The sequence below is a fragment of the Rhinolophus sinicus genome, chromosome 1, assembly GCF_057876585.1.
Source record: "Rhinolophus sinicus isolate RSI-liver-muscle chromosome 1, RSI-T2T, whole genome shotgun sequence".
Taxonomy (NCBI): Eukaryota; Metazoa; Chordata; class Mammalia; order Chiroptera; family Rhinolophidae; genus Rhinolophus; species Rhinolophus sinicus.
In genome coordinates this window covers 119,209,727-119,353,905 of record NC_142501.1, presented here as the reverse complement: position 1 = coordinate 119,353,905, position 144,179 = coordinate 119,209,727, and the positions used below count along the sequence as shown (strand labels likewise).

Here is a 144,179-nt window from a genome sequence, read left to right as displayed (position 1 = left end):
CAAGGATAAATATAAGAACATCCCAGCAGTAACTGTCAAGATCCAGTTTTGAACACATGGGTCAGTTGATACTGAGAGGCCAGTGTACAGTCCTATGAAGGCAGTTAGAGCACTTAGGAAATTCATCAGGATGGCAATCTTAACTGGAAGTCCAGAGCTTAGGAGCACAGCAAAGTCTCCTGAAATTTAAGGAAAAAGGAAAATATAATTATCAGTTAACTGGTGATGGCTTTGGTAATGCGCTATCAAGTTGTTTCAAATTTCAGCAACTGGGACCAATTTTGTAAGTTAAGCTGAATGATTTCCTTATATATTTGGAAATAGATACCTATATTTCTCTAGGATCCATAGCTAACTCATTACACTGTTAGAAAGTTACATTTCAAGAGCCTATTCCTTTTAGTGCTCCGAAAGATAGTACGTACAGAGAGAACGCTGACAACCTCTCCAGTCACTGATGTCCTGTGGCATTTGCAGGTTAGATAAATGCAAAATAAAGCATTTGCTATTCCCAGGTTTCTAAATCTTTTTGCCTGGAGACTTACCAGGCAAAATCACAAGGTAGTACACATGCGGGCTTTTCTTATTTACTTATGTAGGAAATGCTTAGGGGAAAGAGAAAACTACTTAATATGAGATTTAAAAATCATGGCAAAAGTTAATTAGGAAAACAAATTTGCCTTTAGAAAATGTTTTAAGGCCTTAATGATTTTAGAAAAATCACATTCTCTCCTTTCGTCCAAAAAAGAAGAAGAATGAACTCTTCAGCTGAGAGCCTCTATCTCTTAGTTTGGAGGATCAAGAAGAGGCTGAAATTCAATAAAGACAGTCTGGGGACTGAGTTTCCTAGTTGCTGGCCTGCCTCATTTGTCACACTCCCCTGCGTTTTTGTTATAGTAGCTAAAAGTAGGACCATAAGATAGGACAGCCAGACCAAGCACATTTCAATGGAGTCAGGAAGAAACTTGAATAAATGTTTCAAGAGGGATGGGTCAATGAAAAGTTGACAACTGGACTTCAAATAATAGACACTAAACACCAGAGGGCAGAGGTAGCCCCAGGGGGCAGCGTAGGTCTGAAAATAGTTGCATGAAGAGTTATTGCCAAAAGCCCTCTCACTAGGGCATGTGTGGGCCTGGGTCCAGCTTCTACTCTTTCTGGGTCTGTTTTATAAACATTTCTATCTCATCCTGGTTCCTGGGAGGCAGGGTTTAAATTATAGCACTATTAAGATTATCTAGAAAAAGAGTCTTTTGCACATCTGCTACCATATGCCTGTCATTTCAATTTTACACTAGGCTTTAGATGTCTTGTATTAATAAAGTTGATGAAACCATGGTTTGCCTTTAATTTAAATGTTATTTTATCACATTGGCCTATTTGTTGATATAATGGGTAAAGTTCCCCTCTTAATGTTTTTCCCACACTTACTATGCAGATTTTAAAGTCCTTGCCAAAGTTCTTTAAAAGGCAGTTTCTCTAAATGACTTTCTCCCAGATAGAATTCTCTAGAATCCAAAGAGTCACTCTGGCCCTGGGAAATATCATAGGGTCTAAGTGAATTTTGTCCCAAGTTATAGGATTTTTTTTTCTAGTTCTTTTCTGCTGATGTTTAAATAAATTGTGAAAGGAAAGCATTCATCTTTTCATCGTATGCTGGAAAAGGAAGCTTAGGAAACCATAGCTAGAAATATAGTATGATTTTCTCAACAAGCAAGAAACAGCGATTCTACTGTCAGGCTTACCCATTTCATGTGGAATTTCGTGACACAAGATAGCAATTGTCGTGGTCACTCCTGACTCGGATGAAGATGAAAAGGCTGTTCCAATCACAAGGCCATCTGCAAAATTATGCAGGCTGTCCCCAACCAATATCATTATCGCTAACAAGCTAATGGATTTGCCTAAAGAACCAAACAAAGGTGTGAGAAGCATGAACAGAGCACTGCATATTTCAGGAATCCTTCAGATATGACCACGTTTCCCATCCACCTTTGACCTTCTTAAGTCGCATCAGGTTAAGTAACCCCACTTCGTTTCAACTTTCACAATCAGCCAGGACTGGAGATGCAAATATGGTAACCAACACGGCTTGGATGTACGGTCACTGCTTTTTTAATGGGTCTAACCAATCATGAGATAAATTATGCACTGGCATTCACTATTCTATCACCTTGTCCAGCTGAATGAAGTGCCAAATGAAGAAAATAAATCTGGTTATAACCTCGCAAAATACCAGCATGACCTTTCCAGGAGTGTTTTTCATAAAGCATTCTAAGATGATTTAAAAACTTACCTGCAGAATGTCATTAAAATGAAGTCTGTTTTCCAAAACTGTCCCCCTGAGTCAGACTGTCCCCAGTGTCAACCTGGGGGAGTGCATGTTCTGCCAGTGTGTGGTCATTGTGGTATCCTGTCTAGTTGGTGCTAATGAGCTTTCTAAAGTGCTTCATTCAACTACTACCACGACAGAACCACTACCAACTCTGTCGATCCCAAAGTTAGCTTTGGAACAGTTACTTAATGTTGTTTTCTTTCTGAAAATAACTTTTAGTACTAGACCAGCCTGATGTTGAACAAAATAAGGAGAAGCTGTTTGTGTGGGACTCTATTACATAATAAACATTATCTGATTGGTGGAGAGTCAATGCACTAATTTAGATCATAACAAGTGTAATTAATGGAATAATTTAGATAATAACTGGGTTCAAGTTTTTAATGCACAGAATTTCTGTTTTCAAAAACCTAACATTGTGTATTAGTATAACACAATTATAGAGTTGTATGACTAAGGAATATAAAAAGTATTTCAGAGATAACACTTACTCTGACAGTAAACAATCTAGGTATACCATTTGATAAGAAAATCAGTTACGATAGTCTAAAACTTCATGAATTACTCAGTTGCTATACACTGTGTGACAGGTGTAAATAGTAGCTATTGTTCCTGTTAGAAGTGAACACAGTATTCTAATAATAGTACACTCAAAAATAGGGAGAGGATGCCTCCTGATTTCCATTATATGGTCTAAGACTGCATTATAATACGATTTGCTGTTTTATTTGGGAAATACAGTTGGACTCATTTCATATGCCATACCATGAAATAAGTAACTTCAGCTGACTAAACAGCAGATATAGCCCAGACTATCAGCCAGGAGACAGCTGTTTTGACTGTGTTGCAAAGATGCCCCATGAATTTTCCTTCTAAAAAGCATGCTTTATTTAGAATGATCACAGCGCGACTGACTTATAGCCTCTTTGTGGTTTACTAAGTCATTTTATTCCTTACTAAAAATGAGAGGATTCCAGGCAGCAGTCATAAAAACACAGACTACATATCAAATTACTGAATTCAGGGAGTTCTTATTGGCATTGCCTGGAAGCTCTCAAAATCGAATAATGCTACCAGGTCACTTGGCTGTTCCTGCCAATTTTCAGAAATAAAGCTCTTCTTTGTGAAAATATAATAAAATGAAATAATTTAAAGTAATACATTTGACAACATTGCAGCATACAAATAAATTGGATTTCCACATGCCTACATGTAGTATTGATATTAGCAACATATATTCAAATGGAAATTTTTTACCCAATTTATATTCTGCTAAGAAACAGTATGGCCTATTTTTGTTGCCTGTTATTTTATTATCACTGATTATGGGTTTCTAAATGTCAAATCATGGACATGTGACAAGCCACAAGGCAAATACACACTTTTGCATATAAGCCACAAGGAATACACTGTGCATATTAAGATAATTCAAACATTATTCAGCAGAAGAAACAACAAGCTTTCACTGGTAATTTATTCATCACAGAATTATCGATAATATTTTACCTTTCCTTATGTACCTGGCAGGCGTATTGAGTTCCACGTTTCTGACTTACTAGAGATTTTTCCATGAAACATGGGCTGGACCTTGTATCATTTTGCTTTCTGTTTATTTAAATCAGACTGTGGATAGGATTTTCCCATCCTGTCTTTTGAAACACTAGCTGAGCTCCACCAATGAGGTAATATGAAACAAGTAATCAAATATTTGAAGCTAATTCAATATGTCCCTGGCAAAAGGGCAATTGAGTAATCGAATTTTGGTTTGTTCATTTTTCATAGTATATGCCAAGCTTGATATCTGAAGTCAAAAGATATGAGGCCTATAAAATATTTAAATAAGACCATGTTACTCCCTGATCTGGCATCGACTCCCTGCTCCTAATCTGCCTGCGCAGATCCTCCTTTCCTCTTTTTCCTTTCAAAAAACAAAGAAACAAACAAATGTTTATTGTAGGCCTACTAGGGGCCAGGCATTCTAAAATTTCTCATGAAACTGAAGATTTGGAAGGAAAAATTGTACTAACGATGTCCTGGAAGCAGAATTGTATAGACTATATAATTACATATTTTGAATCAAATAAATTACAAGAGTTAATATATCTAACGCATTTAGAATGGTGATTGGTACAATCATGGGTGTTCTGATCAATATTTATATCACCAACCACATTGCATACTAGAGATAAAGACCATTCTTATTTTTATTCTCCATTGCATACACAGTGCCAGAAACATGGCACATCTTCAAACATTTCTTGAATGAATGAAGAAGGTGAGAAAACATATGGATGCATGCATAAATGAATGATCAGAAAGAAGCTTTTGGTGAATTTGCATTTCCTTAGTTCCTCCATGTTGGAGTTTACTCCTATGTACTCTTGGGCAATGACTTATCCTAACAATTGGTTTCTTCACTTGTATAATTTGGATAATATTCTTACCTCACTAAATGTAGAAGGATTAAATGAGATAATCCATGTCTAGTTTTTAACACTGTGGCTGGCATATAATAACTGTTAAATAAATGGAAGCCATTTTTATTATTGGGTAACTAACTCATTATGGTAGAATTAGGAATAACTAATCATAGCTGTTTAACATTAAAACATTGGGAAATTGTGTCACAAAAGAGTAATATAATTGAGAAAAATGGGGCAAAGATTCAGGAGCAAATGATGAAAGCCAAAAGAGACCAAAGAAAAAATTCTAAGAATTATTCAGAAACATAAGCAAAAATAAATAAATTCCTATTGAAAATCAGTAAATTAAATTCAGAAATAGGGAAAGGCATAGAAATAAACTTAAACAAATTATACAAATTAATTATACAAATTATACAAATTAATTATAGAATACAATGTGAATAATGAGGTATCATAGATTTGAACTCCATCATCTTAATGACAATATTACAAATGAGATAGATATTTGTGATCAATTTTTAGAAGACTGTGATAGAAGACAAAAAAACAACAACAACAAAAAACAATCATGTCTTCAGACTTCATAGGAAGTGAAAAGCTCAATCATCACGCAAACATGATTTTAAAGGAGCTCTGATAACCATTTATGTATTTACACTAATTGAAGTTTTTAGATCAGTTTTAAGCAATTGTAGAAAACAAAATTTTTAAAGAATGGAGTAAAGTTGATATGAATGGTGTGTTGGAAAGACTAATAGGAATGACTCTTTATTAAAAATTCTATTGCAAAGGTTGTAATAATGAAATATATACCCAGTATAAAATTTATGTGGTTTTGACACATTTATTTTAAAGCAGACGTCACTTTTTTGTATGGCACTTTCTATATTTTGTGTTTAGCTTTTTTTAGTGGGTACTCACCTTTTCTGTTGGAGGCTGTCATAGTGCCTATAGGAATTTCAGCTGCCTGGAAATCTTCTGGTCCTCTCTATTTTAAATTAAAAATAATAATAATAAATGATGAAAGATATGCAATAGCCATCATTTTACTAGCAAATGAAACATCTGAAGTTATGCTGATTTTTAAAAGATGTTTTAATACTGTAGGGAATATTACCATGTTTCCCCAAAAATAAGACCTAGCCAGACAATCAGTTCTAATGCGTCTTTTGGAGCAAAAATTAATATAAGACCTGGTATTATGTTATATTGTATTGTATGATATTACATTACATTATATTGTATTATATTATATAAGACCCGGTCCTATATTATAGTAAAATAAGACCGGTCTTATACTAATTTTTGCTCCAAAAGACGCACTAGAGCTGATTGTCCGGCGAGGTCTTATTTTCCAGGAAACAGAGTAGAACTTCTAGATAAACAAATATAGAAAGTAGGGCTGAGAGTGAGTCTGCAAGCATGCTTTCGTACTACGTGCATTGAGATGAAAATAGCACTGCTATGTAGATCAGAGTCTCTCATAGAGTGCTAGAAGCTACTGAGACAGTCTGTAATTCAGACTTCTAAATAATGTAAGCCTTTCTGAAACCCAAAAGTTGAAGAAAAAGATTCTTGATTCTTGACCTAATTTGGTCTTCTCCTGTATAGTGGGTTGTGACCTGATCTGTTAGCAGATCATGCATTGTGGATGGAGAAGTACCCCATGCCAACCCAGCACCTCATTTCACGCATCGTAGTATAATACTGGTTTTGTTGCTTTGCCAGTCAGTAAAAGAAGCTTGCTGATTAAGAAAGGAAATCAACAGACTTACAAGAGACAAATATACTAACAATTTTAAAGTCTTCTCATCCTTTCATATGACAGGAAAGTGAGATTTTGAAGTTGACATTTATAATATGAGTTAAGATGACGTGATTTATTTCAGAGACTGACTCACGGTTCAATTTCTGGAAAGTCACCTCCCCTCCCTATGCCTCAGATTCTTATTCTATTACATGAGAAGAATACTTTTTATCTGCCTTTTGAATATGTTCTTTTAAAAGCATATTGATATAATTCTATCATCAAAATTGTGGAGACACAAATTTAATGTGTAATGTAAACATCTTTTTTTTTTTTAATGTAAAACAGAGAAAGTAAACTTAAAGTGCACATGTTGGAGTAATAGCAACTATTCAAAAGATGTAATGACAGGCTATTTTTGGAAAAAGGATGCTGAGAAGGTAAGACCTGTCAGATACAGGGTTAGAGGAGGAAGACAGCCTTCTTGCCTGAAATTGGGAGATCTAGAAATAAACAAAAATATGATCTTTTTACATTACATTAAAAGCCTGATTGTAAAAGAAAAAGCTCCAGAGTTCCATTAAAACACAGGAGGTCAAATATTTAGTCTAGATTTTTTTTCCCCAAAAAGCTATATATTGTCACACTATGTAAAGTCATTTAGAGGCAAACATCCATGATTCCTTGTTGATTGAAAGGAACCATAAGCTCCCCTCCTTCCTAAAAAACCGGAAATTGAGCCAAATGGTCCCTAAAGTTCATATTATTTCTATTTGCTTAGGTTGATCTTGCAGCTTAAATAACAAAAGAAAGAGTGACTATATTATTAGTGAGCTAGAATATTCAAATACAACCAAACTCATTAAGTTAGCATCAGAGATTTGCTTCTGTGCATCTTGGTGTTATAGACCTGTCATTCAAACAGAAGGAACAAGGTCATCATTAGAGTGATTTTAAAACTAATCTCAGTCTGAAGTTAACTTCTTTCAAACTACATGTGAAGAATCTAAACAACAAACACTACATGGCTCTTAAAATTGTGTTTTTAAAGGAACTTTTTTTGTTCTTATCTCTGAGTTATCTCTAGATGTGCAGTCTACTGCATTCTATTTCATTGTGTTAATGTCTCAGGAGGAGCTTACTTATCTCTACTTCGTTAGGGACCTATCCACTGTAAACCCCTACCCCAAAGCCGTGGTTATAAGGAGGCAAGTTTTCTCACTATCATATATTCCTTTCGCAGTTTTCCTGTCCCTTTATTTGTTACTTTGAGAATTAGAATGGGAATATTGTTTTCAACCTGACTGGAGGTTGCGTTTGGAGAATTCATGTGGAGCATTTTTGTCATGGAAAATTCAGTGTAACAAAGGCCCTTAAGCTATGAGACATCTCATTGAACAGAATGGGTTCTCTCCTGCATTGTGATGTGAACACCCACTCCTGGATGCACTAACTAATTCCTTGTTCAACATTTATTTGCACCCACCTGGCCATGGCTAAGGATTACTCAGAATGGAAAACTAAAGGTCAAGTGGTTTATAAAAACTGATAAACAGAAGGATCAAGTTGCTGCATATTTTGTCAATCTGAGTCATACGTGTTTCAAAGTGGTGCAGATAGCAATGATTTAAGTCTGAGGAAAATGCTTTTTACTCTTTAAAACAGGTGCTTGGCAAAGTTTTCCCAACTATTTATTATAGTTGAGAATAGACAAATCAGGAGTGGAATCTGTATCTACCTAACTGATTTTTGTCTATTCGTCCAGGAATGAAAGAAAGAAGGTAATCAAACCAGTGAAATACTTCAGATCAGTAACCTACCAACTGGATAGTTGAAGCAGATTTGCCTTTGCTTGACTGGTCACTTAATTCAGAGTTGAGTGCAAGATGGTGGGAATGCCCCACAGGCCCATTAACCAATGACACGCCCTGCTGGATGAGGATGGTTGAAAATTAGTGCTGAAGCCAGAAAAACACAGATGCAACCTTTGTCAGTTCCGTGGTTCTGGTTAACAGTTTGCACATTGGCCAGAGTGGTGGTGACACAAAAAGAGTAATAGGAGGATTTCATCATTAAAAAAATACTTGCTAAAATGTCTCCCCTCAAAGAAGCACAGGACTGCTCTGAACCATTACGCACATCAAAGTTTTAAGAATGCAACTTAAAAAATGTCTAGCTATGATTTGAAAATGCTTAAACAGTGGTGTTTTTATATTGTCTTTAATATTTTTTATTTTTCAATTACAGTTGACATACAATATTATATTGGTTTCAGGTGTACCACATAGTGATTAGACAGACATCCACAGAACTCACGAAGTGATCACCCCAATAAATCTAGTACCCATCTGACACCATACAGAGGTATCACAATATTATTGACTATATTGCCTGTGCTGTACTTTACATCCCCATGACTGTTTTTATAACTGGCAATGTGCACATTTTAATCGTTTCCCTTTCTCACCCACTTCCTAAACCCCCTCGCATCTGACAACCATCAAAATATTCTCTGTATCTACAAGTTTGTTTCTGTTTTGTTTATTTTGTTTTTTAGATTTCACATTTATATTGTTTTTTTTTTATTTACTACAAAATTAAATTTTGAATTCTTTCTGATGGCGATATCAAAAGGATGACCATTGAAACTGTACTGCATCCTGTAATGACTAAATTATTAGGTTGGTGCAAAAGTAATTGAGGTTTAAAAGGTTAAAAGTAATGGCAAAAACGGCAATTACTTTTGATCTAACCTAATAATATCTCTAGAAATGTATTCATCAATTAAAGCATTTATAGCTTCTAAAACATTCACATTATTTTTCATTTTATACAGTAGCACGAATGTTGAAATTATGTTCTTAAAACTCTTTTTAAGTTCCCTGACAAGTTCAAGGACAATCTGAACAAACTAGATTTATAGATGTTCAGAATCAATTTCATTCATTTCCATCCTGGTTGTGCTGTTGAGATTAGAACTCCTTTTGTGGAAGTTAAGTACCTACAATTCTAAAGCAGAGCCATGATCGAAGCTCGCTGTCCTAATCTTCAATTACTATAGAATCCTGGCTTGGGCCCCCGGACAAAGAACAACCATGCTTCATTAAAACGGAAATTCTTTTACAGGATTTTGTTTAAAACCTGTTTGTTATGAAAAGTTTCAAATATACAGAAAAGCTGAAAGAACTGTAACGTGAACACTCAGATACTGACTCCTTGGATCCTACCATCGGCATTTGGTTATATCTATTTTTGTCACACATCTATCCATCTATCATCTCTCTACCCACCCACAAAACCATCTTTTTTTGATGCATAGAATAGAATTTTTGAATAAATTTACAAATGATAATAAACAGAGGCTAATATTTGAAAAGACTACTAAAGTCTGAGCTGAGTATGAGCATTATGTTATGTGAACATAGACAGTCAGGGATAAGTAAAAAACCGTAAGTACTACAAAGCCCCAATACTTTGTAAAGAAAACTTGCTTTATTTTAATCTCCTGGAGTCTTTCATAAGTGTTTACCTTTTTAACCATTCCACCAAACAGTTCATCTATTTTTTTATAGGATAATGTGCACGAGCAAAAATAAAATAAAATAAAATAAGCCACACTGTATTTTATGTATCGTATACGTAGAAATCAATCAAATACAGGCATGAGGAAAGCCATGATTCAAGCTACAGAAAAAGATCTGTCACAAATAACATCCCTGAACGTCTTTTAAGTGCCCTGAGAATAGAAAATAATGAGTAATTTTGTGAATTTTCAAAATTTTTGTTTGCTTGTTTATTTGCTGTTGGTTAGGAAAGACATTTGGAACGATGATTAGTAGCGAGGCTCTGGGCCCCTTCAGCCTCAGGCGTGAAGTAGTCTCCTGTTTCTAAACTAGCCAGAAGGTCAAATAGCGGGTAGTAACAAGGACATCAACGGGTCAGCAACAGATGTTTGAAAAATTAATAACCGTATTTACAGAGTAGCTGCCAGTCAGAACGACCTGTGTATTTTGGAAATCAGAGCCCCTCTCTTACACAGACAACTTCATGAAGATGTCAATTTTGGACAAGTACTTTCTCAATAAAAAAGGAATATTATGAAGCCCTACGGCAAAGGACAAATACAATTTAAAATGTACCTTGGGACGTGGTGATACAAGAAGAATAAAACATTTTTCTATCAAGAAAAATCCATGGATGCCTCCAATTAATCCCAACAGTTTCCAAATGTGACCTTTGCTTTCATGGAAATGTCCAGACTCTGAGGCTTCCTGCTTATGTAAACCAAGAACCTGAAAACATAAAAATAAAAAAGAGAGAGAGAGGCATAAAGAAATAACTTTCGATGACTTAAATAATAATTAGTAGGTTCTGTGTTGAATATACTCGACTTTCGTTCCAGAGAACTTCATGACAACTTCTGAAAACATTCAAAGCCCAATTTGCTTTTAAATGTATGAATACTTCTGAGACAGGATTCAGTCACAGTAAAAGAAAATGTGTACAAGAGAAAAGAAGGGAGAGCTTTGAGTAGTTTCTGCTAATGAACAGAAACAAAGCCTAAACTTATTTCAGTAAGTGGCCTAAATTTTCATGCATTCTCAGTCATTTAGCTGAATTTTTTTTTCAGGAGTTCAATGTGTATCTGTTCACAGCAGTGTCTTATAACAATCAATGCATTTTATATTGAGAACAAATATAAAGATACATTTCATCTAGGGTTTATTGTCCCATTGCTCCATTGCAATTAAAGAACACTTTTAATAAATGTTCCAAGAAGTCAGAAATCCACCTGAAAGACATTTTTCCATCACGTGCATACTGTATACCCACCAATACTGTCCGCAGTCTGGGACACAAAAGATATAAGAAGCATAAAAAAGATATAAGAAGCATCAGGAATTTTCCTCTAGTGACTCGTCCCATTGGTTGACTCATTCAAATAGTTGACTTCATGACTTCTTGTGAGCTAGTAAATTGTTATGTACCACATTACCTCCCCAGGAGAGGCAGTTTGGAAAATTGCTCAGTGGTTACCACATTTGGATATTAATGACCATTACATTAAAAAGAGGAAGAAATTCTATGTGTATATAGTGTATATGTATATACTCATAAATATATGTAGATATTTACATGTGTATATATATATTCATACATATATATATGCACACATGAGTACATGAGTGAATATATACACTGAGCTTATGCACATAATTAAAAACCAACATATGTTAGTCAATTTTTCTTCTGGTAAAGACAGTAAACGATACCCACCTAATATTTATAATTACCATTATTTCAGAAAATAAAGAACTTTGTAATAGCATAAAACAGGAGGAAAAAATCCACAATCTCAGAATAAAATGTAGATTTATAAGTTGAATAAAGTTAGTTAAAAAAGGAAATCAAGACAGTGACTTCTTTTTCTCATTTCTGTGCTGTCCTTTGAACACCTATCATATATCATATCCAGGAACCACTGATTTTTCTAGCTTTCCACCATATTTGTACTGGATCATTCTTCCTCTTCCCAATAGTTTTTGCCCTTGTCTCTTTCCTCAAGTAAAGCAACTGCCTTCTAAATTTCATGAAACCCAGCTAATCTTTTAAGTTTCCCTCCGTAACACAGTCGCTGCAGAGCCACTTGTCAGTCCCACTGGCCCCCAAATCCTCCAGCTACCTTGAGCTGTGTGCTCCCCCATCAGGGGAGACCCAGTAAGCTTTAAGATCCTTTTTTGTTTCCCAGGATCCTGGAAATAAACAGCTCTGTAGCCACTGTGGTGACCTAGAAAAAGGCCCCGGCTACCGCCTCAAGCCAATAAGCTCTGAACTATTTCCAGAAAATTAGATTACAAGGGAAATTAAAACGAATAATGGTTTGTTTCATTTCTCCAATGCTCACTTTTCAGTTTTCAAAACATCTAATAACTATTGAGCCTCTAAGCAACAAGAGTGACCCTGTAGGAAATTGCCAGAGGCTTGTGGAAATTTTTAATATCTCAGCCTTGGCGAGAGGGAGGGATCATTTGTCCATCATTATCCATCATAAGAGATTTCAGAGGAAATAGATGCTCTCATCTGAAGACCCTTCTGCCTGAACTCTTTCGCATCTCAGGTCATAGTCCTTTCCTTTCTGACAAATAAAGAGCCTCAAAGACGTCAACAGACCCAGCTTCCTGGTGCTCACATTTTTCTTTAGAAAAATTTAGACGCTCTTAGTTGGGCAAGAATCAGAAATTCATTTTGATGGTTCAAATGCAGAAAGGTTAATGATAGTGCTATTACAGAGGTACGGGTAAAGTCAGAGTATGAACATGGGATAATGAGGCACCGAGAAACGATCCACCCCAGGAAACCATTACCACTCAGGGCTGAAAGGGCAAAGGTTGGAAGTCATGTTACTGGAGCTCAGTGGGAGGTGGAGCTGGGGAGAAGGCCTCCATGGGGGCTACAGGACTGCAGGTAGGTAATCAGCTGCTCCTCAAGCAAGTACCAGAGCCAGGAGAGAACTAGGGGGGAATACCCCTGCCGCCCTCTCCTCCTACCCTGACTTTCAGTTGCACCTCCCATTGGCTGAACCCAAACAACAATCCATCCTGCAAGGGAGCTGAGGCGATGCAATCTTCTGGGGCACAAAAAGCAGCAGAGGAGGACAGAGAATGGGATGGATGTGGTTTGGGGTTAACGAGAAAAACCAATGCAACGTCTTATAGCCCATTCATTTTCTTTTACAGGTAATTAGTAGATGCTTCATGAATTTTTCTTAATAGGAATCTATATCTGATCACCTTTCTTCATTTCAAAAAAATAAGAATACCATAGGGTGAATGTAATGACTAGTCATCTATTTTCTCCTCCAAGTGCTTTGGGGGAATAATATTCACTGCCATGCAAACATTGGCCACTGTATCTATTAATATCATCCAACTCACTGAAATTTTGCATAAATACCTCCAGTGGCTTACTGTAAAGAGAAATTAGAAACACTTTGTGTGAAACAGAAAGCAGCAGCTTACCTCAGGGATAAGGTGGAGCAGAGCATCCCCAGAGAGTGTCCCAACAGCCAGGCCCACAAACAGCTGTAAAATAAGGCTGTAGTTCTCTTCACATCTGTGGAAAAGGATCAGTGTGGTCCCGAGCATGGAGCCCAGCGTGAGCAGCGTCACAGCCGCTGTGCTGTAGCCGTATTCTAAGTCAGAAGGAGATTGCGAAAGCCGTCAGTGCTCAACACCCTCTGTAGTGCCTCAGCTAGTGAAAATGCCAAAAGAATCCATCTTACAGTACAGCTGACAGGGATATGAAATTGTTTTATCAGAGTTATACTGGGCAAAAGGTTTTCATTGTTAAGGAAAAGAAAGATTTTCACCAGATAACCCCATTGGTTTAAAGTTACCCAGATGACCTCTTATTAAAAATCGCTGTAGCAAGATTTCATTCTTTTTTTATGGCTGAGTAATATTCTATTGCATCTATGAAGTCTGACAATTAAGTTCGCAAACTTTGTTGCAACAATGTTGCTAACCTTTTTTTTTGATATCAGAGGGAGTATTCATTATGAATTTGCACCAACTGGACAAACAGTTAACCAAGTTTACTATTTGGAAGTGCTGAAAAGGCTGCATGAAAAATCTAGACGACCTGAACTTTTCACCAACAATTCATGGCTCTTGCATCACGACAACGCACCAGCTCACACGGCACTGTCTGTGAGGGAGTTTTTAGCCAGTAAACAAATAACTGTATTGACACACCTTCCCTACTCACCTGATCTGGCTCCCAATGACTTCTTTCTTTACCTGAAGATAAAGGAAATATTGAAAGGAAGACATTTTGATGACATTCAGGACATCAAGGGACAACAGCTCTGATGGCCATTCCAGAAAAAGAGTTCCAAAACTGTTTTGAAGAGTGGACTAAGGTGCTGGCATCAGTGCATAACTTCCCAAGGGGAGTACTTTGAAGGTGACTAGTGATATTCAGCAATGAGGTATGTAGCACTTTTTCTAGGATGAGTTCGCGAACTTCATTGTCTGACCTCGTATTTACCATATCTTCTTTATCCAGTCTATTGATGAGCACTTGGGTTGCTTCCATATCTTGGCTATTGTAAATAGCACTGCAGTGAACATAGGGGTGCATATATCTTTTTGAATTATGTTTCCCCAAAAATAAGACCCAGCCGGACCATTGGCTCTAATGCGTCTTTTGGAGCAAAAATTAATATAAGACCCAGTATTATACTATATTATATTATATCATATTACATTATATTATTTTACATTACATTATATTATACCCACTATTATAGTAAAATGAGACCGGGTCTTATATTAATTTTTGCTCCAAAAGACACATTAGAGCAGATGGTCCAGCTAGGTCTTATTTTCGGGGAAACACGGTAGTGTTTTGGATTTCTTTGGGTAACTATCCAGAAGTAGAATTGCTGGATCATAAGGTAGTTGTATTTTTAACTTTTTGAAGAAGCTTCAGATCATTTTCCATAGTGGCTGCACAAATTTGCAATCCCACCAACAGTGTACCCTTTTCTCCACATCCTCACCATAGATACAGAGAACAAACTGATGGTTGGCTGAAGGGAAGGGTGTTAGGGGAGAAGGGATTAGGAAATACAAATTAGTAATTAGGAAATTATCACAGGATGTAAAGTACAGCATAAGGAATATAGTCAATAATTTTGTAACAACTATGTATCGTGCCTGGTGGGTACTAGGCTCATCAGCGGGATCACCGAATAAAGTATATAAAGCTCTAACCGCTATGCGGTACACCTGAAACTAATATAAAATATTGAATGTCAACTGTAACTGAAAAAAAAAAAATTTTTAAAAGCTTCAGTGGTGCTTTATTATCCACAAGATAAAAATCCAAGTCTTTTTGTTTAAAATAAAACATCTTCCATAAACTGAAGAAAAAAAAATCACTGTGGCAAGCAAAGACCGAGCTAACCTCCTATCTCCAAAGAAATTAATTTCTCTCACTTTAAATTACAACTTCTGCCGAGAGACTCTGGTAATGATTTCCATCTAGTCACATTTACACCTTTTGAAGGCAAAGAAACAGTGTTACAGAGGTAGCATATGGTTTAGGCCCATGTAGACTTATGTTTGTGTATAAAATGAGTACTTTCTTCCAAAAGTTCTCAAAATTATTTGTAATATCAAAAGTGTTTATCATGGGGGCCAGCCCGGCGGCTCAGGTGGTTAGAGCTCCATGCTCCTAACTCCGAAGGCTGCCGGTTCGATTCCCACATGGGCCAGTGGACTCTCAACCACAAGGTTGCCAGTTCTATTCCTCGACTCCCGCAAGGGATGGTGGGCTCTCCCCCCTGCAACTAAGATTGAACATGGCACCTTGACCTGAGCTGCTGCTGAGCTCCCGGATGGCTCAGTTGATTGGAGCGCATCCTCTCAACCACAAGGTTGCCAGTTCGACTCCTGCAAGGGATGGTGGGCTGCGCCTCCTGCAACTAGAAACAGCGACTGGATCTGGAGCTGAGCTGTGCCCTCCACAACTCAGACTGAAAGGACAACAACTTGACTTGGAAAAAAGGCCTGGAAGTACACACTGTTCCCCAATAAAAGTCCTGTTCCCTTCCCCAATAAAATCTTTTTTTTAAAAAAGTGTTTATCATTCTCAATGAGTAAAATGAGTGATTGAGGTAGTAAAAACTGATCAATGAATGTGTAACAGTTGATAACATAAATTTGGATTGCCTACATTTGGAATTATTGCTATAATATTTTATAACCTCCGAATGTATTCCATGTTTCTAGGCTTCTAGATTTTAAAAATATATATATTCGGACAGCACAAGTTTTAAAATTATTCAAACAAAAGCAAACGTGTGTGAGAGGAGAAGATACAAAGGAGAAAGGAAAGAGAAAGATTAAAAGAGAGGGAACAAATGGCTTCCAGGGTCAAGTATAAATGATTTGAGAATAAAGAGTTATTCACACCACTGGTTTCTTTTGGTTGCAGATAATTCAGAACAAATACTGTTTTCTACTTATTTATAAATTACTAAGAAGTCATGGCAAACTGGTTTGTAAATAATGAAGGGAGGTAATTACAAAATTAAACTATCACTTCCTTTAATGACTACAGATAAATAATTAGTTAAATCAAACAATTTAGTTATCATGCTACTTAAAGCCCATTGTAGATTTTAACAAACCATCATCTTAAAGTTTGTTATAATAAAAAATACTCCATTCTCATTTTGCTTGTAGTTTTCTGGAAGGTTCATCCTCTCTACATTAGATCATATTAACGACACTAGCTGGTCATATAATAGACTTGGGATTTTAAGGGGACCTTTACTAAATTATAAGTTATAAATGATACAGGGTCCAATATTAATAGAGTTCGTGATATACTCAGAGGAGACAAAAAACTTTCAAACTTCAATATTCCCAATGTCGTCATCATTCTTTTGCTGTGAGAGAACCACTATAAAATGATAGTTGTTCAATGGACATGGAATTTCAGTTTTGCAAGATGAAAAAGTTCTAGAAATCTGTTACACAACAATTTGAAAATAATACTACTGAACTGTACACTTAAGAATAGTTATGATAAATTTCCTGTATTTTTTTAACCACAATTTAAAATGTAAAAATAAAATGGTTTGGAATGGTCGTACACCTGCCTAGAAGTTTCATTCTGTTCTAATTTAGTAAAAAAAAAATACCTTTGTCATGAAAATATCCCTAGAAATATTTAACCAAGTTTCAAATCCCATTCTTTCACAGGTAGAGTGTGTGGGATTGTCCTTCTTCTAATACATAAATTTAAAACATGAAGATTGAACTTGAACGTGAGAACTTGGGTGTCTCATAAAGTTCAAAGTTCCCACTTGTTTATGGTAGTAGCTACTGAAGATCCTACAATCTCAAGAACTGACAAGGACAAATTAGGGTCTGACATTTCCCGGGCAAAGTTTCAAGTGCTTCCGTTCTACCCCCTCCCCATTGTCCTGAGGGCAACGATAGTGGAGCCAATTAGAGGAGAATGGATGTTTCCTGACGTTAGAACTAGAGATCTTTTTAGGTCCTCTGTGAGTCAGATTTCACATGCTCCCATGTGGCAAGGACTTCCTCTCACTTCTGTGGCCACCGGACTCTGCTAACTGACTTACCCCACTGACTAACTCCTACAGAGGTGCCATGGCGTCTTGATTGGAGTCAGGCTGCTTGCATACTTGCGCTATGTAAATGTTTCCCATCGCAACAATAGAATTTGACCTAATAAATTCTTAGCCGCTCATGAACAGCTACTTGGCACGGGTCTGAAACGTGTTTTGTACGTGACCATCATGCTCTTTCCTGGAAACTCAGTTGGAGGTGGTGCTTAGAGGTTGAGTTTCAGCACATTGGACATGATTGTCTTAATAACATCTCCCTGTGTCCTTCCCTCTCCATTTTACGTTTCTGTGATTTCAAAAGGCCAAACACAAACACATCCCTTTAGATACTTAATGCAATATTTTAAATTGAGGACTGAAATGTTTTTCTAGGTTCTTCAGTGAGTGTGATGCTTGAATTTTACTCAGGAAGACTATTCCTTAGAAGAGTCTAGAAGGTCATTAGAAAGACAAAAACTTTTTCACAGATCTTCAGTTCATAAATGCACTTCCCAGTGGCCTGTATGTACCGGACACTGGGCCATGTGGTGGGAATAGAAACACGCTCATGGAAACTCCTAGGTGTCATGGTCTATGTACTTCATCCATTTTTGAGCCATCACTGACCACCAGGTGCTGAATTATTTAGCTGCTCACTTTTAATGAAGCTTTCTGCCTCTCAGTGAATGTGGAGTTTTAGATATTTAAGCCTGGCATATTTTTGTTCACTTAAAATCTTCAAACAAGCCTCTTGATGCCTTGGAATCAACTGTGACTTAGAAGTGAGTAGCTGAACCATTCAGCTAGGATGGACTTTGACGATTGTCTCTGTCTCAAAGAGAAAGAAAGGCATCTCTGAAAAAAATAACATGTATAAGGCCCTCAGATCAATGGTAATATTTAACGGTTGCATCGATTAACGGTCACATTTTTACTATCCATCATGGATGTTCTTAGGCTACAATTAAAAAAAAAAAAAAATATATATATATATATATATATATATATATATATATATATATATATATATATATATAGTGCTTTAAATTACAGAACACAGATTTGTGCACATTGTCCCATTTGAGCTGGGCAGGTACCCTAGAAGCCTAACAGTAGGGCTCACCTACTGCACTGATCCAATGGGACACAGGTGAGTGTTTATCCCAGGGGTACCTGCCAGGTCTGGGAGGCTGATACCTGCCTACACCGCTTGCCTCTGTCCCAAAGCAGCCTCTTTGGATTACGCCAGAGTGCCTTTATTTTTTTGTATACGTGCCATGCTGTGTGAAAGGATGGAAAGCCATGTAGGACATCACTGCTTTTCATCGTGCAGAAAAAGAGATGGGCTCAGGGAAATAAAGAGATTTCCGAAGATCACAGAGTTGGCTGGGGATAGAAGCCATGACTCAACTCTATATTTCAGATTCTAATATTACATTCTTTCTCTTACACCATGCCACTTCTCAACTATGCACTTTTAAATTGGTCTATGACTGAGTCCTACATAGGGGATAAAATCAGTTTATATAAATTGTATACAAAACATAAAATATTCGTTGCAAGCTAGCATGGCATAGTGATTAAAAACAAGGACTCTGGGGCCGTCTTGCATGGGTTTGAATTCCAATTCCATCACTTACCAGCTGTGTGTCTTTGGGCATGTCACTTAATCTCTATGTGCCTCAGTTTTCTAATCTGTAAAATGGGGATGATAATATCTAGCTCATAGCATTGTTATGAGGATTAAATGAGTTGATAAACATAAAATGCTTAGAACAGCACCTACTATATAGTAAGTATCCAGTGTTCACTGTTATTATTATATAGATTGTGTGCATAAGCCCTCTGAGAAAAGAAACAGAACTTACTCTCCAGAGTGGTAGGTGGCAGTTTTGTTTGTTGGTCCTTGGGCAGCTGGCAAGAGCAGCTGAGCAACTGCTGGATGATTCCTGGACTCATTTGCTTAAAGCCCTCCTTAGAAATTGGTGAAAGGCTGTCTTGTAGAAAGATCTGTACCAGCTGCCCAGCAGAGAAGCAAGTCTGTGTGGGAAAAACAGATATTGTGACGAAGCTCAGCACTGCAAAGTCGCCATCAACTGCCATTCCTGGGGAGTCAGAACTAAACAGAATGGCTAAAGTGGACATGTGAAGCCATAGCATTTAGCGTTTACACACCAGCTCGTTCACACAGCATTTGCCAATTGACATCCCTTCGCCGTGAAAACAATGGAAATCATTGTTTTTGCCTACTGATATTTACCTAAATATTTGCAATTTTATATTATATAGGCATATTTATAAGAGATAAGGATTACAAATAAACAGGAAATGCAACCGGTCTCTAAAAATTGCAACAAGGCATTTTTCCATCTCAGAAGTGTTAAAGGCTGATGTTGTGTATCAAAAATCACACTTAAGGATGGCTGGTGGGCTCAGTGGTTGGAGCACAGTGGTCTCAACACCAAGGTCACCAGAGCTGAGCAGCGCACCCCACAACTAGATTGAAAACAATGATTTGACATGGAGCTGATGGGTCCTGGAAAAACACACTGTTCCCCAATAGTCCCCAATAAAATTAAAAAAGAAAATTACATTTAAAAGTTTTAGTATGTGGGTGAGTATGGTATATAGTTCCACCAGCACAAATGGATGTCTTGTATTGAAATAAGACCCCAATACAATATTTTTGTGATCTTTAGTTGCAATCAATATCATGTTTCCCTGAAAATAAGACCTAGCCAGACAATCAGCTCTAATGCATATTTTGGAGAAAAAATTAATATAAGACCCAGTCTTATTTTACTATAAGACTGGGTATAATAAAACATAACGTAACATAACATAATATAATATAATACCAGGTATAATATAATATAATATAATATAATATAATATAATATAATATAATATAACATATAATATAATACCAAGTCTTATATTAATTTTTGCTCCCAAAGACACTTTAGAGCTGATTGTCCAGCTAGGTCTTATTTTCGGGGAAACACGGTAAGTTATTATTATTTTTTTAATCAGTGATTTAAAAGACTTGTTTCTTCAGGGCCAAGCATCTTTTCCTTTCTGTTTCTATCTGCATAAATCTATTTCTTTCAGTCTGGCCTTCTCTCTCTTAAAAAACACCTGGCCATATAAGCCCAACTCTGAAGTGACTTTTCAGTCCACAAACCCAAGACTGGGTCAATCCTGCAAGTCCTGACAGAGACCTGATTGTTTCAGCAAAGCCACAGATGGGCTCTCTTGGGTCAGACAGCCATCTGGTTCAATCCGTTTTGCCCACAAGAAAGAAGGTGGGATCATGCTGCTTAAATATGGCTGCTGGCCTCACTCCTGTGGGTGAGGAAGGCAATTCTCAGAAAGGAACTGGGCAAGAACTCCAAAAGGTTTCTATTGCAAAAAGCAACAACAGAAAACTAAACTTGTGGGTGTTTTCCTTATCAAAATAATTTTTGTCAAAGACAATATTCTCTTTTGCACCATCTGTTGCTAATGGAATATAATTACCTCATCATTAAAAGTACTGACATCAACAAAGAAAAACTAGCAACAAATTTTTGATGATGAATCCTCCATAATAAATATTCTTATTGGAAAATACTTGACTGGGAAGTAAAACAGTGGAGAAATACATATGAACATGCATCTTTCCCAAGTTCACTGTCAAGAAATTGAACAGTTCCACTTCCGCAGTATCTTCTCATAGAGTAAGGTTACTCTAATATAAGCTTCTGCGCCCTCAATCTTTATTTGCTTTTCCTGTACTATTTAGATCATTGTTTTAAATTTCTTCTGAAATCACTAACACAAATATCCTTAAAGGTAATATGTCATATTCTATAAAATTTTGAACACAAAGTATTTTTAATAAAGAATAGAATATTTAGATTACCCAGGTAATAACCTTTAAAATATCTTTATTCCTTTACATAAAACTTCAATGTATGTGCATACTTGTGTTGATGTTATCAGACTTCCATGGTACCTTTACATATGCTAAAGCAGTAGCTCCTGAACTTAAGTTTTGAGAATTCCTTGGAGGGCTTGTTAAAAGACACAGTGCTGGGATCCATTCTCAGAGTTTATGATTTAGTACATTCTGGGGTGGGACCTGAGAATGTGCATTTCCAATGAGTTGCCAGGTGATGCTGATGCTGCTGGCTCAGGGACAACACTTTGAGCACCACCGGTCTACACAATATAGGCAAGATCTTCAGAATCTCCTATCTTAGGGTCCCATCAATAGTTACAAGGAAAGCGACATGTTGGGGTAAAGAATTGTAGAAGACGTTGTTTTGTTTATTTTGCACAGTCTGCACAGAAAAATGATGATTACTGTTCTTAGAAGATGCATGCTAATCCCTAAATTTTAAGAAGTATCCTTCATTCTTTATGTAAATAGGGTCTCCGCCAGGCAAATTTGTTCCCTCCTAAAAGCTAGCCCTGAAGAGGCATTTAAGGAGCTTCACAAACAAGGATTAACATAGGCAGTAAATCTTGTCACCTTCAACTGACTACAATAAGCATGAATTTGAAAGAATCAAATAGGTACCTTCTCACAGAAAAGTAAAGAAGTATTAGAAATTCACTTCTAAAAATATATAATAGCAAAAATTTGTGATACTGCCCAATCGTATATTCATATCTTATGGAAACAGCATTCAGTACTGATAGGACTATGTGAGGAGTTTTGCTCTTTTGAGATAAGATTTTGCTCAATAGGATTGCCACTTATCTAAGATACAAATGATAAAACCAGTTTTTTAAAATCAACATTTCTTAAATAATAGGGGTGCTGAACATGCTATCAGACAGCCTATGTATGCTGTGTTTCCCCGAAAATAAGACCTAGCCAGACAATCAACTCTAATGCATCTTTTGGAGCAAAAATTAATATAAGACCCAGTCTTATTTTACTATAAGACCGGGTCTTTATAATATAATATAATATAATATAATATAATATAATATAATACCCGGTCTTATATTAATTTTTGCTCCAAAGGATGCATTAGAGCTGATTGTCCAGCTAGATCTTATTTTCGGGGAAACACGGTATATCCTCAGTTTCTGTGAATTTAAGCAATTACTTATTAGCTCTATACCTCAATTTCATCATCTGTACGATAGACTAATAGACTATAACCTAAACTGTTATAGTTGTAACAATTAAATGAGTCAGTGCAGGTCAAATAGCACAGTGTCTAATACGTAGTAAGTACTCAATAAATGTAAGCCATTATACATCAATCTGTCATGATTTTACATGATTAGGGCCAGGAAGAATTGTATGATCAAAATTTGAGAAATGCTAGATTCAATAAGATTAAAAAAGTGTGTTTATTAAAGGTCTTCCCTAGATACCTTAGAATGCTACAGTGCAATGTGTATCCCCAGCATTTCTCAAACAACTGGACTATAGCACCCCATTTCAGTAAGTACCAAGGTAGACTAGTGAATGTACTTTGGAACACAACTTTAGGAAATATGAATATGGCTATGTTTACAAGCTCATATATCACCTTTTCTCAGAATCCATCTCAGAGCTAGCTATCATACTATGCCAATATTTCTCCGTTGCTCACAGTCCAAATTAATCTCTTTATAATCTAATCTAAATTTAAAAATTTGTTCACCATTGTGAGTACTTATGTAATGCCTATATCCTCCCACTACCTTTAAGCTCCATAGGAGCTTTGCCTATTTTTGTTCAATACCATATCCCTAATGCCCATAATGGTGACTGGCACATAGTAAAAGTTTAATATATGTATATTGAGTTAATTATTCATGCATTCAATATAGACCCAAGGAGGAAAGAGTAATATATATTATTCATCTAACTATCTTGGCCTTGCATTTATGTTTGCAGAGATCCTCTTGTAGAAGACAAAACAGAACAAAACATGACCACTCTGTGAAAAAATAATATTTTTACATTTAAGGAAATACGCATTATCTTTTAAGTTTTCTACAACTCTTATAGAACTTTCATCACCAGGCTTTCTTTGACACTAGCAAATAATTGTTTAAGAGGAATAATGACAATACCTGATCCCAGGAAATTGGACCATCACCTGACTCTTGGTCCATGGATACAGACAGATTAGGGTAACTCCAATCATGGATTGTTATATTGTTTTGTTTTCTTTTAAGCTGATGGATTTTATCTTTTCTGATGCAGGTACTTTTGGTCCAGAGAGTGTTGAGGAGTTGGTCTAGTTCTAGAAATTTCATACAAAATCTGGTGTCACATAGAATAAAGACATGTCAATATCAGAATAATCACAATTTCACCTGGCCACAGGACAGATATTTTCTTAAGCAAATTTGGTTCTAATGAAAAGCCAAGATTTTATTCTGAACCATAATAAATAACATTTATATTTCACATGATTCCCTCATAAGACCTTGGGTAAGCTTTGGGACTGAATCAATCTTACAAAGATGTTCCCATAATTTTTATCTCCTGGAGATAATGAAATAATCAATTCCACCAATGGAGTGCCTTCCATTGGGCCAACTAATTAGTTTCTAGGTGTTTCCTATAAAAATGTAAATGAAAGGTGGTCTCATTCTTAAGAGTTTTATTCCCCTGAGGCACTACACATCGATTATAACTTTAATGTAGTTAAGCCAATCAAATTATTTTCCTCCTAAGTGTTTATGCAGAAAAGGGAAAAGAAATAAAAGAAAGTTGAGATTATAGAGATAAAATAGACCTTGTTTTCTAATGCTACTCTGTGGTATGGTTGTCAGTTCATAGATTGCAGTTTAGCTTCCCTTGGTACAGCTCTAGGCTTTTAAAAATTGATTGATGCAAAGAATAATCAAATATAATGGCGAATTTCTTTGAAGTTATCCATCTTCTTATTTATGAATAAAATATCTCTGATATTTTCCTAAGTGTTACCATAAGTGGCAGGAACAATTACAAACTAGAGTTACTACAATATTTTATTTTAACTGACTAGCTTTCAACCAAAAAAATTATGAGACTTGCAAAGAAATAAAAAAAAATGTGACCCAGAGTCAGGGAAAAAAAGCAGTCAATAAATATGTCTTTGAGTATTCCCAGATGTTGAATTTAGCAAAGACTTCAAAGCAGCTATTGTAAGTATGCTCAAGGAACTAAAGGGAATCCTATTTAAAGAATTCAATGACACTGTGACAACAAGTCAACAAATAGAAAATTTTAATAAGGACATAAAAATTATATAGAAGTCTAAATGGAAATTCTGGAGTGGAAGAATACAGTAATAAAAAAGAATTTCACTGGAGTAGCTCAACAGCATATTTGCGATGGTAGAAGAAAGAATCATTGAACATGAAGATAAATAGAAATAATTCAATAGAACAGAGAAAATATGATTTTTTAAAAAAGAACAAGTCTCAGAGATTGTGGGACAACAACAAGTATACTTACATACATATAATGGTAGTCACAGGAGAGGAGAAAAAGAAAGAAGTAGAAGAAAATATTAGAAGAAAAAAATGACTAAAAACTTATTCAAATTTGATGTAAAACCTTCATCTACATGTTTAAGAAGTTCATCAGACATCAAGGAGGATAAATACAAAAAGACACATTATAGTCAAACTGTTGATAGTCAAAGACAAAGGTAAATCTTGAATATCAGTAACAGAAAAATGATTCATCACATACAAGGGAACACCAATACCATTAATAGCTGACTTCCCATGTGAACAACAGAGGCCAGAAAATAGTAGAATGATACATTCAAAGTGCTGAAAGAAAAAACTGTCAATTGAAATATCCAGCAAAACAACACTTTAAAAATTAATGTGAAATAAAATCATCCTCGAATAAACAATCAGACCTGTCTTGCAAGAAGCGCTAAATGAAGTTCTTTTGACTGAAAAGCAATGACGCAAATGATAAATTGAGTCCACAGGAAGAAATGAAGAGCACTGAAAATGTAAATATGTAGATTAATATAAGACTCTAAATTTGTTTTTCCCCATTTGTTCTCTAAACTCAATGAGAAAACACAATTTTTTTTTCAAAGTCAGAAACACGATGAGAACGCAGACACTCTGACACATGATTTATCATTATTGGGATTATTAACCAATATAATTAGATGAGAAAGCAATAGAGACACAATAATTGGAAAGTAAGAGGCAAAACTATATTTGGAGATGATACTATATATCTGAAAAATCTAAAACAAATTAATGCAAAAATTAAAAATTTTCATCGTGGAGCATGTTATAAAATTAATCAATTAATCCACAAAAATCAGTAACTTTCATTTATACAAACAAAAACCAGTTACAAGATACAATGAAAGAGAGGATGCCATTTAATGAAGCCAAAAAAGAAAGTTAAATGTATAGTATGAGTGTAGCAGAAAATGTCTAAAACTTATGTGAGAAAGTAATAAAACAGTCCACAAAACACACATGTAGACATGAACAAACGGAAAGACATATTATGTTCTTGGATAAAAAGATGCAACATCTTATGCATGTCATTTCTTCCTAAGTTACTTTATAATTTTTATTTTCTTTTTTGCTATCACAAGGTTTTATCCCACAGCTTGACAGGTTGATAATGTTTGTTAGGAAGAATAAACAAGCCAGAAATATCTTGAAAAGAAGATCACTGAAGAAGGCTAGTTCTACCAGATATTAAAATATACTATAAAGCCACTATAAGTAAAACACTATGGTACTGACACATGAATAAAGTGGGAAAATAGAACAAACTAGAAAACAGAAATAGACCTGACTGCATTATTATTGCATTATAAAAAACTTGCACCTCAAATCAGTGGGGGAAATAATTTTCACTGCATGTAAAATAAGAGGTATAAGGAAAACTGTACAGTCACATAATAAAAAATAACCTGGATCTATTCCTCACAACATACACTAGAATCCAAAATGGATCAGAAATATAAACATAATAAGTACTAGGAGAAAGCATGGGTGAATTCCTCTATAACCTGGAAATGTGGGAAACTTTCTTAACTGTAACTGAAAATCCAAGAGCAATAAGAGAAAAGTTTGATTAACTTGTTTATATTAAGATAAAAAATATTTGGGAAAACAACTGATTCCAGCTCTAGGCAGGAAATGTACAAGATAAACCTGGAATATCATATCCTGGGGAGCAAGGAAGACATAAAATGTTTTAAGGGTTTTGTCAGAAGTTCTTAGGAGCCAACTTGAAAAAGATTCCACTGGTCAAAGAGGGAACAATCTGAGCACTAATTAGGATAATAATGACAATAGACTGAGAGCTATGAATCATAATAATATAAAAAGCTTATTGTTCTCCTTTGAAGCATGCAAGGAAACTATGCTATTTTTTTTAAGTGGTAAATTAAAAATCAAGATTATTTTTACTTTGAGAACCTCAATAAAATAAAATCATGATGAGGGGAAGTTTTTCCACTATGGAATTATTATATTATTACACTAATAGATGAAGAAGAAATGAAAGAATTGGAAGATCACCATTAGGTAAACACTAAATAATTAATCAAACCAGACAAAATCATCAATAGCTTATAACTTCAGAGAGACAACTAGATGGTATGTGCCTCCTGATGGAAAGTACCAACTATAAGATTGTATCCCCAAATAAATAAACAACCTAAAACTAATCAAGCCTCTACATATAACAACCAATATACATGAAACCCAGTGCATAGAAATACATGTTAAATGACTAGCAATGCAAACAGCAAAATCCAGGTGGGACAAACAATCCCCACTTGTTTCCAACAAAAAATTTGCAACAAAGTAGAGAAGGTGAAGTTGGGGGAAGGCATGACAACTGTAAAAGAAACTGAAGAGACATACCAACAATTTGCATGTTATGGACCATATTTGGATCCTCATTCAATAAAAAAATAAAAATATTTGTTTAAAATCAGGAAAATGTGAACATTAATGAAATTGTTATGGTATTAAGGCATCATTTTTTTTTAACTGTGATATTGCTACCAAGATGCATTTTTTTTTTTTTTTAAATCCTTCTCTTTTAGAGATTCACACAGAAATAATAATGATTATTTGCTTAAAAATAATGAAGTGCTGGGAGAAGAACGGGGCAAATATAACATAAAACAAGATCATAGGATTGCTAGTAATTGTTGAGGCTAGATTCTGTGCACACAGGGGTTCATTACATTATTGTTTCTACTTTTATGTTTGAGAATTTCTAAAATAAAACATGTTTTAAAAAATCACAATGCTAGCATACTTTTTTTCCCCTACTCCAAAATACAATTAGTAGCAGTAGAGCTCTAGCTTAGAGGCAGGTGTTAGAGAAAATGCCTTGTGGCTTCTGGAATGAGCATCTAATTGCACTGAGATTGAATGGTACTCCAAAATGGAACTTTGAATTCTCCAATGCAAAAGTGGCTGATTTTTGCCCAAATGGGCGATACTGAACATCTCTCATGAGCAATTATTTGGGTTTTTAAGCAGGGTCCACAATGATCAGTATCTAAAAAAAACTTGTCTTGACCTTACCTCTTGCCTCTCACTGATGTCTCTTTCTATTTTTTTAGAGTGCTCAAGCCCTCGAGTGGCGTACACTTTTACATTATTGGAAAAGTAGAATCATTGCATGCCTTCCACTGGAATGAAAACTCTACTGCTCAAGTTCCCCAACTCCTTTTCCCTACATCAAAATTGTTCTCAGCATAACATGGCTTTCCCTGGTTTATTTCCTACCTGTGACAAGCAAGAAGCATGGTTTAATTGTATTTCAACTTTCCTCTTAACAGAAACTACTAATGAATTATAGAAAAACACATGTCTTTCAATTTGCTATGCAAACGAGTCAGAGTAAGTGCGACACTGAGTTGTATGACGCGCAGCTCTCAATCCCTTCTTTCAGAGTTGGGAGATTTATCCAGATCATAAGGGTGTTGTTCTTGATCCTTTGGTAAATTCATATGCCCCGTTATGTTGTTACTTCCCAAAAGGAAGTGTGTTGGCAACAGCATCAGCTATGCCGTAACAAACCAGGACCCCTTGGTATACAAAGTTCGGCATTTTGATGCAGATTTAAAAAATAAGTCATTTTACTTTTAATGTCTTGTCAAGAACAAAGAAATGTGCTAAACAAACATTCTGATCCCATTTATGTCATTACACTCTCCAAAAGCGGGTAGTCATGAATACAGACAAAATAGTTATTTTGTATTACTTTTATTCAAAATTAGATGACTTAACTTTTACAGTTCCAAGCAAACTACTATCAAGCCTCTTGCACCATTTGGCATACTATTTCATCAATCTACACAATATTTTGCCACCCATGGCTCAGCACTATAAACCAAATAGGAAAGTGTTCAGTTAGTACTCATGGCAGGTCATAAGAAACTCTTCTTTTAGCTCGACACCCATAATTTCATCATCAGTGCTGAAATGGGCTGAGTCTATATTTTTGGTTCAGCACCATATAAATACCATCATAGTTTGTTTGCCTTGAAAAGGCTACCCAAGCTGTCTTGCTACATGCGAACATAAAATGGTATTTAAAACATACCCAAACAAAATTAGTCTTCGAAAAGCGTCAGTCTTTCTTTTCCGCACAATTGATTTGCTAGGTGTGACTTGGAGGTTAAATTCATGAAAAACATCCTTACCTGACAGATGTAGAGTATTTGTACTATTCAAAGAACTGAAAATATATTCTGTAAAATAGTCTGGGGAAGGCAAGTTTCTTTGCCCCAGACAAACACCTTGGAGGGACAAAGCAATGATTGTTGCTGCCAACTGAGGAAGTGTATTTTCATCAGCCCCATCACTGCTTACGATCCCAGACTTTTTCTGTAGCACTTTGGTCTCCATACACTGAAAACAGACACAGAGTAAGAAGAAAATTGTAACCTCTGAAGTTATTTTGATTAAAACATCTCCAGGATTTTCCCCAAAAACAAGGACTAGTTTTTCATCTAAAAGAAGATGGAACTGTGGGAATATGGTTATCATCATTCTCTAGTCTGAGATATAACTTTATTAGGAAAATGCTTGTTTCTTTTATCTGCCACAACACTGAATTTTCTAACTCCCATCCCACTGGTCCTTGTTTATCTAACCTTTCTCATTGCTCCCTTAAAGATGTGTTTTCTCCAAGGAGACCTCTCGTTCTTACCATTTACGTCCTTTCCTTTGGTGAATTGTTTCTTTCTAGCTTCACATACAGCCTGCAGTGTAATGACTTTCAAATCTGTATTCCTGACCTTGACTTCACACTGGCTCTGCTGCCTTGTATCATCATAGAGCGTGTCCTCTTTCACACCTGCCTTTAGTCTCAAGTTCAATGTGTGCTGTTTGTAATTCTAAGCTAGCATAGTGTCTGTGTTCTTTGAAATCCCATAGCATATAGGACATACGACATCGGACCTTTTTCATGTGTACATCAATTTTCCTCGATTAAATTATCAGCATCAAAAAGGCTAGAATCTTGCCTTACATCCCAGTACTATTGCCATTTTTTATTTAAATATTTATTGAGTGTCTACAACGTGCCTACACTATGCTAAGTCTGTTACATATATACTCTCTCTTCATTCTCCTAAAGCTCTGTGCAGTGGATACTCTTTTTCACAGACCAACTGACCAATAAATGGCTGAGTCCCAATTTGCACTCATATCTACTCCACAACCTATGCTCTCCATATATAGAAATAAATTGAAACCCAGGTGGGTGATGGGACTTTCATATCATCAAAACAAGTGCCACAGCATAGTGCTTGGGACAGATAAGTAAGGCTTTAATACCATCTCTGCTATTTCTAACTGGGTGACCTTGGACAAAATGATTATCCTTGCTAACCTTCACATGCATTATCTGTAAAAATAATGAATATGACAATGCCACCCACCACTTTAACCAATGCTCAAAGTTATTAACCGTGCTACCCGAAAATAAGACCTAGCCAGACAATCAGCTCTAATGTGTCTTTTGGAGTAAAAATTAATATAAGACCTGGTCTTATTTTACTATAATATATGACAGGGTATAATATAATATAATGTAATGTAACGTAACGTAACGTAACGTAACGTAACATAACATAACATAATATAATATAATATAATATTAGTATAATACTGGGTCTTATATTAATTTTTGCTCCAAAAGATGCATTAGAGCTGATTGTCTGGCTAGGTCTTATTTTTGGGAAAACATGGTAAAACAATACAGTAGTTTGCACACAGGATACAGTCAGCTAATCTCAGCTACTATTATTGTTGTTTCTAGTGTCCAGGAATACATTTCATAGATAGCAGGCTGGAGAAGATGGCAAGATCCAAATCAAGGAAAGCATTATATTTAGTGTCATGAAAAAAATTCCCCTGAAGACTCCAGGGGAGCCACTGAGTGATATAAACCAGAGAATAATGCAATAAGGCATTTTATAAAAATATCACTCTGGTGGCAAAGTGGTGAATGGATTGACAGAGGTAGAATTGAAGGGCAGGAAGTCTAGTTAAGAAGTTATCAATGAATCCAAGACATTTCTTGACCCAAGATGATAGCACTAGAGATGGAAAGAAGTAGACACACTTGAGGAATATGGGAAGGTAGACTAAAGGACTTGGAGGACAATGTAAAGGAGAGCAGAGAGTCAAAAATGACTCCGGTTTCTAGGTTTGACAACTGTATAATGCTAATGCCATCCCATACCCCTGACCCCCAATTTTTCCCAATTATCCAAGATCCAGTACCTGGTGCTTTCCTAAGTACTGCAACTGCAATGATGGCCAAGACCAAAAGCATCCCTGCTCTGGAGCTTAAAGTTTAGTGTTCTTAATAAAATAATAATGTGATCAAATATAAGATAACAACTGTGGCAACGGCTTTGAAGGAGAGGCACATGGTACAATGAGGGTGAACACAGACAACTAGTCTACCCATTCAGGCAGATCAAGGAAGGTTTCTTTGAGATTGTGACACAGACAGATCTGAAGGAGTCAAGGAAGGAACGTTCCAGGAAGGAGGAACAGCATGAACAAAGCTTTTGTAGCAGGAGAGAGGATGGCAAATATGAAGAACTAGGGAAGTAGTGAGAGCAGGTAGAGTGAGGGGAGCGCGGTGAAAGTTAAAGGTCCCCTGGCAGGTAATGGAGCCCCTTATCCCAAAAATCAATAGGAAGCCAAAAAGGGATTTTGAGCAAGAGATGAGAAGGGCGGCTATATAACTGGGTTTGTATTTTGATATGTTCACTCTGGCTAAATGGTGGAGAATAAACAGATTGGACAGAGACTCAGAGTGATTACTAGATAGTACAGCTAGAAGGCTATTGGGGTGATCCAGGTAGAAGATGGTGATGATGGCAATGGAGAAAAGTCAACAGGGTATAGAGAGCATCAGGAGGTGACATCAGTAGGACTTGGAGATGGGTTAGACATGAAGGGGGAAGAAATTTAGAAAACTAAATTTCTAGTTGGGCAACTGACTAGATGTTGATGACATTTACTGACATATAGAGAAATACAAGAGGATCAGGTCTGGCCAGGTTAATTTATGACCTTAATTTTGGATATGTTAAGTGAGAGGTGCCTTTACAATATCCTTAAAAGAAACACTGTGTAGGATACGTGGGTCTGGAGTCCAGAGTAGAGGTCTGGAATGGAGGTGCACTCTTATGCGTCATCTGTATGTATAGATGCCCTAGTCTGGATTAAACATGGAATGACAGGCTAAGACCAAGCCTTAAGGAGCAATAATGCTTAAAAGCAGCATGAAGAAAGAAGAGGCTGCAAAGGTGAAAATGGATGCCAGAGAGATCAAAAGAAAACCAGGAATGTGTGGTGTTATATAAGCCAAATTAGAGAATGTTTCCAGAGCTCCAAAAGCAACACCAAATAAAGGGCAGGTTCAGGAAACAGTAAGGCTTTAGATTTTTAATATTGAGTTTCAAGTGCTAGGGAGATATCCAAATGGAGATTTCTGCCAGGTTGGTGTATATATGTGTTCACAGCTCAAAAGATAAATCTGAGCCGGCAGCAGAATTGAACGTAATCAGTACGTATTTAGTTGTGCATGAAGTTGTGAGAGTATATCACTCAGCAAGGGTATGGAGAGAGAGTAAAGGAATAACTGAAGGTGGGGCTGTGAGGACACCAAGATTTAAGGATGGCAGGTCAAGTGGGTCCTCCAAAGGAGCTTGATACAGAATAGCTGGACAAGTGAGAAGAAAATCAGGAGATACGGGTTGATGGAAAGAAAGAAAAACATGAAATATGGGATGATAGAAATCAATGGGCGAAATAAAGCTTCATGGAGGCAGGACTTGCCAAAAGTGAGGGAGCAAAAAGTAGGACATAGATTTTAAAGAAATAAAATGTATGGGAATAAAGGATGAGGGAGAACAAAGACAGATAGCTCTCTTATGAAGCTTGGCTACCAGAAGGAGAAAGCGGGCTCGTCAAACAAGGAATCCAGAGAAGATTACTGTGGTCAGTGTTGCATTCTTGTGACATAGAACAAGAGTGAAAAGTGCCGATTGGACTTTGTTTTTAAGTTTGTAATTGGTGGAGAGCATATTCATAGTTGTGGTGTAGAGCAGACTGAAAGGCTGAGTGTCAGAAACCAAAGTTTTTATAAATCTGGAGAAGTAGCCAGAAGTTCCATAAATGAAGACAACAAGTTGAAATAACAGATAGTATGAACCTCAGAGAGGTATGAATTTTTCCATGGATGTTTTGAAAGAGTAAGTCGCAAAGTACCACTGAGTACCACTGAGGTACCGCCATTTCCAGCTCCAGAGTCCTTAGGGTGTGGTCACGATGCCCGTCCTCCATGTAAGAGGCAGGGCTAGTGGAGAACACTGTACAGATGCCTGTTCGTCTACAAGGGAAACGGCAAACAGTGGAAAGAACAGAGAGGTATGAGCATTAAGAGATTGACTCAGAAAGATGAAACAGAATAGTTTGGACAAAAGAGCATGAAGGAATGGAGGCACCTTTACTTTCTGGGCTACCGGGGAGGATGGCTAGATTAGGGTACAGTGGTGCAAAGTCTTCTCAGGAACTGGAGACAGTGGTTTCCCCCAGCAGATAATAAGCCTAATAAAGGGTTATGACTCAACAAGAGCTCAATTCTTTTTGACTGAATAGATGGTCTACACATGATATTGAATTATTCTATTCTGTTCTAGGATGGTTAATCTCACAAACATTTGGAAGCCCAGTTCTGTGCAGTGTGTATTGGATAACCAGAAATCTGTGTTGAATATACACACATCTTCTGCTTTTTAGGTGCTGGGTTTCCATTTCCATTTAATCTGCATCAAAAGGCAGTAACAGACAAAATGACTAAAATCCTGGTGGCTAATTTGAACCAATCTCGTATTATATAGCTGTTGCAAAGAAGAAATTATATGTATGCACACCTCCAGATTTAAGCAGAAAATCAAATTTTACAAAGGAACGCCATTTTCTTAATTGGAAATATAAACAAAATGATGGCCAAATTTTGAGATTCATGAGATTAGTTACTAAGGTGATGTTTACAAAGTCCTTAGTAAATAGTTTTCCATTTGTTCTGCCAATAAAAAGAAAAAAACTAAACATATGTAGAGCAAATTGGAGGATATGTTTGCTGGCCGATCAACCACAGCATAATTGTGCAGGTACTTTGAGCTTCTGGAAGCCAGTATTGAGGCCAAAAATTAAATTCATCAATATATGTTGCTATAGTCTGAATATTTGTGCTGCCCCCCACCCAAATCCATATGTTGAATTCCTAACCCCTAATGTGACGGTAGTAGGAGGTGGGGCCTTTGGAAGGTGATTAGGTCATGAAGGGGGAGCCCTCATGAATAGGATTAGTGCCCTTATGATGGGGACACCAGATACTTCCGTGCCCCTTTCATCACGGCATCTATGAACCAGGAAGGGGTTCTCACCAGACACCAAATCTGCCCACTGTCTTGATTTTAGACTTCCCACAAAAACTGTGAGAAATAAATTTCTGTTGTTTATAAGAAACCCAGTTTATGACACTCTTGTTATGGCAGCTTCAGTGGACTAAACCATGAATGAATATTTCAAGAGAAAAAAACATGTTTCCCACACTCTTCAGGATATGCTGGTGGCTCCTCAATTAATTCTTTCAGAAATATGGTTTTAAGAAACTTTCGTATGGTCAGAGAAATGTATCTGCTTAAACTTGCCAGGGCAAAGCAGAAAGCCAAAAGGTAATTGGAAGGCCAGCTTTTGCTGGGATAGTAATGAAAGCAACGGGAGATCAGGGACCCATCTCCTAACAGCTGTGAGAGAGATAAAGCACTTGAAGGGGCCCCTGAAAACATGCATCAAAAGCTACAAAAGAGCTATTAACTGCGCTGTCATGAATCATGCTTTCTGCAAGCTTCTTCTTCTGTGAAATAAATAATAAATCCATCTCTCTCAAACTGGCTCTGCCTTCTCCTTCCCTGGCCAGAAGGCAAGACAAATAGACACAATGCCTTCACCACTATGGGTTAGTCCTTGGAGATTGATCCAAAGCTGTGAGTCACACAATTTCATGTTCAGGAGGCCTCATGAGAAGAGAACTGCCCTGTCACCTGGCCGGCCTGCTCTCCCACCCAACTTCCAGCTCAAACTCATCCTACAATAATTAAGCACTACATTTCCCCTCTTAGATTTAAAATATTAAATTACATCACTTAACATCCCCTAAGTAACGATCACAAACACCTCTTTTAGAATGTCCTTGAATGTCTTAGAAAGAAGTAATTGATGAAAAATAAGGCTCCTAGACTGTGTCTCAGTGGCAGAGTCCGTTGGCAATTTTGCCTTTCTTACCTGGCTTCCAGAAGTGTCAAAGTACTGCCTGGTAAAGGCCAAGATATCTTCTGTCTCGTTCTGGGAAAGGTAATAGGAGTCTTCTTCCTGCCTGAGGCTGAGAAGGCTGTGTAGGTAAAATGTATACTCCTTATGGCTCATGTTGAGCTTTGAAGAACAGATCTCCTCCTGATGGATAATGTAATAGAGCAGGAGAAGAGAAACTCTCTGGACCACTTCCTCTCGGAGCTGATCTTGGAAATCTCCTCCAGCTATTAGCAACAGGGCATCTGGTTCAAAGCACTGGGAAAAAAAAAAAAAAAAAGAGGAAAAAGCACAAAAACAGAAAAACAGAAACAAGATTTAGCAAGTAGTCCTAGAACTGGAATGCCTAAAGAGTCTCTGCCACTTATAAATGTATCAATAGCCGGAGAAAGTCGGAAGGCTTACCAGCCAGATTCAGATAAGACAATCAAGGCTGGACTTTTATGTAACAATGGTGCCCTCCCAGGGAGTCCTTATTCCCTAAGAGTGGTCCCTCCATCTCCAACTACAGTGCCACAAGTTGTCCATTTGCTACCCTGAGGAAAACCAGATAACTCTTTGGCTTTTAAAGCAATGCCCCACTGCATTTAGAATGCGTTCCAAGCTCCTTACAATTTTCTTCTTGGCCTGGCTCCTGTCTACCCTCCCTCCTCGACCTTATCTTAGCTTCTCTCCACCTCTCTCACCAAACTTCTGCCCCTGTGATTTTTCTGTCAGTTCCACCAGGCTCTTTCCTACCATCTTTCCAGTCTGCTTGTTCCCCTCACTTCTCTGATCTCAGCTTCAAGTGCCACCCCCTCATGGATGCTTCCTGAACTCCCTGTCAAAGTTGAAAGACCCCAGCCCCGTCTCATGTTCTCCAGCACGGTGCTGTTCAACAGAAATACAACGCAAGCCACACATGTGAGCCACACATGTCATGTTTCTAGTAGCCATATTTTTAAAAGTAAAAAGGAACTGGTGAAGTTAATTTTAATAACATATTGTATTGAAAATTCTATATGCAAGATACAATCATTTCAACATGGAATCAAAATTTGTCAGAAGACAAATGCCATATGATTTCACTTACATGTCGAATCTAAACAAATAAAACAAATGAATACACAAAACAAAAACAGAAACAGACCCACAGATATAAAGAATACACTGATGGTTGTCAAAGGGGAGGATGGAAAAGGGAGGAAAAACTCTCAAAATTCAACAGTGAAAAAGCAAACAACTCAGTTAAGAAATGGACCAAAGACTTGACCAGACACTTCACTGAAGAGGATAGATTGTGGCAAATAAGTACATAAAAAGATATTCAACAACATTAGACATTAGGGAAATGCAAAATAAAGCCATGGTGAGAATCACTACATATCTATTAGAACAGCTTTTTAAAAGAAAGTAAGAAAAAAAAAATGACAATACCAAGTGTTGGCAAGATCCAGAGACACTGCAACACTTATCCATTGCTAGCACGAGTACAAAGTGGTAAAGACACCCTGGGAAAGTTGGGCAGTTTATATCTTACAGTTAAACACAATTAATTATTAATGAGCTATTTGACATTCTTTCTGTCCTGCTAAGCCTTTGAAACCTACACCGTGTATCCTACACTGACCAGCATATTCAGACGCGCCATCTACCAAATACCCAACAGTCACGTACAGCTAGTGGCATCTCATGGCACACACCATTTTTTGGTTTCTTCAGAGCACTAGCATTCTAAAATTACCCTGCCTACTTGTGACTTTTTTCTCTCCCCTTGAGGACAATTGGTCCATTAAGGCCCAATTTCAGCGGCTTTGTGCACAGTTCACCTCAGCACCTAGTACACCTAGCACTTATGAGGTGGGAAAATGGAATGCGTGAACATCTGTCTTTCTTTATCCTACCTAAAAGAATTGCTAAAAATGGTTCCATCATGCTTTATTTGTTTCACAACCCACAGACCGACACCTGGCTCATCCAGTCTGGGAAGTTTACCGTGTTTCCCCCAAAATAAGACCTAGCCAGACAATCAGCTCTAATGCATCTTTTGGAGCAAAAATTAATATAAGACTCAGTCTTATTTTACTATATGATAAGACCCGGTCTTAATATAATGATATAATATATAATATAATATAATATAATATAATATAATATAATATAGTATAGTATAACATTGGGTCTTACATTATTTTTGCTTCAAAAGACGCATTAGAGCTGATGGTCCATCTAGGTCTTATTTTTGGGGAAACATGGTACGTGGCAGGAGGAGGAGTTTGGGGTAATATGGTGGGACAGACAGTGAGAAAAAGACACAGGGGCTCTAAAAGGGACACTTTCCCAGCAAGACAGGCGCCGCCTTTCTTTAGAGACAGTTGGGGAGCTCTGGAGAATTCTCCCAGGATCCCAGAAGAAACCCACTGCAGGGCACCTGCCTCAGAATGAAGGCATCTAAGGAAGCAAGTGCTGAGTCGCAGAAGGATTTGTCTCACTGTGGAACAATTTACTATAATACATTTTTAATTGAGATATAATTGACATATAACATCGATTAGCTTCAGGTATACAACATCATGATTTGATATTTATAAACATTGCAAAATGATCACAATACAGCTAGTTAACATCCATCACCAGACTTAGTAAAAAAATTTTTTTTCTTGTGATGAGAACTTTTAAGATTTGAAAGTCTTAGCAACTTTCAAATGTACAAAACAGTACTGTTAACTATAGTCACCATGCTGTACATGACATCCCCAGGACTTAATTATTATTGGACGCTTGTATGTTTTCACTCCCTTTACCTATTTGCCTACCCCCTCACCATAATTGTAGTATTTATATCTCTCAGTCTATTCCCTGAGGTAGAATTTTCAGGGGTTCTAATTCCATGTCTGCTGTGCACCCCACTGGGTAACATCTGATACAAACTGTCTGAGTCAGGAAGGAACATGTCCGCCATCTCTGAAGCAAAGCATTAATCACATTCTTCACAAGCCACACAGAGTACAATCTTGCCCCAATTCCACTGCACGGGAACGAGAACTAGCAACAGAGGGGTTTCCAACAAGACCAAGACGTGTATGAAGCTCCACCACTTAAACCACAGCAGCCCTCTTCTGTTCCCTAATTAGCCCACAAGAAAACTCCATGGGTTGGAGTCTGTTAGGAAGGACTGATAGGAAGACCCAAGGGGGGTGGGGGGTTGGTTGAAATAAGTGTAACAAAACCATTCCTTGTACCAAATGACCTCTTGAAACCAGACTATTGGTAGTATTAGCTACCATTTTTTTGGACGCCTTGTGCCCAAAAACAGAGCTAAGCACCTTATGTATCAAGGTATTCCTCGGTGGATAAATCTAATTGATTCTGGAAAAGGTGTCAGATAATGAATTCTTCAATGGTGGAAACATTACTGCATTATTTTAAATGAAAAAAAAAAAAATCCCCAGCCTATATACTAATCTGCCAAATATTTCTGCATAATATAAAGCATGTAGAATACCAATTACCTGATTATTTAATGCACAACGAATTAACAGTTACATTTAGATATAGTATGTAAGGATACTGAACAGAATCAAGTGTAAATTGTGTTTTCCTTATGAGGGAGATAAACCCACAGTATATGTGGAAATTAAGTTAAGAGAGGGCAAACAACATACCTGAGGCCACACAGCTAGTAGTGGTCGCCCAACCTTAGTTCCTGCTCTGCCACGGATAGACTTTATTCTCTCATTCCATTGTCTGGTGCCATGGAGAAGATAAGCTGTGGACCCACCTACATACTTGCTCTGCAGCCCCTCACCCAATCCTTTCTCTTGCTCCTATTTGGTAGGGAGGCATTTGGCCAATGAGGAGGCGAGGGGTTTGGTGAGGCTCGAATATCAGTCGATGTGAACATGGTACAACCAGAGGGTGGAACGAGTTCATGTTCATAGACTTTCAAGTGCTGTTCAGGGTGTTCCATGAGGCTGGGTAGGTGGAAAGAAGAGCATCAAGGACACGAGGAATAGGATCTCTGTGAGGCCACCAGACCATGCACGTGTAGCCAAGGCTCGTTTGGCAGCACACAGCAATGATGTGGCCACCCTTCGTCCCATCTGAGGTGCCTGAGACCCCTGCCAGCTCATGGCTCTGCCTCAATGCTCTTGCTAGGTCTCTTTCTAGGGCTGGAATAGGAGGGGTGTGGCATGAAGCAGCAGAGCATAGGGTAAGATCTGTAACCCTGCAGGGGTTCACTCCAGGCTTGGTTTGTAAAAAGCAGACAACTTGGAAGGTAAATTGGTTCCTGACTTTAAAAAGTTTTAAATAGTTGGAGAAGCCCTTCGTTTTGACAGACAAGAGATCTTGGTCGTCTTGAATGACCAGATGTTTGCCTACCCCTCGCTTTAATTTTTCTGAGGCCTGCTGAAAGAAAGCTTAACTGTGAATGAAATGACTAGGGCTAAAAACTGTGTGCTCTTTTACGGTATTCAAATCTTAGACAAGTTCTCTTAATGCAGAATGTGGTGGCTCCAGGAAAGAACGCTGTAGGGAAAGCCAGCCTAAGAAATGTGAATTTCCTGAGCATAGACATGACGAAAAGCACTATAGGGAGACGGAGGGGCGGGCGTGAAATCAAGGGGGGACTGGAATTTTCAGTTCATCACCACTAGTTTTAGCTGTTAAACTTTTTGCAGTAACTCAGTTCCATTTGGGAGAAGATGTTTAATAAATTTACAAACACTGGCACCCCCAAAGCATCAAAACCTGTCTAAAGTGCTGTCTCTAATGAAGTGATTCTTTGTTCAAGAAGAATGGGCTCATTCAGGAATAATCCATTGATTTTTCCCTTTAATCTTGTCAGGTGGAAAGATAAGGTTTAAGGGGGAGAAAAGAAACACGGATTCTGGGAATTAGTTTTAAAGACTTCATAAACTTTGGGGAAAGACTGGTGAAAACTCAAGAAGCCCTCCTTATTAAGCTAAACGGACTACTCGGATATTTGGTAGAAATTTTCTGTGGCACCCGGTAGCCCATTCAGATTGCTTCCCCCAGCTGCTTAATTTAGCTGTTTATTGTTTGCCTGCCAGGTGAGGGCCTCAGTGACAAAGAGCAATATGAAATCTTCCCTCTTCTAACATGAATAAGGCAGTTGTCAGAACTGCAGGAAAAACATTAAGGGTTTTAGACCAAAACATGTTTAGAATTTGATTTTGGGTTATAAGGAGATCCACTGACCTCTTTTAAGTTCTTAGATTTTTATAAAATGTGTTTTTCTTTCTTCCTTTCTTTTTTTTTTTTTTTTTTTTGGTGAAGGGGTCTAACTATTCACTGTAAAATACAAGAGGGAAGTTGTATTTCTTTTTATTCCTCCCAAACAAAGCTCTGGAAGGATGTCAGCTGATGGCAGGCACTAGCTTTCTGTGCATCTGTACTAGATTTAGGAGTATTTCTGACTGAGAAAAAGAAAAGTTTTAACTGAGAAGAGTTAAGATAAACTTGTTAGTTAAACCGGTTAAGAAAAATCTCGATGCTTTTCACACTTTATCCCATGACAGTTGTTATGACAAATGGGGTGACAGGTGTGAATTAAATGCAGGACCTTAAAGCAGTGGTTCTCTTCCTTGAATGTGTCAGAATTGCCTGGAGGTCTTGGTTAAAAACCCCAAGGTGCCAGGATAGTTGAGGGGGTTGGGGGAGAGGCAGGAAGGAGTGCTGAGGAATGTCTGGTTCCTCACAGCACTGCAGGTGCTTTCCAAACACCGCTCCAGTGTCCCTGGAAAAGGAGGGATTGGACATTTCCATGAGGCCCAGGAAATGTAAGGGACAGAGAGAGCTGAGCACCTGCGTTGAAGCCTATACCTACATGGCCATGTGCCCTCACGGTCTGCTCCCTGAGGAAGGAATCACCACCTGGGTCTCACAGCAGAGGAAGCTGAGGTTTAGCGTGCCCTAACAGCTCTAAGGTGCCAGAGCAAGGATTCGGCCCTTCATTGGCTGACTCCAGACACCATGTCTGTTCCCTTTGCCATGCCCAGAACGCATGCAGGGTCAGGGTTCTCATTACTGAAGTGGAATTTATTCTTTTGGAGTTACTTAATCTTTCATTAAATTCATTACAACTTCATTCTGACCCTTCTCATGAAAAAGAGAAGCAGCCATGATCCGGCAAGACTCTCCATTTTCAAAGGCTGCAGCTTGAATGGATTCATTTTTAAATGCACAGTGCTCTCAAATACTTCAGATTGATTTTTTAAAAAATTCAGTTTGTACCTAGACATAAAATAAAATTGGAGACTCTTCCCCCCCCACACACAAATTCAAGATCCCCACTTTCTACTTTTTTCAGACATGTGGGGATATGAACTCACCCTTTAACTCCCTTTTTACCATAGAATTTCTAACGTGAATGCTGCCTCAGTGAGCAAAGTCTCTAAAAAGACAAAAAAGATTCAACAACCTGAAGTCCTGTGGCTTGCTCCAAAAGGCAGGTGTTTGTGAAATACATAGGACACTGTTTCTCCCTGGCTTTTTAGGAATAACATGGGGAGATTTTGTGGCTCGTTGCTTATGGGCAATTTGGGTGAACTGTAGCCCTCTGAATAGGTTATTCTGAGATTTTCCTTTTTTGACCTCAGTCTGTTTCACATAGAAAGAGAAATAGCAGCAATAAGAGGGTAAAACATTTAAAGACAGTGTTTTACTTCCTAGGAATGGAACTAATTCAAACAGAAGTTAACTTGGCCAAACTCTCAATAATGTCACATAACCCAAAAAATGCAAAACAACTCCTCCCCCTCCCCAACTGGAAGACAGTTTAGCATGTTTATAGTCCCCCTACTTAAACTAATATTCCACCAGCTTTAATAAGGCTCTTCATGTCATTAGAGAGGAACATTTCCCTGAAGCAAATTCTCAGAGGACATTAATAAGATATGACTCCTAGTTATTTCCAGTGGGAAGTCTTATGTTGCTATATATATAAATTAGTGTCATCACAGAAGCGTTGCCTATTGGAACACATGTTTTCTCTGGGAACCCTTGGGAACTGTACTAATTGTTGAATTGTTTATTGTTTGCACAGAACAGAACATTTTTCTCTATAAGACCCTTCTGTCAAAAAACAAACACACGAAAAAACAATTGGCCAGGAAATGTATCCCCTAGAATTAAGCAAGACTGAGAAAGTCTGCCAAAATTTACTGGGGGTAGGGCAGTTAGTTGCTTCTTTTATTAATTTTTTGGCATCTTCATTTATTTACTTGTGGGTTCATTCTGAAAAATCTCATTGGTGAGGAGAAGAATGGTAAACTGTATTTTTGTTTTTTTTTGTTTCTGGTGATTTTAAGACATGGGTTCTTGGGGCAGCCGGATGGCTCAGTTGGTTAGAGCACAAGCTCTGAAGAACAGGGTTTCTGGTTCGATTCTCACATGGGCCAGTGAGCTGCACCCTCCACAACTAGATTGAAGACAACGAGCTGCCACTGAGCTGTGTCCGGATGGCTCAGTTGGATAGAGTGCGAGCTCTCAACAACAAAGCTGCCTGTTCAATTCCTGCATGGGATGGTGGGCATGGGATTGTGGACTTCGACCCCTGCAACTAAAGACTGAAAACAAGGACTTGGAGCTGATGGGCCCTGGAGAAGCACACTGTTCCCCAATATTCTGAATAAGATTTAAAAAACAACAACAACACATGGGTTCTTCCCTCTTGTGCTGCTCTTGGCAATCCCCCCACCAGGCCACCCACCCATACTAATGGGGACATTCTGATTTTACATTAAAAGCTGGTTTAACATCAATGCTAATTTTATATTAAAGTGTCCTGCAGATATTTTTTTAAAAATTCCATCCCAGGCATGTTCAATTTCAATCTCTGGAAGAAGAAGCCCCCACCTGGGTATTTTGTGAAACATGCCCTGGTGAAAGCAATGTGTAGCTAGGATTTGAGTTGGGTCTCATTTCAGCTCCTCCTCTGGCACTTCCCTTCCCCAGATCAGATTCCTCATTTTTCAAGAAGATGATTATCCAATTCATTAACTACTACCCACCATGCAAAATATTAGAAAAAACCAACCAATATCCTGGAGAAAGTACTTAAAAATCCAACATTAGACAAATATCAGATAGCTATTATTATTCCCAGAAAACAAACAGCATCTATCTAACCAGTCACGTGCACATTCATTGCAAGCTCACAGAAAGGATTAGTAAATCAGAAAGAAGAGAGAACTAAGTTCACACTCACAAATCAATACCTCTCAACCTGCAGAAAGGTAGTAGAAAGGCTTACACGAACATTACCACTTTCATAAAAAAAGAAAAAGTCTCCCCTTCTTTAAATGCTGTATGTAGGATACTTCAGGATCTGTTGTCTCCCGAGTATGGGAGTTATGATACCACAATGCACTGCACACTTGGGTATTGGAAGGTTCATCTTTGGTTTTGCTTTACCGAAGTAAATGGCTAGAGATTCCATTGCTCTCTTTTGAACATGCCCTAGAACCTGATTCTCATTCTATGGCACTAACCAGATTGCAGTCTCCTTGCATCCTGTTTGTCTTCCGTGGGCAGCCAATTTTCTCCAACAATGTTTTGATGAAGCTTCTTGAGTAGTTCAGGGGTGGGTGTTTGTCAGCAGAGAGAACTCGGAATACTTCTGTCAGTTGGCCATGACTCCAGGGGCCATTGCTGTCCTGGGTGGAGGGTTTTTCTGTCTCAGTTGAGGGCACAAGGCTGAGTAGAAGGAACAATGGCATCCAAAATACTGAAAGCTTTGTCCAGAAGCACATTTCCACTCTTCCTTTATCTCGAGTCTGTCTTTGATGGAGATGGGTGGGTTGGTGTTCACAGCGTGAACTTGTAACTAGAGGAATTTCTGTGGTAAAGGGGGAAAATAAAGGCTTTAATTATTGTGCCTGCAACATGTTTGAAAGGATTCATTAATTGGGTGGCTAAGCTGATTTGCAATGACAAGCTGTTTCTGAACAACAGGGGCTCTGTAGGTCATTTATAACCCCAAACAGCAGGAAACTATCATGGTTGTAGACTTTCAAACTGTAGAACAGCCAAGAAGTTTGTTATATTGCCTCTCTCTGAACTAAACCTAGAGTCAAAAATTAGGAAGAATAAGTTTTTCTGTTTATGCTGCAGGTGGTACAAGTCATGGGACCAGGGACAGGAAAACACCCTCATTTTACCTCATTGGTAAGTAGAACTCCCATTTGTCTGTGGTCCTCATCACTGAGGAAAGTAAATAAAAGAAAATAAATTTTAGTAAATTACGATAGAATGTTGAGTGACAAGGTTTTAGACAAAGAGGGGTACTAGAAGAAAATGGTAACATCCAGAAAACACTGGTCATTTTCTAGATTTTAGTCTATTAAAAGTACAAATTATCTTTAAAAAACAAAAGAATTTCAAGACCTCGTGAACCCCGATAAATCCACGTACTCAGTTGTCTCTAAAGGGGTGACGGGACGACTTTAGAACCAATCAGCTTTCTGGTAAAAAATTAATCTCTTCAACCAATCGCTTAAGAAATGCAAAATGTCAACAGCATCCCATGTCAGATCTTGGCCCAGAGATGAGCTAATAGTGACTGTGGGTAGTGAGTGACAAAGATACTGGGATTACATTTATGGTTTAAAAAAAAAAAAAAGAATAAGAAGTTTAAGATTCTTAGGTTAGCATTTTAAAAATGACAGAGGTTGATACAAACAATTCTAAATCCAGTGCTTACCTTCAGAAGAAAGATAAGTGATTATTTATCTGGAGCTCTGCGGCTTTTTAAATCTCGGAGAGTACTGTGTGGTTACAAAGTCCTCTGTTTTTAAAATTCCTTGACCGTGCGCTGGGAGCTGGAGAGGATTATTTCAGCCCAGCAAGTTTTCAGTTGCTATGGAGAGAGCTGCTCGAAGGTAACAATGAAGGTGGATAAAAGTGAGAACTTTCTGTCTGGCAGGTTTTCAGGAAAATCAGATAAATGTGACTAATGAACCCAACTTTTTATATCAATATTTACTATTTTAGTCTTAGATTCATCTACAGTCACTTGTCTTGTAAGGGACAGATCGAGGTCAAATGATTTCACCTTGCAAAATAGAAAGATTTTAGAGTTAGACCAAGATTTTTTTTTTTCCTAGGTTTAGGAACTAACCTTTTTGCACCCCTAGGTTTAGGAAATAGTTCAAAATGATTAAAGAGACTAGAGAGAGGCAGTATCAAAAGTTGAGTTTAGGAAAGGTAAGGACAAGGAAACTTGTGCACCCTACATAAAAGTTTGGACCACCTTATGTGCAGAGCAGAGCTTTTGAAGACTTTTAAACATGGTACCATGCTCATATGTGTGTTTTAAATACATCTGTCATACAGCAACATGGAGGATGAACTGGAAGGGATTGAAACAGTCAAACCAATAATTTGTTGAAAAGATAAGCTCTTTAGCACCTTATTTATTTCACAAGGTGCAGAGGTTGAAAAGATTGAAGGCAGTGGTAAATTTGTAAATAAGATATTTTCAAACAAGAGGAAAAGTATTTGTTGGAGGAATAAAGTTCTTATCTGGGAAGTGGATGCAAGTGGGGAACTTTAATTAGCTGTATATGTTCTGATCTCGGAGTCTGCAGCACAAGTGATTACACAGGGCCCTTCAGGCTTTGTGAAACAAGCTCTCGATACATTATTACTGAATAAGTGACTGACAGAACAAAGTGGTAAATTTTATAGGAGGCAAGAAGATAAACCCAAGATTTCAAAGTGAACAGAGTACACATAAATGGCACATAGTACGTGAAAACATAAAGTGATTCAGAAGAATTGAGGGGGTGGGTAGACTTGTGACTTCAGTTCTATAAGGGGAGGAAGGGACCTACTGTTGAGGAGACAGAGGAAGTGAGAAGTGAAAGAAGCTGGGATGATTAGTCTCCTCAATTGCTAACTGGATGTGAAAACTGGGAACAAGAGGGTGACATAATCCTAAGAGAATGCTGGTAACACTAATAGAAATATGGAAGGCATAAAAACTCCCAGAAAATGCCTTGGCCTCTCTTTAATTACATATCACGAGCACTTGGATTTATCTAAACTCTCAAGGGAAGGGACGTGGCCCTTTTCTCTGGAGCTCTGTGGTGAGATTAACTGGAGTTAGAGTCAAGAATGGTCAGTCCAACCGAGGGGCAAGGAGCTGCTCAAGAGCTTCCAGCTGCAGATGGAGTAAAGGTAGAGAAGTGAGAGGGAATGGACTCAGGACCAGAAGGGCACTGCACAAAGTATCCTGCCAGCTCCTGCTCAGCTCCTGTTGCCATCCCCACAGTGGGGACCACCTGAGCATCATTTGCAGGCTCAGCCTCATCTGAGTCTCAGAGACGAAGTTAGGTGGTTGCTAAGGGAAAGTACAGGCATATCTTGGAGATATTGTCGGTTTGGTTCCAGACCACCACAATAAAGCAAATTTGTAATCACTGCTGATTACAAATGGAGGGTCTTCCCTTCAGTATGTTAAAAAAAAGAAAAGAAAAGAAAAGAAAAGTCAACATCTGTGAAGCTCGATAAAATGAGGAACGCCTCTTGTCCAAAACCTATTGAGCAAATTACTTGGTTCTACATCATCTGCTCCCTTTAAGTACCTCAGCTTTGCCTTATATCTGGAATCAAGCCGTCTCCTCCTGGCCCAACTCCAATGAACAGGTCCGAAAACCTGCCATCCTGACCATCCAGCCCAAGTCCCAGCATATAACCTGCCTCGTTGCCGCAGAACTGCAGCCGAATTGCTCTGACCAGTACTCCCAGGACAGTGCTCCTGCTGGGACTTTGGGACCTTTTTCCTGATTCCCCTGTGCTGGCGTCCGGTCTGGAAGCCCTATATTTCCTGGTCTCTTATTTCCAGTGGCTACAGATTCCCTGGTAACAGGACCCCAGCAAGTTAGATCCTGCAGAAATTCTTGAACACTATTCACTTGTCTCAGCCACTCCCAACACCACCACTATCCTAGTCACAAGCCTGAATCCTCCCAAAGTGACCTTCCTCCCATCGTCCATCACAGCTCCAGTCTGCTCCATTTGCCCCAAGGCTTATTCCACCTTCACAGTCATACTTACAACTCAGCCACCCCCCAGGTTCCCAGTAGTTCTGTCCCAAGGTGAGCCAGCAACACCGAGGGGCAGGGAGAAACCCCGGATGTAGGCTTTAAGGCAGGTAAAGCAGTGGAGAGCTGTCAAGCAAATGACAAAAAGTGGTGACATAAGAAACGTCCACTTTTGTATTTGGATTTTTATAAGAGTTTTTATAAGAGTTTATTTGAGCCAAACTGACCTTATGTGCCAGAGATCAAGATTTTAAATGCTCCAGAAAATAACAGGTTTGCAGCTTCTTGTATGCATTTGAAATTAAGGCGGGAACCTGAGGAAGTTTACATGGAGGTGGGAGAAAGCAAGGTGGGGACTGGACTACAGGATAGTTAACAAGATTATGTGCTTTCTTGGGGGTGGTTATGGTTTCTTTCAAAGGTGAGCTAACCTAGATGCACAGAAACAATAGACAGGGCTTGCTTAAAGGCAAAGATACACCTTTTACTATCCTCTATGACCTGGTCGGTTAGGAATTTATAATCAGATCACCCTGTGAGGTTCTTTTCCCTAGAAACCCTTTAAACCCAGGAGTAAGAAGGAAACAAAATACTCAGCTGAACATGGTGGCATCATCTTGGCTTGTCCTTGGGTTGTAGCTTGAACTGCGGGGGCCCAATCTGCCTGCTTCCCCAGCAAGCCTGAAATCACCCTTTCTTAAACATGGCCATGTTTGCAATCCAAACCAACTTCTAGGAGTCATGAGTTTCACATGTTAACTAACCAGCTACGTAAAGAAGGAGGTAAATTACTCCTGAGGGATACTTCCCAGGCAGTTAGCCCCCAGGTGGGAGCAGTCGCAAACAACACACTATCTCCTGATATACACACTTACTTGTGCAATCACATGCAGTGGCCAGGAGGTGGGAAGGAAGGGAGGAGGGGGCTGCTGACCAATCTGTCCTTCCTTCAGTTTTGACTCTTTACCTTTTGGTGTGGCCTGAGTTTCAAACTTCTTCCTCAAGTCAATAGGTAATGTGTTTACATAGGTACCCTACCTTGACCTAAAAAGAATTTAAAGGGGCCCACCAGAAAGGAAGAAAACAAGATGGCAGCAACTGAAGAACAGAGTGAAACAAGCGTAGCACCATCTTGTGGATGTAGCTCTGGGCCACCTACTGTGTACAGTTTTGCAGGTTGGGCATTGCACAACTCTGGGGACCATCATTCACTTCTGTAATCATCACAGATTTATATATTTATTACACTTGCCAGCAAATGCCTTGAGAAGAAGAAGTGTTGAGCTGGTGGAAAGACTGCATGCGCTTCTCTCCCCCAGTGTCCAGCCTACCCCTATGTGGCCACCTCTGGCAATACCGTGTTTCCCCGAAAATAAGACCTAGCCGGACCATCAGCTCTCATGTGTCTTTTGGAGCAAAAATTAATATAAGACCCAGTCTTATTTTAATATAATATAAGACCAGGTCTTATATAATACAATATAACATAAGACTGGATCTTATCTAATACAATATAAGACTGGGTCTTATATTAACACGTTGTGTACGGCGGGATTTAAATCCCTCATGAAGATTCTCGTGATCCGTACGCAACGTGTTAATTTTTGCTCCAAAAGACGCGTTAGAGCTGATGGTCCGGTAAGGTCTTATTTTCAGGGAAACAACGGTAATATGAGTCCCTACAACTCTGAGCTACCTCTGGACCTAGCTTCTCCCCATGTGCCCCTTTACACTGACTTCTTTCCTCTTTCTCAAGACACAACACTCTCTAAATAATGATAATAAAATGTTGTTTAACATTTTTGAGTGTCTTTATGCCTCACATCTATTTTCTCATGTAATATCAATTGAACCTCATGAACTTCTCACTGTGCATTTCAGAAGTACTCACGGTCACACAGCTAGTAGGTGCCACCAGAAATCTGGGCCTGTGAACCTCAAAGTCGGTGCTTATACTACCAAGCGACTGTCTGTTGTGATGCCATCCATGCTTTACTTGTCAGTCCCAGCCTCTTTTTACAATGCAGCGTGTGAGTACACAAAGGAATCAGCCGAGAGCCCATCGTAAAGGAAATAGTCTGCTACCTTTTGATTGTTACTTTCTCCCCAAAGCCCCTTCAATGCAAAAATTCTCTGAGAAAAATAAAATTTAAGAAAAATGTAGAACTTTAAAACAAATAGAACCTTAAGCTCTCCTCTTCTGTGATCCTTAATAACAGGACTACCCACCAGACATTTGAAACAAATGTTACTCCTTCTCTGAACTCTTTTCTTAGAGAAGCAGAATATTCAACTGAAATGACAGCTCCTACAGGCAAAGGACCCGTCTTCTACATCTTCTGATTCAGCGACATGGCCAACATCCCTGTATTTCCAACAGATATAACATGTCAGTTGTTTTGAATTTAACTATTTAGGTTGTCTTTGATTTGGCACCTGATAGCAAAAACGATTTTTTTTTAACAAAACATACATTTTATGTGCAACTTTCAAACAATATTTTTCTTCTTATAAAAGCCATATATGATCACTAATTATAAAAAACCTGCAGAAAATACCTAAGAGTATAAAAAAAGGTAGCCTCTCCACTAGAGATAACACGTATTAATATCTTTTAGTTTCTATTTTTTAACATAATTTCGATTATGTTATAGGCATGATTTTGAAGCTCATTGTTTTCATTCATTATACTGTCAGTCTTTCTAGAGATGAATCTATTTTATTAGTCATTCCAAAAATTCACCCTTCAGGTTGGCTTTCAGTGATTCTCATTATAGCTCACTTCCCATGTCATTAATTTCTACTCCTTTCTTTATTTACCCTTTGTTTTTCTTGTCTTTCCTTAGTTCTTTCTGTGGGAATGCAGCCTTGAGTGGCAGGCTTTGCAGATGTCTACCTGATATCCATTCCTCCTTCTTCCGTTTGTTTAGGGCAGCAATGTGCCCAACTGAACGCCTTCACTTTCACAGATTCATTAGGCAAGTAACACAGTTTTGAGATTAGTGTGAATGGACATCTACTGGGGACATCAACGAGGGCCTCGTGCCTGGGATACGGAAGTGACACCTCATGTGGCTCCGGTGAGGTAAAGAACAAGAGAACAAGGCACCTTCCCACTCAAGTTGGAGGAACAGGAAGACACAGCAAGGAGCCTGGGCCCTAAGTTATCATCTAAGTCACACGGGAAGGAGTCCTGGCAGACTGTGCTTGGTGTTTTGGTTGCGTGAAACCAGATGCATCCTTTTCTCCCTTCATCCTCAGGGGCCCCTGGCACAATCTCTTTGATGAAAGTTGGCTCTCATAAAAGACAGGAGAAGTCTTCAGTGTCACATAGATGTGCCTTCTCTGCAAAACCCCAGACGCAGAAGAGTGCTAAAATCTTAACTTCTGGTTCAGAATAAGGCAGGAAATAGAGAGATTTTTAAGAAACAACTAATCCCAGAATAGTTAATGAAAGTCATCCTTACCATTTATTAAAAAAAAAAAAAAGTTTCCTTACCAGTATAGTTCCTGAAATAATTTCCAGAAAACCTTTAATTCAACAACTAACAACTTAATTCAGTGAGCATGTGTTTGAAACCTGCTATGCGCAAGTTATTGTGATAGTTTGTGTGACGTACAAAGATTTATGCGATCACTGCCCGGCTCTCCCATGCCCTTGGTCTAAGTGGGAGACCTTGACCCATCCCCAAACAATCCTAATACAGAGTGGTTAAGAGTGTGTTCTGTGTGGGAGGAGGAAATACTCACTCTAATTAAGGAGAAACGGAAGTATTTCACTTTCAGTGAACAACATCCAATGAGAAAAACTCAATCCAGGGATTTCCCTTTGAATTAAACTTTGGAAAACAGGAAGGAAAATAAAAAGATAGTTTCCACTCAGGGTTTGTAAAGACTGGGAGCCAAGAAATGGGGCAGCCCCACCTTGAGTAGTCAGCCTCCATCACGTTCACTCTGTGCCTTTCGGCCTTTGCGTCTTCTCCCCACATACTCTTCCCGGACCACTCCCCAACCCTCCAGTGATCAACGGCCTAATCTTCCTCAACTATGAAGTGAGGATAACAATAGGCACTTGCCTTACTCAAGCTGCTGTGAGGGTTTATGCAAATAAAATTAAACAGTAATACAGTTAATGACTTGCACATAGAATATAGGACGTGTTTGATGAAGGTTAGGCATGACTTATGTATTTATGTGGTGTCTTACTCAGATATTTCTTTAGCATCTGCCTTGGTCACTGTATATTAGTGATTCAGTGATGAACGGGACAAGATCACTGCCCACAATCGCAGTTTGTCAGAGGAAGAAAGCCTGGAAAACTATCCCGCAGGATGCAGGAGGGTAGGTGACAAGGGTAAGCTCAGCACATGCTATGGGAACCCCTAACCATGTGCTGAAACCACGGGCGGCTGCTGGCGTCTTCAGCATCTTCCTAAGCTCTGCCAAGACTACTGAGAGTGGCTTCAACCCTCGATTTATTTTTTTTGTCACCAATAATCTGCATAATCTCTCAACTTTCTTGTTGAAAGTTGGAAGGTTGGGTGGTGTCCATGGGGTGGTGGGTGTGGCCTTCAGCTCCGTGTCAGGTGGCTGGTATATTTGCTGTTGACTCAACTCTTCATGCCTAGTGGTGGTCACTGATGTCTTAGACATGGATCCTTAGGGGGAGGGCACTGAGCATCTGTGACAGCAGTGTTGGCTTCTAAGTTCAACCAAACGAACATAGGTCTGCTCTCAGTGCTAACTACGAAATGGCCTGCTGGTATCTCCAGGGTGATACCCTTTGCAGACGCGTCAAATGTCTGGGGAGCTGTGACCTTACAATTGGTATGTTCAGAAGCACTGAGTGTGTGGATGTAACCACTTGCCCTTGGCGAGGTCCCAGCAACAGCTTTTCAGCTTGTAACTTACACTGTTGTCAGTTCTCTGCTTTGGTTCGTCACAGCATTTTACTACTTGACACTTCAGTATCAGATGAGGTGGAAACAAAAATTCCATTAGTTGAAGAGAACAAGTTCAGAGCTGAAAAATGCATGAATTATAGATGTTGATGGCTACCCAGGTGTTGTTTCTATGATAGAGGCATTGAAACACTTTTTTCACTTTGTTAGTCCTTTCTGTGAGTTCCTTAGGGTTGATGGCAGCTATCAGATTTCCTTTGGTTTGACTGATAACGGGAACTGTTAGAGTGTCAGAGGAGGGGCGAGTGTGGCTCTTTCCACCAAGAACATACTCTCATTGTCTGTAGGCTTTTTTTTTTCTTTCAGTTTTTGTCTCAGCCTGTGTGACATGTGTTGGCAGAGATGCCCTCTTGGCGAAATCATGGTGTCTCACGAGAAAGGGAGGATTTTGTAAACGGTTCTTTGATATCCTGAGGCTTGGCACTGGGGAACACACTTGGTTGAAGATAGGCCAAAAGAACACAGTGGCTTGGATTCTCTGAAGATGAACTTGAGGAAAGGTTACCTGGCTTCCTCAAACTCATTCTCCCTGCTCCTCTCTGCCTGCACGAAACCTACAGAGTACTGAGATTTTGCTGACTTTCAAGGAAGAAATCTGGCTTCTACACAAGGACAAAACAGAAGCAAAACAAGCACAATGACTGGACACATCTTGAGGGGGAGCTCGGGGGAGAGCTGAGGCTCAGGAAGTTTCGGCTGAGGCCCCTTGCAGGTCATGCCACACTCTCTGCTGCTCGGCAAGGGAGTGTGTGTCAGCTGCTCAGGCAAAGGTCCCAAACTGAGTGCTTCCCTCTTCCTGCTCCGTGGGTTTGGCTTGGTGGTCCACCCCGGGTGAGGAGTATAAAAGGATGGAGGATGGTAAAAGTACCTGCTCCAGTACCTGCTCTGTGACACATACACCACAGGTACTTGAGACCAACACAGGCTTACCAGCCAGGCTGCAGTCCACATATGGAGGAGGCTCACCGCAGAGTTAGGGGGCTGGCAGGGTACGTAGGACATGGGAACAGACTCTTCTCACAAAAGCAATTCATATGTAATCCATCTCTAATTACAGCCTACTGACCCACGGCAGCAAAGGCCCCCAGAGAAGCCTAGACACGTCCAGAGGACACCAGGACTTTTAGTTATGGGACCCAAATCAGTAACACAAAACACATAGAGACTGTAGAGATTCAGTCCATCCATCTCTGAGCCTAGGATCTCCTGAAGGAGTCAAACTTTGCCAGATACATAAACTGTCATATTCAGAGAAGTAGGTTCCTAGAGACTACAGATCCCGTTCCTTCCCTTCTTCTCCACTGGAAACTTCAAGTCCCCTCCCTCTGTCCCAGCCAGCTCAAAAGCCAGGGCCGCTGAGTTTCGGAAGTCACCCCTAGCGTGGCACATGGCAGTCAGCAGAACAAACGTCTGGACCCTCTGGATGTCATGTAAATGAGCCACTGTGCCTAGCATATGATAGGCACTTGATTACTTTCCCTATTACCTTGAGAGGCAAGTTTGACTCTGATTTCCAGAAAATTGAGGGAAAAATAAGAGACGGAATTTTCGTCGAAATATTTATTACAATTTTTCTCAAAAACGCTGATGAGGTTTCATCTGCTCTTTCACTTTTAAGAGAATAAAACTGACTTACAGAGTTATGATGGTCATGAGCATTCGAAGGTTTCCATTTTCTCCCTTTTATAACATGAATCAACTCTGACCCAAGGAAACTGACATTTTTATGACATGGGAGTCTCTATGGGGACAAACAACTTTCTGTTACCTCCCACAGCATGGAGAAGTGGTTCTTTTCATGAAGATCTAGGGTTCTGCCCAGGACCATATAATTTCTGACCTTTTCCCTCCTAGAGTAAATTTATATTCTAAGATTACACACACACTAAAAACAAATTCTCAACTTACACGTACTCATTAATGGTGATTGTAAAGGCAATGTAGGAAACATAGGGCATTGGGAGAATGTCTCAGTCCATTCAGGCAGCTGTCACAAAATACCAGAGACCTGAGAAACAACAGAACTTTATTTGTCACAGTGCTGGAGGCTGGGAAACCCCAGATCCAGGAGCCAGCAGATTCAGTTCTGGTGAGGACCTGTTTCCTTGTTCATAGACAGCTGTCTTCTCCCTGTGTCCTCACATGGTGGAAGGGATGAGGAAGCTCTGTGGGGTCTCTTTTATAAGGACTCTAATCCCATTCATGAGGGCTTCACTATCATGACCTAATCCTGTCCCAAAGGCCCCACCTTCTGACATCATCCCATTGGGGGTTAGGTCTCAATGTATACATTTAGGGGATCACGAATATTCAGTCCGTAGGAAAACATAACGGAGTTCAAGACAAAAAGTTCAGGAGTGGATTTTAGCATCTACACTTTCTGGTTAATTAACAGACAGAATGGGAAAACTGGGGCTTTCGTTAATGCTATTGGCTATACTGTTTTTACCTCATGGATCATGTGAGATTTCTAACAGCTTTGGGGAAATGCTATCTCAATGGAAAATGATTCCACAATAAGAGTACTTCTCACGGTCACAGCCTGACAGCATCAGACTTTCCAGGGCCGCTTGTTGAAATGCAGATTCCAGGACTCTGACCCAGTTCTACTCTAATCAGAATCGTAAGCACGGGACCAAAGACCTCTGCATTTTGAATCAGCTCTCCATGTGGCTCATATCCTCATCAGAGTTCGAGAATCTCTGCCAAAACCCCAAATCAGGAGCAAGCCCAGAGTCTTGAACTTTCTTGCCCTTAAAGAAAACTATTAAATCAACAGAAAAGAGTGCATGGTGACTTTGTAGGGTTTCTCAAATCTCCTAGAGAACTCTGTGTACATGAGATGTAATCAGACCCATAAAGAGAAAGCTGTGATAGGAAAGGTTTTCATTCTACCCACAGAGCTAGAGGAATAAGATCAATAATCTTTGCCAAAACCTAATCATGCTGAGCTGCCATGAATAACTAATATTTTAAAGCCCCACAGTGCAGCCAAGATCTCGGGCCAATTCAGCAAGCTTTTGCAATGTCAGTGTCAACTGAAGTCGTGAAGAGACTCTTAAGTTATATGGTACTTTAGTTAATGAAGATCATGGAGAAAAGTGAAACATATGAATATACTGGAAAAGATTGAAATTTTTAGCTGATTTGACACAAAATACCAACGTCACCAAAAAAATCGGAATATGCCATTATATAAACAACTGTCAACAAACTGATAAGTGACTGTCATCAATTCAGAGGTATTTAAGATCACTCATTGCACACACACACACACAAAAAAAAAAAAACACCTCAAAATGAGTGCCCTGAAATATTAGTTCTTGTATATGAGTGAAATTCAATATTGTCGCATATTTCACCATAATCCTAAAAGTTTATGCCATATTAGCAATAACAAATTATGTAGCTGAAGGACCTTTTCTAAACTATCAAAGATTTTTAAAAATTCTTATTGATCCTGCTAAAAACTGTATTATCTTTCTATTCCCTCCATAAAAAAAAAAAAATTACAAACCCACTGCCATATAAAAGGTATGATGCTTAATTTTATGTGTCAAATTGACTGAGCCATGGTGCCCAGGTAGTTGGTCAAACATTATTCTGGACATTTCTGTGGCGGTGTTTTTTTGGATGAGATTCATATTTAAATCAGTGGACTTTGAGTAAAGCAGATTACCCTCATCGTGTGGATGAGCCTCCTCTAATCAGTTGAAGGCCTTAATAGAACAAATAGCCAGGAGAATTCCACCAGCAGACTGCCTTTGGACTCAAACTGCAGCGCTTCCTGAGTCTTCAGCCTGCTGGTCTATCCTGCACATTTTGGACTTACAAAGCCTCCACAGTTGCATAAGCCAACTCCTTAAAATAAATCGATAGGTAGATGATGATAGATGGTATGGAAGATAGATAGATAGATAGATAGATAGATAGATAGATAGATAGATAGATAGATAGATAGATGAGAGAGAGAAAGAGAGAGAGAGAGAGAGAGAGAGAGAGAGAGAGAGAGAGAGAGAGAGAGAGAGGATAGATGGCAGATGGATAATAGATAGAACAGCCCCTTGGGGAAACCAAGGATGAGCTGGCAGTACGGTACATGTGTGAGATGTGAAACCTCCAACATATTTCGCAATGTACATGAAATTTTAAGGCAAAATTCTTAAGCAAGAAGAATTTGTTAAAGTGAGAATAAGATATTTAGAAATCTAATTCCCAATAGCAGTGCCTTTGATTGTTGAATTCTGAGCTGGGTCAGTGGTATAGGGAAAGATCTGGGGGACCTATGCAAGTCATTATGGTAAAACTCATTTTATACACGGTGTTTTAGCAACCTGTTCCAAAGAGATGAAAAATTTAATTTAAAGAATTCCTTTACTAATAAGATAGTTTGTTTGAGAGCAAAGTTAAATGTAAAGTAAATGGATAAGTAAATCTCATTTAAAACAAACTGTACACTTATCAAAATCACCAAAATACAAATCTATTAAAAATAGACCTTGTCTTTGATGTTTATTTCACATTATCTAAGTACATCCAGTTATGCAAATTTACATTTTTATTTCACACCTTTGTATTCCTGATATACATATAACAGGACAAAGAACTAATTTGCAATTTTCAGCCTCAAAAACCCTGCTTGGAGAAAACAAGATTCTCAGCTGTCTTATTCTTTCTGCACATGTATAAGGACAATTCTAAATAATTGGAGTGAATATCAAGACGGGTGGAAAAAAAGTGACTAAATTTTTATGCCACCTGAGGTTATTTGTACTTGATTTTTTAAATGGTCTTCTCATTGGCGAATTACAATTCAGTAGGTAGCATTTCTCTGGGAACTTCTTAAGCTATTTCAGGAAGCTTAGTTAGTTGTTTCTGGGGTTCTTATAATCTGCATGCAGTTGACAATAGCTACATACCAATGATGCTTAAATATTGTCATTATTGTGCTGTGTATTCACCTGAGATATTTTTTAAAGTGGTAGTCATTATTATTAACCCTCTTTTGTGAAAATACCTTGCCAGGCTAGGAAATGAGCAATTATTTCTTCAATTAGGCAAAGAAAAAGGACAGACCAGTGCAACACAGTACTAATTTTAAAGGAAATAATCAGATTGAATTAAAGACCTTAACATTTTAGTTATAATCTTATGAAGTTCAAATATACTTAAATGACATTTATGGTGCTAGATGACTGCATGTTCATTCTGCTCAATGCTGCCCACGAGGTCTTTTGTGTCACTCGTTCCTGGACCTGATCTACTGTTAAAATAGAGGGTGTTTTCGAAAGTGTTCTCTTGAGGAAAATGCACACGTCTCTTCTTATAAAACAAATACATCGCGAGGCCAGCACCCATTACAATCAGGAGGACCACAATAACTACAACGCCGGCCGTGCTGGAAGACTTTTTCACAGGGTCCATCTGCCTTGGGTCAGCTATAAATAAATAAAATCATTAGGAAAAAGGTGGAGGGAGGCAGAGGGTAGAACACTCTAGAGAACATTATAACTTTCTTTTTGAAAAACTAAAATACATAAATATTCCTTCCAGTGGTATTTGACAAACAGAAATGCAGGACATGAAAACAAGATAAAGGATTATTTTAGATGTTAAGATTATTGTTCAATTGCAAGAATATTTCATCTACCTATGTAGCATGGAGCTAGTTAATCAGTGTTTTAAATTATTTAAACCTGTGTCAAAATAATATAAGGCTGCTGGCAAATACATTATATGAAGATAAATAGACTAGTAATGATGATGATGATGGCAATAAAAAGAAAGTGAAAAAATTAGGGGAAGGAGAAAAATAATAGTAGTGGAAATTGGGGTTCATGAGTGTAATTAGTTGACAAATAGCACCCATGAGGTTAATAAGGGGGTTTGCAGGCAAGTCATAAATCTCACTTTTTGACTTATTTTAGCAGCCAACCAAATGAGTGAAACAGGATCAGTTCTCTAATTCAAGTTAGTATTAAAGTCAAGTTAAAAACAGTGCTTAAAAAAAAAATACTACAGGGATTCCTGAGAGAAATTTTTTCTATGGGTTCTCATAAGGCAACTCTTTGTAACAGAGGAATCAATGTCTTCAAAATGATCAATGGTAGAAGCACCAACCCAACTCCAAAGCCTGCTTTTCTAGAACATCATTCAAGGGAGGCTGATGACATAAGGACAAAGGCCAGTGTAGCTCAAGCAATTCTACTGGGAGTGCAGGGGATATAGGCGGGGATTATTATGGTTTTCAAAACAGACTATATTGATGCATTAATAATATGGAACTTGAACTTTCATAATGATCTTACCTTTTGTTGTCATTAATGTATGAGTTGGTTCAGCATCAATAACTGTTTGTAAAATAAGAAATTAATTAAATGTGTATAACATCCCATAATAATTGCATATAGATAGTATTATTTGGTTCACAAATGCATCAAATCCTCCATGTTTGGATTATGGTGATATGATTAGATAGATAGATAGATAAATAGATAGATAGCTGTTCTATAACAGCATTATACAGCTGCATTGTGAGTTTGAATATATTTGAAAATCTAAAAATACAGTCCTCTGATTTGCATTTAAACCACTGATAGTCACCCTCAAAATCTACCCAATCTACCCATGAATAATGTATTCTAGGCTAGTAGTTTAAAACTGGTCCACAGAAGCCTAAGGTATTACAAGGCATGTGAATGAAAAGTGAAATAAGATTCCCAAAACAACACCAAACGGTGTGACATCTTAGAGCAGAGTTTTAAAAGACTGAAGAACTACAGAATTCTAAAATAATGAAATCTACTGGGGATGGAATGTTAATTTATCCAATTAATTTCTTTAAATCTATTATCTAATGAATAATTTTATCTTGGGAAGGATGTTATGTGTAGTGGAATGCCATGAAAATAGTATTAAAGTCCAGAAAGCATCACATGATGGGCATATGACACTATTAATTCCCCCAATCCTGCCCTTCCATAGTCTGCACTCAGTCTCAGAAGGAGACTTAAGTGGTCTTACATGATTCATTCCGTAATAAATTCTGACTCTTCTCCAGAACCCTGGCCCCTTCTGGTCTGGCCAGGTGACTGCTTCATCCCTTTTCTTCTCGTGCCATAAGGCTTTGTAGCCTAGCTCTCCAAACTGCTTGCAACTTCATAAATCCATATGCACGGATATCCCATTATAAATGGATTGATAAATCAAAACCATTATGTCAACTAAGCAGACAGAGACTGTTTTGTGCTCACTCAGAGCTGCAGACATCAATTGATCACTATGGCAGACTGGACTTTTCACTTATGCCAGGGTAGAGCTTGCAAGGAACCTGCTGTCACATTATAATCCCACACCTGACATCTTAATATTTGAAAGTAATAGTGGCGTGTGAACATATGTACTGTGGGATAAGCTCTTACTTACTTTTTGGTCTTTTACAAATATAGCCTTTGTAGGAAGAACAGTGAATATTGTTCCAAAATCCAGAAGATGCGATTAAAGCTACACAATCATTTCGTTCACCAGAGGGGTCTCCTGTGTTCCAGTTCACAAAGGAGATTGGATTGTTGTTTATCCACAGCCACTTTCCTGAGTAATAAATAAAGCCAATAAAAATAGAAGTTAAAAAAGAACCCATCTTAAAATAAGTTCAACTTATCCGTGTAAAATTTCTAAGCATATTATTTTATACTACTACAATCAATAGTTGTTTACAACCAGACTTTTAGTAGGCAAGATTATAACGACTAATTATTACAGGGAAGGAAACTGAGAAGAATGTTTCTGATTTAGCTTTAGTTGAAAATTTATTCCTAAATAATACAAATATGTACACTTATCTTTCCTTAACATTCTTTTTCTGGCAAAAGATAGAAAATATTTTTTAAAGCTTCTTAAACTAACTTAGCTACAGAAGCTATTTTAGCAACTTTCAGGATAGCATAATATGTAGATCATTTTAAAATTCAGGTCTCATCTCAAATAAAAATATAGGTTTGAATTTTTGAACTCTTCACAAATTCACCATAATTTAAGGCAAGACATTTTGAAACTGAAACTTTGTTTTAAATACAACATTTTAAAATATCTGTGAGTAAATACTCATCCTGCAAAAATTACCTTCAACATTTCTGTATAATCCTATCCAAAAATTGGTTTTGCCTTGAAGTGGTTCAGCTCGATGTGATAGAAAACTCGATTCAGCAGTAGTTTCAATGGAAACCAAAGCGGAATCTGCAGAATATAAAAGAACAAATATGATGGAGGTACATTTACGTAGCTAAAATGAAGAAATATGAGAATATATTCCAAACAAAATAAAAAGATTTAATGAAACAGAAGTTAATGAAACTAATGTTAATGACACAGAGATAAGTGATTTATCCAATAGAAAGTTCAAGCTAACAGTTATAAAGGTGGTCAATGAGGTCAGGAAAACCATGCATGAACAAAGTGAGAATTTCAACAGATAGAAAATATTGAAGAGTAGTAAAGAAAAATCACAGAGCTGAAGAATATAATAAACACATTAGAAAATTCAATAGAAGAATTCAAGAGTTAACTATATAAATTGGAAGAAAAGAACACTGAATGCAAAGAAAGGGCAGTCAAATACATCCAGGGGAGTAAAAAGAAAAAAAAAGGAAAAAAAATGAAAAAGAGTGACGTTAGCTTAAGGGACTTATGAGACAACAACAAGTGAACCAATCGATATATGCATTATAGGAATCCCAAAAGGAGAAGAGAAAGAAAAAGGGACAGAAAGCTCATTCAAAGGAATTATGGCTGAAAACTTCCCTAACCTGGAGAAAGAAACAGACATCCAGATCCAGGAAGCCTATAGAGTTCTAATTACAATGAATCTAAACAGACCCATATCAAAACATGTTATAATTAAATTGTCAAAAGTTAAAAGACAAAGAGACATTCTCAAAAACAGCAAGAGAGAAGCTATTTGTTACATATAAGAGAAGCCCTATAAGACTGTAACCAGATTTTTCAGCAGAAATTTTGCAGGCCAGAAGGGAGTGGGATGATATATTCAAAATGCTTAAAGAAAAAACTGCCAACCCAAAATACTCTACCCAGCAAAGTTGTCCCTCAAAATTAAATGAGAGCATTTTCCAGACAAACAAAAGATGAAAGAGTTCATCACAATAAACCAGCCTTATAAGAAATGTTAAAGTTAGTTCAACAAGTTGAAACAAAAGGACACTAACTAGCAATGTGAAAACATTTGAAAGTATAAAACTCACTGGTAAAGATAAACATCAGAATACTCTGATATTGCAATAGTGGTAACTAAATCACTTTTAACTCTAGTATAAAGGTTAAAAGACAAAAATACTAAAAATAACTATTAATACAATAATTTGTTAATGGATGCACAATATAAAAAGATGTAAATAGTGACATCAAAAACATAAAATGTAAGGGAGAGTGTGAAAATGTAGAGCTTTTGTCTGCACTCAGAATTAAGTTATTATCACCTTTAAATAGATTGTTATAATTATAAGATATTTCATGTAAGCCTTATGGTAACCACAAAGCAAAAACCTAGAGTAAATAACAAAAGATAAAGAGAAAGGAATCTAAGCATACGACTAGAGAAAATCATCAAAGCACAAAGGAAGTAAAGAGAGTAAGGAAAGAACAAAGAAACTACAAAACATCCAGAAAACAACAAAATGGCAATAGTAGGTCCATATCTATCAATAATTACTGTAAATGAAAACAGACTAAATGCACCAAAAGACAAAAAGTGGGTGAATGAATTAAAAGAAACAAGATTCAGATAAATGCTGTTTACAAGAGACTCATTTCAGCTTTATGGATGCCCATAGGGTCAAAGTGAAGGGATAGAAAAATTATTTCATGCAAATGGAAAACAAAAGAAAGCAGGTGTTTGATACTTATATCAGACAAAATAGACTTTACTAAAACTACAATCAGAGACAAAGAAGGTCAATATATAATGATAAAGTGGTCAATTTATCAAACTATATAACAATTGTAAATATATATGCACCCAACATTAAAGCATCTTAACATATAAAGCAAATATTAACAGATATGAAGGGATAAACAGACATCAAAACAATAGCAGAAGACTTCAATACTCCACTTTCAACAATGGATAGGTCACTCAGACAGGAAATACCATATGGACCTAACAGATATATACAAAACATTCCATACAACAACTGAAGAATTCACATTCTTTTCAAACACACATGGAACATTCTTCAAGACAGACCATGTTAAGCCACAAAACAAGTCTCAATAAACTTAAGATTGAAATTATATCAAACATCTTTTCTGAGCACAATGGTATGAAACTAGAAATCAATTACAAGAAGAAAACCAAAATTTATATATATATATATATATATATATATATATATATATATATATATAAATTTTTGTTTATATATATATATACACATATATACACACACATATATATATATATATATATAAATTTTTGTTTTCTTCTTGTAATTGATTATATATATGGAGATTAAATTGATTATATATATATGGAGATTAAACAATACGCTACTGAACAATCAATGGGTTGTGTATACAGAGGGTGCCAAAAAAACGTATACACATTTTAAGAACGGAAAGAACTGTATTAAAATTACGCTGATGGTAACCACTTTGAGCACCTCTTGTAATTGCAGAAGTCGAACGTGACTGGTATTCATCTTCTGTTATCGGTATATATTGAGTATTACAATTTTAATACAGTTTTTTCCTTTCTTAGAATGTGTATACATTTTCTTGGCACCCTCTGTATGTATACAATGAAATATTACTTAGCCTTTAAACAGAGGGAAAACTTGCCATTTGCAACAACACTGATTAACCTGGAAGGCATTATGCTAAGTGAAATAAGCTAGACAGAGATACACAAATACTGCATGGTATCATATATGGATGGAATATTAAAAAAAAAAGTCAAATTCACAGAAACACAAAGTAGAATGGGGGAAACGGAAAGGCTGGTAAAAAGCGTACAAACTTGCAGGTATAAGATGAATAAGGTCTGAGGATCTAATGTATAGTGACTATAGTTGATAACACTGTGTTGTATAATTGACATTTTCTAAGAGAGTAGAACTTAAGTGCTCTCACCAAAAAAAAAAAAGGTAAATATGTGAGGTAGGTGATGGATGACGGGAAATCCTCTCACAATGTATAACAAATCATCATGTTGTACACTTTAAAAGTATTATAATTCTATTTGTCAATTTGACCTCAATAAAGTTGAAAAATATATAAAAAGTCAAACCTCAAGGTTGACTTTTGAATGGACCTGAAGGAAATGAGGATATAGCTCTTGCACACCACTGCTGATTCAGTGATTTAGCAGTGATGTGCAAGAGATATATCCTCATTTAGGTCATAATCAAAATTTAGTAAAAAAGAAAAAGATTTAAATAAGTGAATTTTTAAACGTATCCTGAAAAATTAACTTTATTTGACATTTTTATTTCTATTTGACATTTTTATTTCATGGGGAAAGCTATCTATCCATATCATGTCTATTTGAGTTTTCTTTTGTTTTTCTTCATAAATAAGATAACCAGACATAAATGTTTTCCTGTTAATGGTAAAGCAAAATGATTCCTGGGCACTTGTAAAACCTGAGCACTTGTAAAACCTGGGCACTTGTAAAACCTTTTAAGAAGTAAACACAAAATTCTGAATAATTGAGAATGAGAATCCTAACACTTTAGAATATTAGAGTGGAAAGTAAGAAAGACTTGTTCAGCAAATGATTGTTTTCTACAGGAATTCTTTAAGATTTTGAGGTGATCGTGTTAGAAATTATAGTTGGGGACATGATATTGACCATTCTGTTACAATATAAATTATTAAGAAAAACAAATAGATATTTTTGTATTCCTTATGTTTTAATGCATAGTGTTATCAGTATCATGGTAATCCAGAATAGATAATTGTGGGATTTTCTTACAGTAAATGTGGCACTTACCCATCCGAAGGCACTCCAGAGATGCTTGGCCCCAGGTCTTTGTATATGAAGACTCAATATAGTAACAGTGACCATGGAAAGGAATCCACGCTGTGTGTTCTGACTCGGGGCACCTGCCAGGCAGTTGTGGAGGTTCAGTGGCAGGGATCTCTGTTAATAAAAAGACATTTACAATAAAGTAAAGCCTGAAGTTTCTGTAGTACTTAGAATAATATATTAGCAGCTATGGAAAATTTCATCACCTATCATTATTTTAAAAACTTCTAATGCTAATCATTTGGATCCACTATTTTTCTTATTAGGTTTTATCTTTCTTTTTCATTTTAAATATATTTCAGTAGAATGTATTATGGTTGCAATCCATCACACTCATAATTATGAATGTAGATCTATAGATATTTACAAAGATGGTAAGTTACCAAAAAAAAAAAAAAAAAAAAAAAAAAAAAAAAAAAAAGTTACCCCCCAAAATTTGCAAAGAGTCTGACTTAAAGACCCTCTTTTCCATTTTTGGGATCCTAACCTCTATAGAGCCATCTTAGTTATGACTGACATCTGTGATATAACTAAATGCTATAGTTAGAACTATGGGACTTTTTACCACTGTCCAATTCTACGACTGCTTTTTAGAACTGTATCACTGTAATATCACTGACTCTGATGAATATACATGTATTCTGATAAAATTATATTGATATAGCTGTGCTGTCAACATCAAAAGTAATCATAATTTCCTGGGGAATCTGATACAGATTCAGAGGATAATCTCGGTACTAAACATTCAGAAATTCTAAAGAGCAAATAAACTCTAGCAATGAAGAAAATCTTCTGTTTTGATCTATGTATATTTATTTATTACCAAGTCAGTCTTTTGTTAGGTGAAATAATATGTTTTATCTTATTCTTAAGCTCCCCAGGACATGTGGCTATTTAATAATATCGACAGTCTAATAATATCGACAGAAATAATATCGACTGTTTAATAATATCGACAAATTTCCTTATCGAGGAAATTTCAAGTCCCTTGATCGCTTTTGTGTATTCATTTACCATCTGATCTTTTGCAGAGAACAAAAAAACTTTCGTTGCAATGTGCTGTCTTCCAGTAGCCATCAAGATCCAGATAAACACATGCTGATTTCAGTTTGGGTTCATCAGCAGCCCAGTTGGTGTACCTCACCCTCCATTTATCAATCCAAACATATTCACCATTGGTCTGCAAGAACACAAACAACAATTAACATGGAGCCTTGCTTCATTTAGAAACTACCAGGAGAACCGAGTGAGGAGTTAAAAACATATTTAAGAATATGATTTGACAAAGAATCTTCAACATTTAGGAATTCTTAAAAAAATCGTAGATAATTTCTACCAATTCAAATTTAGTAAATGCAGCCTTACTTTAAAAAAACAAAAACAAAAAAAGGACTACCTTTTGGAGATCCTCATAAATCTTTGGAAAATAATTTGAAAAACTGACTTAAAAACCTATATCGTATTCGTTGAAACTCTTCTTACTTGTAAGCTTTCAGTGCAAAACAGAGGTTTTAGCTTCCAAACGAATAAAATATTTATCGTCACTGAAGTAATAGTCAAAAGTAAATAATTTTCATTGAACACATGGGCCCTGGAGAGAAACACATCTTTTCTAATCTTATTGTTCAGTTATTGAAACAGGCCAGGGACAAATGACTTAGGTAAGATCCCACGTGTGAAAAAAAAAGGAACTTAGGTCTCTTGCCTTCCAGTTAGGTGGTCTTTCAACTACAACTAATTATGATGGCATTTTTTAAAAAGCTGACTGTTTTATTCACTTTGCACACTGAGTTTCTTATTAAATTTAGTCAAACAAATTTATGACTGCATACAAATTAATAGATAACATGAAATAGTATTTATCAATAATATCCTTTTAACAACCTAAAAGAGATTTTATAGGTAATGCCTAAGAACACATGACATACACCATTAACCAGAGGAAATTGATTTTTTAAACAATTGTTCCATTTTTAACTGCATTCTTTAATTGACCAAGCCAATTACCATAGACTTAATGACAAAATCAAAAGCATACGTTATCTCGTTAGAATTTTGTAATATTCTACCACGTTTAATCAAATAATTCTTACATAATCAGTAACTCCATAGATGTAAGAAAGATAATAGTACTGTTTTAGGTATAAATATTGGTATAGTGGAAAGCTATTTAATCTTTCTAAAAATAAATAAAAGCCTATTTTAAACTCACAAGAGAATTGTAACCATGTCTATGAAAAGAAAACAAATGAATTATCAAGAGTATTGATTACTAAAAATAGTCAACACAGACATAAAAATGCCCAAGTTTAATCACAGAAATCACTAAGAAGCTACTTACTTTTAAATATCCACTTCCTTGCTTAGGAAGTGAATTGCACAACGCATAAATTTCTATTTCTGCATCATGGCATTAGAAGCGCTATAAAATCTGACACCAACCTACCTTCCAGTGTTATCCCCTTCTATCCTTTTTCTCTTCTTGGTACTCCTTCCTATGTTTCACCATCCCAGACTTCATCTATAAAGCTTGACTTTCTCTGAAAAGCCCTCTTGGTTCTCTTCCCTGGTACAAATGATCCCTTTTCTCTCCTCTCATAGCACTTTGCTTATACCTCTCATTGACACTTCTTGTATCATCCCTTGATTACTTGTTGATACCTCTGTTTCTTCTACTACCCTGTTTACCCGAAAATAAGACATAGCTGGACAATCAGCTCTAATGCGTCTTTTGGAGCAAAAATTAATTTTTATTTTACTATAAGACCGGGTATAATATAATATAATATAATATAATATAATATAATATAATATCGGGTCTTATATTAACTTTTGCTCCAATAGACGCGTTAGAGCTGATTGTCTGGCTACGTCTTATTTTCAGGGAAACAGGATATGAAGTTGGCTGGTTAACTAGCTAGATGGATGGATGTATGGATGGAGGATAGATGGATCACAAGGCATCAGAGAATGCTCACTTTAAAAATATTTTGGCAACTCCATCACCATTCTTAATTCTGTGGCTCATCTCTGACTCCACCCCATTCTTTGCCAGGCTTTCTTTCTCTGTCATGGAATACAGGGAATTGACTGCAATGAAATTTCTTACACATACATGGAAGCTCCACAACTTCAGGACTGATAGAAACTCTAAAATGGTTTGTCACAAAAAAATAAAAAATATCATCATCGCCCAGAAACTCTACCCCTGACCTACTTTCTTAATTCTAATGGCATAGTTGTAATCATGACACTAGAAAGAAATAAGTTAATAAATAAATAAACCTGTTTAGATGTAGAATTTAATTTTAATATTCAAAAGCAATCTGAGAGTTGTCTATCAATAAATGAATAAAGAAGATGTGGCACATATATACAATAGAATATTACTTGGCCACAAAAAAGAATGAAATCTTGCTATTTGCGACAACATGGATGGATTTAAAGAGTATTTTGCTAAGTGAAATAAGTCAGACAGAGAAAGACAAATATCGTATGATTTCATGTATATGGGAATGTAACAAATTAAACAAACAAACAAAACAAAACGGAAACAAATGTATAGATACAGAGAACAAACCAGAGGGGAAACAGTGGATGGGGGATGGGTGGAAAAGGTGAAGGGGATTAAGAAATACAAACTTCCAGTTATAAAATAAGTCACGGGGATGTAATGTACAGCATAGGAAATAGAGTCAAGAATATCATAGTAACTTTGTATGGTGACAGATGGCTACTAGACTTGTTGTGGTGATCACTCTACGGGTATATATAAAAGTTGAATCACTAACGTAATGTTGTATGTCAACTATAAGTAAAATTAAATTTTTGAAAAAGCAATATGAGAGTTAACATAAGTTAGAAAAATCTTCATTTGATTTCTAACATACATCACCAAGTTCTTAGATCCTGGAAGGCATTGGATCCTTGAGATATTGGGCCTTTTTCATGTTTGTATCATTCACATACCTTGGCACAGTTTCTTACACATAACAAGTGTTCAAGAGAATGAACAGGAAAAAAATCATATTCAATCACAATGTATCAATCATGTCAAGTTGCATACGTTTCCACATCTTACCAAGTTACTGTTCAGGCCGATCCACACAGGTTCATTAAATGTTTGCATTTGCATCCACACAAACGCATTACTATAGGGATCTAGAATGCTAGCGACAAGGGATTTGTGCATCTGGCAATATTTCTCTGCCTCAGGCCATTGTAACTTTAATTTCATGAGTGAATAGCTGCTTTCACCATATTTACTAAAACCATCTGTTGGAACTGTTGCTGGAGAATGAGGCAAGGAAGCGTCTGGAATAAAAAGATTTTCATTAGCATTATCAATAAACATTACTTGAGTGCCATTAGTACTCGACTACTGTATTTCATACATCATAAAAATAATCAGAATCCAAACCATCAGGTGTTAAAAATATTTTCATGAGCCATTTCACACCTGAAAGCAAAGCTCTAGTTTTGAATCAGTATGCCTGATTGAATTAAATAATTTCCAAACTGTATTTAGAATATTAAGGTAATTATGTGATCAAGTTTCTAAACTAAAGAAACAAAAAAATCTTGCAAATTCAATGAGATCTAGTATCTGGATGAAAGGAAGGGCACAGTTTAACCCCATCAATTAAAGAACATCTATCATTCCATTGTTACAAATCTTTATTTTTCCATTTGGGTCAAATCCTCAAGGTCAAGAACCGTTTCCTCTCCCTCCTCCTACATGTTCCACTCTGTCCATTAAGTTACATCTTATTTGTATCTATTTGACTCTATCTGTGAGTCCCTGGTTCCTTTAACCTTGATCTCAGGATCAAGCTGTACTCTTATTCATGATGTCCTGTGCCCTTCACCCAGGCCACCCATATTTCAGCCGTACTGATTCAGGGGCTGGAGCCCATTGTAAGCCAGAGTCATTTGGCTTTCTAATCTTGTCTCTTCCATCTACTATCATGGGTTTCTAATTACTGTTCTAGGTTCACCAATACTCTGAGCCACTTCCTGTCAAGACACCCCCAAAAGACCTTAGCATGCTTTAGTAATGCTCTGGGGAAGAGGTCAGCAAAATCTAGCTAGAGGGTAAAATCTGACCTGTGGTCTGTTACTGTTACCCATGAACTAAAAATGGCTTTTAAATGGTTGAAATATAATCAAACAATATTTCATGACATGTAAACATTCTATGAAATTCAAATGTGTGTCTCTAAATAAATGTGTGTCTCTAAATAAAGTGTTCCCGGAGCACAGCCACGCTTATGTTTTTATGTATTATATGATTGTCCATGATTACAGCAAAGTTGAGTAGTTGCAAGTGAGACTGTATGTCCTTCAAAGCCTAAAATATTTGCGATCTGTCTCTTTACAGGAAAACGCTTGCCGACCCTTGATGTAGGTAGGGTTCTAGATATCTTTGCCTTCCGATTTTGTCTTGGCCACTTCTCTGCCTATTCCTCTACGGACCAACCCAATCCACCCGGCCTTGTTCTGTCACTACACAAATGCCAAACTTTCTTTCGATTATGCTGGTAAGGCAACAACTTGAATTCAGCAAGTGAAGGCAGTTTCCCCTTTCTTCTGCTATTGCTGCCACCTCGTGTTGGTAGAATATCATTAAACCAAGAGACCCAGGCCAGCATCCTCAACATGGTACAGCTTCAAAAAGGAAAGTTGACAGGTCTTATCATTTCCTGGCGTGGGGAGATCTGCGTTTGTATTTACAAACATCACTGGGAATTTTTTGGACCACTAAAAGTGGCAAAAGAGGTCAAGCTAAAAAAAAAAGTTTCATCGAAGGCTGTAAGGCTGTATACAACTAGGCAACTTAGCTCATCTATCCAATTTGCTTGTTTATTAAAACATTCTTAGAAAAATTATTAAGTAAAAACCTAATATTGAGAAGTTATTTTCAAGTGGTTAGATTATGGGTAATATTGCTCTTCTTTATGTTTTTCCATATTAGTTAAATTTCAACAAGAACATATGTATTTTTTAAATAGTATTTTTTATTCACATTTATTCACACATATTTGTGATAATATAATATAGTATAATATAATACAATGTATATAGTGTATATATGTACATACTATGTAGAGAGCAAAAATGCAGAAAAATACAATAAATGAAGGAACTAAAAATCACCCTGAATCCCACTATCCAAATATAAGCACTGTTTCTATTTTGATGTGTTTCCATTGTCCTTTTTTGTTCTTACCTTTTAAAGGGAGTTCATAGTGAGTTTTTTTGCATAATTGATATTCTATAAAATTTTATATTCTGCCTTTTTCTCTTTAATGCTGTGCACCTTTCTGAAGCCTAAAGTCATTAAAAATCTTCCAAATCTTCTTATTGGTGGGAAATATTCTGTCACTTATGTTTATAATAAAAAGAAAAAGATTTTAAAGAAGTGTGTGCATCCTCATGCAGTCTGAGAAGGAACCTCCCCACTTCGCCCCAAGAACAGAGGCTTGGATGGCATTTCTATGGCGTTACTGGGCCTATGATCCCGGTGCTGGGGGGCCTCGTGTACAGAGAAAAGTGACAATGGCCTCTACCGGCTTTTGGATTAATAGAAAGTGAGAATGTCTGCAGTACTTTACAATCATCTACAAATATCTTAAGAGATTTTCAGTCTTCACTGGTATTAGTCATGAGATAGCATTAGTTCCCTGATTCTCCGGAAAGTATAGAAAGACCTGTTGGATCTGGGAGAACAAGTACATTTGAACTCACATTCACCCTCTAAGAGCTGTAGTCAGGATGAAGCACCCAGCCCCTTTTCAACCCTCATCTCGAACCTATTTTCTTAATTTCTGATCTTCTTGTGGTAGCTAGACATTTTTTTTCCAGTTTCACTAGAAACTGAAATGTGTACAACCATAATCTGGACTCTCAGTAACTATCCACAGACTCTGTTTTATTTTTATTTAATTATGCTCAGGCTTCCTAAGATGAAAAAGGGAACACAAATCAGATATCTCTATTTTTTTAAGACACGGACTATAGAACAAGTAATGGGGCATATATGATGTTTTAGGCTCACGTTTCTCATAGATGTTTCTCAAATTATGCAAGTTAAACTGAGGCATTCTTGCTCTGACATTTTTAAAAAAGGTACAGGTAAATCCATAATTTCTAACAAAATTAGAAAGAGTTTCAGCTTCAAGTTTAGTCTACACAAAACTTTCTGGTAATGGATGAATGGGCATCCTCCTAATAAATTAGAGAAAACATCACCCCTATTGTCTGTCACAAGCATACACAGATTAAAGTGAGAATGAAATCTGTTGATATGAAAGGGAATGGTCATTTTTTAAAAATAAGTCTTCATTTTTTTAAGCACTTTCCTGTTCACAGCAAAACTGAGGAGTTCATTTAAAAAGAAAAAAATTTAAACCCCAGCTCTTGTAGACATGTGAGGTTTGGTAGAACTTACCAGGAGATGTGTGGCATATATAGCCTCGTTTACTGTCACAGGTGTCATCCATCCATTTTCCTGCCACTTTAGATTTCCCTCCAATAATAACAACACAGTCAGCCTGTATATTTAGGGAGCAAAGTGGGGAGAGGGAGAGAAATTGTGAATCAACAATTATTTAAATCATCTCATTAATAAGCCAAAAGTATCCCTCACCCCTAACCTTCAAATTTTAAGATTGTCCTCACTCACCTACAGTATGTTCTATTCATCCCTACTTTCCAAACACATTACTCACACTGAACTTTGGCTATTTAATTGAAAACCAAATGGAGTTGGGTACATTTTGGAGACATGTCTGAGAAACTTTGCTATCAGAAATTTCATTAATTCCCCAGTCCAACTGCTAACACAGTTTGCACTACAGTTAATTTCTTCTCAGCTTCCCTGCCTCCAGCCTCATTATCCTTTGGGCCTCAACCATTAGGAACCCCCCCAATCCTACATTTCAGAGATTCTCTCATACCCTTGTCCCTAACTGGCTATTTTTATCTTCCATTGTCCTGGCTCAGAGACTCTGCTCTAGTTCCAAAAACATGTATGCAACAAGCATGTTTCCACCACCAAATGCATTTGAAAAGTTCTCTCCACTCCTTTTATCAAACTATTTAATCTTTCCCTTTTTCAAGTCCTGAAATTATAATAACACAGTATGTATTTTGGTCCCATTTTCATGAAATAAAAACTTTATATTTTTATGCACACTAAACAAAAGTCTAGAGATAAAAGTAACAAAAAATTAAGGTTTTCTTTGTTTGTTTGTTTTTTACCTCTGAGGGATGATATTGCAGATTTTGTTTCTGTTGTTTCTGAAATTCTTCATATTCTAAAAACTAAACAATTGGGTAACAAAGATATTTTTTGCTTTACATAAAATTGACCTCTCGCTCCTGAAATCTTTCTGAGCAAACTCTATCTCACTCCATTCTACTTTAACTTCTTCAGTAAGTTTTCAGCCCTCAGTGATGTAATAATAAGGATTCAAAGAATTTCTCCACAGAAAATCACTTACCCACCACAAAAACAGATCTACTCTGCACAAAGCGACCAAATTAATTCTCGTAAAGATGCCATTTTGATCAGGTCATTTTCCTGCTCAAACCTTTTTTCATTGTCCATCTGACAAAATCCAAACTCTTTCATAGGGCATCTAAATTTCTCTATTTTCTGCTTCCCACCTTCAAAGCTTATTCCTTCTTCTTTTCTGCATAAAACCCCTGCCACATCCAAAGCCATTTATCCCTGACCAAACCTACCTAGTGCCTTTTTCGTGAAGATTTTATTCACCTTGCTCACTTAAGAGGGCCTTCCCTAGCCTCTTACCAAATTCCCCTGATCATTATGTTTTAAACTTCTTGAGTAAAAGACCCCTAGCTGATTCATATTCCTTCACTCCATTCACAAAGGGTTCCACAGATATGTGTTGACTGATGAGATTCTTCCACCCCATAGTAAATTTCTTTCCTCCTAACTACTACAGTGCTTTATAGCTGACGATAATTATGCACTTTGCTTTCTTTACTGTCTTCTTTCTTATATAAGACTTGTGGGCTAGCTTAAGTGTGAGCTGCTTTAAGGTAAGAACAAAATCTTATGTTTCTTCGTGTTTTCACAATGCTCAGTACAGTGTTTAACATTGATTAGTTCACTATTCAATCATATAAGATTAAAAGTAGTTAAATAAAGAAGCAATCATCTGTCTCTTGGGTTAAAGCACTTAGCACAGTATTTGACACGTAGTAAGCACTCTGTAAATGTGAGCTTAATGATGATGATGATGATATCTTAGAAGTAGTAAGAGCTTCCAGACCTATACCCCAAATACTACAATAGCTTCAAGAGCTTACGGGCAGCTAAAATAGTCACAGGGAAATAAAGTACAGCATAGGGAATATAGTCAACAATATTATAATAATTATGTGTGGTGAGTTGGGTACTAGATTTATTAGGGTGAGACGTGGAAGGAGTTTGGAGGGAAGAGTGAAAAAGGTAAAGGGATTAGGAAGTACAAATAGGTAGTTACAAAATAGTCTCTGGGATGTAAAGTAAAGCATAAGGAATATAGTCAATGATATGGTAATAACTATAGTACCAGGTGGGTACTAGACTAGTCAGGGGGATTATTGCTTCAATTATATAAATGTCTAACCACTATGCTGTACACCTGAAACTTATACACAATGATACTGAATGTCAATTGTAATTGAAAAAAACATACATAAATAAATAAATTTTTAAAAATAATTTAGGGGCAGCTGACACACAAACAAGTTGATAATTCTGGATTGCAGTGTACCTTTGACTACAAGAGAGGTCCACACTGGAGCTGGTTTTCCCTATCCCTCACTGCCATCACCACCTGCCCCCAAGCTGAAGAATGCTTAACTGAATTTGTACCCGTTGTCAAGGCTGGCTCAGTCTACAACAGTTAAAATCTGTAAGAATGTATCAGATCAAACAGTACTCTGGTGGATTTTTCACAGAAGATGAATCGCTAAGATGATGATTTGAGGCAAACTCATAGTGTACAGAGAGGTGACCTGAAAGTGATATTTACATCTTCATAAGAAAGACTGCTCCTTCTTCCGCCAGGGTAACCTTTCCCCCAGTTGGTATAATGAACCCCACGCCCATCCGTCCAAAGGAACGTGTGCTCTGAATTGATATCATTCAGCCCAATCCAGGCATTAAAAGTGGAGTCCTTCATTTGATAGGTAAGAAATGCTGTAAGAAAGTTTCACAAGATAATTGTTAACGTTGGGGAAAAATACTGAAAATACGGAAAATATTCAAATATGTTCATCTTAAAATACCAAGCATGCGATTAATGTCTTTAGTATTATTTAAAAGCACCTACTCTGAAAACAAGCACAGTCTAACCTTAACATTGTATGATTGCTTCAGCTTTGGACTTTGAAAAGTTTCGCACAATGAAAGTCTAGGTTTTTTCTGCGCTACGACAGATAGTTTTACAGGTCGTGCCCTGCCCAAGGGCACTGGAGTACTGGGAAAATTTGTAAATTTGGAACACTAAAGTCCATCTCATGCCCCACTCTCCATTTCACACACCCCGATCTGCATCATGGCTACCTACCACCCTGCAGTAAGTGGTACATTTTTCTAATTCACACACAGTCATCCTATGAATTAGCAGGTGTCCTAATTTTATAGATAAAATCATCTGATTAGAATAACTAGGGGGCAAATGCAGCTTTTCATCCAGAAAGGTTTTGAAAAACGAACACTATCTGTCAAAACAAGAAGCATTAGGCTGTCAAGTGATCACCACCTTGGAGTGCCACCCCAAAAGAGCTGCCCAACTGGGACTTCCCCTGTGCAGCCAACTTCTAGGGGTCAGCTGCTGTCCACAGAGTGTGCGGGGACCCAGTGGGCACCCTCATGCTATGTGGTCACATCACTAGAAGGTCTAGAGAAATTCAGAGACTGTAGAACAAATATGGCCTCTTGTTTCCTTATCAATTCCATAGCAGACAGGATGGTAGAAAATATCCAGAAGCAAAAAAAGGCTTGAATGTACACATGCCTCCTGCCCACTCCATTAACCCATCCCCATGGCTCCCACAGCAGCAGCCTTGCGTGCGAGCAACTGTACCTGCCAGCAGCTGTGGATGCCAAGGAGGATAAGCATCAACGCCACAGAACAATTTCTAAACATACATAGTTGAACACGACTTCTGAATGCAAATAGGAAACCGAATGACTAAGCACTTGGGTTACTAATGGAAAATACAAAATAGAGAGAAACCCTCAGAGGCACAATTATCTATTTATTCGTGAACAATTTCATGGAAGGGCCGCTGCTCCACGCTTACTCTTCTACAGAGTGGTGGATGCAAATACCACCTTGCTCAGAGATTTCTTTATTTTTCAATTAAGTAAGGTTAAAAAAAAAATAGTTTTTGCCTGCCAATATTTTTCAGAGAGAGAGAAGAACATGGGTGGATGTATATTTTGGCCTTATTTTATTTCCTAAAGATCATAACTTTCACCCTATCCCCAATTCCAAATTAAATGTGGAAAGGCTCTACCTACCAATATTTCAGCACTGACTTTTTTCTGCAAACAACCACAAAAAGAATTCAACAGCATGTACCTGTTTTGCCAGGAATAATGTTATTTTATGTGAAAATTGTTTCCTTCTGCACATCTCTATTACCTAGGTTCTAATTTTGTTATGCCAGGAATCAGCACTTTGTGGTTACAAGAGGAATTCAATTCTTCTGTTTCTCTGTGGGTAGCTAAGCCCAAAATGTGGTAGTCTAGTTAGAGAAATGTGGATATTAGATTCTTAAAATGTTTTTATGATATGCTATGGTTTGACCCTCTTCTTTCAGTGTCTGGCAAATTGCTGAACTTGTCGACGGTTCTCAGTGAAAGCCTGGTTGATTTATTGTACAATATGTTCCAAGAGAGCAACAGTGGCGTTGATGGAGTAAAATAAACATTCGGGAGAGCGCCATACATGGTTCTTGTGTCTTTTTTTTTCTCCCTTATATATTTTTGAGCCATAACCATTTTTTTCCGGTAAATGATTTTAGACGTCAAAGAATCTTGGAACCAAAAAGGAATTTAGAAATTACCCAGACCACATCACTCCCCTACAACATTTGCATTAATTCACGCACAACAAGCACTGAGCATCTTCCACACTAGGTACTAGTCAATATATGGGACTCTATAGCATCCGTTTGAGTACCTTCCAGTTTAAGCATTTTCACAGCCCCTTAGAAAACTCAAGAAGCAGCCCATCCAATCGATTCTAATTGCTAGAATGACCTCATCAGTTTCAGCCTAAATCTATTTCCCTATAACTGCCACTCGTTGGTTCTAGATCTTTCTTCGGGAGCCATAGAGGTTGATCCTTCTAAGTCTACATCCTCTCTTTTCCAGGCTATGAAACCTGAGGGCCTTTCGAACAGTCCTCACATGCTGCCCGCTGTCATTTCTAAACCCTTCATCAGTTTAGTCACTTTTGTCTGAGTCACCTACAGCTGGTCAACATTCTCCTTAGAGTGACAAGTCACAAATTTAACCTAATATCTATTTCAGATAAGGTGGCCTGAAAAGACCATGCAGAAGTGGTCCAGCACCTTTCTTTGGACTTCTTTGAGTTTTTAAAATCTGCTACATGGCTATAGCAAGTTTTCTTCTTCAAAGCTCTGGCTTACGCTTATGCTTTATCAAAATGATTTTATCCATTTGTTCAAAGTTGATATTTAAAAATCAGTTTTATCGCATTATAATGTGTGTGGTCACATAATTAGAAGAGCAGTAATTGGGAAACCATCACTTTTTCAGTGTATTGCTAGCACTACTCTATTCCTTTGCTTCTTTGGGGGAGCAAACTGGTTTGGTGGAAACTCAATGGGATATAAGCTGGGAGATGCAGCTTGAGTCCCAACCCTACCTTTAACCAGAAGTTCCTTGACTCAAGGCTCTCTGAACACCATTTTCCCATTCACAAAATGGCGTGATGACACCTGCTTCACAGAGTTGTTCTGACAATGGAAAGGCACTTTATAGGTAAAATGTCTCACAGGGTGCCTACAACTGAGTAAAATAGTTCTCGGTATGATTTTTTTCTCTTTCTACTTTTCACTCCGGAAAACCAAAAAGCCATTTACTGTCAGCAATGTCCTACCATTTTATGAGGAAAATTACGTGTGTAAATGTATCATTGACTGTACAATGTCTGCATACCTTGCTCTTTTTCATTGCGTATGGATACCAGATTTCCTTTCAATTTAATGCAAGCTTGTCGTGCGTCCTGCCAATTTTTTCTTTCTTCTTCAGCAAATCCAAAGATTTTGAAACACTGGAATGGAAGAAAAAAAAATCCCATAGGGATTAACTAAAGATAATAGTAAAAAGACTACTGAAAGACATCAAAATTATTTATGAAGATTATAGCTAAATATAAATTTCCTCACAACCAAATAAAGATCTAAAAAATTAAATCTGTTTTATTACCCACTAACTTTCTTAGCAACGCTTTTCTTTTTCCTCTCTCTTGAGACAACTATTTGGATAATATCTTTATATCCCCAATTTCCATAGAGAATTTGACGTGGGACTCTCCACCTATTCTTGCCTAAAATTTTCTCCAGTGATGAAGTAAGCAAACGCAAACTTTAAGCTGAGAGATGTGCATTGTCACTGTCAAGACACCTTGACAGTGGATCAATGTCAAGACAGCTACTAATTTTCTTATTACCTTGTTATTGTAAAAATTCCAACCTTCCTGACAACCTCCTGGGACCGGGGCCGTGGTAGGAATAGCTGTGGCGTTGATGCTGCTGTTATGACGCTGGCAAATGAAGGGATTAGGATAACCACAGTTAATGTCATTCCAAAACCCTGGCAAAGAACGAAATAGTTAAGTTAGATGATCACGTTTATGTTTAAAAACTCTTTTTTAAAAAAATGCATTGATGTACTATAAGGGTTCTCAAAATTGGTTTAGACTACAATCCAACTTGAATTTACACAAGTGACTCAAAAAATCTATGCAACATTCTTTCACTCTTTCACTTGAACTCATAACAGTTCAACTTTACAGGGAGCTCCCTATGAGCCACGCACATTCCTGGTGTTGCAGATATACTAAATAGCCAGTAATTGCTAATGATAATAATCGTATAATACCTAAACTTTATATATACCAAGCATTTGCTTGGTGTTTTAGATGTACGATCTTGTTTAATTACCTGAACAAATAATTTGTCATTATTCTCATTTTGTAGATAAAGACAGGGAGAGAGAGATAAAGGAGATAGATAAACATTCTAGATATTTTCCTTAAATCAGAACATGAAAAAATATTTCATAAAATGAGAAGAAGTAAGAAGATTGACTTTACCACGTATTAGGGTAAATGTTAAACATCCATTCTCTTTACAATTTGAATGGTTATGCTACTAAAATTATTTTCTCCTTTATTCTCTCTCCTTATCTTGCCTGATTTAAGGACATAATTTGTTACTCTTAGCCTAGGGAGGTAGCAAATGACACGTTATACCACAAGCCAAGTAAAAGAATATTTGTATATTGTTTACCTGAATTTGAATACATGACTACACAGTTTTCATCATCATTTGCAAAATTGGGTTCACCCGGGGCCCAAGCCACATAATCGACCTTGCTTTCGTCCATCCAACTGGAAAAGAAAACCCAGGCATTTAGCAACGTTGCAATTATTAGCTGATGGCTACAGCCAACTGGTGGGAACAGGCAAGTCAGTTAAGAGGAAGGGAGACCAGATCCTAAGCTAACAGAAGAGAAGATCCTAGAGAGAGGTTCTAGAGAGAGGGTTCTAGAAAGTTTCTAGAGAGGAGGTTCTAGAGTGAGGCTCTAGAGAGGAGGGGTTCTAGAGAGACTAGCAGGAAAACCCAAAGATGGCTGGTATTTCCCGTGCTTTGTGCTTCTCTGTAGCAAACTGATTCCTTGCCTAGTCCGCCTTCTTTTTCATCCTTGCAAAAGCTGCCTGTAGTCTTCAGGTGGGTGAAGAAACGGAGAGACCCCAGTTACTCCGGAAGTGGGCCAGAGCACAAGTCTTCCATAGTACTTCTTAGGCATGATTCCCACAAACTACAACCACCCATAGAGAGGCTGAAATACAGAGTTTCTCATGAGGCCCATTTTCCAAATTTCACGTTTACTCTGGTTTTTCCCAAGTGATGTGGACCAACGCTTATTTTCACAAATTACAGAAATTCAGAGACAGCTGGAAAAGGACTAAGAGATCTCTCATTTTAGAGATGATTGAAACAGGTACTTGTTCAAAGGAGCCTGAAATATTTCTGATCTTTAAAAATAATGAGTGTGAGTTTAGGTCTCTATTGCTCAGAAATGGCAGCCATAGTCACAGAGAACACATGTGCCTAAAACATCTGTGGATGAGGCTGGAAGACATATCTTCTCTTCCAACTTAGGGGAACGTGTGTATTAATGAACAAGGAAAGAAACCCCCCAAATGTACTAACGTCCTCACTCCCATAGCTTTTCCTGGCTCCTGTGTCTAATGGAAAACAGTACAGTCATTCCTTTGAAGGGATAGCATTTCATGCAGTCAAAAGAGTTTTCCAAAGTTGTGCTGTTAAAGCAGTGAGTGGGGTGATGTACAAGGAATCTTTGGTTCTGGGCACCAAGGAGTCCAAGTAGAAATCATAAATTTTAAAATCAATTCAGTATTCCTATCTATATAATACATCTTCATAGACAATGATTTAGTAGTAATAGGTGATAATATGCCAAAACAAAGACAGGTGAAAGTTTGCAAGATTAAATCAGATTTTGAGTTATTGGAGAATTAGAATGCTGAAAAGATTTAATAGGATTATTTTAAATTTGTTTTTGGTCTTTTTAAGGAAGACTTTTAGATTGAGAATCCTGGAAGATTTTTGAAACTGCATTCAGCAAGAGAAAACCCTCGAAGTAACTTAGGTGTTTATCATCAGATCACCATCCTAAGCAAAGTTATTTTAATTTGATTTACTTACATAAACTTTTTATCCAAGCTGATCAATAAGCCAATAAAATAGGCTGGTTGTGCATCATTCTTGTTTACCTAAAACATGGAGGTTTGAGTTATACTTTATATAATAAGCAAATTCTTAAATAAAACCTACATATTAATGAGGCAGCGTGTGGGACTTTTTCTAAGGAAAAATTCATGCAGAAATTGTGTTGTGTATATTCAAAGTTATTTTTTCATAGAAATAAAAAGAAAAATCTGCACACTATATAACAACCTGCATTTATAAAGCAAATAGCTTAAGGCATTCTCTATACTATCAAATGCCTACACAGTAATTAGTTTGTGGAAGATACTCTTTAAAACAAAGTAGCTATTTGAGATTATGCATCTGAGGAAACACTTCTTTATCCACGTATATTTTTGTGCAATATTAGGAAATATCCTGGCAATTTCAAACCAAGGTATATCCACAAAGATTAAGAAAGTCAGACTACACTTTAATACTTTTGTAATCAAATGGATTTCTATTCTTTTCATTCCTGTTCAGCTTTTTTTTTTTTCCTGCTCTCCTTCTTGCCTCCTTTTTGATGAGGATTTTTAAAGAGAAAGATTGAGCCACGCAAGCACTCTTGGAAAAAATTAATTATACCTTTACTGTTAGCTGACAATTTGGGTACAACCAAGAAAGATTTTTATATGAATAACCAAGCTGTACTATCTATCAACCAACAGTTTGGTCCAACTAAGACAGATTTTTAAATGAATAATCAACCTGCAATGTACACAAATCATTGATATAAACAACTGATGAGGAATTGTAATCTCTGAAAATCAAATTAGTGAATTCAAAGCCATGAAATATGGATCCCACAAAGGCCAAGCTAAAAGAGTGTCTCTGGGTTCTGTGATTCTGCACTGAATAGTCAAACAATCAGGTCATTCACTTCTATTACGGCCAATACCCACACCCCCTCCTCTGGTCTTCACTTCTTTACCCCGACCTTAGCAGGTTCAAATTCAGCACATACTTTAAAATTTCACCCAGAGGTACCAATTGTAGACATTATGTTTGCTTCTCCCATGTCACTATTCCATTCTTAAATTAATCATTGTCTTACGTATTTCCATAGAAACTTCTTTTCACTTTCACTTTGAATGGAAACAAGATCACCAAAATTCTTCTTGCAAAATCCTCGTGCATTGTCCATGGTTTCCTTCTCTTTGCTAAAATAATACTGGTAGTCTTTGTAAATAACCCAACCATCTTCAGTGACTGGTGGATCTGAAAAATTCATGAAGGAAGGGGATGAATTTTATTTTGGTGAATTCCGGCATCTGGTATGTATGGCACACAAAAGTGAAAAAGGGCAGAGTAGCTATAACAGAGGTCTCTGCAACTTTGAGATCCCAGGACGAGCAGGATGTTTCTGCCAGATACAGACTCATCACCTAAAGCCAAATGTCTACTTTCCATCAACTCCGTAAAAACTAGCTACTCTCTCTTCTCACTAAGTTCCATGCATCATTATTGGGTCAACAGACTCCCAACATTAGTCTCATCAGTAGGATCACATAAATGGAAGGATTTACATCCAAGCTCTCATGATGACCTAGGTTCAAGGAGTAGAAGCTTGAGAAAGCAGTTTTCATCTCAATAGAACAAAGAACTTGTAACAGATGGACTTGGGTATTTCAGTGTATAACTGGAGAACCAAGGAATTCATATACCGTGTTTCCCTGAAAATAAGACTGGGTCTTATATTAAGGTTTGCTCCAAACGACTCATTAGGGCTTATGTTCAGGGCACATCATCCTGAAAAAGATGCTAGGGCTTATTTTCTGGTTAGGTCTTATTTTCGGGGAAACATGGTACCAGGAGGGCACCTAAGGCTCTTGCCAAGCCATCTGTGCTGTTAGTGGCTTGAATAAGAGACCCCAAAGATGTCCAGACCCTAATAACTGCAATCTGTGATTATTGCCCCACACAGAAAAAGGGGCTTGGTAGATGTGATTAAATTAAAGATCCTGAGATAGAAAGAATATTTTAGATTATCTGGATGGGACCTAGATGTAATCACAAGTGACAGAGGGAGGCCAAGGGATATTTGACTACAGAAGACGAAAGCCATGTGACAAATGAAACAAGATGACACATTTCTGGTTCTGAAGATGGATGAAGGGGCCATGAAACCATAAATGCAAGGAATACAACTCACCAAGCTGGAAAAGGCAAGGAAACCGATGAATGTGGCTTTAAGCCACCAAGTTTGTGGTAATCTGTTACAGCAGCCATAGGAAACTAATACATGTGCTAAAGAAGAAACATGTGTCTTTGGATTTGATTCATGAGCCCTTGAGAAATTGCACTAACAATGCCTTATGTTTGTGCATAGGAGCACCTGTCTAGAGAGAAAAATCCAAATTTATATGAGATTCCCAAAGATATTAAGAACCTTTGCTCTTCACCTTCGTAGGGTAAATATGTTTTTCATTGTGAGAGGAAAGAGGGGGAAAATATCAATATGGATATCAGAAAACAAGAAAACACCTACTGTCTTCAGGAGCTGGTGTGGGCTCAGGATTTGGTGTTTGTCCTGAAAAACAAAAGAAAATTATTATAAAGTGTGCTGTACTTCTGCTATTACATATCCTTCTGGTTTCAACTATTTTCATGAGTTGATATAGTTAAAAATTTAATTGCTCTTTTTTTCTCCTCCCTCTCTTCCACTCTCCAATTCTCCTATCATGCTGTAGAGGAGAATGAAGGAAAACAAAATTAGGAGTTAAGAGATAAACAAAGTAGTTATAATAATAGCCACCAGAAGTCGCAAGAGAGTTTTCAGGTTCAAGTAGTGTCATCTAAAGGAAAAAAAATAGAACATGAGTTTTGGAGACAGACCGGGGTTTAAAATGCTTACCCTTAATCTTGTCCACTGCAAAAAGAAGTTAGTAATATGTGTAAATAGGTGGGGTAAAATATGTGAGTTATTGATATTTAGAAGCTGCTCAATGGATGTTAACACATCTTATAATTAGCTGTGAAATTACTTACAATATCATTATTTGAAACCATTAAATATCAACTTTTTATTTATAAAATATATTTTTCATCAAAGGATATTTTTATTAAATGTATGTTTCACTAAAAGTTAAATGAAACACTTTTCTTTCCAAGTAGTTACTGATATATCTGAACTTTGTTGGAATCTGATAAAAGGACTTGGATTACCTCGCTTTTGGTTTAGTGTATTCAACAGCCGTAGGAACAGAGCTACTAATAATATATAAGGAAACTAATCATTGGTAGCTAGAAGTTTTAAAGAAAACTGGCCACTATTTATTCCTCCTTTCTGAACATTTGAAAGCACTAATCTAAGCAGGAGTAAGGAAAATAAGCAGTCAGCAACAGTGTCTCTAGCAAGGCAAGTTGGGACAGTAGCCAAGGCTTCCTGACAGCAGAGGGCAATGTAGTTCCATCTATCTGTTTCCAAATGAGAAAGTTGACTCATATTTTGGTTCAAGGGTGGGTCTGTTGGTTTGTTTATTTTAACATAAGAACCTGAATCCTCTGACCTCACTCTCTGACTTGGAAATATGGAACTTTCTGAGTCAAGATGATGATTGACAGCAAGCACTGATACATTTTGACCATCATAACATGGTGGGTCCAAATATTATCAGGGACCTCAAGTCGGTGGTTGTTCTTTGTGTTGAACATTTCTTTGACAAATCAATATATAAGAAATTCAGACTTAGGGAAGCTTTCACCTGACTAACGGAGGTCAGAAGGTGAAAATTCCAAAAAAGAAATCGCATATTCAATACTCTGCTCACAGAGTAGAACACCCACTCCCACCACTGTAGGACCGAGTCAGAAATCACAGCTCGTGGGAACTATTTCCGCGGACGTGATTTTGGTCTAGGATTCTCGGTGGCCTTTTGATCCTCCGTTCCTTTGGAACATTTATCTGTGCTCAGTGACTTCATTCTTATCCTGTGAAACGATGGTCCCTGCCAGTTCCCTTATTTTGTTATTTTTGTTTGTTTGGTTCCCCTAATGAAGAGAAGACATTGGGATGTAAGGAGGTCAGTTCTTTAAGCTGAGATAAAAGAGAAAACAGGTTATCATACCTTTTTTTATCTGGCAGATCCAGTTCTTAAGATGTTCACAGTTAATATCATTCCAGGACATACCAGGATCACCTTTCAAATCTCCACAGTATTCAGTATTTCCATAATTATTAGGTTCTCCATAAGCCCAATTTTCATATGAAACCTGTGTTAGAAACATTACATTGCAATCACTTAACAATCAATGTCAATTAACAAGCCAATGTCAATCACCTATCCAAACAGAAAAGATATATTTACATTTTGTAATCTATTTACTTTTATTTTCCAAAGCTTGACTTTGATAGAAAGATTTATAAACACGACTGGGAAAGACATAGGTTTCATTACATGGAAACTTTTGAAGTAGAATAGAGTATGCTACTGGTTATTATAAAATTTCCTTTACTCTCATTAAATAGAATAGGCCACAGAAGTGGCATTTATATATAGGAAAAATCAGACAAAGAGCTCCATTTCTCAGTATTAGGAGTTCGTACATTTATAACTTGTTCTTAAGGGATAATATGTGTGATGTTGGAAACTTTCTCTTTATTCGATGGGTAGCACAAAGGAATTCATTAGTTCTTTTTACAAAAGAAACAGGCCTATAACATGTTGCTAACAAAAACTACCAAATTTTACTAAAATGAACAGTAGAAATAGATGAAAGGCTGGGTTTAGGTCCCCTATGGAATTTTCAGCATGGACTCCTAGCCCATAGGGTTTTAGACTAAGCATTCTGATTTATTTTCCAGCAATATAATATATAAAATTCAAATGTCAATGGAGCCATCAAAAATACCACCTTACCCAAGTTCTTTGAAAAGTTGCTGCTGTGTTATAAGGAGATAGAACTGAAATCACAAATCACTTCCTGTGAAAACTAGTGTACTAAACATTGACAGCAAGTGCTTAGTCTCTCACTTCTCCTTTTCTGAGAATGGAGAAGTCTGACAAAGTCTAATGGGTATTCATGAAATATCAAAAGTTGTTTCCAGATCTTCTGATCTATAAGAGGTTATAAAATACTCAATTTTTTAAAAGTTTAACTACTTGCATATCAATTTTACATGACAGAATAAAGATTTTATTTTATAGAAACTAGTGGAATGAGTTCCCCATTTTTTTTTTTTAATCTAGTCAACATGGTTACACCTTGTGTGACTAGGAGAACTCTACTAGGGCAGGGGCAGAATAATGACCCTAAAATAGAATTTATTTTCCATAGAAAAATGTCTCTAGCTATTATGATAACCTTTCTTACCAAAAGTGTGCATTAAGCCAAGGATAATAAATACTATGTGATGAAGTAAGAAAACGATATATATAATCAAATTACTCACAGGAGAACCATCGCTCCAAGTAAAGCCCTCTGAAGGACTTCCATACGTCAACCCCAACCAAAACAGTTCATGGTAGCTTCCACTAGTCCTGCAATATACAAGATATAAAGAAAGCTTATGCAATAGCATGAAACAAATTTGGTCACCTATGAGGACTCATCAAATTTGAAAGTTACCTCCAAAACATAAATTAGTTAGTACACAGGCAAATTCAATGACTAAATGTAAGTATTATGAAATAGATACACATTTTGGTACAACCCACAAATATCCCAAACAGAAGCCACCATTTGAGAAGATATCATTGTAAAGCATTGAAAGATAGCCGTTCATTATTCATTTAACAATATGTATTGAGTGTCTTGTACTTTTATAGAGCCATTCCTCATAGGATTTATACAAAATTAAAGCATTTGGAAGTGAAACTAGATTTAAAAGGGCACCTGGATTTGGGATATGCTACATGGACACAAAGTAGTATCATGAGACAACAATTTCAGAAATGTAAGAATTTTTTCAACATCATTAGCACCATATAGTTAAAAGAAAGGAGTATTATATAGAAAAGATACGTACGTAATTAATCGCCATATTGTTTGCTGTTCCTCTTTGTTATTGATACTCGCTAGATCTCCACCCAAAGCTCTACAGAAATCTCGAGATTCAAACCATGTTTTCTTCTCATGTTTTCCTTTTGTAAACAGCTAAAAATGATATGGTTTCAGATGTTATTTTACATGTCATAGCTTATCAAATCAAGAAAAAGAATTATTCACTTTTGATGAGATTTCATTTATAGAAAAGCAAGACATTGCCGTGGCCCAAAACAACATAATTCTCTTGGTTAAAAATGAATTTATGACTGAATATTTGGGGAAAAAAATTTGGGAGATCATTTTTGTTGAGAAAACCTTAGAAAATAAAATTATTTGATAGCACAGGAGAAATTAGATTAAGATCTTAGAAACCTTAGGCATATGGGTTAAGCTCATTATCGAAGACAGGATTGATTTGGTTAAATGTGAAAAGTGGCATTGAGATGGAGAAAAAATGCAACTTTTGAACAAAGTAAACATGAATAAAGCACATTTTAAGGATAATAACCTCCTTAAGGTCGTGCCACAGATTGTTGTCTTGTTTAGCTTAAATAATGAATAACCTGGCAGTCTTTCAATATTTCGTTGGTAGTGTCTTTCAAAACTGTCTTGTCTTTTTTCCTATGGATGTATATTTTCACAACTCTTGGCGCACATGCCAAAACAGACACTCATCTGGCAGAGCATCTAACAAGATGGGTTATAAGCTAAACTCAATTTAATAGGTTAATAATTTAGGGAATATGTCATATTATCCAGAGGACTGCAGTGACATGGAATTCACAGTGACAGTTTGGGAAACACCTATCAGTATGCAAATGATATAGCAGTTCCTTGTCTCCACCAGCTTTTATAATTTTTATTTATCTTTTCTGAGTCATGGCTCCATCACCCAAGGCTTGTGGAGAAAAGGATTTGCTTCCAACGGAGTATGGCTGCCCAGCTGTCATCGAACAACCCAAGGTGACCTTCACCTTGACCCTAACTTGAGTTATCTGGACACAGGTGTCTTGAGTAAGTTTCCATGTCAGTAACCCCAAGTCCTGTGAGTACCTTGACTTGCTAGACTGTGATATAAGACTTTATTTTCTTAATTCAATCAACTATCAGCTGAATTTTATTCGTATTTCCCACATCTTAATCTGTACAAAGATGGTCTGTATATTTCCAAACAAACCCTACCCCAAACTTTCTAATGAAGCACATACAAGGGTTTATTGAACATCCACCTGGATAACGTCTGATGGAAACTTGGTTCGCTTCCCAGTTCTGCAGGATGCTGCTGCTTCTCTCAAAATGCTGCGATAAATCTCAGTAGCCTACCACCCTCAGGCTGTGTGTAGGATGAACCTGGCCTCCCTGGAGTGAATCAAAAGCGTCCAGAGGCAGCAATAAATACCTGAGTGGCTTTGTGTTGGTCCTCAGTCCATTTACAAAATCCTCTCTTGTCTTGGCTCAATACATCCCCTTCCATATAAATTACGCTTTTAGCCCCCACCAGCTAATCTGGATTGAACAGTTCATCAGTCTCTATTGCTACTAATGGCAGTTTCCTACTTAACAAGCCATACCCCTCCAGTTAGATATTAAACAACCTAATTCTGACACACACTATAGTAATTCAAGTTCTTCATCAACCTTGCCAAACTGTTTTACAAGGCACGCCATGGCCATCTGCCATTGAAAGGATTGAATAATAGAGGTCCCTGAGAGCAGGACTTTTAGAGAATAATAGCATTAAGCAGTAGATAAGTGTATTTCTGTATTTGGCTAAATACCACCTTCTCTAGAATGGATATGACTTACGAGAGAGAGAAAAAGACCCAATGCTGAACTCGCTGGGGTTTTTGTTTACTTGTTTAGGTGAACTCGATTGCATTAGGAGAAAATGGATGGTCCTGCTTAGGACTGCATAAAATAACAGCAGAAGATCGATCACACTGTCATTTAAAGGGCGCTGAACGGCCACGTGCCCTTACTTAGCAGGGCCTTCATATCCCATTAGCCTAATCATCAGGGGTTAAATCAGAACAGTGGAGCGTTATCTTCAGGACACCCCTGTGGCATTAGTATAGATTCCTCTATCAACTCAGTTAACTAAAGGCTAGGGTTCTAAGAACAGAGCGAAAATGAGATGCAATGGGAGACAATGAGGAGGAGAAGAAATTTTCATTAAGATGAAAAGAAATGCGAGCTCCGACTAGTGTCAGAAAGCCTGGGAGAGAGGCGGGACGCAGAGAGAAGGGTGATGAACGGAAAGCACTGGAAGAAAGGCTGCTGTGACCTGTGTCTGTGTTGTTCGTTACGTTTGCTGGTGTTAAATGCAACTGGTCACCAGCATCGAACCAAGGAGAGCTCTTTAAAAATAAGTGATGTCCTGTACTCCTCCCAGATCAATAAAACCAGAATTTCTACAGGTGGAGCCTGGGCATGGTGGTTTTGGTTTTTGCATTTTAATTCCTTAGGTGATCCCTAAAGCTGAAGTATATTCCCAATTCTGTATTAGCTTAGTAATTGTGACTTACCTTGAAACACAAGCTTGTTTTACTGGAGGTGCCCCAATCCTCTGGACATTTGGGTTCAGGTGTTGTTGTGGGCTCTGGCGGGCGAGTTACTCCTTCTGCCCAGTGTTTGCACACAAATTTTGCCTTTTCTTCGCATCTCAAAACATCCCATAAGCCCCCTGCTCTCCCAGTTCTCATGGCAACACAGCCTGGTTTTCGCCCTGCATAAAATACATACAGTTCACTCAAATGGTGCTGCTGACGGTTGGCCATGCTTACAGGAGACCGCTCAAACCTGAGGGTCCGATTCTGTGGCCAAATCTACATGTGATGAGAAAATCCTGCAGCATTTGGCAATTCATTTGTGCTATGTGAACCACTATTTACCTTTTATTTGTGTGGCCTATGTCCCCAACTGAATTATGATTTCAAAGGTCACAAAGCAACTGAATTTATGATCTCAAAGGTTTTGATAACATTTTGTATTTCTAACATCTGGCAGGGTGCCCCCCCCATATGGACATTTAATGATACAATAATTACAGTATAATAAAATTGACCACAATAACAAAAAGAATGGTTTAACATTTCTTTTTTTTAAAACACATTCTTCTAGATATTTTTGTTCCCTCGGGTCTGTGTAGATCCTCTAGAACAGAAGTTCTTCACAGACTTCAAAATGAGGTACACCTGGGCTGGGGATTTTCATCATTACTCAGTCACTCGGAACGTGTTGGCTCATCTTAACATGCAAATATCATGTTTCCCCGAAAATAAGACCTAGTCAGACAATCAGCTCTAATGCATCTTTTGAAGCAAAAATTAATACAAGACCCGGTATTATATTTATTATATTATAACATATCATATATCATATCATATCATATCATATCACGTCATATTATATTATATTATATTATATTATATTATATTATATTATATTATACTATATTATTTATATAAGACCGAGTCTTATATTATAGTAAAATAAGACCAGGTCTTACTTGAATTTTGCTCCAAAAGATGCATTAGAACTGATTGGCTCGGTCTTATTTCCGGGGAAACACAGTAGCACCTCCTACCTTACAGAGTTGTAATGAATGTTTTCATGGATAAAAAAGTACATAGAATAAAATGAGGACTATATTAAGCTTCATGGTTTATAATTCTGTTTTAGAGTCATGGTTATTACCAAATAGTAATTAATTAAGGTAGAGCTTGGCAAACATTAGGATTCCTTGCTGCGAAGATGAGGTCACCTTTTATTATTATTCTTTTAAAGGACATTAAAAGTGTTTAGAGCAACTCAAGTTCTGGGGAGATACATCTTTTCTAAAGTGTTGTCATTAATGTCTCTGATTCCCTATGGCTCCTGTTTCATTCATTTTTATTCCGTAAAGACATTCCCAGATTAATCTCTCATAATCCTACTAATGAGTGAACAATACAAGCAAAATTAAGGAGTGCATCCTAGAGAGTAAGAATGATCACTCCTAACAACTCCTAACATTTTTTTCTTTAAAGTGTGCACTCAGCTCTTAATATTGCCCAGTTATTTAAAAATAAACTGAAATTCTACTATTTTTTCAGAACACTCAATAATTAAACAAGAATTGCACTATCCAGTTTACTGATCTATTTTCCTATAGAGAACTGAGAATACAAATGAAAAGAACTGAAGATTAGGACTTGTTAGGCTAAGCAGTAAATTCATACCCTTGAGCTATTATTCCGTCTTTAGATTTTTGCCCAGGCACAATGAAACATTTGCAAAAAGGATGTTGAATTTCCTGGCAGTTGTCATATGTTATGGCACCAGTGTAAAAAGAAGGTAAAGAATCTTTCAGAGGCTATTTCAGAAGCTACCTACTAAGGAAGCAAATCAAAATTTATAGGGAGGGAGGGTGGTGTTAGTGCAAATACCACAGATTTCAGAAATACACAGATTAGTCTAAATCCATGGTCCAAATCTTTCTAGTGATATAAATTTTCTGAGCCCCAGTTTCTACATCTTTAAAATGAAAATATGCAAACTTGCTTTGCAGGTTTCTTATAAGGATAAAATACAATCTAACATATATAAAGGACTAAACAGGGCAACACATACACGATATAGAAAGAATTCTATGTAAGCACTATCTTTGCTCCACCAACTCAAGCACACTAATATTTCTATTCATTGAAAGTTTTATATCCCTTTAGTATAGTTTTGAGTTTTTAGAATTAAGTTAACCATTTGGAACATTTGTGACCATGCAGGATTTCATAAATACTTTTCAAATAGAACAGTACCCGATGACCTAGAGATTGTGTCCTCTTTGTTTTCTTATACCACTGCAAACTAATTGGAAATTTAAAAAAAAAAACAGAAAAACAAAAAAAGAATAGAATATAAAATACTGAAAACACAATTCATTTATACTGTCTATTTGGAAAGGTACATGGAGGAGTAACAGGCTTTCCCAGTGGATGTCCAAGGTGAATGAAATCCACAGGCTAAATTGTTGCTCATACCTGGCATGTCAGAGTTCCAGTGAGTGAACTGAACCTCTTCCTCAATGGTCCACTGAAAGGTCCCTTTGTTTTGTACATCTGAAAGTCCTGTCCAAAAATATCTTTCAGGCCTCAATCCAACCAAACTAGTTAGAAAGGCTTGCTCATATCTAAAAAACAATAATAATAAAATAATTTAAAATAAAATAATTAACTTATTTCGCTTAGCATTATAATCTCAAAATCCATCCATGTTGTCACAAATGGCACTATTTCATCTTATCTTATGGCAGAATAGTATCCATTGTGTATATATACCACAACTTCTTTACCCATTCATCTATCAAAGGACACTTTGGTTGTTTCCATCTCTTGGCCGCTATAAATAAAGCTGCAATGAACATCAAAGCACATATGTCTTTACAGATAAATGTTTTCAGATTTTTTGGGTAGATACCCAGGAGAGGGATTGCTGGGTCATATGGGAATTCTATTCGTAATTCTTTGAGGAAATTCCACACTGCCTTCCCCAGTGGCTGCACCAATCTGCCTTCCCACCAACAGTGTATGAGGGTTCCTTTTTCTCCACAGCCTCTCCAACACTTATTTGTCTTGTTGATGATAGCCATTCTGACTGGGGTGAGGTGATATCTCATTGTGTTTTTTATTTGTATTTCTCCGATGATTAGTGATGTTGAACATTTTTTCATATGTCTATTGGCCATTTGTATGTCTTCTGGAGAAATGTCTATTCAGGTCAAGTCAGACAGAAAAAGTAGAGAAATATGATTTCACTGATATGTGGTATATAAAACTGACAACAAAAGAACAAGAAAAACAAATAAAGAAACAAAAACTCATAGACATAGACAATAGTTCAGTGGTTACCAGAGGGTAAGGGGGGAAGGGGGCGATATTAAGTTCATGAAAAAGTAATTGCAGTTTAAAAGGTTAAAAACAATTGCTAAAACCACAATTACTTTTGCACCAACATAATAGATGAGGGTAAAGGGGATCCAATATATGGTGATGGAAAGAGAACTGACTCTGGGTGGTGAACACACAATGTGATATATAGATGATGTATTACAGAATTGTATACCTTAAATCTATGTAACTTTGCTAACAAATGTCACCCCAATAAACTAATTTTAAAAATAAAAATAAAATAATTAACTACAAGCAATTTTAGAAATATTAATGTAAACTTTTCTAATTATCAACATGAAAAGTATCTCATTTCTACATTTGAGCTATTATTTAGTTGGTAACTCAAATATATTGTGTTACATTTATGTGTCATTGGTATGCAAATTTCACTAAGGAAACGTGATCTTATAAAGGAAAAATACTATATAGGTGACTGAATAAAATCATTCAAATATACTCAAATCATTTCTCTCTACCCCTCCTCAAAATGTAAGAGATTCCTGAAAATGCAAAGGAGAAAACTATAGCGTTTTAAAATACGTTGTTTAAAAATCAGTCCACTTTTCAAATATTTCAAATGCTCTACACAATTTTTGGCTAAGTAACTTCAGAGGTCATTACATTATCGAGGATAATACAAATCTGTGTGGACTTTACCCTCAATTTCATTCTTGTATGTCAGGTCAGAAACAGAAAAGAAAATTATCAAGAAATATTTATTGCACTAAAACACAATAATATTTTACCTTCTTACTGCAAATGGAATGGACATTTAAAAATTTCTTTTAAGTTTCTCCTGGACCTATTCTAGTGCTTTGAAAAGAGTAGGGGGAAAATAAATAAATACTAAAATCTTAAAAATAGATGGGACTCTAGAGGTCAAAAGTTACATGAAATCCTCTATGTCCATGTGATTTCCTTGATCTATTAGTCTAGTAAACCTAACAAAGAAAAGAAAAGAATGGAAGAATTGGAAAAATGAATAAAATATTTAGTAAATCTCTCTGCCCTACTTTTTGGTGGAAAAAATGGTAAAGATAGAAAGTGAGATTTTTGACCTGAAAACCCTACTTTCCCAGCTTACAAAAATAGATATAGAAAAAAGTTAGATCCATAAACTACATTTACTAGTGCATGAGTAAACAGTTCTGAATATTGCTTTATAGTACTAAAAGCAGCAAAATATTTTATAATGTTTGTAATGAAGAATTCAAACGAGAATATGATTTTTAATTCTTCTACTTTTACAAACTATACCTCATGATCACAATGTAATTTATTCAGAAATTTAGAACACATTGATACTTAGGCTTTTCTGAAAACTTTTCATCATTTGACATTTTAAAATAAATCGTTGCATACCTGTCTTCAACAGTTGTTAAGTAAGCCTTCTCATTCACACAGGTTTGGTTTGCTTCTGCAAATGTTGAAAGTGTATGTCCAATCATGTAGCAGTAGAAACCATGTCTTTTCCAGCCCTGTTAATGTTATCAAGCAGATTGCCATGCATATGTATTAGATATTATTTTAATAATCTATTATGAAACACAAATTGATAAACAAAAGAAGTGTCTAAAGAACTCAAATCTGAATAATTTGAAATGCGTTTTTGCATTTTCAAATTATTTGCAAGTCATTTGAAAACCATTCCATGAATACAAATAACAAGTAGATTGTTCCTCATAGAACAAATCATGGTACAAAATGGGGGGAGGGCACTCATTCTCTCCAATTAGGGGGCATCCTCCAACAAAATGATTTGGAAAATGTTTACTGAGGAAACTGAACAGAATAACTAAGACTTGGGTTTTAGAATAGGTAACCACAGGAAATAACTTGCACAGTGGCAAGCCTTGTTGCCTACTGAGGCCAATAGCAGGCGGTGAGCTGAAGGCATGTCAGCTGGGAGAGTACGCATCAAATTTATGGCAACACGATTTGGCGTGGTTCCCCTCCCATACTTCCAACACAGAGAAATGCTAAATGAAAATATAACGACAAACAAAAAAATCCATACTACAGCTTGAATGAAAGAAGGGGACATTCCAGGTATAAAAAATAAGTAAGAAACTAAAAACTAGAACTGAAAGTGTATCAGCTGAGACTGAAGTTGCCCAGGGCGTATCAGACCTAGATTAGGTCTGGGTTCTACTGTCCATGCAGACGAAGATAACTGGCCATCAGCCCATCTGAGGCAGGGAGATAGAACTGAAATCCTTTCATGAAGATGATACCCATTACAGATAGCCCCTCCGGGCAAAGAGAACAAGAACATTCTAGCTACAGAACTAGGAAAGGACAGAGATTCTTGTCATCTGCCTGGGGTTCTGGGTGTAGGAAAAAATTCTTCTGTTGGGAAAACAACTAACCCATGCCACAGATGGGTGCTGGTTTTCACTTTACACTACCTACATTGTATGAGCATTCACAGGCAAAATAAATAAATAAATAAAATTGTAAAATTTAGTCTACAAAAGGAGAAGCTCAGGTATTTAGAGAAGTAAAATGCAAAACCACACAACATAAATATTTCTACAACACAAGTCATGCAAGACTATAATATTTGAGGGATGGGGTGGGAACTAATTAACAATAAAAAATTACAAGCCATGTGAGAAAATGTCTCATTTTAAGGGAAAGTCAACAATCTAACATGATAACACAATCTGGGAAAATATTATAAAAATCAGCATGTTTGAGATTAAGTCACAAAAGAAGAAAATAAATCAATAATGAAAGATCATATTCTATGAACAAAGAACAAGAAGATCTGAACACACAAAATATGAAATTTCATGAAAAGAAAAATACAAAGTTAAAAACTTCATGGCCAGGTTAAATGTAGAAAATAGGGTTGTAGAAAGATTGGCAAGTTGGATGAATGGAGCAGAGGAATTAAAATATGAAAGGAGATTAAAAAAACATATTGATTGAAAATAGAATGAGAACATCAATCTAAGATAAAATTCAGAAGCACAGAATAAAATTAAAGACTGACAATTTGCAAGAATTGAAAGATACTAGTCCTCAAAGTAAAGAGGCATATCGAGTTCCAAATGGAACCAATAAAATCAATACAAATTTCAATACATTGGACTAAGCCTGCAGAATGACAAACATAATGAGAAGATCTGAAAATCAATCAGAGAAAATATAGAGGACACACTTTAAAAAAAAGAAGGATGACTCTAATCATAGGAATTGCAATGGCAAAAGTAAAAGCCAGGAGAAAATGAAATAATATACAAAGCACAGTCAGAAAACAGCTGTCAATCTAGGATTCTAAAATGACTTACATAAACTAGTATGCAGGATGAGGATAAATTCAAGACGTTTTCAGACAAAGTTTCCCTCTCTCACATCCCAAGTGAAAGAACTACTAAAAGATCTATTTACTTTGGCAAGAAGGAATTTTAAGTCAGGAGGAATGAGTGGGCTAAAAGTGTACACTGAACAAAGAAATCAACAAATGTCTTAGCGAATCCAGGTCTAATTGCCTGTAAAAATGGCAAAGATAACTAACTGGGAATGGGGAGTTAAAGAATGGAATATAAGTAAGACCAGTAGTTTAGTTAATAATATTGTCAATTACCTGGTTGTGATAATGTACTCTAGTGAGATGTTATCAGTGGGAGAAGTGAAGTGGATGATAAACGGGAATTCTCTGTATTCTTTTTTTCAGCTTCTTGTGAGGCTAACATTACAGTGCCAGGTGGGTACTACACTAGTCACTAATTTACAATCATTTATTGTAAATCAAATGCCAGGGGATCATTTCTTAAATCATATAAATGTCTAACCACTATGCTGTATACCTGAAATTAATATAAAATAATATTGAATGCCCCAATTTTTTTTAATCTTTTAGAAGTCTAAGTGGAATTATAATCTTCATTTTGTTCAGGAAGCAGAGAGAGACAGTGATTAACTTTAACTTCAAGTCAGGAATGCATGTTAGAATCATAAGTTAACCACTTAAAAAATAGAAGTAGAATGTATAATTCCCAAACATGTGGAGGAAGAAAATGGCATAAAGCTATTCAGTAGAACGAATGCAATGCAGGAAAGGAGAAAAAAGAAAACAGAATGTAAACAAAATAAAGCACAAAATAAGATGATAGAAACTGATCCAAATATATAAGTATAGAAAACAAAACTAAATTCATGTTTGCCAGTTAAAAGCCAGATTAGATTAATCAAATTAGATTAAAAATAAAAGTGTAAATATATATTCACAAGATTATTCCTAAAATATAATGACATTATTAGAAAAAGAGGTTCTAGGGAAATACCAAGCAAAAGATAGCTTCTGTGACAATACTGATATTATTTAAAATGGACTTTATGGCAAAAATAGCATTATTATGAATAAAGAAAGTAATTACATAATGAAAGGACTGATTCATTAGGAAGATATAACACATATCAAAGTATATAAAGCAAAAATTGACAGAAATGCAAGGAGAATATTTTGTCAAGTAGACAAAACATTAGGAATATAGAATATCTGGATAATATAATTGCTAAATTTTACCTAGTCAGCATATATAATATACACCCCTGAACCCAATTACCAAAGACCATCTCTTCAAGCACACCTGGAATATTCGCAAAACCTGACTGTGAACTAGACCATAAAGAAAATATCAACATAAAACAACAAAGACTTTATATCTTTATATGATCACAATGCAGTGAAATTAAAATCAATTGTATCTCCCAATTATTTAGAAACTAAGAAACAAAACACTCATCACTACCAACACACACATGCCTACACACACACACACACACACACACACACACACATACAATTCATGGGTCAAAGAAATCTTAATGGAAATTGAAAATATTTAGAATTGAATCACAGCAAAAACAATGATACAAAAACTAACAATAAACCACTGAATATTTAAACCATTGAAAAGTTTGGCTAGCTATGACAGTAATAAAGTACTTTCACGGGCAAAAATAAAGCCAAGTATATCATATACTATTTCCTGATCTGGAATCATCATGTACATTCTATACTCACTTTCCGGCAGCCTGCTTCTACTTCCACTACTTCTGGTCCCTGGGTTTGTGATTTCATCTTACAGACGTAACCAAGAGAACGCTCGCAGGCCCAATCTGCCCAGTACCCCTCCTGCGGAAAGCAAAGAGGAAAAACGTCATGATTATCAGTTGTTTGACTTTGATGCTATTGTCTTGTAATTGTGCCTCAGAAAAAGAAAAACAAAGATTTAAGTTATTAAGAGAAAATGGCATCTATGAAAAAAGCAAAGGTAAATTGACTTTTCACAAGTAAACGGCAAATCTGAATCTAGCTACAAAGATGTAAAAGGAGATTGTAGCCCCCATATGTTTTTATATCTTAGCTGTCCAAGTCACTATTTAGAGGGATCTAGAGAGAAACTAAGATTGCTTGTAAGCGATGGTGCCAAAGAAAGTTTTGCATACAGCCTCTACAGTCAGCTGGTTTCAAGTTAAGCAAGTATATGTAAAACCATCCAGAATACACTCCCTCGCCCAACACAACAAACTTGAAAACACACCTGAAACCAGGCATCTTTCCTCCCTTTCCAAGTTTTATTAATGACTGTCCTCTTGGATCTAAGGCTTCAACTTTAGCTCTACTTCCAATTCCATCCTCTCTCCTTTCCTTAGAAATTTCATGGGAAAATGACCTCTCTTATCCTTCACTTAACTTCCAAACACCTTGAAAAAAGTTTTCTGTATTGTCTGCCTCTAATTCCTCATCTCTCACTCCGTCTCGACACACTGTATTCAATCCTTCCACCAGAGAGATGCTTATAAATGGTAGGTTTGGTCTTCCCACTCCTGGGCGAATCCATGCTTTCTCAATCTCGATGGGTGTTCCTACCCACCTTTCTTTCTCTGACTCTATGCATCAGTAGGATTCTTTCTGGTTTCCTCTTCCCAGGACATACTTCTGCCTATTCTTTTGGTAGTTTCCACCTACTCTCTTCTTAAGCTTTCAATTAATCGCAACAAAAACAACCACAATGACAAAACAGTAGCTAATACTTATTTGGACAATAAGTTTGGGTCAAGTGCTATGTACATTATATGTATTAACTCATTTAATCCTTATACCCACCATACGAGCTGGGTATAGTTATTATGCCCATTTCGCAAATGAGGAAATACTTCTCACATCAAAACCTTGCTTCTTAACCACATTCGTTGTCTGTTAACAAAACTGAACTTGATGATATCCTTCAGTTGCCAAAGTCATATTTAGGATATGGAAGCAATCTTTTCATATTTGGGACTTCCATATAATCTAAAAAAAAGCAAAAGCCCTGAATTCCGGCTGTGGGACCCAGAATAGATCGAACTAGGGCTACATCTATTCAGAGCAACCAGTTGAAAGTAGAACCAAAGCTCTGAATTGATTTCTCAACCCATACATACATGGTATCATTTAGAACCTAGCACAGGATCAATATACGAGTATTAGTTATTGGTTAATTTTATACTTGACCCAGAAGTTTCTGTCTGTTGCTTTTCTGGGCCTCTTGAAAATTTGACGTTGCTAAACAATTGAGAGAGATTCAAGAAATTGAATCTGAGTTTTGGTTCAAGTTTGATCTATGCCAGGTTAACCTAGACTAGACATAATCTAAACAACCAATGTAATAAGTGGGGAAATCCCCTGTGGCCTCTGCTCGATTTCAGTCATTAAAGTTACCTCACCTTGCCTTTCATGACAACGCAATCTTCCTGCCTGTTGTTTTCATGGCTGGGTTCTCCGCGAAGCCATTTGGTAAATGTCACAGGGGTCCCATCACTCCATTCAAAGTACATTTGAATCTTGAGGTCATTTAAGCCAATCCATAATACATCGTCTGGCTCTAAGCAAGAAGAAAAACACAACAGCAATTTACACAAAGTTTTCTTTCCAGAGATCAGGAGGTTATCAGGAAAGGAAGGCCCTCTGTTTTAACAACAGTTCTACTCTGTTAATATGATAACTATCATAAAGGACCATCCTATTAAGTGACCTACCTGCTGTAGATTGCGATGTGAACTATACTTTATGCTGTCAATTTTATTATCGTTGGATTGTGTAATGTGTTCTTTACATTGTGAACCTGACTGTATTGTTTTGTGGTGCTACTGCCAAGTACATCACCTGAGAGGTGAAAAACTGAAATTGAGGTGGGTCTATCATCACCCTCTATCTTGTGGAGCTTCTTTTTTGTCATAAATAACTTACCATGCCAGCTGCACTCATTGTGTTGGAAATATGGCGCTTATGTATATAAAAATCTCTTTGAGTACTAGTAAGTCTTAAGTTATGTTTCAAAATAATAAATATTAAAAACCACTTTTATTTGACTAACTGTTGTTAACAACAACATTCTAGGTATTTCTGTTAAAGCTCAATCACTGTACTAGGAGTGAAAATGACCTATACAGTGAGAAGATGCATAAACTGAGGAGTTGGGCTGTGTCCTGACATTTGGCACTTATTTATTAGCGTAGAAATATAAATTGATGTGAAATTATTTTCACCATGAAATACAAGAAAAACCCAAATAACAAATAAAGGTTAAAACAAAAATAACCAGGTCTAGATATAAAATGTGATCCTTTCGTTTTAAAATCCTATGAAGAGCATTATTGATTTTAACAATAGTTATAATTCTAAAAATTCTAAATATCATGAATAAAATGGGACAAAATTGAAGGCTAGAATTTCATGGCCAAAAACTTATAATTCCAAATTTTTAAAAAATGAAAGAACACACAATTCAATATCCATTTAATTTGCTCTACTGGGAATTCCATCATGAATGCTTGACTTATGGTCTTTAAATGGTAACATAAAATTACTTGCCAAAGGATTTTAAAGATGATATTGCATATAGAAAAAATGCCACTATACAGGAATTTCCCGAACCGGTTTAGTCTCTTCCTCTTACAGTTGTCACTCAGCTTTGCTTTTGGAGAAGTCCCTGACTGGCCTAGCGCCAGTCCCAGCAGATGTTTCCAGCACTATAAAGAGTGAATGACATTGCCTGGATAATCCTTTTTCCTTTCACTTAATTTGGCAGATGATGGTCTTTTCGAGCAGCCCATACAGACTTCAAAATGAGCTCACAGACACCTCAAGGATTTAGGTTCAAAACTGATGAAGACCTAACTCCCAAGTTGCACAATTATAATAAAGTATTAAGAGCTTCCTACAGACATCTTTCTGACTAAACTGTTCTCCCCTTCCACCTTTCTAATTCCTAGGCACAGTTTTGACCCTACCGAAATATGTAAGACGTGAGTATAAAGTTGTAAGGCTGATTTTTATAAATTGGCTATGGAAGCTGTCTCAGTTGATGTAATCATAATGTATGTGTGCAGGTCCCAATGTATGCACTGTATTCCCATGACTAACGTAAAAGATATCATCTCAACTAGCTGCAAAATGTTTCCTAAGCTTGGGATTTAGAAACAGTAATTTTAATTTTATGTCTTTCTTTACTGTTATCGATATTGTTTTTATTGTTTTAAATAAGTAAGTCCTTATCAATAATAAAAAAGAAATGTTTCCCTAGTGAAAATTCACTCATTTTCAAGCTGAATTTAAAATGTTATCCAACTTCCCAAAATAACTATAGCAATAAACATGTAAGGTTCTCTGGTTACTACATCATATTACATAAAATAGAGCAAAATTTGCACATTAGCCCTAGAACATTATAACTAATCCGTTTTTCACTGATTTATTTGCAAATTTTAGTACCTACTATAAGTATCATGACTTACATGTCATGATATTATCCAGATAGATCCATTTTGATTACATTGTTATCATCTGATCTGAATTCTCCAGGATAGTAAATAGTAAAAAAATCAAGAAATCGTTCATAGGCTGCCGCAGTCTATTATCATGGCCTAGTAAACTCAAGTGAGGTAAGCAGAGAAGAAAGGATTCCATTTGGCACAGGAGCAAGGAATCTTTCAAATCTTTCTCTGAAACGACTCTATTTTTCTCATCTATTTGTCAATGGCCCTTTCCTCTTCCCTACCCCCACTCCTATCAATTGTAGGCAGGAAGTGGCAGGAAGCAGTCCCCACCATTGCCTCCATCCATTTCCTCTTGTTTTGCTTGCTAGAAATGAACAGCTGCAGTGACTCAAAAGTCTCATCAGTGGAACAGAAAATGATAATCATTTAATCAGCAAGTACTGCAGAGGGTCCATTACCATTAGGCTCCTCCACATTCTTCTCCTCTTCAGGATAAGCATTCCCATCTCATTTTACCCACTTTTTTTTTTTTTTAATAAGCGTTTTTCAATTTTTGAAAACTTTACAATATTTTGGTTGGTACATTTTCTATTCACGTGTTACATTATGTACCTAAAATGCAGACATAAATTTCTTTAATAGGTTGAGGCCAATATCTAACTACTCCAATAAAATATCTTATTTCTTTCCCTGCTCACCATTCTAGCAGCATTAGCTATGTTAATAAAGAAAATACAATCCAAAGTATGAGATGATTCATTTTGAGACCTTTCTTGTGAGATAAAATATAGGCCTCAGAAAAGAAAATATACAGACATACACAAATAATTACAAAAACTGAAATACTATCGACAAGTTTAAGGTAGACTTTTCTGAGTCCAGATTATATATAGAAAAATATTTTTTAAATTATCCATGAATTGATTACATATTAAAAGAAAAATAAATCAAATTAGCTCTTAGTGATAAAAAATTCTTTAAAATGCTAAACAATTTCAACATTTTAGGCATGGTTAGTATTTATTACTAAATATATGAAATTGGTAATTGAATCATTAACTTGAATTTATAAAATTTAACATTTATGATTAAATTTTCCAGAGATGCTCAAAGATTGGAGTCAAGCCTGTTATTGATGGAAGTTCATACCATATCCCAGCTGAGAGAGGATGAAGTCAAATTCTTCAATGGTGTGCACACTTGCTAGATCGCCACCTTCCTTCCGACATGCAACCAAGGCATCTCTTTGGATTTTCTTCTCTCTGTGAATCTTGTAACAGTGACCTGCGTATGGCCACCACTGACTCGGACATTTAGCAGGTACGTCACTTTCTAGGAAAAAAAAAAAAAAAGAGTTTGGGAAACATTTAAAAGGGAAGGTGTTTTTCTTTTTCTTCTTTTTTCTTTTTATTGTAACAACATTTTCTATCATTCTATATAAAAAACAGTTCAGAGTTATGGGCAACTAAAGGCAATCTTTAGTTTTCATTTTTTGGCATATTCACAAAAGATAAACGAGACTGTGCCTTCTTTTAGACTGAAACGGATATGAATCCATCTTTCATTTTAAAAATGATGCTAGGGAAATCTCTGTTTATAAAAAAAAAAGAAAAATTATCTACCACAACGCCACATGAAGATATAATAGACTGTATCATTTTATCTGCACTTTGTCATTAGCAAACCTGTACTAAGCATGTTGTGTAAATGCTGGAGGTGCGAGGTGTGACATATCATACATTCCTTAAAGATTTCAATGTACATCTAGTCTAAGGACATTAGGGGGCCAATCATTCCTCAGAAGAGGGCAAGACTCATTAAACAGGCATGAGAGAGAGGTGTTAAAATGGAATAAAACGGGGAGGTGGGGCACCAAGGAGCCTCTGAAACCTTAGCAGTAGGAAGCTCTGAACAGACCCACTGCCCCTGACTTTCTCCCAAAAGATGATGTATGATATTGTGGAAATCACAGGGATCAGATTCAGAAGTCTTTCAGGTAAAACCTGAATTTGCCACAATTGCGTAATCTTGGGCCAGTCACATCCTATGAACCAAAGTATCCATATATTTAAAACATTTTAAATAACATTAATACTAATATTAAACTACCCATCCTCACTGTGTTCTGGACTAGCAAGCTTTTGCGATAACGTGACTGTAAGTTAAAAATGCCACACGATTATTATTTAATCAAATCAGTAATAGGGCCAACATCCTACTAATTGTTATGGTCAAATTTCAGAACCTTAATTATACATTACAAAAATATACTATTACGGTACTGAGCTGGGGAGGGCACGGGCAGAGACTCACCATATTCATCCCCATGTGCCCTAGAACTGACATAGGGCATGGTACCTGGTAAGGGTAATATGCATGTTCGTCCAGAAAAAAAATTAAAGTTACATTTGCTATACTGCAGCTTATGCTTACCATTTTATGCATACTATTTCAAACAGCAATTTAGCAACATACCTTGCGTAAAAAGGACTATATTACCAAATGAATGTCAATTTATATATTGAAATTTGATATTAACGTTCTCAAATGTGCTGCCTTAGTAAATATTCAGTGTAGGGCACATAACAATATTTGTTATGAATTTAATGTGTCAGTCGCATTTTCCCTTTAAGGCTGAGACTATCGGCAATATCTTCGTCAAAGCCCAGGATTCTGAGTACAGTAGTCACTCAAGTAAATAGACAGTCATGATGACCAAACACTGTATTTTTGTAATAGAAATATGCATATTTTAAAAAATTATATCCCCTCAATACAATTTAGATTCTGTAAACTTCCAATGGTTACAAAAAAAGAAAAAAGAAAAAAAAATAGTTTGTATACCTCTGGAGCCCTCTGGTGGGATATTTTAATTTTGCTGCCTAGGAAGCTGAAAATAATGTCAGCAAATGCTCAGGTCTTCAAACATTGAGCAGATGAACTTTAAGGATATTTTCAAACATAAAAACCACCAGTGGAGGGAAGTTCCCTGTGGAGTAACTACAAAAGGTCACTTATTGCTCGGGAGCAGCGCTCTCCGACAGAAATGCAATGTGAGCCACATACTTGTAAACTCTTAAATTTCCTAGTTGTCATGTTAACTAAAAATAAAAAGAAACAGGTGAATTTAATTTTAGTAATATGTTTTATTTAACTCAACATATCCAAAATATCATTTTAACACGTAATCAATAAAATGATTTTTTCCCATAAGTCTTTGTCCAGTATGTAATTCATACTGACAGCACATCTCAGTTGGAACGAGCCACATTTCATGTGCTCAGTGGCCACCTGTGGTTCAGTGGCTCCTGAACTGAATGGTGCAGCTCTAGGGACCTAGGAATTATGGACAAACAGGATATCACTACAAGGGCCATGAAGGCCCAAGGTAGAATTCTCACCCAAGGGGTCCCCAGTCACATGTGCTGCATAATTTGACCTTTGATATTCTCTGTCAAGCTCTGGTTTATTTGACTTTATACATAAGAGAGAATGGTTAATCCAGGAAGTATAGAGAAATTTAAGAACCAATAACAAGTGAGGCATAGGAAGCAAGGTGAGGCATAGGAAAGAAATAAGAATAGTTTACTGAATGCTTGACAATGTGAACAAATGTTCACAGGAAGAACGATTGTCAATATTTCCTTTTCACAGAGAAGGAACCTAAAACTAGGGGGGTTAGGTAACAAGGCCAAGTCAACAGAATTCCACCTCCTGGACCAAGAAAACTATAAAATAACCATTCTTCTCTTCCCCAAAGAGGCAATTCCAAGTCTTCTGAAGGAGAATTGGATAAGCTCATCCAAGGAGGGAGAATTATACTATTTCTCCTACTGGAGGGCTAGAAGAGATGAAATACAAGAAGGATTGAGGTCTGCCTGAGCCATGTTCACAGTCATAATGGTGATATTGAAAAGTATGACCAGACCCAATAGCCAGACCCTCACCTATTCCCATTGGAGATCCAGCTATATCTGTAGCTATTAAAAGTGCAAACACACCTACTCTTTGATCCGGCAACTCCACTTCTAGGAATTAACACACATGTGAAATGACATGTGTGTAAAGTTATTCACGGTAGAATTATTTATGATAATTAAAAAATTGGAAGTAAACTAAATGTCCATGAATAGGGAACTAGTCAAAAAATAGAGAGTCTTTCTCTCTGCAATGGCCATTGTGCAGCCATAAACATGAACACAGGAGCTATTTGTGTACTACATGGAATGAGGTCCAAAATTAGTTATTAGGTGAAAAACTAAAGAATATATGTATAGTATGCTGCCAATGAATAAAACAGACAAAAATACTTATAAATATACTTGTTTCATAGAATAACTAGGAAAGGATATACACCCAGAAACACTTATTCACCAGAGAGGAGAACTGGGTGGTAAAAGTAAGAGGTTGGAAGGAAATATTATTATTTATCATTTGGTACTTTTTGACTTTCCAGCCACTTCAATCATATTTTAAAATAAAATAAATTGTTTTTAAAAGTCAAGGAGAAAAAAAGTCTACAATGCCACACAATCAGATTTCCCAAGCAGAATACATACATACATACATACATACATACATACATACATACATTTCTTTAAAGTACTGTGCCCCTTTAAAAATAGCTTAATTGTAAAAAAAAAATGGAGTTTGTTTGCGTTTTACCAATTTGTAGAAAGGATGCAGTCTTGCCTTAGTAGTTTAATTCTTCCAGAAAATTATAGTAGAGAGCATAATTGATTTTTTTTCCTCAGGTCTAGCCTATATACAAAATTCAGTTACCACTTTTGGGATGTTTTATTCCATTTCTATAAAGACTTCAGTGTACAATGCTAATTTGAATAGGATCAGAGCCCAGATAGACCCTTAAACAGTGAGGCCATTAAAAAATTTTTCTTTCAGATATTTATTTCCTAGGTTGGATTCCAATTTTGTCACATGTGCAAGTTTTATAAACCCTCTGAATATCTTTTTTCCTCATCTAGGATGTGTGAATAATAATAACTCCCTCATAAGGCTGCAGCAAAAACAAAATTTTTATTTATGTTCTGTCAAAGGCTTTGCACATACCTAAGCACCACACCACACTCAGGAAATGTGACCAGTAAGTAGGAACCAATAAAAAGAAATTTTGTAGGAATATCATTAACCTTGTTCCATAAATTATCCACAAAACATGTCATTTCATACAGTTATGACTAGGTTGTAATTTTATCTTTTAATTATAATATTTTATACACTTCAGATCAAATAAATCACTTACCTGAGGGAATAACAAAAGGATTCAAAGTTGTGTTGCCCTTTTTACAAATATAGCCTAGTCTCTGAACACATGCCAGATTTTCCCATTTAGCATTTTTCCCGGGATTTAGTGACACACAGCTTTTTCCAGGTTCTGTTGATGGACTTCCTGTGAGAAAAAGAAAAAATTGAAGTGGGACTCTTATAAGTGTTACAAGTAGATAGCCTCTTCAGTCTCATTTCTTCATCCTTGGCATTTAATGGATTCCCATTCTGTCTTTTGCTATAGATTCACAAATAAATATTTACTGACTGTAGAGCAAAAGCTATGTTGGGTTGGATCTCTCCAATGCCTATCTTGTTGTTGGATCTCTCCAATGCCTAAAGTGTTGAATATGCGAGTTTGCTTCTTTGAAATAACTTTTCCCCACAGTATTAAATGATAAAGCGAGACTTCAAAGCCTGAGTGATTTGCGCACAGGGTATTGTGACATGTGACAGAGAGGTAGCTAACCAGTGAATACTTGGTGTTCCAAACCAGCCCCATGAAACACTGTCAATACCTACCAACAAAACTAAGTCTACCTAACTGTGAGCACCAGATTAGAGAGTTTCTGGACATGGGGAAACTTTCTCCGATTAGAAAGAGGAGACAGGAAAGGAAGACAATGGACAGGAGAAAGGCAAGGGAACAGATGCTGGAAGCAGCAACGTGCCCGAGTAAATGCTGATCAAGTATGCCGAGAACTAAAATTCTTTCTCAAGATTTTCAACGCAGCCTGCGAAGAATATTTTTAACAACTAACCCCTCATCCCATGTTTTACCGGAAACTGATTAAGGAACCAGATAAAGTCAACTTTGCTCATGTAAACAAATACATGCATGGATATCCACATCTCTCATGCTTTTTCACTACATTATGATTTCAAAACCAGTGCTCTAAAAACTAGCTCCCTTTCACACCTGAAGACAGGTGAATGAGCCACATTTTCTTAATGACTCTGCTTTGTGATATTTGGCCTATGTATGACCTGGACCTGGATCTTACTACCCCCAGGTAATACGAAAAGCATATTACCTGCTCCATAAGCCTTTGTCAAAAATTTTTGAAAGTTGCTTGAATACCACACAAAGAAAAAACTTATTAGTGATAAGGATAAAGATGTTTTTAAGGATAAAGATGTTGATATTGTGACCAAATTCACAGTATGACTGAACTAACAGATACGATGTCAGTATCAGTAGAAGAAGGAAATTTTCAAGAAACAATAATGTATTTTATAGCTATTGGTTATTAATATATAAACTAGAAAATCATGTTAGACATTTATTTATCACTATACCATTACCAACTTTAATGTATTAGTTGTCTTTAAATGGTTGCCATAGTTATATATTTAAATTCATAGTTGTATATCATTTGTACAAAACATCCTCACTTCAAGTGTGAATGTATTTTAATAGATGTATTACTTAGTAATAAGTACTCAATTGAATGCTTTTTGAACAATTTATACAATAACAATTTCTAATATCGCACAAGCTTTCTAATTTTAGGTTGAAAAAACCCTCATACTATTACAGAAAGTGATTTAATTTTGCATCTACTTCTCAGGAACTTAGTTTAGTAAGGAAGATCATTTCTTTTTTTCTTATTACTATTCCCATTTCACTTCTCACCTACACTGAAACCAACCTCCAAATTTCCTCACTGAACTCTTACAACGCAGGTGGTTAAATATGACAATGATCACCCCCCCCAAATGAGTAATAAGTAAAATGACCTGCCCAATGATTAAGCAACAAAGAAAAATAAACTCTACTCCCCTCATAAATGACTATTAATTATCTAGTCATCTGATTGAGCCCAATTGTATCCTCCAGTTTAATTTGACTGCGTGAGTAGGCAGACAACTCAAATCCTCATCCATGAAAAAGGGGATCTTACATTCCCTTGCAGCAGTTTTTACTTCCCATTCCAGGGAAAATAGAACTGATACTCATTGTAACACTTTAGTGACAACCCTGTAACCATCCCGCATTGAGAGTGATATTTCATAGTAAAATCTAAGCAGTTTAAACCAAAATATAGCCTCTAAAATTTCCCTCTCATGTTTCAGCATCTATTCTGAATATTATTTTACTGAAGTTTTCCTTTTTTTAATAGCATAAGTCAATAATATAGAAAATTGAGAGTTTAATTCTGGAAAACAAATGCAAAATCCATGCAAAGCCTTTAACAAAGAAGTCTAAGTGTATGAAAAAAACAACAATACTCCATCAGTATGTTCCATAGCAGAACTTGGAAATGAAGAAGTGACCCATATTCTATTCCTTTCCTTTTGCCCACACATGGCAGACATCACTAATTGTTCGTTGTACTCTTTTGTAATAAACTAAGACTGGTATGGGGTGGGGATGGGGTTAGGAGTGGGGTGGGCATGGAGGTTCAGAATCATACTAAATTGAGTGCCTGGTTGGTGTTGGTGAATCAAATGAGATTTTTTTGTTATCATTGATTTTGTTTCCTTTGAATAGCTGCTGTATATGTGAAGCAAAATTATTATTTCGTCTCCTTTTATGTTCTGCTACCTGTATGTTATGACAATGTAGAAATAATTAGTTCAGACAATTTTCTGTCCTCCACAAAAATTTGAAAGCTGTGGAAGGCTTGATCACCCAGCCCACCAACTATTTTATACCTAGCAAATATAGGATCCTCTAAGAATTGATACTGAAACAGAGACCTGTTTTGATTTGTTTGATAATCCTACCACAAGTTGTTATCCCAGGAAGCTGGCATAACCTTACAGTTTTAATATATTCAAATCTAATGGGAAGATTTCAAATCAAGGTGGGAAATAAATTGTGTTTGATGAAGTCTCCCACACTCTTCTCTTTGAGATCTACACGTGAGATGGTGAAGGTCCCCATGGTATCCAGATAAATTAAACTTAGATGAATTCAACCACTGACAAGCTTCACCCTACCTGGTAACCAGTTCAAATATCGGAATGGACTGCCACCACTCCACTGCCATCCACTGTTGAGACTCAGACTGTTAAGGCCAATCCATAGTCCTGAAGTTAAGGAATTGGTTAATCCTGTACAAACAAAGGAAAAACAGAAACCAAAGTCACATCTGGAAAAGACACTGAAATCGAATTCAGAAGAATGTTAAAGTGATCCTTTAACATTCCTCATCTGCTTTAGGCACTTCTAGGCTTGTTTCAAAGAATTAAATGAATTATTAAAATGACCTGACACATAGTACGTGTGCAATAAATGTAAGCTATTGACATTATTATTATTGTTATTATTATTATTATTATTATTATTATTATTATATGTTGAAGTAGGGTTGGCAAAAGTGTGATTTCAAAACAAAATTCAAACTTAATGTTAAATATATAACTTAAAGCAAATGAACATCAGCCACAATTTTTTTCTCTAATGCACTTGAGAGACCAATTTTGTTTGAGTATTACTATAGAAAGCATCAATTCCACCTGCTAAATATTTTCATTCTTAACTTTTATGCTTGTGCTGTCTGGACTGGTTATATACCTACTTTTGAACTTGGTTATAACAGAAAATGCATTTATGTCCAATATTATGCTGCTAATTTTTTTTTTCTCTCTATTGAGGTCCAACTTGTTTTCCAGCCAGCACCAAAGGAAACCGGCAAAAACAATCAGAGTAACAAGCCAAGTTTCACTTCCTTATTTCAGTTCTGTAATGCAAATCCTGCACATTTGTAGTTATAAATCTGATTCAGGAATTGAGGATTAAATAGGGTGTCCCCAAATTTTTGAGGTTAGAAACAGAAGTGAGGGTGATGAAGTGATGGTGGTGATGTCTGTATGAGCTGCTGGGCACAAGCAGTAACCCTGCAGAGCATGTGAAATCAGATTGCCAGTTTAGAATAAATTTACTGGAGCAAAGGAGCTGTGGACTTTTTAATTAAGGGTTCTTTCTCTAGAGTGCTTTGGGGACCACCAGATCCTTGTTTATTTTGTGAGACTCAGGCAAACTGAAATGGAATGACAGCACTGAATTCTAATTCGGCTATTTTTCCGAACATGAGACTTTAGACAAGTTTTTAACTTTTACCTTCCAGTCTGTTGTCTCATTGACAATAGTGTTCATTTAGGAGATGGGTGTGAGCTTTAGAGATAAAGCCCAGTGTCTGGCACATAGGAGGTGTTCAATAAATGACAGGGAATTTGATCTCTGAGCCATAAAACAGGCTCACATATTTTTTAAAAAATGATATTTACGTCACGTCTTAAAATTTTCACATATAAAAGATCTTATCTTAAAAATATAACTCTTTGTGGGTGCTTTTTTAAATTATCATTTTAGTGACATAGTTCCCAAAATGGAGTAGCTCATCGTCCTCATTGACACCATTATTTTCTAGATTCTTCCCCAATATAGCCCAATAAATCTCAAATGTCATGAATATCTACCCTCCAACAAAGCAAAATTCTGTTTTAGTTTCTAAGTTCCTCCTCAGACTTTCCCCTCCCCCATCCCTAAATGCATGATGTTTTTGACTTAAAGAAAAGCAGGAAACATTATAAATCTCATTTGAGAAATCATTCTTATCCAGGTTTCAGTTAAAAATGTGCTGACTAAAATTCTGGAGGCCTGGATAAGATTTCAATAAGAATCTGAGGTGAACAAAGCCTCTGAATCTTAGGGCTTGTTTGCTCTCCTGAGGGAAACCACAACAGCAGCCGCTGATTGGGGAAGCACTTCCTGCAGCTGGGGCCTGATAGCAGAGTCAGGAACCAAGACAGGAGTCTAGGGCCAGGCAGAGCTGCTGTCCTGCCACATCACCCCCTTCCTCTATGTAGCTGGGGAAGAGGGTTAAAAAGTAACCTGTGTTCTGTCCCTTGGCTTTGAGAAACCAGAAAACAAGTAAAACTTGTAAGAGTCAGGAAAACACAACCCCAAAACAGAGTCCTTAAAAAAAAAATCTTTCAAATCCAATTGAAACCATTTCAACTCTGATAGATTTTTCTCTCACCCATGTAAGTGTGCTCAGGTAACATCAGGATGGGCTTATATCATCCTTTCCTTACTCACCTCCATGAATTTAGTTTTGTCTCTTTCTGGGCTTTCTTCTCTCTCTTATTTTTATACACGGTTGTAAATATTAATCACTGATACTTTGTCCCACTATTCGAAAGACCCAAGAAACTAACCCAAAACAGAACAACTGAGCAGAGGGAGGTATACTCTCATCTTTGAGCTTATGAGTGCTCACAGTGAAGGCAGGTTGCTTTCCTACCATCAATCTCCTCAATAACAACTGAAAGAAAATGGTGAGTAGCTGCCTATCCTGAAAGGAGAAGATTAATAAATGTTAAGCTTGGTGCTGAACTCGTGTAAGAAATATTGCATTACAGTTGAGCAGGTCACGATTTAGTCCTCCGAAATGGCCTAGGAGTAGAAAAGCACTTCTTACCCAGTTACACTTTGTGTATTTCACAAGGTTGTAGTACATAAACGTATATCGCATTTTTCTACCAAAAATAGAATGCAATAAACATCTTCAAATTCAATTAAAAAACAAACAAATAATTGATGGGAGAAATGTGTTCCAGTTGATGCAAAGTATCATCTGCAAAGAGTTGGAGAGAGTGGAGTCCTAGAAAATGAGGCAAGGCTGGGGACATGCTCTGTTGGTTGACACACATGCTCCCCTTTAATAGATGAAGTCACTGAGGCATAGAAGTCACAGGTGATCCCCCCAAGACTCCCCAGATTCACGGTGTTGGGACCCAGGCATCCTGGCTCCAGAGTTTATGCTCTTTACTCTTGCACTCTGCTGCCTAGCATGTAGTCAGATGGAATTGGTATGCATTGCTGACAGCAGGTACTAACATCGTGTTTTGCCAAGTGTGGTCCCCCAAACCACTTGCTCCAGAATCACCCAGAAGGTTGGCAGTATGCAGATTCCTGGACCCCACATCACACCTAATGGTTGAGAATCTTTACTTTAACAAAGTTCCCTGGTGATTAATAAGCATTTTCACATTTAAGAACTACCACTCTCACTGCCCTCCTGCCATACACAGGCCGCGTGTCCAAACATGAGTCTGATTGCTAAATCATTATTTTGACTGTGCTGCACCATCATTTGTCAGCCAGCAAGCATTCCCTGAGACTGTCATCCTCGGAAGGTTCTGTACAAATCTCTTTCAGAATGGGGGGCAAAAATAGTCACAAGACATTCCTCATTTTTAGCTATTTGCCCCTCTAATCCATTCTCCACGCTGCCTTCAGTTTCCTTTCTTCACGGCACTTATACTTTGTATTTATTTCTTGGTTTATTTTCTTATTTGTATTTGTTTTCCACATTGGACTGTAAGCTCCATGTGGACAGGACATGGATGGCTCTGGTTGCCACTGTGTCCCTGGGAGCTGGCATAATGCCTCGAACACAGATACCAGTTATCTTATTGAATGAATGAATGGATGAATGAACGAATGAATGAATGAAAAATAACAAATGAAGGTATTCATAGCCTTGTAGGGGAAGTGGGACATATTATAAAAGCAGTAAACAAATAAGGGAAATGCAGATGGAAATGGAGAAGAAATCCATTTCAACTGTGTAAAATTTGGGGAACTTCAAGTGCAAGAAATGGCATGGGGAAGGATGTAGAAGTGAGAAAGGATAAGACATGGATAAGGAACCCAAACTTCTCGTGTCAAAACTGTGGTGGAACGCATGAAGGGGAACAGTAGTCAGTGACAGATGACAGCCTTCGAATGTCAGGCAAAGGTATTTTGTGAATAGTTTGATAGGAAACAAAAAGCCAGTAAGGGTTCTTCAAGCATGGTAGTCTCAGGATCAGAGATGCATTCATCTAGTAGCTGTGTCAGGGTGAACTGGGGAATCAGAAACAGGGAGCTGGGGATGCTTTTTCTCCCACACTCATTTCTGGCCCGAATCTCTCTGTTCCACCAATGTGGATTTTAGAAGCTAAAAAAAATTCTCATTTCAAGCAAATATTAGCTCTTTTAATCTTCACCATGCTCTGAGAACAGAAGCTTAAAAAACAAACAGCATGTTGTGGAAAGAGTGTCAGTAAGACCTGAAAGTCTAGGAGTTCAAGGGACAGGAGACAGAAAGGACTCAGAGTTTCAGAGCAGTTCTTGACTTGTCGCTGCTTATGATGGCAGCATTGCATTTTATCACTTGGAACTCTGTGATGCTAATGGAAGCTCTCTGGCTTTGGGTTAGACCTGGATACTTGACCACCACGATACCCCGTCTTGTGTCCACAACACCATCACTCACGAATCGTGGCATCTTCTATTATGAGCCCAGGTTACTCCTCACAATCCTTCTCAGCACAGGTCCTAGGACTGTCACAGAACAAAACTGGCGCATGAGACTACACCTATCTGCCATCCCGGATGTCTTTTTTAGTGTGCCAATTTGTCACACTCTCTGTACCACCTACTTGGGGACTGACTCTATCACGATGGCTGGAATCACTTGTGGTGTTTGCATTGATATTAAAGTGTGTAGAGACAAAATAATCCCGGTCTTACTTACAGCTTTTTCTTTTCATGTCATTACCTGTCAGGTAGGTTTGCTCATGTATTTCTGTGATGCTCAGGAGTTCGGCATTCTGTTGTTGGCAGCTCCTCCGTGCCTGGTGCCACGTTAAAGCAGATTTGGAGTTTATCTGGTAGGAAATGCCAGTCAATGGATCTTTATTCCACAGGCTTTCACTGCCCTCAACTGTAAAAGAAGTCAAGTAGAATCGGCTGTTATGCCTAGAAAAAGACTTTCAGCGAACAATATTGATTAAACAATCCTAGTAGAATCATTGCCTAAAGCCTTGTACTTCTATCCTTACTTTTCTTTATCCCCCCTTTTCCTTATTTTTAAAGGCCCATGAGATTTTCTTCACTCCTGAAATGAAGAGGGGAATTTTTCAAACGATCAACCCCATTGAATCTCTTCCGTGTACCTAATTCCATGTATCTAATGAAAGAAAGGGGGCATCATCTCCCTATTTTTAATTTGGGATGTTTAGGACCAAAGGAGTTGAGAAGTGAGGCAACCACAAAAACTAAGAATAGAGATACCAGCCCAACTTCCTTAATCTAGAAAAAAATAAAAAATAAAGGGAGACAAGAAAATAAATATACATCTTCTCTCAGCAAGTGAATATTTTTTCTGCAGATTCTAGTTTGGTCTCTTTAGACCAAAGACTCAGGTATTGGTGGGGAAGGTAATGGACTCCACAGACAGACTGACCTAGACTCACATTCAGTGCTGTCCTTCACTAGTGGTTTGATCTTAGTTAAATGAATGTTGGGAGTCTCACTTTTTCATCTCTAGAATATACTCAATATAAGTAGCTCTTGCCCATAGTATAGATGCTGATAGTTAGGTTGTCTTCCTCAGAGTGAAAAATAAATATTGCAGCTTATTTTTCTTTTATTATTTTATGATTCGCAATACACTCTATAAACCTGGCTTTGCTCCATGGAAGACCAGTGACAGAGACAGAGAGAGAGAGAGAGAGAGAGAGAGAGAGAGAGAGAGAGAGAGAGAAACATTTTATTTGCAGCCTTGTACATATAAGGTGCTTGGGAAGTTAGCAAACAAAATATGTTTGTGTGCTTCATGTTATGAAAATTTCTTTTGTCTTTTTAATAATGTAAAATTCTATTACAAGTTGTATGAAGTAATAATCTTTTCATTTACTTGCAAAGAAAAGAGAAAGGATTATGAGAAGTATTCAACGTGCTAAGAAATTGGGTAGTTTTCCATAAGCATTGAGCCTATGCGGCTAGGATTCTTTTCATCTGACAAGGGGGCAACGTTTTTCATAAACATATTTCACACTATGATATAAACCTGTGGGCCTATGGCACACCAAAGAAGATGAAAAACATATCAACATTTCATCCATGCAACAGCATAGAAATTCCTAAGATGTTTTAAGTACAAAATCAATATATATATTTATATACAAATAAATTTGAATTAGTGATGTTAAACTTAGATTATCATGATCTGAGGCTGTACCAGTTTAATGTCCAAATGGATTCTTCTCCACCTAAGTAAGATCATTCAACTGAGACTGTTTGAGGTTTATTTGAACATGTAAATATTGTTAATAAATAGTTTTAGAAACCTGGAGGTTTTGCTTAAAGATACTAAAAACAAAAAATGTGAGATATAAATAAAAGAGAGAGAGAGAGAGAGAGAGAGAGAGAGAGAGAGAGAGAGAGAGAGAGAGAGAGCTATTTTCTTGTCCAGGAATAGGGGAAAGAGATATAAAAGACCGAAAAAAAAGAAAAAAAAGGAAATGCAATTTGACTCTTCTCTTCATTTAAAGAAAGTACACTCTGCCTTTTAAATCAAGGAATTAAGACCTATTTCTCAATGCATGTTTAGGTTTGCTGACTATACTTCTCCCCAAATTGTCCAAATTCCCACGGTACACCAGCACAACTGATGTTGAAAGCTAAAGTTGCAAGCTATGAAGAAGTGAAAGGGGTCTTTTCCTTTTCCTGTTCTCATGATATTTGAAAATAAATGTCTAAATAGAAGGAAAACATTACAATAAACAATGCAAAAAGACAATGAAGATATTAAGTGTCACTAGGTCAATAACGGGTACCTCATCTTCCTGTATTGAATCTTCTTATTTAAGGCTAATATAAAATAAAACGTTGTTTTCAAAGGAACGCAAAGCAAGGAAAATGAAATAAATTGGGAAACTGCAAAGTCCTTTAAAAAAGGCATGAACTGTATAAACTGTGCTTTATATTTTTAATGCATATTGAAATGAAACATTTTTATAACATTTTCTACAGTTCTTTTACTTTTATGTGTAACAGAAAAATATATATAATTTGGTCTGGAAGACATAAATTAGAAGTAACAAGACTAAAAGATTATTCTAGAACATAGTATACCCCTCCAACACATATCATCAATCCCAGATGATGAGTTACCTTTGTGAGTAGCACCTGGCCATTTGTCTTCCATTTAATGATTTATGAAGCCCTACGCGCGTCTAACAAATCCTTTGTCAACACCACTTAAGTGCAGGACTCCATAGGTGGACCCATGAACTCTATGACGACAAATTTGGAAAATACCATTCCTACTAACTAAGTAAAGGAGTATGACACTCTTTGATCACTGGAAAATAAGAATTGCTTCATCTTAAGGAAAATATAGCTCAGTTTTGACTTCAGACAAAAAGATTTCTGATACAGAGATCAGACATCTATAAATCTTTCATGTTACCCAAACATTGAAAAATTGCTGACAAGAGAGGTGAATACATTTACTTCACCAAAGAATGGGAGAGCAGTGCCACTCTGAATGGGAAACCCGTGAGCGTGGGTGGGTCTTCACGCAGAACAGAGGGACTGCATACAGAAGAGAACTGCAGTACATGGGGATGACAAATCCAATTGGTTTTTAGTGAGATGTTTGGGGATTATACATCAAATGAGATCAATAAGCACGATTCTTGGGATTCTGGCTTTCCCTTGACAAGCTAACATATTTTTGTAAATTGGACTGTTTTACAAAAATACTTGGAATAACATGGCTGTGTGTGGATGTATGGTCCCAAAAGTAGAGTGGTAAGTGCCACAATTGCAATCCGGGTGGTCTCACAACCATCCCAGATGCCACCTGATGACCTCCCTCTGGAACCACCTCTTTGCAGAACCGCAGTAGAGAGAATTCTGAGTAATAATAGAAAACGGGAGCTGCTCTGATCCATAAAAACTGAAGTGGCAAGAGGTCAGGGGGTAAGAAGTTCAGGGGGAAGAACTGGAGGTGGGTACCAGGCATCAGGAGGCGGATGTGGGGTGATAGGGAAAGTGAAGCAAAGAACTCCTGCTTTTCCTCCTTTTTCAGCCCCATCCCTGCCTCTTAATGCAATGTCCACCTCCTCTTCACCCCGAACCCACTGTACCCATTGTTTATAGATTCTTGAACATGGAAAGAACACCAAGAATTCTTATGTTCTGGCCCCTTCCCGTCAACATAATGCAATATTATTTATGTTGCATTTCTGCAATACTACTTAAATTGTCATTTTTTAAAACCCTTCACGCATAGAAACAACCCACTTCCACTTGATTCAGTGCTGTGTTAAATTAAATGATGCTCTTCATAATTAAATTTCAGAAGAGTATCCTTACTGTCTTTTTCACAGTGAGGAGCCTTTTCGTTACATTGACACAAATTTCAGGAGCTCCTCATATCTCTCTCTCCACGTGCTTGTGGCATTGTTTAAATTCTGTTTTTGATTTATAGTTTAATTAGGGAATATCATTGGAAGGTTGGGGAATGGCAAGCCTACATCTAGTATTAAGCATACCTTGAATCATAAATAGTATAACTTGCCTTAAAGATTTAGAAAATAGCTGTCAGTAAAAGGGGAACTTGAAGAAAAAAGTAGTTGGTGACATGAAGGGGTCACTTGATGCAGCCCAGGTCTGACAGTCAGAAGATCTGTGTTCTAGTTTTCAGCCAAGATGGGAGACTTTCTCCATTATAACACAGAGACAATGACAGCTATGATGGGTTACAGTGGGACATGATGCAATAATAAATGTAAAATAACCGGGGGGGGGGGGAATGTTCTAAATAAATGCAAGGTGTTATCACTACGTTGCCATACTAAATATGCCAAACTTTTCTAGATGACAAAGTTACTTACATTTCAGTGGGCAATATCCAAATAGCTTATCCGTGTCATAATCTGTAGTAGTTCCACACCAGAGCCATCCATCTGATCGCCCAACATTCGTGCAATCCGCATACCACTTGTTTTCAAACTTGAATGGAAATGCACAGCTGGCTCCATTTGCGTTGCCCAGCAGTGTGTACATGTCTAAAAGAAACATATTGACTCACCCTTAGAATGTAAGTGATGCTTCTGAACATTGACTTCCCAATAAGAAGCATCCTGAAAGAATCGGTCTTACTCTTCTGATCACACTTGGTGTCCCCATGCAGGGGATTCCTTTATATTTTCCTTCTCTCTCTATCCCACTCCTTGCTGCATATATACAATTGTCTGTACTGAGAAATAAGTCTACCACCACTTCATTTCTGCCATGTTTTAGAACAGATTTTCCTCTTTCTTCTTGTGAGGCAAAAGTAGTGACCTCCAATGACCAGCCTTGACCTTTGCATTTCCTCCAAAACAGAGAAGAGACAGACCATCCTTCCTCATGGTTGGAAGCACAGAATTACAGAATCTCTAGATTGAAAATAACCTTATAGCTATGTAACTCAAATTCACAATCAATGCTTAAATCCCCTCCAATCACTTCCTGTCAATCCAATCTCCACTTGAGTCCCTCAACCAGGTAGGAATTTGAGCATAACTCTAATTCACGTGATGGAAGGAAATCACTCAAAACCATTTCATACGATCTGCTATCAATATTGTCCTTTTAAAAAACTAAATTCTAACAGATCAAAATAGGAAACTCTGGGTTCACCTAGAAAGGAAACTTGAAAAAATATATAGATTCATTGTTGATTATGATTTGGCTCAAGCCAAAAGGATTTTGTAGGGTTGCTCCCTTTGGGAGATAATGATGATAATGACCCTCTCTAGGGAAGTATTCAGCCTCTTGCCACCAGCTGACAGTCTGAATTTGTCCTAAGTAGGAATACTCTTTTCTTAATTAAGTTTTGTAGGTTCTATGACTTTAGAAAGTTCTTACAGGATTATCTTAAAAGTCATTTAGATAATATAAAGTTTGTAAAACATGTAGCATAGCACCTAACATATAAGAGCACAATACATGTAACTTTGTTACCTCCTTTCCTTTCCCTTTACTCGTACTTTTTCAATCCTCCTTAAAAGCTAGCTTTATTTTCAAATACCTCAAAATTACTTTTTTTGTCAATTAGCTAGTTTAATTCTACTTTTTTTCCCACTAAGTTACAGAACTAGTTTTCCTAATCATACATCGTATAAGGAAAATGCTGGATTCAGAAATAATTATACCACACTCAAGCCCTAAGTTATCTGGTCCTTCATATAAAGAAAACCTGTTAAGAACACCTCAGGACTAGTTGTACTGTTGATTAAGTTAGCCGAGGAATTTTCAGTGCTAGATTTATAGACATCAGTCAGAAACGGCCTTTTGAGGGCTAGCTCGACTTACTGAACAAAGCACTGATGAGGCCAAAACAACCCAGCATTCCACTCCAGCTACTTCACCGACACATCATGAAACTGCTGTCAATTCACTCTTCCTCTTGTGGTCCAAACTTCCAGACAATCCTTAGATCCTTCTAAGACTACAGTTCTGATTCTATTATTCTAAAACAATCCCTGGTCTCAGCCAGTTTTTGTTTTGTTTTGTTTTGTTTTTTGTTTTTTTTTAGAAACTCAACATATATTCTCTCTGCAATGTCTTCAGTCCTCGTGTATGTCCCAATGAATGGAGTCCAAGATCACTCTGAAGGGCAAGGTCTTCTATAGAAATGTCTTAAGTATTGGGAGAAAGTTGGAGAATATACAAAATGTGGTCAATGGACCACCTGCACCCAACCACCCAGGTTGTTCATAAGAATAATTCAACAGATTCCTAGGTTCTACTCTCAATATGCTAACTTAGAATTTGGGTGGCAGGGGACCTTGTGATCTGCATTTTTAACAGCTCCACAAGTGATTCTTAAGCAAATTAAAGTTCAAGAACCCTATGCATATTTTTCTCAAAGCAAACAGAAGAACAGAAAAGGGAGGGGGTCTACAAAATTTCAGTGATATATTTTAAATAGAATAAGAAGTCCAATGTCTTAGCACCAATATTCCTTGCACTGAATCCCTCAATTAAGACTATTGTTCTGTTTGTGGAACTTGACTCAGTCAAGTCTGGTTCACCCTTATCCTACCCTGCAATTTTCTATCTCCTGAAGGTCATACTACATAAGTTGTCTCTCATGTAATTTCTAAACCTACGTTGTGTTCAATAAATGCCTCCAGATAACTTATTTCTGAACTTCTCATTCTTTTTCTTTTTTTAAATTTATTTTTTAAATTTTTATTGGGGAATATTGGGGAAAATATTGACCCATCAGCTCTAAGTCCTTGTCCTTTCGATCTAGTTGTGGAGGGTGCAGCTCAGCTCCAAGTCCAGGTACCGGTTTCAATCTTTAGTTGCAGGGGGCACAGCCCACCATCCCATGTGGGGATTGCTTGCTGTTGAGAGCTCACGCTCTAACCGACTGAGCCATCTGGCCGCCCTGAACTTCTCATTCTTCAATTCCTACTCTCTGTCTTCTTTATACAGAAAGAAAATGTGAAGCTGACAAATTACCGCCTTGCAAAGATCTTAACTCCTCTGTTCTGCTTAGCTGTGATACTTGGGTTCAACTCTGCTGCCTAAATAACACAGTAATTTTGGAAACAGGTAATCTCTTGTCCCAAAAGACAAGCTCTTTCTCTGTCCTTGAGGTTGTTCTAGATAACACTTTACAATAACCCAGTGTCCAAACCTGGAATGTGGTGATAACATCATCTGACTAAAGAAGCCTTCCTAAAGGGCTTCAAATTCTGTTTCCTTTTTGTTTGTTTGTGTTTTTTTGTGTGTTTTTTTTTTCCCATGCAGCACCCAGAGAATGAAATTTGGCCAAGAGAAGAGAAGACTAAACACTCTGATTCTATTTAACCTTCAAGAGCTTAAGGAACCAACTACATAGAAAACTATTTCCTGCCCCACTGGTGCTACCACTTTCTAAAAGAGCTGACTATATATGCTGCATGTTAATTTGCAAATTAATTCCACAGCTTTTCAAATCTTCTGCTTATTACAGTCTTTAAATACGCATAAGGTAAAAAATCAGAGACAGTCTGAAACCCAAACGGGCAAGGAATGCCAAGATTTTATTTTAGGCAATCTGACTTGGCAAAGAATATTGTTCTGTGGATCATTTCTGCAGGGATAACTTAAACCAAAGGAAAAGAAACAGTGCTAGATTCATTTATCACTACAACTGTATAATGTCAGACAGGAGGCTTTCAATCAAAGACTACAGTGAAAATCCATTCCTAAACCTTATAACCCATAGTTTTTAAAAAAATCTAGCCAAAGTTAAAAAACAAAAAACAAAAACAAACATGTCTTCCCATTAATTACAAATAGCTAAAGTATCACTGAGGGCTTGCTACCATATTTATTCACTGTCCTGTTCTTATAGAACACAGAAAAGTTCAAAACACAAAGATAATCAATTAATATTTCTAGTACACACTAAAATAGGCTTATTTTCTTAAATTAGTTTCCAACTAAGAAGATGAGGAAAAGTTGACGGAAAGGTAAAGAAATGTCCTGCTTCTTACCTTCATAACCTCTAGAGCATAAATCATCTGTGGTTCCATAGATCTTCCATCTGCTCCACAAGCCCGATCCCTTGTAAAGCATAATATTCTTTTCTTGTCTATTGCCGTAGTTAAAATATAACTCTTCATCCTTGATCCCCAAAAGTGTGTCGTTTTTGCACTCCCATTTCTGCAATTCGCTGCTCGAGTCACAGGCATAGAGAGTGATAGCGACCCAATCCGTTTTTGATGGCACCCCCAAGCATAATTTAAATGCAATGCTCATAATCTGTGAATCAGACACCCATCGGAATTTCTGTGCTTCAGCGTCCGGGTTGCAAACTGCTGTTTGGACGGCACTGGGGCTTAATGCTTCCACACAGCGCTTGTGGTCTTCATTATATATTAAAAACTGCCTCGTGTCTGTCAAAGAAAAAAAGAAGGGAGAAAGGATGTTTAAGTGGATACATGTGACAAAGACAATAGTTTGGGTCAAAAATTGCTAAGATTCCCATTTCCCTAAAGACTTAGGATCACAGGAAAAGGGGTGAAGTGGGCTCTGCCTGCGCCAGCTCAGCTCCCTCTAGGGGGGAGTCCCTGAGGCTGGAGAGAGACTAGGTTGAGGGGCCTCTCTTGGAAGCACGTGACTATGGAAAATACACTGGAAATCTTCAAGCTATCCTCATTCATTACGAGGAGCATTACAGAAAGGCCTGTCTTACACGTACACTGATTGTTATGGAGTAAATATAAACAGCAGATAATAGGAAAAGAAATAATACCCATCAGAGAAAATAAAATCCGGATATGACTATAATACCCTATAAAATTAAATACATTTGGGATAGAGTTTTGATGTCTGACTCATCCCTACCCTCTTTGAGATACATGAAAGGTATACATGATTATTCAAAGGATAACATGAGAGAAGTTTTTTTGTAACAGAAAATAATTTTTTTTTAAATTTTTATTTATTTTAAGTGTGTTTTGCCAGGACCCATCAGCTTCAAGTCAAGTAATTGTTTCAAGCTACTTGTGCAGGGCACAGCTCACAGTGGCCCATGTGGGAATTGAACCAGCAGTCTTGTTAAGAGCACCGCACTTTAACCAACTGAGCTAACCAGCTGCCCCAGAAAATAATTTTATTTTAGGAAATTTTACCTTCCCTTTAGGTCCAGAATAAATTTTTGAACTAAGTGCTTTCTGGGTCGTCCAGATCTGGGCAACTAGAGAAGTTTTGGGTTTGGGTTTGTCCAACAATAGGTAACTCAGAGACCTACTGTCTAGAGATAAATTAGTATGTGTTATATATTTTAACTTTTGATTCATTGGCATACTCAGTCTAGCCTTCGTATCAAAAAAGAGATAAAAATGTATTTAAAAGTGTAATAATTTGTGAAGTTTGTGGTAGAGCTTAAGTAAATGTAAGTTTTATATCATTTAAGGTAATATTTATGAGAATAACTTTACAAATAACTATTTTTTATACTTGTAATTTGGGGTTGGTGATTTAAATAAATATATGTGGATGACTTATGTTTAGAGTACATAGCTGCTAGCTGGCAAAAATCAACTTCCTCTTGGCAAAAAAAAAAAAAGAAAGAAAGAAAAAGAGAAAAAGGATATGGTAAGCATATTTCTTTTTCCTTAAGTCAAAATTGAGTTCATGTAAAGGTTTGTCTTTTCTGTTGCTGTTGTTGACTTTTTTAAGAATAGACAAATGAATTATTTTAATTTTATGACATAACTATAAGTTAAGCATTTCTTGTGAAGTTTTACTAAATTCCTTCTACGTAAGTGGTTCTTTCAAAATGAGCTGGTAGTATTGCAGAAGTTTGAGGGTCTGACTAAATGTGCTCATTATTTTTAATCAAATCACGCCAGTGAAACAGAACAAAATAATAATTTTACTACTAGCCGAGTCCCTCACTGTTTTACAGAGCCCTTTTACAAGCCAAATTCTATTTATTAATATTTTCCTCAACACCCCTGTGAGGTTAGCAACACTTAACTCTCTGAGGTCCGTTCTTAGACCATCAACTCAGACCTTATAATGGATCTTTGCCTCAAAAAATTATTTTCTCCTGCCACACTCCTATAACTGCTCTTGTCCCACACTCGTTAGGGGTCTTCTGTCTCTGTCTTGTCTGGGTTTCTGCTTTAAATCTCTGCCTGGATTCCTGGGTTGGGTTCCTCATTTCTGCTGGTTTGATTTCTTGTAATCGGGACTCAGTCGACACTGATTTCAGAACACGTGCTTCTGTTGACTTCCTTGGCCCTGACATCTGTCAACCCAACATGCAATGCTGGGCTGAATCTCCTCCCGTCTAGCTTGTCTTAGCGTGGTAAGATGAGCACCCTTCTGCACTGGCAATAAAATTAAGAATTTACTAATATGCTGTTTGGTTTACAGGACATCAGAAAACAAAGTTCTTTTTCTTTTTTTTTAAAGAGTTACTATGATCATTTACCATACACAAATGTAAATCTAAGCTCCTCTAATCTAAAACGGTAATGAACTATGAAAATTTTGTCATATATATCTGTAACTCAACTATACTGCCCTTTATGTTTAATTTGTCTTTGCTATTCCACCTATTGTTTTTCTACCTAGACTTATCTTCCACTTCCAGATGGTTTTGCTCAGTAACATCTCATCAACAATAATAAATATATCTTCCATCTCATACTTCAGTCATTTCATTGTATTGTCAAGCAGCCAACACTTATTAATGCCCAAATCTAGTCAACCAATCAGCTGGTAACCAGCCATTTAAATTAAGGTGCTTGACAGCTGGCCTTGGCATGCCCCGTACCTACTAAGTAGCCCCAAGCCCGGCACTAGGAGCAGCCAGCCTCAGTTCACAGCTTAGTCTCTCGCAGGCACCTCCTAGCCCACTGAGTAGCAGCCATCTGCAGATGGCTTTGTGGTGCTTGCCAGGTGGTCCTGGGCAGGGCACAGGTGGGAATGATCTTGGCCAGCAGAAGGGCACCTCCGAAGAGGCCCTGGCACACCCGGCGGCTGGATTTGGACCTAGCCAGAGCACCATTAGGCCATCTTCACAAATGACACACCCAAAGTGCAGACAGGGCAGGCTCCAGAGCCCCACCAAAGTGAATCCTGAACTGTAGGGTCAGCCCCTGCAAAACAGCTCTTCTACTATAGTCATGACCAGGCCTCACAACCAATCAGCATGAGGGTCAATCACTCCCATGGACATGCAAACAGCAACCAAGGCTCAACTACAACAGAAGGGCAAACACAAGCACACAAGGGACACTCCTGGAACACCCAGCTCAGGTGACGAGGGAGACTGCACCTCTCAGCCCCACGGAACACCTATTACATAAGGCCACTCGACTAAGACTGGGAGACATGGCAGCCCTACCTAATACATAGGAAACAGAAACAGGGAGGCAGCCAAAATGGGGAGACAAATAAACATGTCCCAAATTAAAGAACAGAACAAAAATCCCCTCAAAAATCTAAACAAAATGGAGATGAGCACTCTACCAGATGCAGAGTTCAAAATGCTGGTTATAGGATACTTAGTGATCTCAGGGAGAATGTCAACAAAGAAATAGGAAACATAAAAATGGAGATAGAAAGCATAAAAAAAGAACCAGTCAGAAATGAAGAATACAATAACTCACATGAAGAGTACATTAGAGGAAATCAACAGATTAGATGAAGCAGAGGATCAAATCAGCAATTTGGAAGATCAGGTAGCAGAAAACACACAATCAGAAAAGAAAAAAAGAATCCAAAAAAATTAAGATAGTTTAAGGGGCCTCTGAGACAATATCAAGAGTACCAACATTTGCATCATAAGTGCGCCAGAAGGAGAAGAAGGACAGCAGGAAATTGAAAACTGTTTGAAGAAATAATGATGGAAAACTTCCTGGCAAAGGAAATAGACATACAAGCCCCAAAAGGGCAGACAGTCCCAAACAAGAGGAACCCAAAGAGGTCCACACCAAGACATCATAATTAAAATGCCAAAGGTTAAAGACAAAGAGAGAATCTTAAAACCAGCAAAAGAAAGGTCTTTACCTACAAGTGAGCTCCCCTAAGACCGTCAACTGATTTCTCAACAGAAACTTTGCAGGACAGAGGGATTGACAGGAAATACTCAAAGTGATGAAAAGCAAGGATCTATAACCCAGATTACTCTACCCAGCAAAGCTACCATTAAAATTGAAGGAGCGATGAAGAACTTCCCAGACAAGAAAAAGTAAAGGAGTTCATAAAGACCAAACCAGTATTACAATAAATGTTAAAGAGACTTCTTTAAGAAAAAGAATAAAAAAAGATGAAAAATATGAACAATAAAATGGCAATAATTACATATCTATTAATAATTACTTTCAATGTAAATGGATTAAATGCTCCAATCAAAAGACAGAGAGTGGCTGAACGGATAAGAAAACAAAACCCTTACATACGCTGCCTACAAGAGACTCACTTCAGATCAAAACGACACACGCTGACTGAATGTAAATAGATGGAAAAAGACATTTCATTAAAATAGAAATGAAAAAAGAAGCTGAAGTAGCAATATTTATACCAGACAAAATATACTTTCAAAGAAAGGCAAAGAAGAGACAAAGAGACAAATTCTCAGTAGTCCCACTTCTGGGTATTTATCCGAAGAAACACAAAATACTACTTAGAACAGATATGTGTATCCATATGTTCATTGCAGCATTATTTACAATAGACAAGATAAGGAGGCAATCTGGGTGTTCATCAATGGATGAATGGATCAAGAAGGTACAGTGGAATATTACTCAGCCATTAAAAAAATGAAATCTTGCCACCTGCAACGACATAGATGGATCTAGCAGGTATTGTGCTGAGTAGAGTAAGTCAGACATGGAAAGAAAAATGCCATATGATTTCACTTATATGTGGAATCTAAAGAACAAAATAAATTGACAAACAAAACAGAAATAGAGCCAAAGATGCAGAGAACATTTTGATGACTGCCAGATGTGAAGGAGGTTGAGGGTGGTGGGGAAAAAAGGTGAAGGGATTAAGAAGTACAAATTGGTAGTTACAAAATAGTCATGGGGATGTAAAGTACAGCATAGGGAATATAGTCAATAATATTGTAATAACTATGTATGGTGTGAAATAGTACTGGATTTATCGGGGTGATCACTTCATAAGTTATATAAATGTCTAATCACTGTTATACATCTGAAACCAGTATAATATTGTATGTCAACTGTAATTGAAAACTAAAGAAATTATTTAAAAAATAAAGTAAGATGCATGAGTCTCTATGCACAAATAGTATTCCTCTTTCAGAGGTTTTAAAACTTATTTGATTTTTATTTCATGTACTTAATCTGTAGTTCCATCTTAATTTAACTCTAAATATGATGGTATTTAATGCACAAACATACAGTCTTTTTTTTTTTTTTTTTCTCATTAATGGTACCATCATTCACCCAGATCCAAAAGCCAAAAAGTCTAGGAGTCATCCTGGACTCCAGCTTTCCTTCACTTTCTAGGACAAAAGTAGATTCTATTGACTCTACCCAAATATATACTGTGCTGGTTAATTTTATGTGTCAACTTGGCTAGGTCTCAGTACCCAGATATTTGGTCAAACACCAGCATAGATGTTGAGATGAAAGGATTAACAATTAAATCAGTAGACTTTGAGAAAATCACATTATGCTCCATACTGTGGGTGGGTCTCATCCAATCAGTTGAAGGCCTTCAGAGAAAACAGACTGAGGTCCCTGAAGAAGAGGGACCTCAGACTGCCTTTGGGCTTAAACTGCCTTTGGGCTTAAACTGTAATATCAACTCTTTCCTGAGTTTCCAGCATGCCACCTCCATGACTGCATGAGCCAGTTCCTTAAAATAAATCTCTCTTGAAAGATTAGATAGATGAGATAGATAGATAGATAGATAGATAGATAGATAGATAGATAGATAGATATACACAAACACACATGCACCCCCATAGGTTCTATTCCTCTGGAGAACCCTGACTAACATATACACCTTAATCCATTCTTTTCTCTCCGTCTCCACTGCTACCACCGTAGACCAAGCCACCATGATCTTGCTCTGGTCTTCTTCTCCTTGAAATGGAATCACCAGAGAACATAACAACTGATCTCCCAGTTTCCTGGATGAGATGGACTCAGCTGACTCCAAATTGCAAAACAACTGCAAAACAAACTAATGTAGTGGGTAGTTTCCACTTAGATATATAAGAGTCAGATTTCTTTCTGTTTATGCAAACTCTTTAGCAGATTGTCTGTTGATGTGAATGCTTACTTAATAATAAAATAATTTTATTTTTCTTCCAGCTTTGTGGAGAGGTTTTCTAGGTAGGGAGGAGATTTTGTTTTTAGCTATAATTCTCCCAACAATTTAAACCCTTCAAAAGTGTTACCAGCGCACATAGGAAAAAAACAGCCAGCCTCCACGTCACAGCTCACTAGAGAGGGCTGGATCCAGCCGGGCTACCCCTCTGCCCTCTCCTCCTCCCTCTCACTCTCCCCTCACCACATCCAGTCACGGGCCTTTTTGTTCCTCAATCACCTCTAGGTCATTTCCACTTTAGAAGCTTCATGTTTCAAGTTCCCTCTTCTTGGGATGCTTGTTAAGGTCCCAGTTCAAGTGTGAACTCCTTAGCAAGCTTACTATCCTAATTTTACTTTTATTTTCATAGCCATCGTAAAATACATTTTTTTTTTTAAATTTTGTTTACTTATGTTTTGTTTTTGTCCCTCTACTGGAATGGATATTCCATAAGTGAAAAGACTATCTTTCTGGTTCAGTACTGTGTTCTCTCTTTTGGGAGCATAATAATCTCAAACAACAATAGTTGAATGAATGCATATTATTCAACTTTACTTAATGAGAAAAATAAAGAATACTTATTAAACCTGAGGCATGTTCCCTAGTAACCCAAATACATCACTTTATTTAATAATTGATTAATGATGATGGGTCTATTTTAATATTACTCTTCCCCCTGAAAGTTTATTTTTACCAAAGAGCAATTTATAAATGTTTATACTTATGAAAGGAGTACTTGGAAATGAAAAGTTTCTATTTCAATACAAACTTATCTATTCTTGTTTCCTTTATTTATCTTTGACATTAGGAAGCAGAGCAAGTTTGATATTGCCTTTGCCAGACAATAGGAGGAAATGTAACATTATCGTTTTATGGTGCTACATTGCTACATTATTCTTCTACCCAACTAATCAACATGTAATTTTGCTTTTATCATTGTTTCTGTGCAATGTCTCTGATTTAAAATGTCACACTCCTTCCTCTTAAAGTGATTCAAGGCCTTGACCAAAGGCAACTTGTGGCATTTTTGCCACTATTAACCACACCAATGTTTTCTATGTATACGTATTCCAATTTTTTGTTTATACTAATTAAATTGTTGTAATACAAATATTGCAAGAGGCTGAACAAATGAGGATACTTGGATAGCTATATTCATTTCTCTGGGATTTCATTTATGGGCTCCAATGTGTGTGTGTGTGTGTGTGTGTGTGTGTGTGTGTTTAACACACATCAGAAATTTTATTTACACAATTGAAGAGACCCTCCTTCCATCTTAACTCTCTCTTACCAATCTCACATTTTCTTTTCAATAAATATATGCCAGGCTCGATGCTAGTGACAGTACAAAGACAAACGAGAAATGAGTTCCCTAGCACACTGAGCTCACACTCTGTTGTGGTTAATTCAAGGACAGAAATACCAAAGGCCAAAATACATTGAGGACAGAAGCAATAAGTTTCAACTCAATTTCTCAGGTTAAAAATAACTGATATCCAATAACATGGACGTAGATTTTCTTTTAAGTGTGTTTTCAATTGTTCCATAACATTGAGCAAGTAATTAAAATTTCAAACTTACTAGCAAAGAAAACCAGGTTATTAAAGGTAACTCTTTAGAGATATACTTATTATATGCTAGATTCCCTTATACATTTCTAGACTTCCCCCATTATCAAAAAATAAAATGCAGACATAAGAAAGAAAAGCCCTTCTGGAAGATAAAGAGGCTGGATGCGAGGAACGTAAGTGGGTATTTTGTAGCAGATACTGTCAGAACTCCACTCATTTCTTCTTGCTGTTTGCCCTTCAGTGCATGCCAGCCCCCCTGCCCCGTGTCAGCACCGCATCACTGGGCATGGGGGTCTTTTCTGGCTGTGGGAGTCCTTATGCCCACACACTGCAAAGACGAAAAGGGTCAGAGAACTAATCCCCTAGGAGTACGGTAGCACTTTGCCAGTGACCAATGGGAACTGACGAGTGAACAGCCCAAGTCCCTCGAGCCCTGGGTGGGATGACTCGAGACACAGTTCTACATTGTCCCCCAGCAGGGCTGAGCTCCAGTTGTCCCCAGTGGTCACTGGCTCTTTAACACACCCTTTATCGGTGCCTCTCCATCTGGTCTTACGCCCCTGCCCTCTGCCAGTGTCTCCTGGGGCCGACTCCCAAATAGACTACTTCACTCAAATGTTGTCAGAGGATGGCGTCTTCAGCAACCCAAACTAAGAAACTCATCCATGAGCCTCAGTCCATGAGCATAAAGCCTACATGTGTTTCCCCAAAGAACTGAAATTAAGTGAAAAACAAATATTTATCATGTACTTAGTATACACACAAAAAAAGAACAATGAAAAACTATGCCAAGTGCTAGGGGCAGGAGGAGGGCTGGGATCACAGGGTTAGGTTTTGCAATACTGAACAAAAGAATAAAGGGAAAATTGAGGATTATTTGATTTTTCACTTCAATCCATTCATTCCTCGCCTATTCAGAGAACCTACTACTGTAGGTCACTGCATTTGGCCACTGAAGGAGGTACTAATAGGAATCCAATATGGGTTTTGACCTCAAGAAGAAAGATAGAGGTCAAGCGTAAGAAACTCTGCCAACTTCCTGCCTCCCTCCCTCATGATATGAATATCTACACCCTCCCTGGGGTGCGTTCACTCCCATCTCAGTAGATTCCCCTCAGCCTGCTGTTCCCTTTACCTGTGCCCTGGATTCCGCCCCCTCCCGCCTCTCTACTCTCTTTTCCTCTGTCTCCTGTATGTTCAACCTCAGAACGCCAGCCTCCCCCCCAATTTTAAGACAAACAAACAAAGCCCGTAGGTAAGAAGTTGCCACCACAGCCCTCTTTCTTCTTCCACTCATAGCCATCCTAACTAATTAATGAGTCTGTATCCCTCCAACCTGATCATGACACAATCAGAGCTTCCCTGCTCACGGGCTGTGTGAACTTGATCAGGTTTCCCAACTCCTCTGTGCCTCCTTTTCCCCATCTGAAAAATGAAGGGGCAGTCACAGGGCCCGCAGGTCCTTGTGAGAATGGAAGGACAGCATCCAAGTAAAGCGCTTGGCACAGTTCTGACACACAGACATGGCTGGATACATGTTAGTTCATTATTGTCAGTAACTTGGGGACAATCAGCCTTGAAAAATCAGTGGGAAATGGTTCAGAACAGGATGAGACGAGAGAAAACAGAGCCGTTGCAGCAGCCCAGAGAGAAGGAAAGGACAGAGCCTCCGTCCTCAGGTGACAGGTGATCTGGTGGAGAGAGGTCTGTTCTTTGGGGTCACCAAACTTGGAATCAAATTCTGGTTTCACCACTCACGAGCTGTGTTACCTTAGGTAAGTTAATCCTTCTAGCCTCGATTTCCTCGTCTGTAAAATGGGGAGTGTCATGATCTCTGACCGAGTTGCCGTGAACTTCTAAATGGGATCATTTATATAAAGCACCCAGCATGTCATTCTACATACAGAAAACACTGAAATGTTCACGGCCTCCCTTCCCTTCTAGAAGTAAAATGTCTAAACAACAGATACAAATAGAGGGACTAAATCCTTCTTCCATACACTGTTGTTTTGAAGCACGTTTATGTCTTTTCCTGATCAATACACCCCAGCTGGCAAATTATGTCCACTTCTTAGCCTCAGAGCTGGAAGGTCATAGCCAAGAATTAGCTCTGGTCGTGTCTGGCTAGCTGACTTCTCATGTAGTAAAAATAAAATGTGGTTGGTAACACCTCAGTTTTCTCACGTAGTAAAAGTAAAACGTGGTTGGTAACATGTACGTGTTGTTCTACAGATCTGATTAAGGATCTGAAAGTGATGACTTAATGGAATTAAGGATTTGAAAGCCCTCTGTGACCTTCACTTGGTTTGTAATTGGAAGAATTTGTCTTTGAATCCCTCCTTCTTTTGATGTCAGCTTCAATTCATTTTGAAAGAGCCCTTGACTTCTTATCTCCTCCACTCTCACTTTTGTTCCACCTAATTTCCACTAGTTTCCTCTGTGGACAGAGCTAACCAGATGATTTTCCCATTTAATAATGCTGGCCAAGAGGCAAGATGCCACTTCTGCTCTCATTTTGACACCAATTTCACTCCTTCTCTGCTACCACATACACTCTACTTCTGAAGCTATTTTCCTTTGTTCAACTCCTCTTGTGGCCTCTGTCACCTAGTGTTCCCTTAGCCCCTCAAGATTCAGTGTCAAAGACCAAGTGACAGGTTGTGAGTGTCAAAGGATACCTATGATCCCCAGCTGCCTTTTAAAGATAAGGATCTTTGTCTTTAACTGAATTGAGCATTTTTATTCTTTAAATTTCATGTTTAACCAACGATGACTCTTCCTACTTAGAAATTAGGTCCAACACCCTCAGAAGATACTGAAATTGTCATGCAAAAAAGCGGTTGTCTTCTTACCTATATCAGCCACATCCTACATACACAGATCTCCATCTTTGAATTATAGAAAAATCAGATGTAGTTTGCAACAACAACAAGAAAAATACACAAATATAAGAGCAATCAGGAAAAAGAAAGATGTTAAGAACTTGGTTTTGCTCAATAATTGCAGAAAGTACGTACATTTTCAGTCTGGTATCTAAAAATGTCATATATATATATATATATATATATATATATATATATATATGAAGACATGAGACACTATAAGTAAAGCAACAGAAATATTATAAGAAGAATTTTATGAAAATTAAAACTAATAAGGAAATGGCAATGGGAGTTGTTCTTTGAAGAAATCCTGGATTGGTATCGAACCAGTCATTCATTCATTCAGCAAACACGCATTGCTTCTGTTTAATAGAAAGACCTCTCCCCTGGTAGTCAATTCTGAGCACTAAACTAGTTAGTTGTGCCACTAACAAGTTGTGAGACCCTGGAAAGATCACTTAACCTGCCGGGACCCTAATTCTCTTATCTAAAAACCATGGAGATTGGATGCAGCATGGGCCTGTGTTAGACAGCAAATTCACTGTATTCTTTTTTTTTTTCACTCCCTTCCCAACTCTGCCCCCAGTGGCATCACATTGGTCATTTGAAATCCACCATGGTGGGAGTGTTACTCCACGGAAACTGGTAAATGCCACAAATCAGTGCTTTCTTCTTCTGAGAACCAATTGTTAAGTTTAGTGAGCCAAACCATCTCATTTCAAACTACGCTTTTCGGCTGAGGTCCAACCTCTGTGTCTGAGCAACTCTCGCTGCTTCTCTACTGTGATGATGTCCCCACTGATGTCTAAACGAAAACGCTGAATAAAGCTCTTCCTGCTGAAAAGGTAGCAGGGCAAGAAAAGCAGCAAAACGGGAGAGTGCCTTTCACTGTGAGGCTTGGCCTCCTGGGTCCTTGAAGGTACAACACTATCGCTCACGGCGCTGCTGGCGTGGATGCTCTCGGGGAGGGAAGAGAAAGGGCTCTGGGCTGAAAAGAAATAAACCTCCAGAAGAAGACAGGCCTCTCTGTGGGTTGTCTTAGTGGGTAAGGGGTCAGGGGAAGGGTACAGAGAATTCATATATCCTTTTCTACATGGTCTGCTTTTAGCCAGACACCTCTGTTCATATGCCACTTTGGCAAAGAAAAGGTAAAATAAGAATTACAGGTTCTCAAGCGTAAAAAATAATTCTGGAAGGGGCTCCCTCACCCGTGTTTTTGTTTATTTGTCTTTTATTCTCTAAGAAAACAGCTCGGCATCATCTCCCTGCTTCTTCTATACCATCAGAGTAAGGTATCCGGCCGTCTCAAGGAGGGAAAATTCCCAAACAAATTGAGAAACACTTGTGCCCCGAAACATTCAGAGTCTGTTTAAAGAAAATTAGGGGGCTGTATGTGTGCTGCCTGATGGGTCTACAGCACCCTTGAAAGGAGGCCAGTCTGAATTGAGACGTGCTGTAAGTACACAATACACCCCAGATTTTGAATATATTCATCTTCCTGCACAAGATAAACTGTTAAGATGAACACGGTGAGATGTCTAAGCACACACTGTAGTCTTCTCACACCGGGTTAACTGCTGCCCCTGTCAACCCCCGTCCTCTTTGAGACGTACATTTTGCAGCCAAGACTAAAGTGAACTATCTCCTCAGGCTCCAGGAATTTTTCCTCAGCATTGTTCTTGGGAAACCTTTCCTTGAAACACTTACCATGCTGCTTTTATTAGACAAATAATTCCCACGATGGGAACAAAAGTCATTCCTTTTAACAGCTAATACTGACGAAACAATGACCACAGATCATACTATGTCCTAAACTGTTTCTATATTATAACTCCTTGAATCATTGCAGCCAGGAATGACTGAGGCACGGGGCAGGTGATATTAGGCTCCCCATGTGGTAGACAGGGAAACCAAACCACAAAGAAATGAAGTAGCACACAGGGTGCAAACCATGCTGCCTTCGCTTGTGTTTTTATAATCACTACTGCGTAATGCCTGAACGAAAAACTTCCTGGGGGTCCATAGCTTCTGCCTTACCTATGCCCGCCCGGTCCGGCCCCTACCATCTCAGCAGTGCTTAGAGTGCCACTGGCACAGACCGTGCACTGACAGTGTTCGCTGATTTGAGAAAAATACAGAGGGATCTGAAACCAAAAATGCAATGTTGAAATCTCTTGTATTTCATCTCAAAAGAGAACTGGGAATGAAAATTCTTACAGGCACTCTCATTCTGAACTTTAGACAGGTTAAATCTAGAGAAACAGAAGGACTCGAGGATGTCTTTGAGAATTTGAAAAGCGCTGAATCTGTTCCTCGTGAGTACCAATCTCCAGAAAAAAGAAACAAACAAACAAAAAAGGAAATGAAAACAGAAATAAATCAGTCTGAACAGCTTAGACTACAGGTAAGGATGATCTTTCCAGCAATAAAAACTATGAATGATTAAAACGGTTCATGGGGGGGGGGGGAAGACAAATTGTGGAAAACACATGGAATGACCTTTGGGGGGGGGTCTGTGATCCTGTCTGTAGTTAGACCTACAGCTGCCCTCCTTTCAGCCCCAAATACTCAGAAGATATTCCTTAGGGGTGAGAAATATTGTGAAATGAATACTAGAATGCTCAAGCCATAGAGGTACTCTCTCTAAGAATAAAGCAGAGAAGGAACCATGGGAGATGAGCGACGTCAGAAGGAAGACAGGGCTTCTGTGGAGCTCAGGGACAGGGGACACCTCCCACCTGAGAAGCAGTGCCCCCACCCCCACCGACCCCCCTGCCCAGCTTCCAGGCCTGGCATCCAGACAGAGGCAACAGGTTTCCTGCAGAAATGGTGGTGCATGGGAGTGTTGCTTTCCTCCTCACCACAGGTTTGGCAAGTAATCCCTTCACACGGACCAACCAGGAAAGGTGTGCCATAGACCCCAGGCCCGAGTCAGAAAGCCTCCACCTCAGAGCCAACTTACCCAACAGCTGCACAGCAACTGGAATGAGAGACAGGAAAATCAGGAGCAGGAACAGCCTCATGGCTCAGCGTTTATCCTTTTCTTCCAGTGATGGAAAGGAGGGGGTAAAAAAAAACCAAAACAATGAGGGCACTGGGCCACCCCTTCCCCTACTCGATTCTCAGAGTGGCCCTGCTGAAAAGTAGGGTGGGGAAGCACTTGCTTTTAAAGGGCTTCTGAAATTAGGGAAAACCTCCAATAAGGAGATATCCTGTCACATGAGGGTGGTTGGAAAAACAGGAATTCAAAGTTACAACTTTGCTTCGTAAGCTAACTTCTGAGAAGAGCAGACACAGAGGAAGGGGAGAAAAGGACACATGTAAGAGAAGGGTGGGGGGGGGAGGTGAGAGGGCAAGAAAGGAGGAGCGAGGGCTGGCCTGCTGCAGGGAGAGAAGGGAAACAGCTCTGGACCTCACAGCCTTCTCAAATGGGGCTGTGTGGAGAGCAAGCTGGAGGCCATTACCTGCGCAGGAAAACTGAGGAAGCAGTGGTCCCTCGGCAGACAGCCCCCACTCCAAAGGGACAGAGTGGCAGGCGTTAAAAGGGACAGTTTTATGGTGGCAACATGTTCTTGAGGGCTGAATCTGATCCCTGTCCTTCTCCATAGGAAAGGCTTAGAGTATCTCTCTTTTCTTAGGAAGCTTTAAAAACAAAACAAAACAAACAAAAAAAACTGTTCACATCAAGTTTTGTTCCTTTACGAGAAGCATAGTGAAAGAGAGGGCAAACCTAAGGGAATAGCAGTCAAGCCAGGAGGGAAAAAGTTCTAGAAGTCTTTGTGTTGAAATTTCTCTAGACAGTCAGAAAAAGGCTTTGTAATCAAGGCTTGCTCAGCCTCCTCAGCCATACTGATCACCTTCACGTGTGGATGGGTCCTCTTGATGGGAGAACACCTGACTCTTTGGTTGAAAAGATGTACATTCATTACACAACAGGTGGAATTTTTCCTTTTCGAAAAATAGTAGAAGATCTTTCATGAAGCAAGATATTAACCCCTGAATATCCATTTTATTACTTTTCAGAAGTAAAACATGAATTAAGAACACTTTGAAGCAGATATTAGTAATTAGATAGCTGACTCACAATTGGAATACGGGAAATGTTAGCTATGCAGAAATAAGGTGCTGGAAACACCGTATTTTTGAAATTTTAAATGAATTGTTTATCTTCTAGTGGAAAGCTCCAAGATTCACTCTCTTTATGATAAATTTATAAACTTTCTTTCCCAATAAGAAACGTTCTCTTACTGTTTGTTTTGTTTTTGTTTTCTTGTTTGTTTGTTTTTAACATCCTAAATTTAAGATTATTCTGACAGGAGGAAAAAGATGGGGAAAATGTAGGACACAGGACAAATGTTTCTTTTTCACTGAGACTATGCTTGCCTGACAAAAAGAAGTTGGTTACAAAATAGAAGAGATGAAACAAAAATGTTTCTTTCTAAAACATTGCTTCACTGATTTATCATGAAAAAAAATGTAAATGAGTTATTCATGCTTTTAAATGTAAATAAATTATTTAAATTAAAAAAAGAATGGCCTACCTTGGATTTATATCAATTTCAGAAGCAAATAAAATTTAACTGAATTCTCTCTATTCTCACATGCGGGTTTTTGTTTTTTTCCTACACAGATGTGTCATATGGCCAACCAGGATGAGTGGTAAAAATCAGATTACCACAAAAGGAAGCCAACCATCTCACAAAGAATTTACCCCATGACCTTGACCTTACTCAAACAAAGATTTATCAGGCTAGAAGAGGGTGACCAATTCATTCTACCTAAACAACTACTGAACTGACAGGCACTGGGTGAAGTAAATACTGTGGACTTAGGGCTCTAGCATAAAACTTGGAGCGTCCAGTGGAGAGCTTGATGGAGAGGCTGATAAATGTCAGTGAATTTCACCTTTTTCCTGGGGTAATGGCTACCATCCTCCAACCCCCATCTTTGTGGCAGGCAAAAGTGAGGGTGACAGATTGAGTTTCTGGGGCAGTTTGCCGGAGACAGGGTGGACAATAGGACCTTATCCTCCAAACATCAGAGTTGTGTGTTCTGGAAGACCTAAACTTATAAAACGTTTAGAAAACAAATCAGAAAAGGTCTTCAGGACATCGCATTGGCAATGTTTCTTTTTGTTCTTGTTGGGTTTTTTTTTTTTTTGGGGGGGGGTTGTTTATTTCTTTGTTTTTGACATGACACCAAAAGCACAGACAGCAACAACAACAACAAAATAGATAAATTGGGCTTCAGCAAAAATAAAAACTTGGTGCATCAAAAGCCACTATCAAAGGAGTGAAAAGACAATCCAGAATGGGAGAAAATATTTGTAAATCATATACCTGATAAGGGACTAACTTCCTTATCCAGAAATATAGACAGAAGTACAACTTAATGGCAACAACAACAAAACAATACATTGCAACAAAACAATCTTTGTGCATTGCTGGTGGGAATGTAAGATGGTACCGCCACTGTGAGAAAGAGCTTGGTGGTTCTACAAAAAGTTAAATCTAAATTGCCACAGGATTCAGTAATACCCCTCCTAGGTATATACTCAAAAGAATTGAAACAGAGAATCAAACATACCTGTGTTCATAGCAGCATTATCCATAGTAGCCAAAGGAGAGAGAGGCAACCCAAGTGTTTATCAGCAGATGAATAGATACACAAAATGTGAGAATGAGCATTATTGTTTAATGGGTACAGAGTTCTTGCTTTGAATGATAAAAAGTTCTGAAAAGGGATAGTGGTGCCTGTTACACAATATTGTGAAATACTTAAAGCCACTAACTGTACACATAAAAACGGTTAAAATGGTAAATTTTATGTTATGTATATTTTACCACAATAAAAATAAAATCCAACTCTTACCATGCTCTTCTTATAAATTTTAGTTCTGGCTTTTGCTTAGCTATTGATGTTGGTGGTTGTTTTTGACTAGTATTTTCTTCAAGCTAAAGAGTTATTTCTATAAGATAAAGAAAATCCTTATTTTTCTAAATTTGCAGGACAATTGCTGAACATATTTCATTTCCTCCTAGACTTTCTCAAACATCATGCACCTCACACCCACTCAATTCCATGTAAGATGAACTTAGTGAACACTTCGTTCTGAAATAGTTCCAAGCACATTTGCTCAACAATTTCTTTGGTAACCTATCATTTCTCATATTTCAGATTGGTAACGGATTCAGAAATTTGATTTATTTAAACAAACCTATTTTTTTAATGGGCAAATTTACACAAATAGTATCAAGATAATTTTGACTCAGAAGAAAGAAGATACAATAATAAAGTTGAGTAAAACTTTAAAAACATAAATGATGGAATACTTTTTATGTTCTTACTCCTCTCATTTTCCAGTCCTTCCCAAAATATATCAAAACACCTAAAATTCATTTGCAGTTTAATAGAAAACAATTACCTTATAGCAATCAAAAATCTTTGTAGTGGATTATTTATCTAAATTTGGCTTTAATCATAATTCTCTTCAGATCATATATTTAGATTTATTGTAGTCTACAGTATATATATGATATGTATGCAGACTATTTGAAGGGCCTGTGATTTGTAGTTCTGTAATAAATGCAATGTTTTATTTAGCACAGCACACATCTTTATAATATACATATTTAACTTTACAAAATAATTTAATTAGAATGTTATTTGACCCATTTAATATTTGAAAAAAATTTAAGAATAAGATGAAAATACATATTTTATGATCTGAATATGACCTAAACTTCATAGATAGAAATCAGGACATACACACACACACAAAAAAAATCAGGCTTCTTCTTCAGAACTACACCAAATATGTAATGTTACTTATAAATTTTAGTAATTTAGAGTGTAAATTTTATATTTATTCACTCAAATATTCTTGAAAACCCATTCTCTAAGGTATCTAGATTTTTTTAAAACAAGAAATACATTGTAGAGAAAAAAAGGTATTTCTTAAAAATCTATTAATATTTCAATTTCAATGATACAAAAATTATGAGTTTTTAATAGGCACATCCTAGAAAATTAACATTTGTGTATGTATAAACGTAAAGTTTCACAGCAAATATTGCTAAATATTATCCCCCAAAACATATAAAAATTACTTCGTGATATAGTTAAGACAACACTACTTTTTAAAAAGTCTTTCTTTTTAGAGCAGTTTGCATTTACAGTAAAACTGCAGGGAAGGTACAGAGATTTCCCATGTACTCCTTTGTCCTCAAACATGCGTAGCCTCCCCCATTATCAGAATCCTCTGCACTCTGCCTGTTCATTTTTCTTCCCTCCCCACCCCACAACCACTGATTGTTTTACTCTCTGTATAGTTTTGCCTTTTCCAGAGTGTTGTACAGTATGTAGCCTTCTCAGATTGGCTTCTTTCATTTAGTAATATGTAGTTAAGGTCCCTCCATGTCTACTCATGGCTTGATAGCTCATTTCATTTTAGCACTAATATTCCGTTGTTGGAATTATTGCAGTCTATCCTTTCACCTATGAAGGACATCTAGGTTGCTCCCAAGTTTCGGCAGTTATGAACAGAGCTGTTAAAAAACACCCATGTTCAAGTTTTTGTGTGGACATACATTTCCAACTATGTTGGGTAAATACTAAGGAGCACGATTGCTGGACGGTATGGTAAGAGTATGTTTAGTTGGGTACAAAACCATCAAACTTTCTTCAAAGTGGCTGTACCATTTGCATTCCAGAGTTCCTGTAGCTTTACATCCTCCCCAGCATGTGGTGGTGTCAGTATTCAGATTTTGGCCATTCTGATAGGTGTGTAGTGGTTATCTCATTGTTTCAATTTGCATGTCCCTGATGACATGTGATGGAGCACATCTTTTTGCACGCTAATTTGCCATGTGTATATTTTCTTTGGTGAAGTATCTGTTCAGGTCTTTCATCCATTGTTTAATTGGGTTGCTCATTTTTCTTATTATTGAGTTTTAGGGATTCTTTATATATTTTGGATAACAGCATCACATATTTTTTGCAAGTATTTTCTCCCAGTCTTTGATTTTCTTTTAATGTCTTTGATATGGTTTTTCACAAAGCAGAAAGTTTTTAATTTTAATGATGTCCAGCTTATCAATTATTTCTTTCATGGATCATGTCTTTGGTGTTGTATCTAAAAAGGCATCACCAAACCCAAGGTCATTCAGGTGTTCTCCTATGTTATCTCCTAAGGTTTTATAGTTTTGTGTTTTTCCATTTAGATCTATCTTGACTTAATTTCTGTGAAGGACTTAAGGTCTATCTATAGTCATGTGTTTTGCATATGGACGTTCAGTAGTTCCAACACCACTTGTTGAAAGACTATCTTTTCTCCATTTTATTAGTTTTGCTCCTATGTCAAAGACAAGTAGACTATATTCATGTGGGTTTTGTATGGTTTCTGTATTCTGTCCCATTGATTTTTTTGTCTCTTCTTTTGCCAATACCATATTGTTTTAATTACTGTGGCTTTACCATAAGTCTTGAAGTTAGGTCATGTCAATTCTTCAACGTTGTCCTTCTCCTTCAGTACCGTGTTAACTCTCTGGATCTTTTGCCTCTCCATTAGGATCAGTTTGTCAATATCCACAAAATAACTTGTTGGGATTTTGATTGGGATTGCACTGAATGTATAGATCAAGTTGTGAAGACCTGACATCTTGACAATATTTAGTCTTCCTATTCATGAACATGGAATATCTCTCCATTTATTGACTTATTCTGTGATATGTTTAATCAAAGTTTTGTAATTATCCTCAAATAGATCTTTTATATATTGTTAAATTTATACCTAAGTATTTCATTTGGGGCGGTGTTCTAATGTAAATGTTCACATGTTGTAATTTCAAATTCCACTTGTTTATTCCTGGTACATATAAAAGCAATTGACAGTTATATACATATTAATCTTATATCTTGCAACTTTGCTGTAATCACGTATTAGTTTCAGGAGGTTTTTTTGTTTTTGTTTTTGTCCATTCTTATGGCTTTTCTATACAGGCAATCGTGTCATCTGTGAACAAAGAGAGTTGTTTGTCTTCCTTCCTAATCTATATACCTTTTATTTTCTTTACTTGCTTTTTATTGAATTACCAAGGACTTCCCATACTCTTATGATGTTGAAAAGTAGTGGTGATAGGGGACATGCTTGCCTTGTACTTGATCTTAATGGAACAGCTTTAAAGTTGTCACCATTAAGTATGATATTAGCTGTAGTTTTTGTAGATAGTTTTTGTCCAGTTGAGAAAATTTCCCTTTAGTTTTCTAAGACTTTTTTTATTTTTATTTTTTATAATGAATGAGTGTTGGATTTTTTTCAAATGCTTTTTCTGTATCAATTGATATGATCATGTGATTTTCTTTGTTTAGCCTGTTAATGTGATAGATTACACCAACTGATTTTAGGATGTTGAAACTAGCTTTGCATAACTGAGATAAATTCCACTTAATTATGGTGTATAATTCTTTCTATACTTTTTTTGGATTTTATTTGCTAATATTTGGTTGAGAATTTTGTATTAGTGTTCATGAGAGATATTGGTCTCTAGGTTTGTTTTTTTCTTTTTGTAATGTGTTTAGTTTTAGTATTAGGGTAATGCTGGTCTCATGGAATGAGTTCCCTCTTCTTCTAGCCTCTTAAAGAAATTGCAGAGAATTGGAATAATTTTTCCTTAACTGTTTGGTAGAATTCATTCCTGAACACATCTGGGCTTGGTGCTTCCTGTTTTGGAAAATTATTAATTATTGGGTCAATTTATTTAATAGATATAGACCTATTCAGAACATCTACTTCTCGTGTGTTTTGACACACTGTGTCTTTCAAGGAACTGGTACACTTCATCTAGGTTTTCAAATTTGTGGGTATGGCGATGTTCATAGAATTTCTTCATTATCTTTTTTAATTTAAATGGGATCTGTAGTGATGTTCCCTCTTTCATATCTTATATTATTAATTTGTCTTCACTCTTTTTTTCTTAGTTAGCCTGGTTAGAGGCTTATCAATTTTATTTTTTTCAAATCAATACCTTTTGGTTCCATTGATTTTCCCTATTGATTTCCTGCTTTACAGGTTTCTGCTCTAATTTTTATTATTTCTTTTCTTCTCCTTACTTGGTATTTGATTTGTTCTTCTTTTTCTAGTTTCCTAAGGTAGCAACTTAGGTTATTGATTTTAGATCTTTATTTTTTCCTAATAAATGCAATCAATGCTACAAATTTCCCTCTAAACACTGCTTTTCCTGCATCCCACAAATTTGGTAAGCCTTGTGTTTTCACTCACTACAAAACATATTTTTATATCTCTTGAGATTTCTTCTCCAACCCATGTGTTATTTAGAAGTGTGTTGTTTAATCTCCATGCATTTTTGGGATTTTTCTCTTATCTTTCTGTTATTGATTTCTAGTTTAATTACATCATATTATGAGGTCAGATATTGTATAATTTCTATTCTTTTAAAGTGTGTTTTACAGCCCAGAGTGTGGTTGATCTTAGTGAATGTTCCATATAAGCTTAAGAAGAATATGTAGTCTGCTGTTGTTGAAGATGCCTATAGATGCCGATTATATCCAACTGAATGATGGTGTTGTTGAGTTCAACTATGTCCTTACTGATTTTCTGCCCTCTAACACTGTCCACTACTGAGAGAAGGGTGTTGAAGTCTCCAACTATAATAGTGAATTAATCTATTTCTATTTTCAGTTCTATCAGTTTTCATCTCATCTAGGTGCATGTTTTGTTGTTAGGTACATACATGTTAAGGATTGCTATTTCATCTTAGAGCATTGACTCCTTTATCATTATGTAATGCCTTTCTTAATCCCTGATAATTTTTCTTAATTTGAAGTCGGCTCTTTCTAAAATTAATACAACTACTCTTGCTTTCTTTTGATTAATGTTAGCATAGTATATTTTTCTCCATCCATTTACATCCATCCATTAAACATCTATATGTGTCTTTGTATTTAAAGTGGGTTTCTTGTAGACAATGTATAGTTAGGTCTATATGATCCAGTCTGATAATCTCTGTCTTTAAATTGGTGCATTTAGACCATCGACATTCAAAGTGATTACTGATAAAGTGGGATTAATATTTATCATATGTATTACTGTTTTTTGCTTTTCCCTTGTTCTTTGTTGTTATTTTTTGTCTTTCACTCTTTTTCTGCCTTTTATCGTTTTAATTAAGCATTTTATAGGATTCCATTTTTCTCTTCTTCCTCAACATATCTGTTATACTTTTTTTTTTTCCCACTTTCTTTTAGTGGTTGTCCTAGACTTTGCAACATACAGTTAGAACTATTCCAAGTATACTCAAAGTACACTATACTACTTTATGGGTAGTATGAGTACCTTATAATGAAATTATGCTAATTTCTTCCTCCCATCTCTTGTGTCATGCTGTCATTCATTTCACTTATAAATAAGTATACACACACGTATATGTATACATACACATATATAAGCTATATACATAAGCACACATAATCAAATATATTGTTGCCATTATTTTG

The 144,179-nt window shown here is 37.2% G+C and overlaps 2 protein-coding genes across 4 annotated transcripts in view; both read right to left on the bottom strand.

Moving 5' to 3' along the window:
* The window catches only part of SLC39A12 (solute carrier family 39 member 12), a 70,153-nt gene extending 24,827 nt beyond the window's left edge, over window positions 1–45,326 (bottom strand). The window contains exons 1-13 of one of the 3 annotated variants that reach the window (XM_074324830.2): window positions 45,205–45,290; window positions 44,663–44,705; window positions 43,994–44,340; window positions 35,475–35,756; window positions 29,300–29,507; window positions 23,718–23,890; window positions 19,523–19,694; window positions 13,528–13,700; window positions 10,648–10,800; window positions 8,329–8,439; window positions 5,683–5,749; window positions 1,746–1,904; window positions 1–179 (exon numbers count right to left, since the gene is read on the bottom strand). The exon at window positions 1–179 is cut by the window's left edge and continues 9 nt beyond it. In XM_074324830.2, coding sequence (XP_074180931.2) covers window positions 1–179; window positions 1,746–1,904; window positions 5,683–5,749; window positions 8,329–8,439; window positions 10,648–10,800; window positions 13,528–13,700; window positions 19,523–19,694; window positions 23,718–23,890; window positions 29,300–29,507; window positions 35,475–35,756; window positions 43,994–44,254 — 1,938 coding nt within the window. In that variant the 5' untranslated portion in view covers window positions 44,255–44,340; window positions 44,663–44,705; window positions 45,205–45,290. Of the gene's footprint in view, window positions 180–1,745; window positions 1,905–5,682; window positions 5,750–8,328; window positions 8,440–10,647; window positions 10,801–13,527; window positions 13,701–19,522; window positions 19,695–23,717; window positions 23,891–29,299; window positions 29,508–35,474; window positions 35,757–43,993; window positions 44,341–44,662; window positions 44,706–45,204 lie in introns of all 3 variants that reach the window. The other 2 variants (XM_019752086.3, XM_019752087.3) reach the window with 2 other exon arrangements.
* Window positions 45,327–56,995: 11,669 nt separating this feature from the next.
* MRC1 (mannose receptor C-type 1) lies at window positions 56,996–135,820 on the bottom strand. The gene is made up of 30 exons (XM_019752082.3): window positions 135,631–135,820; window positions 121,909–122,310; window positions 118,264–118,437; window positions 114,135–114,299; window positions 109,522–109,635; window positions 106,553–106,699; window positions 102,439–102,621; window positions 99,238–99,395; window positions 97,553–97,663; window positions 93,880–93,995; window positions 91,609–91,757; window positions 89,116–89,315; window positions 86,571–86,698; window positions 85,995–86,082; window positions 84,670–84,814; window positions 83,091–83,132; window positions 81,657–81,820; window positions 80,561–80,628; window positions 79,118–79,218; window positions 78,277–78,419; window positions 77,763–77,877; window positions 74,599–74,765; window positions 72,000–72,102; window positions 68,631–68,863; window positions 65,564–65,729; window positions 64,514–64,663; window positions 60,631–60,744; window positions 59,935–60,099; window positions 58,818–58,859; window positions 56,996–57,947 (listed from the first exon to the last, which is right to left on the bottom strand). Exons 1-30 carry the CDS (start codon window positions 135,689–135,691, stop codon window positions 57,697–57,699), a joined length of 4,365 nt encoding a protein of 1,454 aa, XP_019607641.3. The 5' UTR covers window positions 135,692–135,820; the 3' UTR covers window positions 56,996–57,696.
* Between the last annotated feature and the right edge of the window lie 8,359 nt (window positions 135,821–144,179).

Excerpts from the sequence above, each read along its gene's own strand:
- MRC1 (XM_019752082.3), bottom strand. The coding sequence starts at position 135,691 with ATGAGGCTGTTCCTGCTCCTGATTTTCCTGTCTCTCATTCCAGTTGCT. Across the intron at positions 93,996-97,552 it reads TAGAAGCAGGCTGCCGGAAA|GGCTGGAAAAGACATGGTTT; the intron begins GTGAGTATAGAA and ends TAACATTAACAG. Across the intron at positions 84,815-85,994 it reads CTTGGAGCGATGGTTCTCCT|GTTTCATATGAAAATTGGGC; the intron begins GTGAGTAATTTG and ends TTTCTAACACAG.